Source organism: Hirundo rustica, chromosome 1 (genome assembly GCF_015227805.2).
Source record: "Hirundo rustica isolate bHirRus1 chromosome 1, bHirRus1.pri.v3, whole genome shotgun sequence".
NCBI classification, from domain to species: domain Eukaryota; kingdom Metazoa; phylum Chordata; class Aves; order Passeriformes; family Hirundinidae; genus Hirundo; species Hirundo rustica.
The window spans coordinates 59,092,248-59,232,096 of record NC_053450.1 but is presented as its reverse complement, the minus strand read 5'-3'; the positions used below and the strand labels follow the sequence as shown (position 1 = coordinate 59,232,096).

The 139,849-nt window shown below is 40.8% G+C and overlaps 4 protein-coding genes across 6 annotated transcripts in view; 1 reads left to right on the top strand and 3 right to left on the bottom strand.

Annotated features, from left to right (window-relative positions):
• Positions 1 to 42,890, bottom strand: part of ZNF407 (zinc finger protein 407) — a 337,541-nt gene extending 294,651 nt beyond the window's left edge. The window contains exons 1-3 of the mRNA XM_040073187.1: positions 42,799 to 42,890; positions 11,949 to 16,772; positions 5,910 to 6,024 (exon numbers count right to left, since the gene is read on the bottom strand). Coding sequence (XP_039929121.1) covers positions 5,910 to 6,024; positions 11,949 to 16,728 — 4,895 coding nt within the window. The 5' untranslated portion in view covers positions 16,729 to 16,772; positions 42,799 to 42,890. The remainder of the gene's footprint in view (positions 1 to 5,909; positions 6,025 to 11,948; positions 16,773 to 42,798) is intronic.
• An 11,240-nt stretch (positions 42,891 to 54,130) lies between these two features.
• On the bottom strand, positions 54,131 to 73,429 carry CNDP1 (carnosine dipeptidase 1). 2 transcript variants are annotated; one of them, XM_040067232.1, is made up of 14 exons: positions 73,307 to 73,429; positions 70,469 to 70,632; positions 69,099 to 69,199; positions 65,486 to 65,604; positions 64,542 to 64,685; positions 63,122 to 63,284; positions 61,939 to 62,027; positions 59,752 to 59,949; positions 58,257 to 58,341; positions 57,575 to 57,735; positions 56,055 to 56,219; positions 55,729 to 55,870; positions 55,174 to 55,321; positions 54,131 to 54,326 (listed from the first exon to the last, which is right to left on the bottom strand). In XM_040067232.1, exons 4-14 carry the CDS (start codon positions 65,561 to 65,563, stop codon positions 54,248 to 54,250), a joined length of 1,452 nt encoding a protein of 483 aa, XP_039923166.1. In that variant the 5' UTR covers positions 65,564 to 65,604; positions 69,099 to 69,199; positions 70,469 to 70,632; positions 73,307 to 73,429; the 3' UTR covers positions 54,131 to 54,247. The 2 variants fall into 2 exon arrangements, with proteins under 2 accessions (XP_039923166.1, XP_058277134.1); XM_058421151.1 differs by lacking the exons at positions 70,469 to 70,632; positions 73,307 to 73,429 and adding an exon at positions 70,098 to 70,166.
• Positions 73,430 to 84,510: 11,081 nt separating this feature from the next.
• Positions 84,511 to 99,849, bottom strand: CNDP2 (carnosine dipeptidase 2). Of its 2 annotated transcripts, none has more exons than XM_040067536.1 (12): positions 99,813 to 99,849; positions 97,139 to 97,235; positions 95,983 to 96,126; positions 93,363 to 93,525; positions 91,717 to 91,805; positions 90,682 to 90,882; positions 89,826 to 89,910; positions 89,116 to 89,276; positions 87,044 to 87,208; positions 86,379 to 86,520; positions 85,625 to 85,772; positions 84,511 to 85,204 (listed from the first exon to the last, which is right to left on the bottom strand). In XM_040067536.1, the coding sequence occupies exons 2-12, from the start codon at positions 97,196 to 97,198 to the stop codon at positions 85,135 to 85,137; spliced, it is 1,428 nt and encodes a 475-aa protein (XP_039923470.1). In that variant the 5' UTR covers positions 97,199 to 97,235; positions 99,813 to 99,849; the 3' UTR covers positions 84,511 to 85,134. The 2 variants fall into 2 exon arrangements, with proteins under 2 accessions (XP_039923470.1, XP_039923463.1); XM_040067529.2 differs by lacking the exon at positions 99,813 to 99,849 and adding an exon at positions 99,182 to 99,202.
• Positions 99,850 to 113,452: 13,603 nt separating this feature from the next.
• Positions 113,453 to 127,734, top strand: DIPK1C (divergent protein kinase domain 1C). The gene is made up of 4 exons (XM_040067958.2): positions 113,453 to 113,635; positions 118,448 to 119,125; positions 122,524 to 122,688; positions 124,330 to 127,734. Exons 1-4 carry the CDS (start codon positions 113,453 to 113,455, stop codon positions 124,543 to 124,545), a joined length of 1,242 nt encoding a protein of 413 aa, XP_039923892.1. The 3' UTR covers positions 124,546 to 127,734.
• Positions 127,735 to 139,849: the final 12,115 nt, after the last annotated feature.

The following is a 139,849-nucleotide window of genomic DNA, read 5'->3' as shown; positions in this document are numbered from 1 at the left end:
GTAAAAGCAATAGAGGTGCCACACCTCTGTGCATCTCAATAGCTGCCATTTGGAAGTGCATTGAATTGGACTCTATGCAGCTCTTTGTATCTCTAAATACAACATACAATGTAAGTATCTCCCGTATATACGTTGTCTCTTCAGCAAGCACAACTAAACCATTATTACAATCCCACTTAGCACACAAATTGCTAAGAAGCCATTTTATTAAGGTGGGAAAGCGGGTCTTGATTGTTCTGTATCAATTGTTACAGCAGTCTCAAATAGAAGAGTCCTTCTATTGCCTGTACAGAAGCCTCCCACCAGCCAACTCCAGCCAACTCCATGGCAGACTTCCAGGCCAGGACAGTCTTGCACAACACATCCTGGGATCTGTACCAGTTGTTTAATGGTGCTGGGAGCTTTTCTGAATAAAAGTAAATTGTTTCCACTTCAAGCAGTTTTCTTAAACAGAAAAAAAAAGAGAGACTGTGTACTGAAGGCCAGGTTTGCAAATCTAACAAAATGGTAAGACAGCTGAACAAAAAATGGCAAGATAACATAACATGTACGTTACTTAACTTTGTGTATTTTTCTAGCATTTTCTTGTTATTTTTTTTAAAGCGTATGCAAGTTTGGAAAGCTGTTATCTAGGTTCTCTTAATTTTTCTTTACTAAAGTAAACGTGGACACAAATATATGATAGGACAAAATGGCAAAATGCAGATAGAGAAACTAATAGCTGGATCTGGAACAGTCACTTCACATGCAATTATCTCTGATCTAAACAGCTGCACCAAGCATATTTTTTGTTTGGACATATCTGTAGATATGATGTGTATAATTAATTGTTGTACAAAAATGCAATTTCATGATGCATTTGATTATTTAGATATAAAAGTTTTAATTCTCAGAGCTGACTAAAAATAGTGATCTTAATTTATTCCTGCTGCCTACAATTACCCACAACCATGTATTTTTAAATATTTCCAGACTATAAAAATTACTAATTTTTGCCACTTGTGTTTATCTGCATTTAGACTTTGATTTGGATAAATTAAGCTCTCAAGTGTTCCTTGCTTTATGAAACTCTGCATGTTGTACACTTCAACACAAATAAATGACTTCTACCATTAGAGGTTTAAATAATGTAATGTATTTCATGCTCAGCCTGAAGCTGGATTCCAATGAAGTTGCTAATGCACGTAATGATTAAGTGTAACTCAAATACTAACTGTGTTGTTGAAAACATGACAGGCAATAATTTGGTCTATTATATTCTGCCATTTAATTCCCTAGTACAGACATTCTCTGACACGTTATGAAGCAATGATTTACAATTATTCAAGCTGCAAAGGTCAGAAAGTGACATTATAATCATCTACACAGAGATCCCTTCTAATGCACAAAAACTAGGTAATACCACACAAAAATAGTTTTACTAGAGTAACAACTTTCTATTTAAGATTTCCCAAACTGCAAAGTCTAACTAATTAATTTACGTTACAGTACATTAAGGCATCCTTGAAAATATGTTTTTCCTGCTCCTACCAATAAATTTATTAATAAATCTTTTTTGCTTGTTAAAGGCAACCTTAAGAGCAGCCTTTCACTAAAAGTAGCCTGTATTAATAGTAAGCAGTTTAAAAAATCTGAAAATCTAGAAGATTTTTCATAAACAACAAACAGGACTACAGCCAAATTTTTCTTTTATGCAGCTGGTCCAAGCACATCCTTATCCATCAGGAGCAAAGATCTATTAGTCACTATGCTCAATATACATGAGTAGTTTTGTTTAGATATTCTCCAAGCAACCAGTGTCATTAAAATACTGAACTTTATACAGATCTCTGAATTACTCTTAGCATTAACAACAGCAGCAGAAGTGAGGTTATTTCCATGCTTGGGACACTATAACTGTCCGCAAAGCTTATTTATTTGAGGCTTTAAGAAATAACTGAATTTAGCAAAACACTTATTTATCAGAACATCCTATGATATCTCCAGAATTAATTGAGAAAAGGAGTTCCAAAGCAAATAGAGAACTAAGCAGCAAAAAGTAAATAAAGATTAATACCTCCAACCATCAAAAGACCTAAACATAGCCAAAAAACACAAAAAAAAAAAAAAAAAAAAAAAAACCCAAACCACCACATCAAAAACTACAAGATATAACTACTCTAGCAAGATACAGAAAAAAATATAATCCTTTTGACACCCATTTAAATTCCTTTGTGTCTAGAAAGGCTTCCTTTTGTTCTCAAACACTTGACTACTATATATTAAATACTGTATCGTAATAAACATAATAATGACATTGCTACAAATGCCCTTTCAACCTGTAGGAGGGTAGCAAAAAACGTTTATGTGCACATTTTAAATACTGAAAATTTTCCTAACAATCCAAACCTACCTTATGCCCATCTTCTTCAATTGATTTTTAAGTGGTCATAAAGGAGAGAAAAAAAAATAAGAAGGAACCAGCCACTCTTACTTGAAACATGTAACTACATACCCCCAAATTCTCTTTTTTAAAAGAAAAGACAAGAAAAAGGCAATGGAATAATAGACATATTTTTAAATCAAACATTGCCTATAAATTCTGTTCAAAATCTCAATTGCAGAACTATGCATTTTTCATATCCTACCTAAGGACAAAATTTGCAAAGTGCATGATAAGCCTTTTCACACCCTTTCACCAAAAGGGTAATAAAACAAAAATTAAAAATTTTAAATGCTGGGCAACCAAGATTTGCTCACCTAACCCAGGATATCAGCCAATTTCAGAGTCAGACTTTCAAAAATGAAATTCAAATATACCCACAGAAAATAGACATTACCCCTGAAATAATGGGATATATTTTACAGCCATGGGTATGGAAAAGAAAACAATTAACACACATCTGCAATAAGGCAATGAGTAGCAGACGGTTTATTCCTAATGTTAAAACATTAGCGGTGTCCAATTTCTGTGTCATGTAGTTTCTGCTGTGCAGCTGAAGAAAAACAAAACCTGAACTTCAATTAAAAAAAAATAAAACAATACAGCAAAATTACTGCCTTTTTCAACAACTAGCTGAATTATATATTGTGTACTTTGTAGCATGTAAATATGAGGAGCATACGGAAAACTGAGACACAGAAAACCCTTCTTACAACATCAAAAATATGCTTTTTGCCTTTTTTCTTTTTTGCTTTTTAAGGCCAAAATTTTTGAAAATATTTGTCTTTAAAAAACGTGATCTTTTTAGACCATACCATGATGTTGCACTGACATTTCACCTTTAAAAAGTGCCCAGGCATATTCAAAAGCTTTTGAAACACAATTTATCCTCACAACTAGCAGAGGGCTTATTACTGAGAATCTAAAAGTCAGAGGATAGAATATTAACTACTGTAGAAAAGAAAACATAGTGCAGGACCTTCTGTTTGTGACAAAATTACAGAGTTAATGTTCCTGAAAGATCACTTCACCTTTTAAAGCATGATTTTTAAAAAGGTAAAATTTATAGCAATTAAAGCTAATGAAGAAATGCAGCATGAGCTGCTTATGTTCAGGAACTAATAGGTCCACTGAGCATTTCTAAGATTATTTAGCCATCAATGATAATGAATTGACATTGTCAGCGGTGTTAATGTACCAATGCTCTATAGTGCCACTAATCCGATAGCCAATCCTGGCAATTTTATCTTTTTTTATGTTGATACTTTATTTTTTTTAACCAACACACTGCTCAGTCCTTTCAATTAAAAGAGCACAAATACAGCACAGGCTATTAACACTTTTTTCTCCTTTCCCATATATAAGATGGCATATTCATTATATGAACTATGGTTCAAACTGCTCCTGTCGCTCCTCCTTCAAATCCTGATCAATTCTTCAGGATTACTAGCTACAGTGCAAAAATGTCATTTTCAAATAAATCAGTGTTAGTACATGATTGTTAAAATACATTTTTGGTGCACATTAAGTGAAATGTGATGATCATTTAAACAGGGATATAAATCAGGTTTTTGTAAGCATGGGGTATTGTGGTGTATGTCTCTTGACCAGTTGTTTTGCTACATCTAAATAGCACAGCTCCACGTTGTTGATAAAAATTAACAATACACAAATATGGAAAATAAGTACCTTCCTGGCTACCAGGTAGAACATGTCAGCAACATAGAGTAAGCAATCAGTTTAGGAAAGTGACTACCAATTCAATCCCAAGTTTAAATCATTCATACATGTTTTTCTCTCTCTCTTGCATAACTATTGTTAATCCCAGCCAAGAGTTGTGCAATTTCTGAGATGGGTTCTGTCAAACATGTCAATCCTGAAGTGACAGAATGAGGCTTTGAAAAAATGAGGTGCCAAATCCTAATAATTTTAATTCTCTTCTTTTTTTGTAAAAAGTACCTTATTAGCTGGTTTGAATTTTTTCTTTTTACTTTTTCTCTCATAAGGAAATAATAAAATAATACTATGATTTTTCAGTTTAAGTTAAAAGGGAATTGAACAAACAGGCAATGTCAAGTTTGTGGACATTGGTTTCTAAGGAAGAGAGTTTAGCCTTTGCTAAACACTTCTGTGGATCGCTAGTTTTTAATTATCTTCCATGTCAAATTCTTGGCAATTGACAAAGCAGAGACAGCAAATAAGATTTTAAAAATAGTTTAGAATACCCTACCACGTTGATATTAACTATGCTTCAAAATAAGGCGTAGCACAAGTTATTCTACTACTGATATACAGTGGACTTAAGAATTGGGCTCATACGTTCTTCTCATTGCAAGAAGTCAGCAATTAATTTTCTTAAGTGAGTAAACCCGTCCAAAGTATCTCATAATGCTGCATGCAAAACTATTTGAAAAACAGAGACAAATCAGTGAAAATCACTCAGCTGCATCTTCAGCTGAAGAGTCACTTGTCTTTTAAAATGTGTAACTCACTTTGTCCTGCAGTAGGTTGATACACTAAAGCTAAAAAATCTCCTCCTGCTGAATATTATCCCCAACATCACACCACACCATGCATGTGTTCACTGCACCATCTAATTGAACCTGTGCTCTTCTACACATTAGCCATAAGACTGCTATAGCAGGTTACATAGGTTTGCATAAAATGTTTTTATACGATGCATATATTAGTTAATTTCTTCAGCCTAATAACATTAATATATATTTTTAATCAGAACTAGGGTATTAAAATCCAACTTTGAATGTCCTATGATGTACCATATATGCCGTGGCATTTTAAAACCTTTTAAACATTTCTGCTAAATTAATTAGTTTTGCATTAAGGAGTCTCAATGCCTCCTATTAAATGCAACACATTTGAAGGACAATTAAACATTATGAACGATCCTTCTAAGGAAATAACGATTGTAAAAAGAAAAACAAGATTTTTGGGGTAACAAACAGGAACACAAGCACACATAGAAGACTTCAATTTACTTGAAAAGTCTTATGCCGGCAATATTTTAGATCCGTTTGTTTGAAAAAATCTGTCTTCTGTTTTGTTTTCATAAAGAATGAAAACCCTAATGGAGTCCAGAAATCTGTTAATGGTACTAAAATTATAACAGTATAGCAAAGAAAAAACCCCACACAGTAAAGTCTATATTATATATTTTTTATGTCTTTAAATGGAATTTACAGTTCTCCCTGGCAATGTGAATGAACATCCTATAATTTAGTCAATTTACAGATTACAGGTTCAAATTGACCTTGTAGCCCATAAAATTGCTCATCTTCAGTGCAGGATTAGAAGTGGGAAAAGAATGTCATAACTGTATTTAAGGAATTTACCATAACAATGGAAAGGAGGATATGCATGCATAATTTTAGCCACTCTTGCTCACATCACAGTTTTCAATTCTGAAACAATGCATATTCTGTGCTCTTCTCCTGGTTAACCATGGTGGAGACTGTTTCAATTTACTCACCCACAGACATGACACTTGTATTCCCTCATCCCAAGGTGCCTCTTGACATGGTTTCTGGCATCTCCAAGCTGAGCTGTTGCAAAGTGGCATATCTTGCACTTGAATGGCTTTGATCCTAAGTAAAATTTAGCATAAGATATGAGTTGAATTAGAATAAAATATCACCCATAGCTGAAGAAATAAAAATTCCTGTGGAAAAATAACCTTTTAAAAACCTATCCCAAATTTAATCTGTTTCAGATCTTCGCCCAATAAAAAAAAGTGTCTGGTACATAAATTTATAGCTTCCAGGACACAGACAGTGTAGTCTATATATTATATTCTATACATTACTCATTAAAGTTTCCTCAAGTTCAAGATTACAGAAAATACTCTCAACTTTTATTCTGGTCTTTTTCTTATAATTAAAAATGCAAAAAATATATTAAATGAGAAGAAAATATAATAGGCAGATAACATTCCAACATGATGGCAAAAGTTGTTCTATGTCTTTCCCAAAATGCTGAAACTCAGGTAATGGTCTTAAAGTGGCTTGGTATTGGTTTAAACTGCAAAGCATACTTTCGTTTTTATCAAATATTTTTAAAGTAAAGTAATATTACAAGTCTTCCAACTTTGAATAGATTTCACATTAGCATTGGTATTTCAGATTTGTTCTGTCACACACAGCAAATGATTCATCACCTAGCTATTGTAATGGCATGCAATGTATGAATATACAGTGGATAAAATATTATGCCTTTATGACTGTTTTATGGTCAAGAATTTATGATTATTCTGCAAACCAGAAGTATTGACATTTTGGCTATTATTTATTTCAAGAACAAACTTTAATATTAAATGTCTGCTGCAGACCAAAGAACTCTGAAATTTCTCCAAGGAAAAAGTATCAACCTATTTCTTGTATCACATCAGTTCAGCAAAAAGTCAAATTATTTGTCTATCTTAATTAACAGTGATCATTTCTCGAGATGGAAAGACTCTTTTCACTGACATAGTTAAACTGGGCACATGTTGGTCCCCAGGTTATTACACAGCACCATCATTCCAGAAGCACTTTCCAATTTTCTGACCACTAAATCCTTAAATCAATAAATCAAAATCACAGAATTGCAGTTAAAAGTAAGTACAATATGGTCAAAGAGTCTCCATATTATGTTTAGTATATGTTTTGTGAAGTATTTCTTCCAATACAGTTAAGCATAATATGAAATATGAGATCTTTAATAAATATACATAAAGAGCTCTGATAAGAAAAATGTTGCACTATATCATTCTTGATCAATGAACCTTTTTGCATTGCCCTTGAAAATAGAATATCCTCCAAGAATACACTGGTGAAATTGAGGATCTTCGTAAAAATTTTTAGAGTCTTAAATTTCAATTTAATTCCCAAAAGCTAACGAAAAATGAAGCATTTAATTTTAATCTTCTAACTGAAATAAAAAAGTCAACAGTACTAAGCACGGGCAGACAAGGTTGAATATTTCACAGTTCAATGACAATGAAGCCAGATCTCTTAATACTTCCATTTCTACTGTTGGAAATAGATGTAAAATATACTTAGCACCTCAATGGTTACATCTAGTCAGCTTCATATGTTTAAATGTCAAAAGCAGGTTCAGACTGCAGCTCACAGGAATCACATTCTATCCATCACCCCAGAAAATAAACAATTTATTTAAATGATCCTGATAAAACTGAATTAATCATTAATTTGGTGACATTTCAAATCAACACTGCATTCTACAAAGAGACCATGGCAAAAAAAAAAAAAAAAAAAAAAAAAAAAAAAATCCTATCTTTGCATAAAAAGACCACTAAAAGTTGATGTTTTAACTTATGATCTCTAGCTGGACAATTAATAACAACAAGGACACAGGTGAAGAGGATTTTTTTTTTTTTAATCTATTGGTGTTTATACTGGGGTTTTTTTCTCCTAGAATTCAAATGCCATGTGGATTCTATCCTACGTTCCCTTAGTTTCTCTCCTACTGATTAAATTGTAAATTCGTTCCTCATTCTGTTACTGCAGGTGTCCCACAGGGCTTCCATACAAGACCTTTGCTGTTTTCCATTTACATGACTCCTTTGTGAAGAACTCAAGTTCAGACCAATTCTGACTACAGTCTGCTGACAATACAGAAATGTATTATTCTGTTGACTGCTCTCATCCAAAAATCACTGAGGCCTTGAGGGGTTTTGATTTTTTTTTCTCAGACCCAGAGCTGAATATCTGTTAACATCTCCATTTAAACTCCATGAAAACTCAAATGCTGGCAGGCTCCAGTCAGTACTTATCACCTGAAACAAAAGCAGTGTATCTCCCTCTTAGGTTGCTAGTGCCAAATTTGTTCCAGTATGTTCTTGGATGGAACAACACAAAATTTTATGCTAAAAATGAAGATGTTAGACTAAGATTTAAATTAATGGTTGAAAAAAAAACCCCTGTATTTGCCATAAAGCTGTCTGAAACTATGTAAAATGTTTAACCACTTCTTAGCCATACTTATCACCAACATCTGTGGTTCTCTTATGCTGCTTTAAACAGTGATACTACTGGATTCACATTTGGGTTTATGCTCTCAGAAAAAAATAAGAGAAAAATGTTTTCACTGTATCATCTTTTCAACTAAATGACAAAAAAAAAAAAAAAAGGGCAAAAATAAGCCAAAAAAAGGGGAAAAAAATCCACCAAACTACTTTACTCACAACCTATGCCATAGAAAACAAATGTACATTTCCTGATGGTAGCGGCTCTTAACAATCAGGGGAACACCAAACAAACCAAACAACAACAATAACAACAAAAGAAAAGAAAAATAAAAAAAAACAGAACAACAACAGCAAAACAAACAGAAGAAACCCAACACCACTGCACCAAACTGAAAATAAGACTAAATTTAAGAGTTCAAGTCAAGCAGACATAAACCAGTCTACTGTTTTGTAAAAAAAGACTTGAGTTCATAATCCTTGCTTTACATTAGGACAACACAGACCCAAAGCTGTAAGAAATAATTCACTTTAGGCCAGCTTTAGGCCAGCCAAAGGCAACATCATCTGCACCTGCAGGCATTGCTGTGTTCCTAGCTCAGGCCTAGTACAAAGTGAGCAGAGCCCATGAAATGCCATCATACCATTTCCTCCTATGTTTAGGACATGGAGAGTAATACAGCATACCTGCACTGGGCACAACTGCCATTTACTGAGAAGTCTGATGAGAAAAGAAACAAAGATGATGTGGTTGCAGGTGATTTTTCCTCAGATGTTGATTGTTAATTAAGTTTATGGGACCTCCATCAACTGCAAACTAAAAAGTCTTCCACCTCTACTACTCCTTTTATTTTTCTTTACACTTCCTCATTTTCACTTGTCAACGTGTGATGGACTTACTTGTTAGGTCCTCTATAGAAAACATTCCCTTTCATTTGCAATGTGAAAATCTCCTACATTATTTAATGGTATTTTGAAGCATTATTTTTCTATTAATGGAAATTACTAGTTGTATCTTTCTGCAACTTTCTCTTCCCTCCACCACCCCAAGTCATCACTGATTACTCAATTAAAAATAAGGAAAGGAGTTGGAGATGGTTACACATACATACACACGTATATAAACCTATTTATGCACACCCAGATGCTGATGAAAGACATTTTTAAAAGCATATAATCAGAACAATAAATGGGAAAACGTGTGGCCATGCTCTAATGTACCTGTTGTTATCCTGAGACAGGTGAGAAGCTGGAAATGGTGGACTTTGCCTCACCAATGTCACGAGAAGTGTACATACAGTTGGTGTAGTAGGTCACTTCCCTCTGCCACCACTCCCAATAACCTAAACATATTTGTTTACTATTAAACTGCATTCACTGTGATACAGATGGGAAGAAAAGGTTCTACAGGAAGAAAACTGCAAACAAACAAATACAGATTGGAACAGAAAGCCTTCTTTCCGTTAAGTATTAACAAAAGTCTCCACATTACTATTTATGTGAATAAGCAAAGCATAAGAAAAACATTTAGTTTCAAGTTGCAGTGAGAAAGAGGGCAGATATAACTCTGTTCTGTACCATACTTCTGCACCAAAAAATGACTTGCAAAATTAAATGCATTCTTTTCACTGCTTTGCATATTTAGCACTGTCCAAAAGCACAGTAAAAATATACTCCATGATAAGACCTACACACAAGATGTTTAAAAGTACACTAACTTTTACTAAATGTTACAATCAATGATGTAACTTATGTAAGTAGGGTTGCTTTGTCATATATTGATAGTTACCTCACTTTCACATCCACATTAACTTGATTTTAAATGCAATTAATACATATAGTCAAGGAAGACTAATGGACTACATTCTGCACTTAACCTGGTGGACATTTTCAAATGGCACAAGTGACCAGTGCAAACCTATTTTGCATTGTAAACGACTAAATAAATCTTAATGGATTAAGAATGATCAGCTATCAACACACAAGGGAAATTAAGTGCTGAAATGCCTACATTGATTATTTTAAATTATTAGCCTTACTCTGTTCTTGAATTTGTATGCTTTTAGTGAGCTTTAACACATTTACAAGACTTATTGACTATAATTACAAGAGAATTCAAGTAATGGACACATCAATTATAAGCAACATGTCTTGACCAGACAGTTGCATAAAGAATTCTAAAGAGAGCTCCATTAGCATCCTCCCCCTTAGTTTTATTCAGTTTTATCTGCCGTAAGAGGGCATATTAAGGGCTTATACAGCTGTTCTGACCATGTGAACATGAGCATCCCTCTAAAGACTTAACACTGCATTCGAAGTTGGATATTAGCTGAAGCAATACAGATAACTACACTATTGACAGGACAGAAGTAATGCTGAAAGTACTAAGTATGTGAGTTATTGGTATACAGGAATACTGCAGTTACAGTAAAATACTTTGAAAGGTTGAAATACAATGCCCGTGATCCCCAAGATTAATTTTTAGGATTTGTTGTCCAGTCACGCCCTTGCCTTTTCATAAAAAACCTTAAAAAACTATTTTAGGATTATGTCAGGAATTACCATTCTTTTATGCTTATTTTTTCTTACCTTTTTGTTCTCTTCCTTGTAACCATGCACTAAGTTTCAAATACTGCATGAATTTAAACTATAGCTTCCATAATAAGCCATTATTTAAAAGTACAGTAAAATAAACCTTACAGTTTTAATGAAAATATGTTCATTGAAATGTGAATTTATTATTCAAATCCACTCATAAATTCAACCATGGAGACACCACTTGTCTAAGCAGAGCTCAGTGATTTAGAAAAGCTGTCTATTTAAAATAAAGAATGTATGGCAGGTTTATAGAAACATTGCAGTGAATTTTTACATAAATTTAGAACTGCAGCTTATGCATTTTTCTACAGAAATGTTTTTAAATTTTCCACTTAAAATTAAACATAAAAATGAATTTAAAGTGTGATCAGCATAGAAACTAAATCAGATGTTACATCCCCGTGCAACACATCAGCACTGCATACCACCTTCCAAAAAGGCTGACCAATTCCAATCGCTATAACTTACTTCTACAAAAACTTCTTGTTGTTTCTTATTGGTACTGCTTTAGGAATGATGTAATATCAAATGCATTATGTAATGCTGGAAGTTTCACTTAATTGAAATGAAATAAACAATTTGGATATTAAACAACTGCACAGAAGAGAAAGTTAGAAAGAACAGCTAATTGTTCTCTCAAACCACCACTGCTTCATTATATAAATGTAAGAACCAATCAATGGTTACAGTTTAGATGAAAAGGAAAAAAATCTCTCTATATGAAACAAAAAGCAGAAGGGTGACTGACTTGAAATGTTCTTACATTTTCTGCCCTTTGATCACTGTATTTTCATACCCTTTTAGATAATTTTGAATTTTATCAGGGACTCATCAGGCGATACAAACGCCAGTTCATAAGAAATATTAAAGAACTTAACAAGCAGAAAAATACCAGTGGTATAATTTAATCTGTTTGAGAGACCAATTGCAATGATAGTGTTTCCATACCTGTGTGGGTACGGATGTGAGCTAGGAAGGCCATGGAATTGCTGCTTCTACACATCTTCCCACAATACTTGCAGACATTGCCTTGGTTCTCTTCCCTCTCCCTGTTTATCTGCTCAGTGTCCTCAACAATGTATTTATTGACTTCCCGCAGCAGCTCCTCATGTTGCTCTTTGATGTGGAGAAACAAGCTCTGCTCTGAATCAAAGGGCTCCGTGCACTTCAAACACTTAAAGGTTGCACCTCCTTCAGGCAGCTCCTCCACACTCGCCTGCTCATTTCGCATGTGCCCAGCACTGGCCAAGTGCTGGTGAAGGTTGCTCTCTGTGTAAAATGATTTTCCACAGAGTAAGCAATGAAAATGCTTTTCTTTTGAAGGATGTTTCATGGCTATGTGAACATTTAGTCCGCTCAAACCATCTGCTAGAAAACCACAGTCATCGCAGCGAATACGTGTCGATTCCCCAAGGGAAATTCCTTCTGACTTCTTCTTTTTCCCACCAGTTGTTGAAGTGTCTGCTTTTACTGTAAGCTCACTAGCTTTCACTGCTCCTGACATCTGTTCTTCTGCAGAATGGTCAATGGCCTCCCCATCTTGATGACTTTTTAACCTCACTATAGAAGAATCAAAATTGCCAGCATTTTGCATTGCTTTTCCTTTATCATCAGCACTGATAAGTGTTCCTGAAGCCTCATTACTACTTTCTTGCGTACCCTCAGCTGTTGAGCCATCTGCCTCCCAAACATTGTTATTTATAGTTAGTTCAGCTTCATGTTGTGCTTCCATAAGGGCTTCTTCCTCGTCTCCAGTAGGATCCTCTCTGAAACTTCTGTTACCATCTAAACTAGGTCTATTTTGTACTGTTTCTCCAGTGTTTCCAGCAAAATTTGACTGCTCTACTGCACTACTTGTTTCTGGAAGACTTAGCATAAGTGGGTTATTTTTCTTCAGTGATTTTTTTTTGAGACTGTCTTTGTCTCTACACTCTGCTTTCAGGTTTTCACTATTTTCTTCCAAGCTCTCCACGCCTTTTTCTGAATTGAAGTTTGTATTGCTTGATCTATTTTGATTTTCTGAATTGTAATCATCATCTGAGTTGAGCAGCTCCTGACCATGCTTACTTTTCTGCACCTCACAAGTACTTGTTTCTTTAACTGGTACTTCCTTGACAAGTTCTACAACTTTATCTTTCTGAGGAGTTTGCTGGGATCCGTCACAAAAAGGGTTTGCTCCTCCATTTTTAGACTTCTTATCAAGTTCATCTCCTACTGCATTTTGGGAACTGACATCTTTAGAGATTCCTGGAGATGTATTTTCATCTAAGGCAGTACACTCAGTAAAGCTTTTATCCATATGATCACCTTCTGATGAATCATTGGAATGCTTTGTTTCATCTAAAATAGTTTTTGATTCTCCTGCACTGTGATGATGCTCCTCTTGAGGCAAGGCAGTGGCTTCTTTAGTGATATTTGCTGTATTTGCTTCCTCCACAGAAGAATAAACATAAGATTCTCTTCTAATTTTATGTTTCTCTGTTGCTGCATGCCTTATCATCTCTCTGCGAGTAACAGCATAGTAGTCACAAGCCATGCAGTAGTATTCAAATTGTTTTGTATGTTTTCGCTTCACATGCAGCTCCAAAGAAGCAGCAGAATGAGCAATGAAGCTGCAGTGTACACACTTGTTGCCGTTTGCACTCATGGCTCTCCTCTGGAAGCTTGGGTCACAATCTTGAGCAACAGTTGCTGGTTCCAGCAACACACATTGGCTTATATTCCTAGCAGGCTGCAAATCTGGCAGCCTACCAGCATTGCCAGCTTTTAATTCAGCATCTCCTTGCTCAACTTCCTGATTGTCTATGACAGAGTTTTCCAAATCTGATGACTGGCCACCATCCACAACATGTTCAGGCAAGGCAGTCATGGGGCTGTTAACCTTGCTCATGGATTCAAAATTACTTCCTTCAGGACTAACAATGATCTCTGAGTTTTGTTTTCCACGTCCTTCTATTTCAACACGGCTTTTGTGTTTTTTGGTTGCACAGTGACGTTCCATATCTCCTTTGGTGACAGTGTAGTAATTGCAAATCTTACACAAATAGCTGTATTGATGACTGTGCTTTCGCCTGATGTGAACAGTCAAATTTGTAGCACTGGAGGCCAAAAGGCCACAATGGGGACATGTCCTAGAAACAGTACCTTTAGGTTTCCCTCCTCTGGATGCATCAGCTAAAACCAATTCATTTTCACCAATCCTTTGCTTAAGTGGAACAAATTCCTTATTTCTCGATATGTTTTCCATAGAAGAGGATGAAACATGTAAAATTTCTTTATCCAACTCTGTATTTCCACTCCCAGAAATGGAAGTATCCACCACTGATTTAATGCCACCAACACCAACACAAACCTTTACAATACATTCTTCAAAACGTAGTCCAATGTTGTTTTTCCTGGCATTTTCAAGGTGCTTGCTTCTTTTGATATGTTTCTCCATTCCTTCCTTACTCAGTGAGTAGAGATTACATGCTTTGCAAAGGAAATGATACTCTTGTGCATGTCGGAGTTTTATGTGCCTTGTAAGAACTGTGGAAGATCTTGTCTTATAAAAACATTTTTTACATTGAAATTGGGTTTTATTCAGAACAGAATGCTTTAGTTCATTCCTATGATTTATGAAGGAAGAATCTGGAGTTTTTTCTTGCATTTTTAATTCCATTTCCTTCGCAAGTCTCTGGCCACTGTTCGATATTGAGTCACTGTAAGGTACCACTTGCAAGGTCTGATCACTGTTACTCAATGGAGTAGCTTGCTGAAATAATGAACCATCGTGTTTCTCATTTTTTTTATGATTTATCAGCTCTTCTTCCAATTGAAAAAAAAGAATGCAAGCTGGACAACTATGGGGCATGTTATGCACTTCACTCATATGGTTTTGAAGGCTGACCACATTCAAGCTGGTAAATAAACAGAGTTGACAATTAAAGCTAGCACCCATCTGGTGTTTACTGTCCTGACAGTGCTGCTTCATGTCTTCCCTGACTCCAGAGGAATAGCTACACATCTGACAATGAAACTGGATCCTCTTTATATGAAGCTTTGCAACATGAGTTTGCAAACTTTCTTGGTTGTGAAAAACATGACCACAATCCGTGCAAGTATGAAGAGCACCATCATCAGCAGTAAGTTTAACTTCAGAACCTTTACCATCAGCAGCGCTAGAAGAAGGGGTATTTGGCTTATAGTCAGTTAGATCTTGTATTTCTACAGCAATATTACAATTACTTTTAGCATCTGTTTCTAGTTCTGTATGTGACACAGAGCTTGATTCATCATTTTTAAACTGTGTGCTAGAGATAGGTTTCTCATGTACTCTCCGAGTTTCAGATTTGGGTCTCTTAGTATTCCCCAACAAGCTGTATCTTCTTTTAACCTGCCTTTTTAATCTAGAAGATCTACTCTGTCCAAATGAAGACCTTAACAAGCAAACATTTCTTTTGTGTTTCAATTTATCAAATCTCCTTGTCCTGTGTAAACTGTTAAGTAGCTTTTTGGTAGTTGGAAGGGATTCTGTTTTCTGCAAGATATTTTCTGATGGTCCCGGTATTTCTAGTTTTTCAGTATGAGCTTTATCATTTCCTTCTGTACCAGAAGAAAGCAACATTTCTTCCACCATAGTATCTGTTTTTTCAGTGCGAGTATTTGAAGATGGTATCATTTCAACAAGTTCACTGCCATCATTTTGTTTAGACAAGCTTACTTTTGAGCCTTTCAGGGCACTGCAAACACCTAATTCTTTTGCATCAGCAGTCCTTGCCCTTAATTTATTTGTCCCAGGTTTTGCCCTGACCTTCCTCTCTTTGGTTGCAGTAGATTGTTGGTTTTTAAAAGATTTTTTGGTCAATATCTGTACAAATCCTCCTCTTGCAGCAAGATTTTGGCGTCGAAGGTGAGTCTTACCAAGGAAATGAGAATTTAGGAGACTCTCTTCAGCACTCTGAAAACCACAAAGATCACAAGAAAATATCTTGGATTTCTCACTATCTCGCTTAACATGCATATGCGATTTTGAACTACATTCACCTATGCAACTACAGTGAGGGCTTGTTTGCTCTTTGGATGGTTTAGAGAGGCTTTCTTGTTTATGTTTTTCCTTATCAGAGCAGGAAGCTAAACACTGATCATTCATTTTGCCTTTAGGGTGTTTCTCTATGTTTCCAACTGTACAGACAACACTGATTTCTTCTGAAGAATGTAATTTATCAGGAACAGCAGCTGACACCTCTTGTGAATGTTTATTTTCCTTGTGAATTTTCAATATGGCATCATCAGCAGCACATCTGAAATCATAACGAAGGCACAGGATATCTGAATTAAACATGTCACCTTCAGGACAACTGGTGACTCCTTCCCTCTTTACAGCTCCATGCTGTAAAGCTGAAGCGCTACAGGCTTCTCCAGCTAAAACTTTTTGCAATTTCCTTCCACTATCTTTTATGTCTTCTGAAGAACTCTGCTTTCTTTTCCTTGAGACATTTTCAGGTTTCTCTGCTTCAACAGCATCCAGGTTTGGTGATTCTGACAGTGCTGTTTTGTTTGTGCCATTCTCATTTTCTTTCTTTTCAAGCACCCTGAACACTTCATCTGATGTAAGCCTTGTTTTCTGCTGAGATTGAGAGTCACATCCAGCATTTTCTCCTGATGTATTTCTTGGGGATTCTTCTGTCAACTCAACTTGTAAATTCTCATCAGCATCATCTCTCTTCTTATCTTCCTCCCCATCCATTCTTAACTACAATATTGCCAATTGTAGATCATTTGGTTTAACACCTACAAAACCAAAGAGTTATTATTAGTCTTTCATGCAAACTTAAAAGTTAAAAGAATAAAATTTTTAAAACCCCATGCAATACAGAAAATTAAAATCACAGCAGGAAGAAAGACACAACGAAAGATATGAGGCAACAGTTTTACCGTGGTATCCAAAACACCTTCTAGTTACAGAGCTCTCACTGTGATGAGCACCATGTAAGCAAACATTTAGATCCCACAGTTTTTATGTAATCAAGTAATCTTTTACATGTTTTAATCTTGGGCAGACCTTTGCTTCTGGAAGTATATTTAGGACACAAAATACTAACAAATAGAAAATCACCTTCCCAAATTTAAAAGTTCCCAGGAGAAATAATCATGACTGCAACACCAAAAGCAAAACAAAGCCAATAAAAATTTCAAATATTTTAAGTATGCAGCTTGCTTTCCTTCCTCTCCTTAGATTATCTGCTAAATAGGAGGAGAGAAAACACAAATAGAACCATGTTCTATTTGCGAATATGCTGAAAGTATAGCTTCCCATCATTCCTAAAATATCTTCTAAAAGATCACTTTCCAGTTGGGAAGGAGGGAGGAACAAAAAGTCATGAAATAACAGTGCAGGCAAGGGCAGCACCTTTGAGACCCAGCACAAACTCCAACCATTCAAATCCAGTTACCAAAAGTTTTGACTCAACTGTCCAGTGTGATCTTCCTGCTCCAAAGAAGATGCCGCCACTAGAAAACTGACACTACCAACACAGTTTATAAGAGGGATGAGGATGTGAAATCAAATCTTGACATTTATTACCTTTTCATTTTGATATGAAGCGACTGAGAATTGAAAATGCATTTCATTTTAACAGATGATTAAATACTAAATGTTTATCTACGTGCTTTACACTATGATTTAAACATCAATTTGCTGCAGATCCAAGTATTCAGTTTTTTGTTCAGTTACCCATTGAATGAGGCCATGACCACAATTGTAAGTATTTACTGACAAGATTAAGTAATTGCAATGTTGATACAGATAACGTAGGGTACAAAAAATATTCAAGTACATGGTAAAAAAAAAATTATGCTTAATTTTGAGGACAAAGTAGCAAAGTATTAAACTGAGAAAATAAATTCAAATCAGTTGGACTTCTTACCCACTGAAGTAAAAAAGTGTTTTTCTGCTTAAGAATAATTTACGGAAGGTCCCCAAGGAATTGAGTGCACATTAGTCGCACACATTGAACAGTTTTTCAACTGTATGTCTCTCGTTTTGCTGAAGCACTGACCAGATCTACACCAAGCTAGTTATACCTAAATGACAAGAGAATAACCACCTCTAGATCACAATAGCTCTCCGGAGCATCACAATATTGTCCCCTAAATGTGGCTTTCTGATTCTTAGGCACTACTGTTTTTCTTTGTTCACGAAACCATGATGGAAACTTATCACAATCAATCAGATGGAAAACAGTCATGGGTGTAGTCTCAACTGGTATAAGTCAGCAGACTGTTAGTATGCTCAAAGACACTACCGCAATTAATAGCAGGACCAGATGAAGCCTTTGAAGTGCAAGCTTACCCAGAAAAGGTTATGAGCACTGTTTGGGATACAAAAAAGAAAGATCAGATGAAAATTATGTGGTTTAACCGAAGTACAGCTTTATCTATATAATGTAAAATATCAAGTTACTTCAGTGACGAGTGTCACAAATCCATCCTTAAATAAGCAACTGTGGGTTCTTTGCCTTGCTGCACCTCCACAGTAGGTTCCCAGCCTGCCACTGAGACCTGATCATTCTTTCCTTGTACAGCCTGGGGAAGAGCGGCAGTTTTTCCTTTGCTGTACAAGACAATTTGCAATCTCAAACCAATTCTCCATCTTCTTTATGGGATACTTTCCCCTCAGACCATAAAATTTATCAGAAAACTTGTCCAGCAGTGAACTAATACTGGCATTGAACATTTCCACTATCAAAGTTGTATCGGGATAATTAGAGGTTTCTCCATCAACAAAAATGTGACCTTTTCTGCCACTCCCCTGGAAATTCAGGCCATCTCCACACTCACACACCTAAACTGTGGCCACTCGCACACCTAAAAAAGATGGTTGATTATCTGCACACAGTCTGCAGGTTTATCCTCGTTTTTCAGCATTTGTTCAGTAACTCCCCAATAGAAGTTCATCCTGCTCTGTGTTCATATTGCAACCCTAGTTCTGTGTCCAACCTTATCTCCCACTCAACTGCACCAGTTATGGATTTTTCTAGTGCTTAGGAAAAGAAAAATTCTTCTGTTTTATCTTTGTAACCTGTTCGTAGTAAGAAATACAACCTAGCTGCTAGAAAAGTAAAAAATGCAAAACATAAATTTCATAGGTGCCAATAAACTCAGTATGAAATTAAAATAATCACATGTGTAATACAAACATGCTAAGATGCCTTAAACCAGACTTCTTGCCTAATTCCTTATCTCTGCCTTCATTTTGTGACAAACTTCTAGCATGCAGACTGGGACTGCACTCTGTCCCATTTACAGGCAGCTCTCCTAATGAAGTCAACAGCCTCACATCTACCCTTACAACCAGTAAGCATTATCAAGGCAATTTCTTTCCAGCTGCACAGCAGGCTACCTCTGGCAACCTGTGTTAATGATATACCTTTACCAACTTCATCACTACCACACATCTAAGCTTCCACAAAAACAGTGTATCCCTGCATACCCTTCCCAAAGTCACATTTGCCTCCATCCCACTTCCATATAATCTGTGCCAAAATATCACTACATGAGAGTCTGTACCTGCATGAAACCAAAATTCAGGAAGTATTCTCTATGGAAGAAAGCAACTATGAGGCAGTTGCTGCTGTTTCTCTAAAACTGCCCCTATATTAATTATCTGAGGAATTAAATAGCCTCAAATTTCTTTTAGCTCTCTCTTAATGCTGCCTGTAGGACAAGAGCACATCTTCTGATAGACACTTAATCACTACTTTTTGCTGGGACCATGATCAGCAATTTGCTGAGCTCTGCTCAGTTCTCCACATCTCACACAAGATCTGGACCACTGGACCATGTCTCTGCTTCTTCCTGCTACAGCCTTTGCTCAGATCACACTGCCATGCCTCTAACACACAATTTCAATAGCACATAGCTCAGCTTCCTTGATGGCAAAGTAGTGCCTCACACCCAAATGCAGCTGTGGGCTCCTTCCTGCACAGATATATTGCAGGAATGGCTATCACTACTCAAAGATGGCATTCAGCATACAATTAGCTGTCTCTAGACAAAGAAGAGGCAGTAGTGCTTCCTCTGCTGTAAGCTTCTCTCCCAAAAGCTCCTTCCCAGATTTGCCAAAGGGTACTTGGACAATGGCAAAGCGCATGCTGGTCATAAATCTGAGTGGTCCTAGCCCTCTGTCAACCTAAACCAATTCACTTCCGCTCCCAACAAAGCCACCACACTAATTAAGGGCTATCCTGCAGTTGGTATTGTAATTTAGAAGAATCAATGCACTGGAGAAGGCACTAACAGCACTCAAAGTTTGGACAGTGACCACATAAGGTCAAATGGGTTTCTTTTTGCAAAGTAATCTTGGATCAAGCCTTAGTATGGCACAGGGATCATCATCACAAGCCAATAATTAGCATCTGGAATTTTATTAATCAAATCTAAGAGCACACTCTAGATACAACAAGTAACCCTCTGAAGCCACGGGACCTTAAGCATATGCTTAAATCTAACTCCTACGTGTTAGTGTGATCAAGTAAGCCTTTTGATAGCAATGTAATGCTGCCAAACACATATAGCAGTAGGAATGGGGAAGATCAGCTCTTGAACCACCTCATTCATGGACCAACAAGACAAAAATCAATGCAAGATGTAAACCTTGTGTTTCATGCAGCCTTCATCTTTTAAGGCACCATCTGGAAACATTTTTACAAGAAACAAGTGCTTAAAGTGAAACAATATGTAACCACTTAAAGAATTGCATAAATAAACCAAAATGTATTTATATAGGTTCCAAGATTGCGCCAATGGTAATGCCAGGTACGGCAGAGCAGAAAACTGCAGCACAGGATCAAGCTAAGCAGACAGCAGTCAAATCTTCATATTTCCATAGTTTAAAAGGCGGTTCTGTCAAACAGCGCTCTCTTAACATCATGTTCGATGTTCAAAATGAAGCTGTTCTAACTCAAAAGTGGGTTGACTTTTTGTAACATAAATCTTTTGTTAATGCTCATATAAATCAAGTATAGCTGAACAGATCCTTAAAGGATATGACCAAAAATTAATTTGCCACATTAGCTTCAGGTTAACAAATTCTTCTGCTTGGAGACAGCCATACATTACCTAATGCATTTTAAGGTTCTTTGCAGCACAGTGCTGTTCCTGAGTTTTGGAAAGAAACCTGTTGTGGCCTGAAAATTTTTGCTCAGAAACAGCTGAGCTCAGTAGTTCTACTATAAATAGGCGCTCAAACATAGTGCTTTTCTTCAAAAATTTTCTAAATATCTAAAAGAAGTGAAACATGCCTTTAAGGTCTTCAAAAGCAGAATGTTTGTTACGTATGTCACATCTGCATAGGCCAAATATCCAAATCCTTACAGAATGTATAAGATACACATTTTTAAATTGCAAGTGCATAATAAGTAGTATTTTGGTTGTATCATGTAAAGCAATATAGCTCCCCGTTCATCTATTGGGATAGCCAAATCATGAGAATTGTGAAGTTTTTGTTTCTATATTTAAACTAATTTAAAAGACATCCCACAATCACAATTCAGAACTATCTTACTATCTGTAAAGTAGAAAATTCATACAAAAAAAAAGAGAAAAATAACACTTCTTGAGCAGCCACCACCATTTTTTTACCTGATAACAACCTACTCCTGTATTCTTTGTTCATATCTTTTTTGTATATTGACATAGTGTCTGCTACAGTTCTATACAAGCATAAACAAGTTGTGGACAGAAGTTGATTCCTTTGATGAAAATAGAGAACATTGGATTTGAGTGTTCTAATTTTTTATCACTGGTCCAAAACCGGCATATAATGTCTTCTATGCCAAAAGGTGGAGACAGTGCAAGACGTGCACTGCTCTAATCCTCAAATTAAATTTAGAAAGTAGTAATTTTAAATTAAGATCAAAAGGACAATGAATTTAGCGATGACCAATATATCTGAAGTAGACTTTAAAATTCCTTAACTTGATGGTCATTACAATTTTATTTACCTCTTTTTTTGGTCATATGTCTAGAGAAAGGGTAGGGAGATGTACAGAAGAACACAAAAAAAGTTTATTTACAAGTACAAACTTTTTTTTTTTTTTTTTTTTTTTTAAATGCTAATCCTGGCATTAGACTTTCCAGAGCACTTCTCAGTCACAGTACTATTCTCTCCAAGTATTCAATGCCCAATCTGCAGCGTTTGTAAAGGATGTGACATATGGAAAACAAAGCTTCATTTTTTCCCAGTAAAAATTCCCCTTTTAAAGTAATTAATTCTTTCAATGACATCATGGATACAATGAAGCAAAATCATTTTAATGAGCACCTTAAATAGCCTGCATGAAACTGCATGTTAACAACTCATCTCAACATATGACCTTTGCATCAAATAAACATCTTCTCAGGGACACAACATCCTTCCCAAATCAAATCATACATCTGTCTTACGGCCTTACAAAGTTACCTCACTTTCTTCAGAAAGACTAATCCAAGCTAACAGTCTCCTCAATAATGGAATACAGGAGACAATACGGTTGTCGATTCAACTGGAACAAAGACCAACTTTTTTTTGAGGAGAACTTGATGATAACCATTACAAACACTTGTCTTCCCTTGCAGCTCAAAAATGCTAGAACTTCGAGCTTTGCTGTTCTTCACATAAAGCCATCACTTTCCTAGGACAGCAAAATCTGCACACAGGACTTCCAAATAAGCTGCAGACTTCCAAGATGAAAGACTTTTTGAAATTTCCACAAAGATCTATCCAGAACAGTTCAAGTGACAAAACAAAAAAACCCTTAATAATTATCCCCTGTGTATCACTGAAAATGGGGGGTTATCTTCACCCATTAATTTCATTTTCTCACAGCCACCAGAAGAAACTAACGGCATCACAGGGAAATGCACCTGCAATGCTACACACACCCTACTTGCTTCTGCTTCCAAACTGCTCAGTCCTTCCAGGTGGGCAGAAATTGGTAACATAAAGGCTCCCTAGTTCATCATCCACTCATTTCAGAAAGAGTCAAATACTGCTAAATGCAGCAGGGACCACTGATTAGATAAGCTTTGAAGAGGGAGTCAAAAAAGACACACAGATACAATTTCAAGTGCAGCCAGAATCAATTGTGCAATTGTATGTGCAAGACAGAGAATCAGAGGAAATGCACTAGTATTTCCTAAAACTTGTTATATAACCTCCAGATTTTTCAGGTTTTGAAAATTTAAGAAGGTCTCTCAATTTTGAATTTTAAAATCAAATAATTCTGACTTTTTCCAGAGCAAGGCATACATAAAACAATAGTAATAATAAAAATTCAATAGAAAATTCTGAAGGTCCAAGAAAGACTGCATTCATATAGCACTGTGATATTTATGGATGAAAAGCACTTTGTGAGTATTCACTAAACACTTCATTTTAGAGCATTTATCAGATCCAGGAAAGAAATTTCCATGAAAGAAATACCACTTTCCCCGTACACTAGTAAGTTCCGTGATTTGTGAGACTTCTCCAAATGACATGCTTTTGTGCAAGATACAATTCTCACCAAGTACACCAATTAAAACTAGAGAGAAGCAAAAAGTAAAATGCAATTTTAACCCCTTTCTACTGTTGGCTGTAGCACCCTCTTAAGTAAAGCAGACCATACTAGAATTCATCAGAGAGTACGCAAGCATTATCACTGACACCTGAAAAAAATGTTGGAAGTCTTAACTTTTTCCTGAACTTTGGCAGCAAAAGATAAAAGCAAGTGGTAATTGCTCGTACTTGTAATTTGACTTTTGTAAATTTTACCCTAGAAACCCAGTCCTAGAAGCCCTATTTTCTCCTTTAAAAACATAAAGAGTATGAATTTCTTAGAGGGCTGTTCTAGTGTTTAATATTTGTGACGAATTACTACCTTTCCATCAACCTTTCCTCAAAATTAAATCCAAAAGACAAAAAAGGGGGCTTTGTTGGCCCTTTCCTTTAAACTACCATTTCATATAGAAAGCAACAAGAGGCCTCTACCATCACAGCCTGGGAAACATTTGCCATCTTCTACTACTACCGTATTTGTCGCGAGTTAAATTATCAAGAATAGAATACATGCAGTAATCTGTGTATTTATGGACATGTTTCTCACTCTTGTGCACCCTGTTTTCCTTATCTGCTGCCTCTTCAAGAAGCTCAGTTGAAAAGAGCTGCTTGAATTTTTGGCTGAACAGGTAACATAAAGACTTTATTAACCTATCACACAAAAAATCCAAAGTTTCCAGAAAATACAAAGTGTACATATGCTTCTAAAAAAACCTGGAGACGTTAATAAAAATAAAAGCATTCTGATGACCCCTGGTGGCCACTTCTTACAAGGAAGTAATTGCATTCCATCTGAGAAAAACAGATCAAGCAGAAAAGTGTAACATGTTCTATTGGTAGGGATATCTACAGAAAGGTCAGCTGATATTATTCAATAGGAATATTTATTAGAATGCATGTACTTACATGTCTATCTATATCAAATTACTATATTATGGTAGAAACACAGACATACTCAAAAATTTAACGCTTAGAAACAAACCCTGTTTTTGTCTTCAGTTAAATAGAAGTGAGCACACTGGAAGCTCAATCCTAAACGACATACAAAATGGACTTTTTTTCAGTTTTGATTTTCCAGCTGGCTTGCTCACATAAAGCAGAGGGTGTTGGGGAGAAGCATGGTGGAAGCTGGGGGCTGCCTCACACCAGGGTGCACTCAGAAGGGCTGTATGTAATAGATGATGTCCCAAACCCCTCAAGCACAGGCAGTTCTCAAGCACAGTTTAGCAAAGCAAACAAACCAGCCCTTCTGTCTATTTATATATTTATATTGGAATTACACCAAGAATAAATTAATATCCATCATTAGGAATCAGTATAAAAAGGTGACAGCTGTACACAGACTGGAGCTATGGAGAGGGTAAACCCTTAACATGCAGAGGAAAAGCTGCACAACAAATCACACATTTTCTCCTTAGTGCTTTCATGTAATACATGCAAGCAATCACAGCAGTGCTGCCATGTCCTCTGCAACACAGAAAGGGATTTTTTTCTCCCCAATAACTTAGATGATCAAGACTGTGGCTTAAATCATGCATAGTTGTGCAAAGCCTGGCTTCCTCCAGAAGTAACTGTAACCTGCATTCAGGTGAACAAACCCAGGCTTCACCTATAGTCACTGCAGAACTTTTAATGCTGCATAGTTCTGTACTCAGAACAGTTCAGGGGTTACAACTGACCTTTACTCTAATTTCCATCTGTGACACATCTGTCTGTGTCAAGAGATAGAAACCAATACAAGACAGCAATGGGAGCCATACCAGTGTGACAGTGGCAATATGAGTCCAAGCACCTGTAACATGGGTTGATGCAAAAATTATTCATTACTTCTGTGGAGCCTGTGATAGCAGTAAAGTCTACCATGAAGCCTTTTCCCTTCCCCATCCTCAAGTCCTTCACTAGAAGAACTAAGCCATGTAGCTACAAAAGCCTCCTTCACTTCAGCTAAAGACCAAAAAAAGGCCAAGCAGGCTCCCACTTCTCCCCAGCAAAACACCTAGTCAGCAGGTGGAGAGTGAAAGTGAATGAGGGAGAAGGCACTGCTGTCCCAGAGAGAAAGGCCAGAGGATGCCAGAGTAGCTTCCACTTCCTATTGCAGCCCATATGATGAAACCACATCTTCCCAGAATGGGTCCTAGACAGATAGAACTAAAGGAGGGAAGGAACTGAAGACAAGGAACAGCCTCTTGTTGATACCACCATCACTTATAAAATAAAACCCCCCTTTACTAGTTCACACTTTACTGATAGCTTGGCAACAAATACCATGAAGGTTTCAAATGCTGCTGCTCATTAACAGTATCCATTTCCCTCCGTGTCTGTTTGTTTCAATACAACAAACTTGGTGCTTCCCTAAATCAGTCCCTGAAACTCAGCTCTCTTCCAGAACCAGCAATATGCCTAATACACACAGTGATAACACAATTTGTGTGTGACACACGTGTTCAACTGCATTCCCAAACAAGGAATTACCTGACAATTAACATTTTCATCTCTCCTGCAGGAGTGGTGCATGGGGTGTAGCAACAGGGAACAGCTGCACTGGGGACCACTTCCCTAATACCTGCAGAAATTATGAAGCTTCACTCTGCTCTAAGAGTCACATCTTGCTTACTGGGTATCTTAAGCATGCAAAACCTTTCCTCTGTTTTGAAGCACACTGTTTAACAGCTACACAAGACTGCAACACATGTCTGCCAGTTGTTGGTTGATGGAGGAGGTATGACTGACAGCAAAGAAGGCTTCAAACATCAGCACCTTGTTATCTCAAAGTCTCTCGTACCTTTTCTATGTAGCCTCCCATGGGCAGCTCCACACAGCTCTGGCTCTTTCTCTCCCTCTTCTACCTTCTGCAGTTCTGGCTCACTTCTTCCTGTCCCTAGCATGGCCACCTAACCCTGTCTGTCCCTTGTACAACATCTTACCCTTTCTGTCCCTCAAACGACCTCCTGTCCCTTCCTCCTCTCAGCACGGCCAGCAGACTCCAGCTAACAACTCCACCATCTAACCCACTCTTTTATCACACCCATACCTGTGAGGGCAAGGCTGTTCCCACTCCTCAGTAATTAATACCACTGCAACATACCAGGGGCAAGATTGCCTTCAGCACTATCTCTATCAGTCCTCCCACAACTGGTTTATCAAATTGAACGAAAATCTCCAGTCAGCACAAAAATATCAAACAGCTCCCTGTTCAGCAATGGAGCCCAAGGTGTGGGGAGTCTCTCCCTCCCACCAGAGCCCACCTGGTGTGATCAGGGGGCCACCACAGCCCTCCTCTCGCACTCACTAGGAAGATGTGCCTGGTCAACCTGGCGGCCTTGGGAAAGGCCTTCTGCTCCCCAAGGCCCTCCTGGGCAGGGAGTGCAGATGCTGCTGTGCCCTGCCCAGACACATTTCCTGGGCGTCACAGGAGGTCACAGAAGGATCATGTAGTGCTTGCCTGAGCAAGGGGACCTTGGGAGTTGGGGCAGAACTGCAACTTGATTGCAGAGACTCTGTATTTCCTCAGAGAAATCACTCTCTCAGGGATGCTTTAGGAGAGTGTTATTACAAAAAAATACTACTAATTCCCTGAAAAACACCAAGCTGAAATCAATCCCGCAAACTTTCCCAAGATCAATAGGTTTTAATGAACACAGAAAACATACACAGTAGCAACCATGGCAAATACCCGGAGACCAAGCTAGAGTAATAAATTGCACCTGCTCCAACACTTTCCTGGCAGGAAAAAATTGACATATCACTAAGCAGGCCGTTGCTCAGCTCAAACATCCACAGGATCTGAGGGACCACAAGATGGGTGACCCACCTGGTGACTTATCACAGCAAAGCACAGCCAGGACACAATGCCAGATCTGCCCCCACAGCTGGGCTGGGTTTTGGCAGCTCTCAGTTGACAGAGCAGCCCAGCCCACAGAGTCAGTCCCTCTGACTGAGCAATGTGGGCCCAGTAAGTGACTGCAGGTCAAAGGAGCTGCTTCCTACAGCAAAGGGTCTTAATACAGCCTGTTTATCTCTCAGAGGGTAAAAAGAATATTTAGTCATCTGTTTCAGTCATTGACAGTCACTTTCCTAGTATTCATACTGGGAAAAACTTTAATAAGTTAACTCTTTTCCTAGCTGTTATCATCGATGGAAAAGAGACGACAGTGTAAAATGAAACTTTGCAGTTAACAGAGCAAAAATGTTGGTTTATGTCTTTTACAGTGAAATCCAACATTAAGTGTGCTGTTCCATCATGAATTTTCCAGAAGACTTGAGCATCACGTCCTATTTTTTCCCATGAGCTATGATTCAGACTTTCTGGTAAATTCCCTGAGTATTTGATAATCAAATGCAACTTCTGTTCTGTCAGCTAAGCAGCCTTCCTCATTCTAAAGAACCAAATTCTTTTTACATGAACAGGAAAGGAATTCACTTCTAACAGTGACCCTGCAATTCCATTTTACAATTTAAAACACAATTCCATTTTATAAGTTAAAATTTTGGAGAAAATGCTCCACTTTTCCAGGATTTAACATCTGATATTATTTCCATATACTAAACAATGCAGAAGAATTTACTGGTTGAACCCCTGTAACAGCAGGAACAGCACAAATCACAGCAATATAAATATGCAAAGGATCTTATTACAACCCTTACACTTTTCTCACCAATCTCATTCTGTACTACTCTGTTAAAGACATGTAAGTACTCAGGTGCATGTACAATGTAAAAAATAAATTAATACAAAAATCTCCCTCTCTCCAAATCACAGAATTGTTTAGGTTGGGAAAGATTATATTCATCGAGTTGAACTGTTAGCCCAGCACTGCTAAGTTCACCACTACAAACCATGTCAAGTGCCACATCTATACGTCTTTTGAATACCTCCAGGGATGCTAAACTCCACCACTTCCATGGGAAGCCTGTTTCAGGGCTTGACAACCCATTCAGTAAAGGAATTTTTTGTAAATCCAATCTAAACCTCCCCCAGTGCAACTTGAGGCTATTTCCCCTTGTCCTGTCACTTGGGACAAGAGACCAACCCCTTCCTGACCACAACTTCCTTTCAGGTACTTGTAGGGAGTGATAAGGTCTCCCCTGAGCCTCCTTTTCTTAGGGTACACAATCCCAGCTCCTCATCAGACTTGTGCTCCAGGCCCTTCACCAGCTCCATTGCCCTTCTCTGGACACAGCACCTCAATGTCTTTGTTGACGTGAGTGGACCAAACCTGAACACAGGATTCAAGGTGCAGCCTCAGCAGTGCCAAGTTCAGGGGCACAATCCCTGCCCTGCTCCTGGCTGGCCACATTATTCCCCATACAGGCCCAGTCATTACTGGCCTCCTTGACCACCTGGGCCTCATGTTGGCACGCACTGGCTCATGTTCAGTCACTGCTGATCAGCACTCCCAAGTCCTTTCTCACCAGCAGCTTTCCAGGAACTCTACCCCCGGCCTGTAGCTCTGCCTGGGGTTGTTGCGACCCAAGGGCAGGACCCAGCACTTGGCCTTGTTGAACCTCAACCCACTGATCCAGCCTGTCCAGACCCCTCTGCAGAGCCTTCCTGCCCACCAGCAGAGCAACACTCCATCCAACTTGGTGTTGTCTACAAAATGACTGAGGGTGCATCTGATCCTCTTGTCCAGATCATTGATAAAGATATTAAATAGAACTGGTCCCAGTACTGGGCCACTATCTGTGTTTTAAATTACTCGAATACCTATTAACATCTAAACTCAACTGAATCCACTGGGAATAGGGCATTTGAAAATCAAAATATTTCTTTAGGTGCTTAAAAAGGATTTGTAAAGTAATGCCATATATCCAGATTTCACTATTTTATCTAGAAAACTTGTTATTCAGAATTAAATTACTTCTTTTTAATTAAAATTAAGTTTCTATTTTGAAAACTCAACAATTAACAATGTTTAGTTGCATTAAGAACTCAATCTCCAGAATGCTTCAAAAGAAAAATTAAATTAGATTATTTTTAATAACTTGTAGACTAAAAATGCCCAGTTATAAATGAAAGGACTACAGAATAAAGGTAGCAAATGCACACATTCAATGCTATTAAAAGGCAGACATATGACATCTCATGTGTCTTGTGCCATTTGTAAAAAGATTGCTTTATTATCAGTGTAACTAATCACAATGAAGACATCTCTTACAATCAAAGACATTATAATGAATTTTCTTTACAGCTACAGAGAAATGGGATTTGCTGTTCCATATCAAACTAGAACAGGCTGTATAAATTCTTCTTCATATTTATTATTAAATGTAACTTTTATCTATAAAATCAGCCATGAAATATTAAAAACTGAAACAACAGAATTTATATCCTTTACTTAATTTAGTTTAAAGGGTCTATTCACTAAAGAGAGGGGGGAAAAGGTTACATATGTATCATAACGTGCCCTCCTCTCTCCCCCATAAGCGTTTCCATTATAAACCACCTAGTTTTTGGAATTTATAACTCAGCTGTAAAAATCCATTTCATATGTAAAAGTTGGTATACTTTTCTTTTTACAAATTAAAAAAAAAATCTGCTTCAGGAGGAAGGCAAGAAAGAATGTGAGAGGAGAGAAGAGGAAAAGTGATTAGATTAGGAATTTTAACCCTTGGCCATTTCAATCAGTTGGTATGAGCCATCTGTTGTAATTCAGACCCATCTTCGCACCCCATCCCCTGAAGAACCACTGGGAGATGGTCATCTGGCTGTGCCAGAGCCCCTGGGCAGATGGGAACCAGGTCCTGGCCTCCAGCTGCGGCTGACCTGCCAGGTTCAGGCTATTTTACCCTACTACTATCTCCTGAAGTCAGCTGTACAACTAGGAATTGGACAAATGGAAAATAAGCGAGACTAGCAAAGAGTATTAAAATCACCTGTGTCAGAGAAGAAACAAGACAAAACGTATTAGCACATCTTAAAAATGACAAATAGGCAAAACAGTCTGTAAAAAAAAGGTTCTCACAATAAAAAGATACAAGACTTGAGAATTCATGAACTGGAGATTGGACAACACACAGTGCAACAAAAATTGAACAGAAAAATAAGGGCAGACAAAAACCATCAGAAGTTCACAGAAGGATTAAAAGGGTCTTATTTCAGACAGCATGGAAAACAATTCATTCATAAGATGGCAGATCCCAAAATGAAGCATTAATTAAGGTACAAGAGACAAGCAACCTATGACCTTAAGGTGCAAGCTACAACCTACACTATTTCCTGCTAGCTATATCTTACTTTCAGCTTTTTCCTGGAGAATAGCAGCGAAATTCACCTTTCTTTTCAGAGTCCCCATTTTACGGTCTGAAAGGAATAGGAAGAAGCAGCAAAGGAGTAAAACTTTGCGTTGGTTGTCATAGTGCAGCTATGGTGAGCTGGATGAGCTGGCAGGATCAACAACCAGGCTACACCAGGTAGATGCACTGTCTCATGGGCACCAGGGAACCTGGCAAAAACCTAAAGTCCAGAGATGCACCCATGTGCCTCAGGTGATGCTGCTCTCTCACTTAGAGGGAACCACCAAGGCCATATGTTCAAACGTAGCCTTTATTTAGTCTTCAGCTAAGTCTATTCATCAGAAAAGTCTCTCTCGGCAATTCTTTAACTACAGACCATGAGGACTATGTATATACATTGCAACCAATTCCCACAATAAAACTAAGCAATATTTATAAATTCATTGCTTCTCTACCGTGATTCAGGCTTGAAGGTAGTCACAGTTTTAAAATATAACCTTCACAGGAAGATCTTTTAGTGGACTAGATCTATCTGGTATACACGGACAGCAAGAGGGCATTTCCAAAATTTGCATAAAAACCCAAACACAGTAGGAAGACATTACCTACACACCCTCCTGCCACACACTCAAAAAAACATACACGAGCAAAAAGAACTACAAAGTATGAATTTTAAGCATCTAGTAGACATTGATATCATTCATTATTTTGATATAGCTTGATTTGCAATAGAGACAAACAATGAGGAACAACAGAAAGAATGAGAAGATTGGTGCTCTAAGGCAAACGTATCCTTAAAACAACCAGACTCAAAGAGCAAAGGCTGCAAATATAAAATCAGTTACCAATTTACGGAATTCAGATCAGATCATCCTGTTGGTCAGATCACCAACAGGAAAAAAGAAGAAGGGAAAGGAAATGCTGAACCAGGCAGTGAGGATCCTCTAAGGGATTGGATGGTCCCATCGCACAAAAATCTGCACTCAATTCCCAAAATGCAACAGTCCGAAATCACTCACGTCTGTATCTACCTGGTATGTTAGCCACTACTGTACTGCTCAATGTCAAGATTTAACATGTCTGGATCAGAAAGTGAGACCTGGAGTTTTAGGTACTGATATCTCACACTCGATTTAGAGAGAGAAGAAAAAAATCCAGTTTCTTCTCAACCAGCATGAGACAGCCCCGAGGCTAAAGAAAAACAACGAGCACAAGTCCCAAGCCCAGAAAACAAGAGCTGCTAAATTTGGCAACCTGGAAAAAAAGACACTGACTCTGCAGAGCTGCTACCACATCATTTATTACTCACAAACCTGAGAAGTCTTGTTCTCGTACCTAGGGCACACCTGCAGTTGCGAACGGCCCAAAGCAGGCACCCAAGCAAAGCCTCCTACTCCTCCAAACCTACTGCAGGTGCTCCAGAACTTGGTCAACCAGTCCCAAAAACAAAGCCTGTTCAGGCCTGCACGTCTCATGCAGGGACTAGGAATCTTTTGTGAAGAGTCACTAAAGTCCACATTCACTCTAGGAATAGTTTTATACTTCATGTCAAAAAATGCAGACTTTGAGATTATTTTATTTGAATTCACCTTATTTATTAGAACTTATGATCAAAATGTATTCATTACAAAAATAGATATTGAACAAACACAAAAAAACCTTTATTAATTGTTCTACCTGGCAGCACTTTTTTAGTGAAAGGTCACCAAAAACTCATTAGGAATGCTTTCAAGAACTATTCAAACAAACATTTCTAGAAGCAAAACCTCAACAATATGTTTCTTAAGAATAAACCGTATTTACAAAGTACTAGAATTTGGGGGCATACTAGTCCTCAAAATGTGCCTTTAAATTACCCTGATTTGAAATGACTGGCATGACTGTATTAGCCACACATTTTAACACCGCTTTATCCAGTCAGCTCCCTAAATCATTAAAAATATACAGGACTGAGCTTGTTTGACCTGCAGTGATTCCTATATGTACTCTCAAAATTAACACAAGCACTGAATGCTACTAATCTTCAGCTTGTAATAACTGATCAAGGAATACTGCCCTGTAATTCACAACAAGCTAAAATCATAGCGCTGATGTGTGCATTTTCAAACAAGTGGTTTATAGCTCTAGATTTAAAATGCAAAGTTTCCATTATATTTAATAATTAAAATGCATGCTGTGTTATGGTTACATTTGGTGACTGGATAAGTAGTACCCCAACTGAGTTAAACAATACCTTTTTCCTATTAGAGTTCATATTACCATATTGTCTATTTGTTTAAGAAAAGGAAGAAAAAAAGCACAGCAAGGAAGAAGGAATAAAAAAGAAATATGAATATCAAACATACTGAAAGACAGTGCAGACCAAGACAGAAAGAAGACCTGGTATCAGCAAAATATATGCTAGCTGAAAGCAGAAAAGCTGAAATATCTCTGCATTTAAAATGCGAAAACTTTTAATAAAAAGAATATTCTCCCTTTGTCAATAAGGGTTCCCATTCAAAGTAAAAGGAATAAAGCTCAGTTTGTTTTCCTAGATGCAGTTGCTACAAATTGAAGAAATACAGACATCACTGTCAAAGAGCAGACTCTTTCAGGCTGTCAACTTCTTAATCAGGGTCTGACTTCACTGGAAAGTGTGAAATTATGTAATTATTTATGCTTTGCAATTCTGACGGTTTAAACAAATCCAGCACTATGAACATCATATTTTATAATGCAAAATTCCTACTGTGATTTTGTTTTAGGGAATATACTTTTTTTTTCCCTCTGTGCTTTCTAGGTGTTTTATTCAAACAAAATTTAAATATTATGTGAAGTATTTCTTTTCTCCCAAAACAGATCCCACAGAGCTTAGAAACATAACTTACAAGGATGAAAAATAATTGAAAAAATAAAGTAAAAATTAAATCATGGCCACAGTGACATCAACTCAAGTTTTCTCAGCACTGTCAGTTATATTGTCACCCAAAACTCTCTAATGGCAAGACTAAAGATGACCTTTGGGTATTTACAACCAATGTATAAATAAAATATTATTTCACCCCATAAAAAGACATACTCCTTACATTCCTGCACTTCCATGCAGTATTTAAGTATAAACTTCAGAGATTTTGTTTTCATTTCGCGTATATTTTAATTATCTTGGTACCAGCAGCAGATACAAAGACAAGTTTGTGTTCCTGAAAGCTTGCCTACTTCTCCCTCTATCGCAGCTGGCATAATATATAGTCTCTGCCTGTAAGTCACCCCTCAGAACCCCATTCCCTTATAGAGTAAGTACCCTAAGCATACAAAATACAAAGGTAGGCATCCTCTGAAATAAAAGGTTTTTTTAACACTCTCCCTAAAATGCACTTTACTGAAATCAGCAACATCTAAATGAATGATCATGTGAATGAATAAAAAGAGAAAGCATTCCTGCAAGTCAACCTCCACCAGCAAAGGTCAGCATGTTATTACCTGGAAATGAAACCTGAATAGCCTGACCAGAGCTAGCAAAATGCACTGTCAGGTTTTCACTTGTCCTCTCCAAACAACACCTTCTGCACCCAATGACTTTGTGCTCAGGAAGGATTCTTGGGGTTTGACAGAAGGACCTCCTTGTAGCTCATCAGATGTCGGCACCAGAGCAGCTCAAGGTCAACGCCAGACCTTTGTCAACTTTCTCTCCAGTCTCTTCCTCTCCTTCCCTCCTCAGGTTGCCATCCCTGTTGCAGACTCTGGGTGACACAAAGGAAAGGAGGGAACAAAGCCTGTGTACAACCCTCTGCAGATATCTGAGGCACTCACAAAGAAGTCAAAGCAATTTCTGAGCTACCTAGATTTAGAATGGCACCCAAATTCACAAGTCTGTATTTTTGACACTTGCAGTCTAGTGAGAAACAACTAAAGAAAAAAAGAGTATTTTTTCATATAACATAGCTGACAAATTCCCAGTACCGACAAGTAACAACACTGTATTATAAAACCTCTGCTCAAGAACCAACCTGTTTTTTGAGGTAGGATTTTGACCAAAAAAAAAAAAAAAAAAAATCCAATTTTATTTCTTTGGTTTAGCATGCAAAAAAAAAAAAAAAAAAAAAAAAAAAAAAAAAAAAAAAAAAAAAAAAATGGAGAGCTTGGGTCAGGTTCTGATTTTGATCATTCTGACATAAATTGAAAAAATTCTGTTAAACTAAATGGAAATATTCCTATTTATAGTCAGGTAAATAACATCAAATTCTAGTCCCAGGTTTTCTTTCCTTCCTGATTAAATTACATTAATGTACACTCAAAACAAAGCAACTACTGCTATCCCTGCTGTTTTTTCCAGGAGAATAACTCATCTGTTAAAAAATACCACCTGGACATAAACATGAAGTCATAAGGGTTCACAAGTCTGCCATCTATCCGAAGCCTTGCAACAAAGAGGCTTTTAGCAGTATCATAGTGTATGGACACTAACATATCATCCCAAATGTAAGGCAGAAGGCAAACTGCTTCCATGAGGACCTACAGGCCATAGTTTCTCCCTAAAATATTTTTTATTAACCTGATATGTATATGAGACAGCAAAACCCACAACACTCTGTATTCTTACATGGATTGCGTCTTCACATTCTTGCTAAAAGGTTTGACATAGTATTCATTGCCATATTATTCCTAATTAGCAGTTTAAGCTTGTTAACAAGAACAGTTCATTTAAGGTAAACAGGAATTATCTTTCCATTGTATAGGTAAGACTTGTAAATAGGACAGCTGATAAATTCTAAGATGAGAACAACTAGAAAACTATTCATTAAGGCTTGGGTTATAAATTCAAAACATGAAGCATAACATGCTTAAAGAAGAAGGTTTTATTTTTAAAAACATTCATTAGGCTCTCATCTTCAAGACTCAGACTTGTAAATAATTTAAAATGAAAATGCGAACAACAGGCAGGGAAAAAAAACCCAAATGCAATTCAAATCAGTCCATTGTTGTACCAATAAAACTCAGAACAACCGAAACTAAGTTGGCAGATTTTGAAGACAACATCCAGAAAACATCTTTATGTACTGTATTTTTGAACTTACATGTTGTGCTAGCACTGGCTCCAATCCAAAAAAAAATTAACTCTGACTTGTAACAGCCAGGCTTTACCCACTAAAGGATACACATGCTGAGCTAATAATTTTTGGTATTCATTGCACTTTATTCTGGAAATGCCAATGCAAACAAAAAAAACAAGCTGCAGTTTTATCAGTGTTTTTAGATTTTATATTTATCCATTCTGATTTTTTAGAACTGTAACTCCTATTAACAATTTATATGACACAAACCAAGTACTTCCCTTTAGAGATTAAGGTAAACCTCAGTTTGCCTCACATGGGGAGCATGGAAAGAAACTGCCTTTACTTCACTGGCATTGAAAATAGAAATTGAAGAAGGTAAAAGTAACAAACAAAAAACAAAACCCAAGGATCACTGCTGTTCTCACTATGTATTCAGTGTTCCAAATCCAATGTTGACACATCCCTGCAGAAAGCGTGTTGCACACCAAGGAACCAGGAAAGCGTAACATTTTGCCTTCACTGAAAAGTATGGCGTTTGCTATTCTTTTCTCAAGGACTTGGAACAATCCAACTGAAATATTCCATGTCACTTAAACATTAAATGGAAGACAAGCATGCAACAGGAATTTCTTTCTCCATGTTAAAAGACCACACGGCATTGCAAAATGCAAAAGTGCCGTATTCCAATGCCATGGTTCTTGTGCAGAAAGATGTGCATAGATGATGGCTATCTCAGGAACATCAAGTTATGCTCCTCAGAAGCCTTCCACTTACTGGCTGCACCTCATGCACCAGGGAATCTGACATTTGTCAGTCACGCAGGATTTCCTGCATGGCTGCAGAACACTGAGCAGGAAACCCTGGCACACCCAGTGAGCTCTGGGCATCTAGCAGGGTGTGACTCAGCTACAGCAGACAGCCAGCACGAGGCTATCTAGAGGCACCAACCCTCCAGGCAGTACAAGAGCAGCGAGCTTCCACATGTGAACCAAGATGGAAAGGTCACCTCTGTCCATGCTTCTCCCTCCAACACAGAAGTGGGTGATGCCAACATGCTACACACACCACCAGCACAGGTAAAGAAAGTCTCCTCCTGATTAGGAGAGCTAAAGCATGAACTATGTCATGTTCATAGCAAATGTTTATGGCAAATGTTTAAATAAATCCAATCTAGCCCACTGAATGGAAACAGGCAAAGGTCACAGGCTCTTCCAGAGTGAGCCCAAGCTTGAAAACCTGATTAAAGAGAGAACTCACATATATAAAGCTATACCAGAGCTCTTGAGGCCATCCAAATGGCAGCACAACAACCCGCCTTTGATTAAATCAGAATTCTTGTCAGGACCACCACACTTTTCAAACTTCTTGCTGGAATGTTTCCTACAGAAAAATATATACCAGGTAACTGTATGGATTCCATTTAAAAAAAAAAAACTCACACTAAACAATGATTTCCATTCAAAATTATGACTTAGTGTTACTATTCCAGTAAGTTTTGTTACCCCTTGTAATTCCAGTGGATTTTAACATTTATATGTATTTTCTATGTCTTGCTACCTGCATTTCTGAGAATTCTTGAAATTCCAAAGATGGGGCTAAGGACAGCAAGAAACTTTATAACTACAATGAGACAAAGAAGTAACAGCTAGAAAAGCATCTATATAGGCACCTGTAGCAAAACAGTAACCTATAGAGATGTATACATTCAGATCTATGCGCTGAAATCCTGTGTACCCCTAGCTCTGCACACCTCCTCCCAGGCCACTGCATACACCACACACACTAACAACTCGTATGTCTAGACTTGGAAAGACAGAGGCAATTAAAATTTATGCCTGTACCACTAAGGACCAAAAAACCCTAAGAACACTCACAGCCTCACAGCACTTTAACAAAACCCATACAGATGGTAGTTCAGTAGTAGGCCAGACTACTGAGAAAAAAGATCAGCCTGTTGTAGAATAAGCAAACAAAACAAAGGAAAAAAAAAAAAAATAGCAATCAACAAGTCTGCTAACACAGGACTAAAAAGCAGTCATGATCACGCAAACAAGCATTTTACTTTTGGAGCATCATTAGTGCCTGTTTCTAAAAGGCAGTTAGGTAATTTCTTCGTAAAGATATGTGTGAATTGGGTAGTATGTACTATGATTTTCCTTTCCATACTGAGGAAAAAAAGATAGCTAGGTTTCTTTCTGCTATAAAGCTATAGATTGCTGACATTAGTTTGGGACACAGCTTTCTTTCATTTTTGCATGTTGAAGAACTGAGATCAAGTAAAATATGAAAACTTTGACATACATTTAGCATAAACACCTACAATGGACTACAGACTGTTCTGTCACTACTGACAGCTAGCAGAAACAGGACTAATGGTATTCACAACTGCAGAGCAGGAAAGCATGGATGATTTCCCTGTTTTAAACAGATAACTCCTTTCTGCAAAGCATAAAGTCACCTTTGGAATTTCTGCAGGTGAAAAATTGGAAATTACAGAACATCTTTACATTTTTTGCTTCTTCCCTAGTTTTATACATGCATGCCAATAAACAATCTCAGTTTATGTGTTAACACAGCCAATAATGACCAAAAATTTAAAAGTTCCAGTTTAGAAGTAGGTATAGGTGTATTTAAACTTTCATACATTTGTCTAACCATTTAAGAATGTCCATTGCAAAAGCACACAGACCAAAGATAAAATCACTGTAATGTTACTAGAGAGATTTTGCATGAACTTTGACAGCACAGGCCAGGCAAGATTTAAGCAGCTTGCAGGGTCAGGTCCCATGCAAAACCCTACTCCTAATTCATTCTCTCCAAGACATCCATGGATAACCCTATGCCTGTTAGTACTAAACATGGCACTTGCCTGAGAGATGTCGGCCAATTCTCCCAGGCAATCAGCGACAGGATAAGCGCATAAAAGCCTTAAGCTGCACAAGGGGGAGTTTAGGCTGCACATGAGGAAGAGTTTCTTCACACAAAGGGTGATTAGACATTGGAATGGACTGCCCAGGGAGGGGATGGAGTCACTGCCTCTGGAGGTGTTTAAGCAAAGACTGGACTTGGCACTCAGCGCCACAGTCTAATTGACATGGTGGTGTTGGGTCGGAGATCGGACTTGATCTCAAAGGTCTTTTGAGAAAGACCCTTTTGATCCTGTGATCACCAGTGCTCATTCCTTTCATGCCTTTGTGTCCACCAAGAACTGCTGTCACTGCTTCTGCTCCTTCCACTCCTGTTGCACAGGGGGAGCAGCACCTCCATGCCTTGGCTGCTGCTGGCCAGGCACTGTGGGATGCAGCAGCACTTCAGGCAGCAGCAGCAGCACCGGGTGGCTGGGCAACCCCAAGGTGGCAAGGCCAACACAAGGAGCTTTCTAGGGTAGAAGAATAAGCATGAATGCTCTGCTGGGCAGCTGCTGACAATCTGTCAAAGTGAAAGCACCATTTCCATTTGACTCCTCACGCAACACAGAGCCCAGGAGAGAGACCACTCCACTGCATGTCTGGTTTTGTGAACAGCTGAAGGAAACACAGCCACTACACCTGTTCAATCACATCATCTTGTCTTTGTCCCCAGGCTTTCACAAGATTAAGTTATACTCCAGATATCAATCAAAAAGGTCAACTTTTTACTACCTTTAACACGCACCATAATACCAAGGCGTTCATTTCAATGAATGACTAGACCAGGTGTATCTGAAACCAATGTTTTTATTTGACTGATGGGGTCATCCATCCAATAAAGCCTTTCTGTTTTCCTGAGAAAGAGAGTATTTAAATTCTAAACCACATTTAGGAAATTGCAACACATGAGCCACCAAACAGCTCCAGTTTCAACCACATTTCATGTCTGTCTGTAAATTCCATCTCATGCACAAAACCCAACACTGTACACATTGAAAAAATTAAAACCAGGCAAAGCAAAGCCCCCCCATCCTAATGTTGTGCACACTAACAAGGAAATGCTGCTTTTCACTAAATGCTGTTCTTCACTACAAAAGGTTGGGTTTAATGGATGACTATGACTGACATCTCCTTCACACACATTCTACCTCCAAGTAATGTTTTTCTATAGGGAGACAACACAGCTTAAGTTTTAAAAGCATTTCTAACAAAGAAAACTCTCATGCAAATAAATTAGAAATCTTTGATGCTGTTACTATAAAATAGTTCCTACAGAAGAGCGATAGTAAAGGATTTAACTCAGGTCGTTTGAATTATATTTCCCAAAATGCTAATAAAGCTGACATGTTTGAACATACTGAAAAAGTCACAGTCCATCATCGTCCTGTCACACCAGTGCATTTGACTTTTTTTAAAATGTATGGATTATACAATTACTGCCAGGCTTCATATTTTATATATAAAAGCTACAATCTGATTATATGTCCATGCTAAAATAATTTATGAAATAAGGATGGAATGACTGCAATGTTACTTCCATGATGAATGTAACTTGCTGTGAATAGTGTAGGAGATTGCAAGAGAGACCTAACTGAAGCCTGTAATTGTCTTCATCTTTCATGAAGAGGTGTGACCTGGGAAAAATATAGATCCCAGCATCCAAACCTCCAGCCTCATACAAACATCTTGATTACTCATGTTCTGATACAAGAATGGAAAATTTATAGTCCTCACATGCCACACCTTTGGGTTATTAAAGAGAGAATTACAGGGAATTACATCCAGTGTTTAAACTGTATGTTAGTCTGTTATGGTTTTTCACCACCAGAAAATCCACCACTGCCACTCTCACCCTTGCACTTTCAGATTTCCATTATTTACTACTCCCTAGGTGTTACCCTCATGCTCAGTATCACAGGGATGAGCACAAGCACATGACAAAGCCAAGGTCTTACAAGTCTGCATCAGTACAACTACACGAAGAAGCAAAGAGGGCACAGGAACACAGAAACAAAACCTTTAACTTTATAAATTTTAAGATCACTACCAGCTAAAGCATTCAAATCACAGTGTTTTTTCCTTCCTCCAACCAACACTACATTTAGTATTAACATTGTGGTTCACAGGCCACACTAGTTATTTGAAGGAGCAAATGGAAACCTTCTGTAAGAACTCAAACTAAACAAGTCAGAACACAGACTCATAGAAAGGTTTGGATGGGAGGGGACCTTAAAGCTCACCTAGTTCCGACACCTTCCACAAGAGCCCCATCCAACCTAGCCTTGGGACAATTGCAGAGATTGGGCATCCACAACCTCTCTGGACAACCTGTGTGAGTGCCTGACCACCCTCACATTTTTTTTCCATATAAAGGACATTATAGGTGATAACCTACCCCTCAAGGGCCACCTAAAGCAATAGTTTTGGTTTAATGATCTTTCCTGCAGAAGACACACACACCCTCAGAAGTGTACTAACATTGCTGTGTTGTTTATGGGAAATTGCTTTCACTGCCACAATCTGACAGGCTCCCTAAGAGTCTATGCCGACTCCCTAGATCAGACAAAACCACACTGAAAATCACAAGACTGCAAGAACACAGGAGGTGCTCATGATTCAAGAGCCTGACCTCCAGAGGAGGGCAGTAAATAAGTGAAGAGACTGAAACACAAGTCCTATGAGGAATGACTGAGGGAGCTGGGATTATTTAGCTTGGAGGAGGCTCAAGGGAGACCTTACCATTCCCTACAAACACCTGAAAGTAGGGTGAGACCAGCTGTGGGTCAGCATCTTCCCCCAGGCAATCAGACATAGGATGAGAGGACAAAAAGCCTTAAGCTGCGCCAGGAGAAGTTTAGGCTGTGCATCAGGAAGAATTTTTTCACTCAGTGTGTGATTAGACTTTGGAATGTTCTGCCTGGGGATGTGACGGAGTCACTGTTCCTTGCGGTGTTTAATGAAAGACTGGATGTGGCACACAGTGCTATCTGTCGACGAAATGTCGTTCAGCTTATCAGAAGTCCTTTCCAACCTAATTCTGTAATTCTGTGACTGCGCTGCCTGGTGACGGAAGCAGAGTAAAGGGAAAGCAGCTACAACCCTGCTTTTATCCCTTTTAAGAGCCACGTACAGAGCTCCTGCAGTCACGTGCGTCGTCCCTCACCGCCAACCGCTGCACTTCTCAAAGCTCGTTCCCGCTTATTCTACGACAACCTTGAGTAAACGAGGGGGAAAGAAAGAAGCGGGGGGGTGGGGGGCAGGGGTGCGCGTGTGATTCGGGCGGCTGAAACCACTAAGGGCAGCGCCGAACCCCACGCGCCGGCACTCCCGAGCGCCCTCCGCGGACCGACCCCGCCCCGCCGCGCAAACAGCCCCGCTCGGCGGTTCGGGGGCGCTGCCCGGGGCGGTCCCCGCGGGCCGGCGGCTCTATGGGGCCAGCGCCCACCGCCGCCGCCGCGCCCCGCACTCTCCTCAGGCCACAGTCGCGCACGGACCCCAGGGAGCTGCGCGGAGGGCGGGGGGAAGACAGGGAACGGGGGAGGAGCCCGGAGCACGCGCCAGCCGGAACCGCGCAACGCGGCTGCGGCTCCCGCGGGTCTCCGCCCCGCCCGGTTCTCTCTGTCTGTCTCTGTGTCTCTCTCTCTCTCCCTCTTCCACCGCCTGCGTCCCCTCGCCCGTACCCTCTCCTTCCCCTGCCGCCGCCCGCCTGCAGCACAGCGGAAGGGAAAACCCCCACAGCCCTGGGGGCGACTGCGGCAACCAATGAGCACAAGGGGTGCTCTTCCCGCCCTCGGCGCCCTGGCCAATCGGCGAGCAGCTAGGGACAAAGCAGGCACGAGATTGGCTCGGCCTGTACGCCACAACCCGCCCGCCCGCCCAAAAAAAAAAAAAAAAAAAACCCAAAAAAAAAAAACGACGGCAGCGCAGAGGCCCAAAAAGCCCGAGGGGAGACAGCGACGCGGCGACCCTGTGAGCCCCCCTCGCGAGGGCCGAGGCAGCGGCTCGCCTCGCGCCGCTGGGCGGCGAGACGGGGGGGCCGCGCCGCGGCGGGCAGCGCTTACCGCGCAGGGGGAGCCGAGCGCCTCCGCTTGTGCTGAGCCGTGTCACCAGTGGCGCGCCGTAGATCCGCCGCGCTGCGTCACGCCCGGTGCGTGGGGGGCGGGGGCGAGGCGCGCCACGTGACGCGGCGGCGCCGGCGGGGTGGGAGCCGGTGCGGAGGCGCCGCTCGTGCCGCCGCTCTTGCCGCCGCTGGCGCGAGGGGCCGCGCGCCCAACGGCCGCCGGCGCGCGCGCACGCTCTGGCGCCATCTTGCCCTGCTCTGACGTGGTCGCTGGCTCCCGGTTGCCGTCGGCCTCCACGTCCCGGGAAGGGATGGTCCCAAAAGCAAGGGCAGAGCCCCGAGGGTTTTCCCGGGATGCGCGCGCCGGTGAGGCCAGCTTCGTGCGCCTGCCGGCCGGAGGAAAGCGAGCGGCGCTGGGAGGAGCCGGCGGGTGCGGTTTTGGGGCTTCCCGAAGCTGCCCCGTTCCTTGGTGCGTGGCACATCCCGGCCTGCCTGTAGCCTCGGCCCCTACGGCATTCCCCGCGCTCGTTTGCGCCGGCGTAACCTGGGGCTGTGCGTAAAGCTGTGCTTCACGGTCTCACCCTTCATGATCTGCGCTGCAGCGAGATTTGGATCTGCTCCATTGGGAAACCTGTTCGGAGGGGAAAACAAGACTTTGACGCAGAGCCCGCAGCCATTCATTAGGGTTATCAGTCGAAGGGTGCCGACACTCCAAGCTATTTTAAAATAACCTTCAGGGAATATAGTTCAAAAGAGAAACACCTGGAAAAGGCAAGAGGGATGTATAGATACAATACAGTGTAAAATATTTCATATGTTATAAAGTCGTGATTATGAAACCCTAAGTGTTCTTTCCCTCATCCTTAAGCCAAGTCATATGATTAAATACAATATCAAAGTAAAGAAGCAACATGTAAAGAGTCTTCAGATGCCTGTGGTGAAATGCAGTTGCCTTTTCACTGTTGCATGTGATTTTTTAAATGCGGGTTTCCTGTTTATCTCTGATTACACAGCATTTTTCAGTAGACAGTAATCTTAGTTAAACAGCATTTAGCATTCTTCAAGGACATGGCACAGAGACACAAGGAGAGAACACCTCTTCGGGAATAGGTTTGAGGTTCATTGACTTTACTGTCACACAGTGTGCATGAGCTTACCAACCAGAAGTGACAACTTAGTGTTATTCAGCCAGTTAGTCCGTGGCTAATCTGCTGAATTTATGGCATGGCAATGCCAATTCTCTTGTGGGTTGTCAGGATTGTAAGAATGAGTTGAAAACAAAGCTGTGTCCTGAGCCCTTCACTGAAGCAAAGTGGAGCAGCCCGGACTTTACGAGTGTCTTGGAAAGATCTGAAATTAATATACATAATTTAAAACAGTAAAGAACCACCCAGGACATTGGTAAGAGAGGGTTGTCTCCTTGTCCTGTACATAAGGGTTACAGTACAGAATTTAATGGTTCTGTGTATAGGAAATCCACACAGAATATGGCTAAATTTGTAGTAAAGATATCTTTGGGATTTCAAATACTTAAATTTATTGCTTTGAGAGTCTACAGACGTGGAGAAAAGAGATAAAACAATCTTTTGATGTCCTTTAAGGTCAGTTTGTCTGCCGTTTACAAATTTCATATGCCTTAAAAGATTTGTAGGTCTGGGTCTCAGGTAACACCAAATGAGCCTGCTTGGTCCAGTTATTTCATTATTTGCTTTCTGAGAGGAAACATGCTGGAGAAGATGTGACCGTGCAGGCTGGAGTCTTCCAAGTTGAAATATTGCTAACAAAATGAGGAGAGGCAGCATATTTTGGGAATAGCCTGAAGAGGGAGCCATTGGTATGGGACAAGTAGCAGCTAAGGCAGCATCACTAATAATCTAAGTTCATACCTGTACCAAAAATGATTAATTTTATTTTGTAATTATAAGCTGTATTTATTAAATGTTTACAGACATCCCTGCATTTAATGTTCTGGCTTAGGTATATACAGAATTCTAAAGCTGTGCTGAGAAGTGGTTCTGTGTTCTGAAATAGTTACGCTAATAAAACTATATAGAATGCAGCTGAATAAGCCAATGAGTAATTAACAAGGATTTAATTAGTCAAAAGATTAGTTTATCAATGGATTGTAAACATAGACTATATTATTTCCTAACAGAATGTGACACTAGGAATGATTCTGCATTTGCTGTATTTCTACCACACCAAAATACTGATTTCACTAGAAATGTTACTCATTCCAAGAGTAGTACCAGCTCTTTACTTAGCTGTGTAACTTAAAACTCTCCCTACCTTTCCTACTTAGTATTCTGGGTTTGCTCCTGTACAGAAAACACACACAGCTTTGTGATTACTGCTGCCAGGAGTCAGACACTCGGCAGAATAAAGGCAGTCACCGTAGTACTACTTACCAGCTCTGAATCACGGGATTTCCCATCAGATTGGTTTAGAAGAAATAACCCCATGACTCAATTACGATCTCATTGGTAGAACGTCACTGGCAGGCCCTCCAAAGGACACTGTGGTGTCTGTAGGATATCATGTTATCAATACCAACCCATAATGGTTCCTTGACCACCACTGGTTTTTCATGGAGTAGCAAATTATTGAAGAAAAGTTGCATAAATCTTTATTCTGCAGTTCCAGCCCCTAAGAAAATATGAAACAGAATAATTAGGATGTAAACACCAAGAAACTTTTTAGTGTCAATTACCTATTCGTCTATATACACACGTATCTATACCTTCCCTTTTTTAATGGAAGTTATTTTGCCCATTTTTCAGGATGTGTGATTCAGGAAGCAAGGTGCAATATTCCAGTTTGACTGACCTGCTGTTGCACAGTGTCCTAAGTGGTGGAATTTGGTTGAGTTGGCACCCTTGGAGGTATTTAAAGGATGTGTAAATGTGGCACTTGGGGTTTAGTGGTGGACTTGGCTATGCTGGGGTAATTGTTGGACTTGAGAGGAAAGTTAATGTCTTTACAAACAATTTGATGGGTGAAGGTATGGATGTTAACATCTTCGAAGTGGGTTTTAATGTCTCTACTAACTTCTGGCAGCAGGTTTGTTGCAGAGCCCGGACAGCTTGGCCCCTGAAACGGACAAGGGTCTGCACAAGTCTGAGTTTCTGAGCTTTGGGATGAAAACAGTAGTACAGGGGGGAATATGTGCTCGGCGGTTCGGGAAGGCTGTACCTTCCTTGTACCTCCAGCGAAAGGGAAAGGAAGAGGGCAACATGCGGCCGGGAGTTTGGGATAAAAGGAGGCTGAGCTTTCCAAAATCTCAAGAGAGAAAACTCCGTGAGTGTGTGTCTCGGTGGACTCTCTCCCTTTATTCAAATAAAGTTGCAGGATTCCTCTGTCTCCATTTTGGACATAAACTTCTGGCGTTTGTGGTTTTTCCTGACAGACTCAATAAACGTCTTTTTTAACAATGGACGATTTGAATGAGCAATTCTATGAATCATCCGTGGTCGCTGGTGCAGCAGCACTGTGATCCACGGCTCAGCTGGTTCCGGCACTGCCTCGGCAAAACAAGGTGGTGTCTGGCCGGCTCAGCAGGGTCACAGAGGGACCAGGGCACTGCCAGCGCCACACCTGAGCACGGATGGGCTGCCTGAGGCCAGGTGGCTGGCTGCAGCTCCGATGTGGTTTTACGGGGAGCTGCCCCTGCGGAGGGAACCGTGACGGCAGTTCGGTGCCCACCGCCCCTGGTGTCCAAAGGGATGGATGGAGAGCGAGCCTGCACAGCCCCGCTCGCCGCGCTCTACAGCCAGGCAGCCACGCCAGCTCTAGGAACCGGAGGAGGTGCGGCCGCGTCAGGGCACGGCTGCACCTTTGTGCCGCTGAGGTCACGCTGCCCGTGGCACCCGCACCCACTCTTTCATTAAAGGCTGCGTCTTCTGACTCACTTCGTGTTACCCTCTGGGTTCCCTGCCCAGTTGTGCCAAGGAACTTGATTGAAGTACAAATAGTTAACCATTTTTACATAAACAAAATGCTCACCCATTGCTTATTTAATTTAAATAACCTTTTGGGTTTGGGTTTTTGGTTTTTTTGTGGGTTTGTTTGGTTTTTTTTGGGGGGGAGGGTGTTTTGTTTTTTGTTTTTGGGGGGGGGCTTGTTTGTTTGTTTGTGATATAAAGAACCTTATGCGGGCAAGGAAAAATGAAGTATAAATTATGTGGTTTCCCAACTTCTGCTACTGTAAGTGCAATATAAATGTTTGAGAAAAATAAGAAGGAAAGCATCTGAGCTTTAATGGAACGCTGACAAATTTCTTATAATTACATGAAAGCTAGGGGGAAAAATTATTTTTGAGCAGTATGAAGTGATTGAAAGGATTGTTTGCAATTGAAATACTTTTACAGGAGTTAAGTTTACAGGCAGAAGTTGCAAGAATTTGGAAAAAAAAACAATATAGTGTTTGAAGTTTCCTCACTTAACAAAAGTAAGAGTGACTGCAAATTCTTTCATTTGGCCCACAAAATATGCATCCCCTAGGCTTCATCTTGCCAGTAGTATTAAAGGCTTTCTATTCAGCCTGCAACACAGAAGCGTGGGGGCTGTGGATATCTACCTGCATGTGTACAGAGAGGTATCTTTACAGAGGTACTTGAAGAGTCACATGTGATCTTTCATCAGATCCTGAGTACTCTGAGTTATGTTTCTCTAAAGTCAAGTTACAGTCCAGCTGAGGAGTGGTAAGAGAACTGTGTAACACCTATGAGATGTTAAAGTCTAGAGCAGTAGTCATGTAGCTGTCTGCTCAGTGTCAGAGTAGCCAACATCTCAAAAACAAATAGTAATAAATGGTCATAGAAACCAATTGTATATAAGCACCAACAACTAAACTGTTTTGCATACACAACACAAAAATGCAAACAGGAGATCTCATTTAAGTCTCTGTGCATGCAGCTTTCTAGATACAAGCATCAATATCAATATGCCAATAAATCAGATGTGGAATGTTTTTTCCATGCTGACAAATAACTGACATTACTTGAAGCACACAGACAGAAATTTTACCTGTAATATATGTCCTAAAGTTAATTCATGTTAAAAGATATAAGATGTAATTCACCCCCTGTAAATTTAAGTTTTATTTCTAATCAAATGTACTACGGGTTAACTGAGACGAAAGCTGCACGGAGAGGGGTACAAAGAATTTCTTTTGCCAGAGATTACCCAGGAGGGACAGGAGAAACTATGCTAAGAATTACACGAAAAGGGACACGAAGATACCTCTGCCAGGAATCGTTAAAAAGAGAACAAAGACAACGGAAAAGGGAGCTGGAGAACCCGGAGAACCAAATGATTACATCAGATCAAATATCTCATCCGTCTCCTCCCGACATTAACATCTCTACACAGCACCTGGACACAACAATCAAATACATTGTCTTCCCGGGAGAATCCATTCAAAACACCAGAACCCGAACATGAATATCTAATGAGGCTGCCTCGGAAGAGGGAATCTCGGAGTCCCGAGTTTCTCTCAGCGATCCAGTGTATAAAAAGAGACAGCTCCAAGCCAGAAATGTGAACTTGGGGGGTGACATACTGACTGAGTGTGTTACCGTGTTCACCCAGCACCAGTCCCGGGCTCCACGCTGTCCTTTTAATTGTGGCTATCAGAGACTGTTATTTTGTCTCTCAATAAAATTCTAAAGTTTTGATTTATAGAATTTGGTCTATCGTATTTATTACATTAACCATGGACATTAAGTCTTCAGGCTGTTCCCTCCAGAAAAATCCCATGTTAAGATACAGGAGCACCTATAGAGCACTGCAGGTGAGCACTGCTTTTCCTGGGCCCATACACTTTGGTATGGACTTTATAAGGGTGACTTAAGAAGGTCACCACTGACTGCCATTGCTAGCTTGTTCACCAGGAGTGAAGCTAGCACAGCATCTGTCATGGTTTTGTTTGTTTGCTTGTTAGTTTGTTTGAAATGGTTCTTTCATTCCACTGTTTTTCAATAAAAAATGGAATATATAAATTTTGGTGTTCAGAAGCCCCCCAGAAAGGCAGCTCTAGAAAGGATGTGCTTCCAGGATCTTACTGGTCTTTCCACTGTGATGAAATTAAATTTTATCTTTCAAAGTTGTCACTGGAATGTCAAGGTTGCTGCCTTGAGGATATTAAACCTGCCTATGGAATTTGATGCCTCGCCAGGAAAGCAATAATGTACAGGAGACAAGCAGTACTAACTCTTGAATTTCTAATTGTAAAAAAAGAGTGATGTAAACTTACATGAAATTCATATGAGGGCTCTTCCACCACTTGTTTCTTCACACCAGAAGAGTATATGTCGGGAGTGTGTCATGTTGAATATTTTCAGGTTTCTATTACAGAGATTTTACAATTTCAATTCTAAGCTCCCCTTCCATTCCACAAATAAAAAGACTAGCATGATATTTGAATTATTCTTACATATATTAAAAAAAAAAAAACTCAACCAAACTTCACTGCATTGGAAGGATGGGGAACATGCAATTGGCTGAATGGGGAACATGCAATTGGCTGATATGTCATGTTACTTCACAGTGAAAGATAATAAAAATGATTTTGAGTCAGTTAGCAAAATCAGCATTATCCACACATACATCCACAAGATCTGGTTTCATTTAACTACGGATGTGTTTAAGTCTGCCCAAAGGCTGACTCTGCCAAACCTCCAAGGATTTAGTTTTCTTGTACTGTGGGCTTTTAATAAAAAATAATTTAATATTAAAAATAATTCATTGCAGTAAAATGAGAGTCATTTGTTACCCTGTATTGTCTGTTATGTGTGAAGATGTCCAGCTCGCCAGAATTTACAGCTCTGGGACTGTATAATTAATCTCTTGCAAACTCACAAAGCAAGTTTCTCAAATAGACAGATATCTCAAATACAAACATCAAGTCTAGTACATTATGCATTGATACATTAAGATTTAATGTGGTAGCAGATCAGAAAATAATATGCAAAAAAGTATGCTACATGAAATAGAGATTTAGTCCTTATTTTTCATCTTCACTAAGTCAACATATTATCCACCTGGCACATGCATCCTAGTCCTGTTAGAACTACATCTACTGAAATAAGAATGTGTTTATACTGTTAACTCTAAAGGAAGAATTTTTGCATTACACACTGAAATTCTCAAATGCTCAAGTAAGGAAGGTGACTATTTTTATTTGCTGTTGGGATGCACCTTATGCAGGGTGAACTTTGGAGCTTAAGCAAGGTTTTGTCGGGCTTTTTTCCCCTCCCAAGAGTACAGTTTCTTAGCAAAAAGAATCCAAATTTCACGCCTCTGGAAGTGTGCTTACGCTTTCACTCATCTCTTTAAGTCCACAAAAAAACACAGCTGTTGTCCCTGCCTTGAGGAGTAAGTGAATGTGGCAGGTTTCACTCAAAGAACCTGAGTGAAATTGCATAACAAAATATAACATAACATTTTCAGATAGTATTTGCAATTTTTTAAAACTCTGAGAGTGGATAAAGTAACTAGAAACTGTCTCCATTGTCTTCCATCCAAACAGCTCCTTCCCTATGACAACCAGCTGAAAACTGGGAGCTGCTGGTCCTCCCATTACAAGAGACAGTGACTTACCTCCTTAGAAAGTAGTGGAAATGTCAAAATGACTTCTAAGTGACTTGAGGAAGAAGATTCAGAGTGGTTCAAGTTCATAGCTGAAAAAAAAAATATGAAAAGAGGTTTCAAGATTGTGTTGTTAAATAATTTTGAATTTCCTGGTCTAGTTTTATGTAATCAAATGTAGCAGCATTGCAGAAAAACCTTTGCTACGTATTTGTTGAAATTATCTGCAATGTGGAGGTGTTCTTCATACACTGTTCTGAAGAATGCTGGTGAGAAGATCACTGAAATAATTGGCAGTAGAGCAAAGTAGAACAAATCTGTGCTCTGTTAGCAAGGAACTGTTCATATTTTTCTATTCATATATTTGTTTAAAATATTTAATGACACACATCCTAAAGGGCACAATGTGTCTGCAGCTCCAAATACAGATGCGTGGAGTTGGACTCAACGATCCTTATGGGTCCCTTCCAATTCTAGATATTCTGTGATACAAGGTATAAACTTGAAAATCAGTTAAGCTTCACCTTGGAACAATAAGTCTTTAACTTTACATGTTACTTGCAGCTGGAATGTTCCAGCAGAAACAAGGGAACCCATGGGTCCTCGGTGGCACCAGATAGTGTGCATGGGCCTCTGTGTCACAGGTTGTGCACAGTTGCACAATCTTCCGTATCCAAACATGGACTATGAACATCCTTAACTAGCAAGGCATTTTATAACATTTTGTGAAACAAGCCAAATGCTGTATTCTGAAAGGAATAACTAGCAGGAGTCAAAGTTAAACTTCTTGGGAGTAGTGTGACTGAAAAGGAAAACCATAACTATGTGAATTAACCTAATTTCCACTTTCACAGGCTAAGCGGACCTGTGATTAGTTCTCAGTCTTAGGAGGCTGCTCATCTCTCTATGCCTTCTGCTCCTATTGTCAGCATCTTATTCTCCATGATTTTAGCTGACACACTTTTCAGTCTTCTCTTTTGAGACATTACTTAAGGATTAAAAACTGTCTTTATCTAAAATAAAAAAACGACTTTCACACTTAAATCCCTGATTTCAAATGGAAATTAAAATGTTCTAATTTATTCTTTCACATTAATAATCAGTAGAAAAATATGATCCCATTCTTGAGTGTGCGATTCCCTACAACATGGATGTACAGCCTATAAGAAAATGGAAGACTTGGGACAAGTCTTCCTCTACCAGGGAGATAGGCAGAACTTGACCAGCTATGTATAGAACCTAGTACTGTTAGGTGTGCTCTGGCACAGGTTGCCTGGAGAGGTGGCTGGATGCACCGTCCCTGGAGGCATTCAAGGTCAGCTTGGATAGTGCTCTGAGCAGCCTGATCTACTTGATTCTGCTCATTGCAGTGGGCTTGGACTAGATGGGTCTAGTCCAAGGGTCTCTTCCAGCCCAAACAATTCTATGATTCTATGATCCTTAAGGTCCCTTCCAACCTAAATCCTTTTATTATCCTATTATCCTGTGGCAACAAATAGCTGTTAGTGCAACCACAAAGAAGCATTTCTAGAAAGGTATAACACTACAGACCTTAGAAAAATGCACACCGTTCCTTTTTTTCACAAGGCTAATGAGATGCTGCACAATATTAAAAAATAAAAATAAAAAAAAGGAAAGACAAGGTGGATACTCATTCTTGATCTAAGAAGGAAAGAGTAGATCTCTATACCCCAGGAGCTGCTTTACCAATGCTTTCTTTCTTTCATGTACAGGAGAATCTGAAATTGAAGTTTTATGCTCTTTCTCTCCTCTGGGACTGAAGGAGGCATGGAGATGGTCTGCATAATTCAGTGGCCCCACTGTTTCACTCACACAGTTTTAACTTGACAGTAAGTGGCCATTTCTGAGCAGAACCTCATTTCAGTGCACTGCTCTGAGAGTGTCTGTGCTTATAAAATGATGCTCTTTTTTGACTCTATTTTATTTGTCATTCCAAAGAGCAACAGTAAAAAATACATAAGCCCATCTTCCATTCCAACTTCATAATGTTGTAGAACACACAGACAGCATGTATTATAGTGGTATTTCAGAGTAGTCATATTCCTAAAACACAGTCTCGACCTCTCTTTCATTAAGAAATCTGCCACCTCAATCTCACCAGCTTTTCAACTCTTCTGCCAAAAGGGTCATATTTATGAGCAGAAGTCTCTTTCCATTATGTTTCAAGCTAATTTGGGGATGGTTCTGTACAGGACTAAAAGTGTCTCAATGATCCTTGTGGGTCTCTTCTAACTTGGCATATTCTGTGAGTCTGATTCTGTAACTTGTAAAACCACTGCAAACCCAGAGATTGCAATGTTTTATGTCAATTACACGTCTTGAAATATATCAGTAAAATTACCTCATGTACCTCTATGGTGTGATAGCTTTTAGGCATGGACTAACTGCCCTGAGTCCTGGGCAGACACTGGAATATTCACCCCTGCGACATTCATTACCATGCTGGCTCCTAAAAGCTTTCAACAGGTGAAGGGAGTTGGGAGATCTCAGTGAATTATTCTCCAAGGTGATGATGAGCAAACCAGAGTCTTCTGGTCTTTGAGACTTTTGGTCCTTGTCCTGGAGTACACTGCAGTTCTGCAGTCAGCAGTGCCAAATAAGAGACTGCACTGAGTCCTCCTTTTCCCCTTTAACACCGTCAGCAGCCAGAACCAGAGTCCTTACTTGCAGCTGAACTGTGAGCCTCACCGTCCCAAGTAGGGCTGATAATGGGTGTTTATTGAGACTGTATGAGTAGTCCCTTCTATTGAATCCCCATCCACATCTTGTTCTTGCAGATTTTTGCAGGGAGGTAACAGGAGAGAAAGGAAGGTTCCCAAGTACTTTCTGTAATTTACCTAATGTAACTTTTTTAACAGCAGGGATAGCTAGTTCAGTTGGTTTTGTTGTGTGTTAATTGTGTTAGAGTAAAAATCACATTTCAAAGTTTAAAAAATCTAGATTTGAATTGTGATCTTTGTGCTGGATGTTTTGCCTAAACAGCATACAGAGCTCTCAACTGATTTGTTTTTATTTCAAAATATATCGTTTGCCTTTGACTTAATTATTAATATAAACTGGTGCTTTAAAAGTAATTAACAACCAGTTGCTAACTGAGTGGAAAAACACCCTTCTGATGATAGACTTTGGCCAGAAAAAAGCTCTGTCTATTGTATGGGAAGAAAGTCACATGAAGAAAACAACAGCTCGTAGCGCAGTAAGAGGTGATGGGGATGAGAGGGAAGGCAGAATCCAGACCTGGAAATGTCTATTAATTGTTGCAGTTCTACTTACCTCAGTGATTATACCATAAATAGATATGAATAGGCAACTCTTCACATCAAACTCAACAAGAACATTTCATTGTACTTCCTATTTAAAACCTTCGGTGAAGGACAGGGAAAGAGATTAATTTGACAGTAGATCTTGCTTCAAAGAATTATGTAAGTATAATTTTGCATATAGTTAGGAGGAAACTACAGTGTGTATTGTTCATATTCAAAAACTAGAATGTGAGCTAGGCAGCATGAAGAGAGATACTACGTAACAGAAATAAAGTCATTTTGATAAAATGGATGTATAAATTCCCTTTGTCCTGAAATTTGAAACTAAAATCTAACTTGTTCCATTCAGCAAGAATGAATTATCCCTAACCCTGTTTTACAGCATTAGAGCTTGATGCACCATATCACAAATGCATGCCACTTAGTAGTATGCCAGGAAAGAGCACAGCATTTATTTTTTTTTTTCCCACCAATTCACAGCCACTGAATATGTGATTTATATAACTTAGAAAGTTTAAGAAAGTGCTTTGCTGATTTTCTTGATATGGTCTGTCAGTCGATAGTCTCTGTGTGGGAAGTTTAATGTAAGTTCTGATGTAGCTTTGATATCTCCAGGAAAAAAGCTGCAAACAACTTGGTTCCTTCAATATAGTTGTGTCTGTGAAGAAGGAAAGAAACACAATGAAGTCTTGTCAGGCTGAACTGCTCTCACAATGAGAAACATAGTCCAGTGAAGTTGTGTGAGTCTTCAGAGGAATTTGCAAGATTGGTAACCCCCAAAAACACAGAAATGCTGGACACCCTTCAGTTTGGTACTCCTCTGGATTTACATCAGAAAACCTTTTCCAGGTTTACATCCCCAAATTGGTATTACCTGTAGCCAGCAGCATTGAGGCTTTATTGAGGTGAGACAAAAAGTAATTTGAGAATTATTGTAGGAGTCTGTTCTTTCCAGAGTTCAGCATGAGTTGACTCAGAATGTGCACAAGTGTTCAGGCAACACACTGAATAGTGGTTTACCAGGGTGTCTCCAACAATGAACACTAGTGACAAGTTTAAGCTATTTTTTGTATAATTATGCTAGTTTTGGTCCCTGGACTATAAACAAATCTTTATAGCCATTTATACTGAAAACCACCAAAATCCTTAAATAACCATGAGTGCCTGTGACTGGCACACTTCAAAATAGATGTTGTGGCAGAAGACTGCCCATCCACACCATCATCTTTCAGACCAGAGGCAAATTTCATTGCTAGTGAAATGACAATTGCCAATGTGATGAATTTAAAGACCGAATAGACACCCTGTGAAAAGTGTATAATGGTATGCCTTAGACTGGGAATTTTGCTTTCTGTTTAGCACAGCAACTAGTGTGCTGGAGATAGTAGGTTTGGGCTGCCCAGTGCACAGCAAAGCTTCCCATCTGGGCATGCTAACTCATGGGTACCAAGGGACTTCAGTTCTCTCCCCTTCTCTAATAGCAAAAACAGACAATTGAAAGAAACCTGCTTATTTTCTCATTCTGGGAATGCTCCCCATCATCGGCTGCTCCAATCGGAAGCATCATCACACTTTTCTGTGTTACGGCCTGAAACATTCTGGCAACAGGAATTGTTGAGCCATCACGAATGAAATCTGGATCTTCTCCAAAAACTGAAATACATGGGAAAAATTAATTAATAAATAGGTGTAATCCAGGTGCTTTTTTATGCTATCATATATCTAAGCAATGAGCTGATACTAAGAGCTTCTGAGTAGAAATGGGCTTGAGTGTGCAGCCAATTGATTTCACAAATCAGCTCTGCTCCATAAAGCTCTGTTTTCTTATCAATACAAAAATAAGTAAATGAGGGCTTTTGGCTACTCCTATAAAACATATCAACATTTAGCAAAGTTTGGAAGATGCTGATGAGTTGTTCTACCAAAATCAATAAGATTTATAAGGGTGAGAGGCTGCAGCACTGAACTGGGAAATCTGTTTTGCCCTACTGTTGAGCACAATGCCCCTGCACACTTGCAAACACACTAAGAACAACAACAACAATTAAAAAGGAACACACCTGTTTTTATTGCCCTTCTTCCTGCTTTATATAGTAGATCATTAACGTCAGCAAGCCAGGGCTTCGCACCCAAAGGCATGGACACTTTCAGTTTGTTTGGACTGTTCCTCTTGGAAAAGACACTCTCCAAGTGTTCCACCACCTGTAGGGAAAATACTTTTCAAAAAAGCATTCATCTTGCAACTCAAGCTTATACCCACATTCCTACTTCCCTTGGAAACAAGTAAATGCTAAAAACATTCGGTTTACTACAAGTCTAGATTTGTGAGGTGCTAAGAGGGACTTCGTTTGCACAGTAGTGGCCAAAAAAATGATTTGTCTCTTACCTGCTTTTTCACAACCGAAAGGTCCATGTCGGGGACCTGACGGATTGAGAATTTGCCAATTACTTTTGCTGGAATCACTGTTTTAATGCCTGGTTCATGGAAAGCTCCTTCAATCCCATGAATAGAGAGAGAGGGGTAACGCCACAGGTGTAGAAGTATTTCTTCCTTTGAAAAATTTTGAAAATATAAGGGATTACATTGGACCAGCCACAATTGATATAAACAAGCTTTTTCCATCTTAAAATTTGTATTTGGAGACCTTTGTATTTTAAAGCTTTTTGATTTTTAATTTAAACCCGTGCACATGTATTTTCATTTTAAAAAAATACTGCAACTTTCAGTCGTAGAAAGATTTGGATGGTAACAATTTTCCATGAAAAATAAGAAAAATAGAGCATTGTTTTAAAAATCTTGGAAGTAAATTTTCCTAGTGCAAAGTAGTATCAGAACTACTTCTGATCTGACTGCCTAGTTGTTCCGGAACTTGTCACTGGAAAAACCATGCAGCCAGATCCATCCCAGATGACACCAGTGAAGAAACTTTACTAATGAACACTAAATAACACAGTAAGAAAGATTATAATTCTCAAGTTTTTCTGGAGAAGATACAGAGAGGAAACAAAATTATTGTGATTGTTATTCTGAGAAAAATTGGAGAAATATATGAATTATAAACTGGTCTTCATGAAGAATCTCAGGGTGTTGCTGCCTCCCTTCAGTTTTATGAGACTAGACCTTTATCTACACATAAAATTTACATCAATTCATCCTCATATAGGTAAAGCATCAAAACTCAGATAGTATCGTTACATTATACATTTGTATTACTGACTCTTACAGTCTAGCTTTAGGTAATTTGAAAGCTTTTTCTTGGAAACAAAAGCATCCCTGTTAGCAGAATCTACACTAGAATAATTATGTTAGTGATAAAAAATTTAAATCAACTCCTTTCTCCCAGCTGCCACTCTTGTGCAGAGAGATCTTTCCAAGTGAGCCCATACCTGCTGGTTTTTTTTATTTAGGATATAATTTTTAATTAACTGGTAAGGACAGGCTTGTAGCTTTGGATGTTTTATGGCAGGCTTGGCAGACATCAAAATCTGTATTCAGTAAAAACCACCCAAAACATATCTGCCTAAAGCTGCCTCCCATTTTTTTAGAGCTGAATACAACTTCTTTCCTACTATGTAACCTAAATTGATAGGCATTTTAATGCATGTTTTATTTGGCTGATTAGACTTAGGGGGAGAGAATGCGTAGGCAAGGAAGGGAGCATTATACTGTTAGTTGTTATTATTCCTTTTAACTGATTATTCATATTTCAGATTACTTTCCCCAGATGCAGTGCCTTACATTTTCAGCAGACTAATTTTATTTATCTTTTACTTCTCAGTGCTCCTTTATTTTATTTTGAGCTTGCCACTGACTGAAAATTTCTTTCAGTTTGGCTTTATACATAACTGCTACAAATAGGTGATTTAAATTCTTTCTGCTGAGAATTCATACAGATTCTATGTTACCTTGGTGCTGTAGAGGAATTTTTTCACACCACAGTTATTTCTATGTTCCTCTAAATCAAATTCAATCGATTCATATAATTTCCTTTCTTCCTCCGTCAGGGCAGCAACACTGTCGTAGATTCCAGGGATCTGAATACGACCTGTGGAATCCACAAGGCTGTCTACAAAATAAGATACAGATATCAGTACAAATGGAGCCTGTTTCTTCCCCTTGGCAGTCATAACCTTCTCCTTCTATGTAGCTCTTTACCAAATGAGTAAGCCCATCAACTGTTTGCATCTGTCAAGTTGTGACACCTAACTTGATGTATTTGCATATTTATTAAGAAAACCATTGAGCTGCTGTTTGTGTCAGCCCAGCTTCCGACATGAAAACATCATCCTAATGGGATACCAATCAGCATTAAAAAGTCCATGTTCTGCTATGTGTCCATGTATTAAAGTTGTCTGTAATCCTTAAATGTTCTTAATTGATGTGTGACTGACATCAGTTTAACATGTCTGAAGTCCTGGCCTTACTGAGGTCAGCTGCCAGCACCATAGCTGCGTTGAGGTTTGGAAACCTGAGGATTGTTCGTCAATGAGACTTGCCTTACCACAATTGAATGTGGCCCTGACCTGCATGAGGCTGTTCATGGGTGGTGCTCCCCAGCTGCTCCTGGGCAGTGATGTGTGTTCTTACCCAGCAGCGCGATCAGGTCCAGCAGCGGCTCGTGAACAATGCCTCCAAAAGTTCCAGAGTGAAGGTCCTTGCTGCCACATTCAACCTGTACCAAAACCACTGGTTACATATAAACGCTTGCTGCCTTATTCTTCTGTGAGTGTTTGTTTTCCACAGTGACTGGTGGTTGGGTTTTTTTTAAACAAGAACACAAATGAACAGTAAATGATTTTTTTTTTCTTAATTTTTAAACGGAAAACATCATGTCAGGAACAATCTGCTTTGGCAGAGAAGAGCTCTGTGGTCAACCACCACAGAGAGAATTCAGCTGTCTGTAGCACTCACACTTTTGAGAGCCAGGGTCCTCCTCCACTCCCTCTTTTGCCTCAGTAAGACTAAAGACATAATACATTAAACATTTGCATATTATTACTGTTTCTAATATTGGAGAATAAATTCTTCAAGTTGTCTACCCTTTTTATTTAATGCGAAATCTTCTTTTAAAAAGGCAAAAATTAATCTTGTTTGATATTAAGGATATATGTCCAACCTTAATTCAAGATTGCAACAAATAAAAATTTATAGGTCTCTTGAATAACAAGACTTTATAATAGAGGCATTTGAGTTATTAAATGGGTTCTTTTTCCAGACACATTTTCATACTTGGTTTTATCATAAAATATTTTCCTGCAAAGCACTTGTTTATTCTTCTCAAAACCTCATTACAGCTAACTGTCTACTAGCAGGGAGAGATCAGTTTTGATGTTTTATTAGCATCATTTTTCTTAACCAAGACTTAGAAGAATTGAATCAAGGCTGCCAAGGCTCTTCTAGTTAAAAAAAAAAAATAATAATTTTTCAGACATAAAAGTTAATGCAGATTTTCCTTTAGTTCTCAAGTTCTTTAATCTTCTCTCTGAATTCCTTTTATGCTTCATCAGGAAGCATTTCCGGAAGAGAAATTTCTGCTCTTTATTTCACAGTAGCTCACATTGCCTGCTAAATATTGCTTGTTGGCTACAGTGAACTTTTATTTGCTCCTGCCAATGGTTACAAAAATTGTGTGTGGCTTTTAAACCCAGAGATCCAACCAAACTGAGTCCCTTTAGGCTGACTCGTTGTAGTAAGGATTATCTGCTGCAAAAGGGCAGAGCAGCAGAAGAGATGTTTTTGGAGAGAGCTGGAGAGTCAGGTGTAGGGATGGTGCTGCACAAGAACAGATTTGATGTGCAGAGGGGAGGATGAGAAAAGGCTGGAGGAGTGGCAGGAGAGTAATGGGATAGGAAAGGGAAGATCAAGGGAAGAAATGATTGAAGAGAAGTTAATGGAAGTAAATAAGGCTAATTGAACTGTAATGAGGAGGGAAATCTGCAAGAAGCCAAAGGGGATGCAGAAGAAAGCTCTGTACTTGTAAATATTAAGCTTTCCTTCAGTGTCTTCCTGCACACAGATGTAAGTACAGCTACACCATTGCTGTGTGTCAGAGGCTCAGTTTGAGTGAGCCTGTGTCCTTTACCTCCACAAAGAAGCAGGCATTTCCCCGACTCCCATAGGTAAGGGCAGGCTTCCTGTTGCTGAGCCGCAGGTTGTCTGAAATTACAATATAATCCACATCAGAGAAGAAGCTCTGGTTTTCTTCCTCAAGTAGCTTCTCTAGCCCCAAGGATCCTGCTTCTTCCATGCCTTCAATTACAAACTTGAAGTTCACTGGCATCTACATAAAAATTAGAAAAATCTGTGTAAGAAACAAGCTTTTTTTTTTTTTTTTTTTTTTTTTTTTTTTTTTTTTTTTTAAGCTTTAAAATTGGGAGCAGGCTGGCTTGCTGTACAAATTGTGTTAGGATAAGAAAGATGTAGGATGAGTATGTAGGATATATAGCTTGCTTCATTAGAAAAGCCATTGATTGACACATATAAGTTGCAGAAAAACTTGTTCTTTTCCTCATTTTTTGACTTTTTATTTTTAAAGGAGAATAAGTGATGTCTTTTTTTCTTCTTTGTGTTTTCAAAAAACTTGCTGGAATATCTCATTACATGGGCTTTCTCTCAGTGCTGTTCAATAGTCTAATTGCTTTGGAAATTCTAACTTTGTAATAGCAATAGCATTTTCACAGAAAATTTCCTGCCTCTTGTATTTCCACTGTTACTGCCCATGTGGGAGCCATTGGCTTTGGTTTTCCCAACATTGTCTATGACCAGACTTATATGGTGATAAAAACAATGTCAGTGACTCTACTATAACTGTCTTTTTAACACAAATAAATTTGCAAGCCTACTGGTTGATAAGGATGCATTTCCAAGAGTAATTAGGAGAAGTTTTATTATGGAATAGTGGGAGTTGAAAATGCTGACACATCCCATAGGTGACATAAATTTCAACTTTGTTTCCTGTTACAATTCATTCCCTCATTAGAGGTTTTAAAATGTTTTCTCTTTTGATTCAATGCTCAGATTAAAGGCAAGAACCAATGTGTAAAATTAAATGAATTTGTGTCATGGATGGGTTCACTGATGGATCATCAGCTGGCCACAGAAATTTTAAAAACAAACTGTTAATGAATATGGTTTGATGTTCTGTGCTGTTTTCTAGAGAAAAGCTTCAAATGACAAAAATTCCTTTTCAGTTTCTTGTTAAAATGTCAAGATAGCTATTAGTGACTTGAAAAAAACAGAAAGATGTCAGACCCATAACCAAATCCACTTACAACAACTACTCTTCAGGCAAATAATGACTCTTCAGGCAAATAATGTGTGTGTTTTCTAGCACTTTAGAGAGACCAAAGTCAATTCAGGACTATCGATACAAGAAAAACATGTTTTCCAGAAGGTTGTAAGGGGACTTTAAAAAAAATCAGGACTTAATGTTCAGTTTGTGCCATAATGTCATACCAGAGACAGAAAACTGTTTCTCAGCACACTATCAGAATATGCCATGCAAATTCACCTTAGAGAATGGTAGTCAACCCAGTTACAAGCCTAAAATATATTTTGCTTTACCTTTACTTTGCGGGTAGGACTACTCCAAAATTATTAAATTATTTGAAGATGACTATGTTGGTCATTATAGTAATTTAGGCAAATGTCTGACCTCAGAAATATGTCAGACTCAGCGACGGTATTTGTACTTGGCAAATGCACCCATTCAAAGCATTTGCTTTGATAAATCTAACGTGCTGGTGACATAACAGCCCATTCTGGATGAACATTTTTAGATGCTTGTTCTCTTCACACAGACACATAAATTGAAGGTATCTCGTAGGCAGACAAAACCAGAGATTAGCAGAATGTAACAGCAGAGATGAGACTTCATGAGCATTCTGTAATGTCTGTTATTTTACCATTTTAAAGGCTCTCAAGAGAACAGGGTACCAGAGCTGTGTAATGCATGTAATACATATTGAATGCTACCCTGTGGGCTTTCCTCTGCAGGGCAATGGCTGCAAGACTATTTACATTGCAGACAGGCTGTTCAAAACAGAAATGCTCAAAGACAAATTCTTACTGGAGTGGGACCAGTGCCCTAAGTGTTGCATCAGAAATAGCTAATATTTCAAATTGTATGTAGTCTGTTGGGACAGAGAGGTATCATCTCACTCAGAAATGTAAATACATCCCCTCCAGAGATATAATAAATAATAACATCAAATAATAGTAAATGGCAAAAATTAGCAATTATAATAAAGAAATCATCATTGATACCTACTAATTTCAAGGCTCTAACTGTTTCCACTGCATTTATCCAAGCTAGGACTGGTCCCTTATTGTCTGTTGCTCCACGCCCATAGAGGTTTCCTTAAAAAGAAAAGAAGAAAGTTTTTAAGCAATCTTCGAATTTTTCCTCATCACTTCAATGTAATTTGCAAATTCCAGTTGCCGCAGAAGCTTTAGTGATGAAGGGAAGAAGTGTAAAAAAGTGCCAGGATTTCACTGACTCATTTTAAACAAGGTGCTTCCCAATGGACTGGTACACTTTTCTCCCCCTTCCCTTCCTTTTATATATATCATGTTGGGGTTTCTGCTACATGCTGATTACTGAGCTTCACTTTTCTTCTCAGGAACTGTTTGTTCATACCAGATATGCCTGAAGGGTTTGCACAATATGTAGCTTCTGGACACACCGTTCAGACCAAGTAACATGTAGCAAGAGCCCTACAGATAAATGCCATGGCAGAAATATAGCTACAAGTCTAAGTATGTAATTTATTTTCCAGCTGTTCATCATGTACAGTTATGACTGTACATGAAACTGAAATCTGTCCCTGTGTATAAACTTCTATAGCAGGCCCCACTGGATATACACTGAAATAAGGCAGAAGAATTATGCCAGTATGGCTGTTAGGAATTCATCCCAGATAATGAGAAAGGGCAACTCAGCAGTTGTAGCCTGGGAATCAGGATTTCTGAGGTCTTACTTATCTGCTGACCCTCTAGCCATTATTTTTGTTCCTTCAGTCAGCTAGCTGTGCTGGAAGAATTATTACATTAAGGGGTCCTCTCATTCTTCCACCACAAATGCTTTCCTTTGCTCCAGCACGGCAGGTGGAAGGACAAAAGGGCAGGAGCGAGAGCAGGAGGTGCAAGGAACGATAGTAGTGGATGCAAAAATCCTGTAAGAACTTTTAGCAGAAGTGGATTCTCTATTGAATACTCTATAAAGCATCTTTAACCTCGCATCGCTTTTCCACACCAAATATTAGGCAGTCACTGACAGGTCTCACTAGTCACAGAACAATCATCAGAGCTGAAAGCTGCTGGACATGTCCCAGAGATTTCCACAGGAGAAGTCCTCACACTTTGGTTAAATATGCGGGAACTCTTCTCCCATTCAGAACCTCAGACAGCCTTGTATTCAAATAATGATTCAAAACTTATGAAAATATGCACACCATCGATTTCAGTCAGAGTATAGGGGTCAGTGTTCCAGCCATCTTCCTTCTTGGCAGGCTGAACATCCACGTGACCATAGAAACATACAGTGGGGTTCTGTGGATCCTTCCCCAGCTCCCCAAGAATCACAGAAGGCAGTGGGAGGACTCGGCCATCAGGCAACTGCAAAGAAAGGTTTAAAAAAAAGGGAGTTAAGGAAAACCAAACCTTCTAAAACTTACAAATGTACAATAAAGTCTGGAATTCTCAGTACTGAAAATACTTCAACACTCAATTGATTTTGATTTGATTAAGTGCATAAATCTGACTGAATCCAGTCTTGAGCTGTTCAGAGAAAGTAACGCCTTTGTCTTCAACTGTTTATTTCCTGCTGGACTTCTTAGAGTTCTTCTAACATTTTATTGTCATAACTGCCCTCCTCACTAAGCTCTCACATCCCAGCACTGGAGAAGACAGAGGTAACCTTGTGCCATAGAATCTATTGTGATACTGAATAGTAAAAAGCCACGCAAATTAATCTGGGGTTTGATTTCACCATAGACAGAGGGCAGGAGGCCTGTTAGCTCAAACATAGAAACCAAAAAGAGTGTTGCTGGCAGGAGGCAGTAGCTATGTCAGACTCTTTTAAAAACAGGTTAAGGCTAATCCTCTAGTGTGGCTCTGTGCAGAAGAGCTCCATGGTCCAATCGCATTCTCTGCAACTATCAAATGACACAACCTGAAATATTAGTGTTGCTGTACTGCCAGGTCCTTGTGCTAAGAATCAGGATCCCCACCAAAAGCCTCAGAGAAAAGAGAATCACTATTATTGAACTTTTGAATTCCCGTTATAGTAGGAATGTAACAGCCCAGGGCAGAAAAAAGCCCATGCCTACAGTAAGGTAAGTAAATTAGAGACTAAGGTTTCCCAGAGATGAATTCTTCCCTGTTGCTTTCCAGTAATGAAAGAAAATAGCTTGGATGATTTGTCAGAATCTCTGAAAACCAAAGATAATGCTCTAGGTAGCTAACCCTTTCTGACAACATTTACCTTGTAAAAACAACCTCCCTCATAAAGAAAGTTCAGCGACAAATGATGTATTGGTTCTCATGCTTCATTACAGAAAACATTTGAAAACCAGCCCCAGTAAAAATCTCAGTCCTTTTACTTTTGCAAACTGCTTCCCTCCAGTTAAAAGTGTCAAACTCCCTCCTTTGCACAGAACATCAATTTGCATTTAGATTGCCTGTGTGGTTCTCAGTATGCTCTCAATTCTCAGACCAGATTTCAGCAGGTAACATGCAGGTACAAATCGATAAATTTGTATCTAGCTTTCAAAAAATAACACTATGTCATGAGATATGTGCACATAGCACTGAATGCAACAGGTAGACCCACACGTAGATATGATGTTTTAAGTCCAAGAGTCAGATAAGCACCTGATGTGAACCCAAGTTTACTAAATTAACAGTGGCTCCCAGCGCTGTAAGTCTGTCTGCTGCCAGTGCCATCATTCGCATTACTTCTTTCCTCAGATGTGGTTGAACAGAATCGCTTTCCACAGCCACCCATTCCTTCAGATCCTGCACAGGAAGAAATTGTGCAATTAGGTGATCCAGAATGTTGTTGTCCTTGGCCCTTGCATCAGAAATTTCACACTCAAAAATAACTTCTTTTCTGTGTCACTGCAACATTATCACGGATGCTCAAAGGTTTCAGGATAGAGAAGGATCGCTTAGATGTCTCCCCAGGGTTGAGATTCCTGATTTTCTAAACAGGGAGGGTGCTCACACTTAAACATTCTCATGGTCAGCCCTGGATTTAAAATCCCGTGGAAAAGGAGGTAGACTAGATGCTGACTAGCTTGCATTACAGAAACTGGATTATGTACAATTTACCTTGGTTATCCTCATGAAGATTCAGATATGCTCATAGATTCAAAGCATAACTAATTATGCATCTGCCTTTTCACAGTGGGCTGACAAAAATGAAAGCAAAAACCAGCATGGGACCAAAACTCCTCTCCCTGCAGAGAGCAAACCTACAAAAATCAGTTCTGGAGCAGACAGAGAGTGAACATCCTATCTGGCTTGCATGCCCCATGCAGGTGCATTTTGGCTTAGTGGAGCCTCTCTCTGAACACACCCAAAGGATGCCCACAACCATCTCTTTTGTCAAGTCTATGAAAGTCCCTCCTTCACCCCAGGGTCCCCAGCAGTCTGTCCCCTCACAGCCTTGCTGTGTGAAGTGCATATTGCACTCCTGATGCCAGACCTGGAACCGTACCCATTACCTTTGTGACAGGCACTGCTCCTGCCAGAGGAGCCCAGGCCTCTGGGGCAGCAGCTCCGTGTTCATCATTTCACTGCAATCTTGCTCCTACCTTGATGAAATCATTTTGATGTGCATCGATATACTGGAAGATCTCCATCTCCAACGATGAAGAGGATGAGGAGAACATTACTGCCTTAGAGAGCAGCACAGGGCTGAAATGGATGTTATCTGAAAGTTAAGGATAAAATTCAACATTACAGACATCCTGCAATATACATTTGTTTTCAGCACTAGAAAGCAGAGACATTTACAAAGTGCTGAGCTTATTTAAGTCTCTTTTAATCTTCTCAAGCCAGGAGAAAGTGTACTCATTTTATCACACAAAAAACTTCAATTGATTCACAGCTGAGTTTCTGACAGCAAAAATTGAAAAAATTACCAAAGAGAGAACATCTTCAGTTTCAGCTTTATTAATAACTTAGGGGTAACATTTTCTAAAGAAATATTTGTTGTTTCAGTTTTTCTGTACACAAGCATCAAATTGTTCTGGAAAGACAACCCCAGGGTAAGACTTGCAGATGCCAGGGGACTCATCTTTTTCTTCATTTCCAGAATCATAGAATATCCTGAAATGGAAGGGATCCACACAGATCATTGAGTCCAAGTCCTGGCGCTGCACAGCACAACTCCAAGAGCCCCACCATGTGCCTGAGAGCATTGTCCAAATGTTCCTTGAACTCTGTCAGGCTTCATGCTGTGAATACTTCCCTGGGGAGCCCGTTCCAGTGCCTAGCCACCCTCTGAGTGAAAAACCTTTTCCTGATATTCAACTTAAACCTCCTCAGACAGAATTTCAGGTCATTCCCTTGGGTCCTGCCACTGGTCACAACAGGGATCAGTGTCTGTCCCTCCTCTTCCCCTCACAAGGAAGCTGGGACTGCAGTGAGGTCTCCCCTCAGCCTCCTCCAGGCTGAACAGACCAAGTGACCACAGGTGCTCCTCATGTGGCTTCTCCTCAAGGCCCTTCACCATCATCATAATCCTACTTCAGACCCTCTCTAATGGTTTCATGTCTTTCTTATATTGTGGCACCCAGAACTGCCCCCAGCGCTCAAGGTGAGGCCACTCCAGTGCCAAAGAGAGTGGAACAATCCCCTCCCTTGCCCAGCTGGTGATGCTGCACCCCAGGACATGATTCTCCCTCCAGACTGCCAGAAGGCAGAAAAATTGATTCACTGACACACATTCCATATTTTACATGAATAAGGGAAAATAAGCCTGACACTGGAGAATATTAGAAAACAAATAGCTTTTGTGGTTGATTTCAGTGACAATACTGAAACACTTGATAAGTGCAGAAGTCATTTAAGTACCGGCAAACCTCTCTGCCATCTTTTTTTTTTTTTTTTTTTTTTTTTTTTTTTTTTTTTTACAAAATAAGATTTTAAAGTGTGTTTTTCTTATTCCTCCAGTTTTCCTTTCACGTTTGCTTGAAGTTGTTGCTGTAGTGTCTTGAATTGGTATTAGCAGAGTAATTCTTGGCTAAATACTTGGTTGGGCTAAATTCAGAACAGCTGCTGTATCAGGCTCTGATAGGATGTACTCCAAGGTCAAAGCCCAGTGCTTTTCTAAAGATATTCTATAATAGCAATGAAAGGTATAGTTGCAGGTCCATCCATAACTCCTTAACTTTGATGCATTGCTAAGGTGATAGGCTATGGTAATATTAATAATTTCAATTATATTTCTCTGACAGAGAAGAAAGATTGAAAGCCCAAGCATGATGAACAAGATGAGGGAAACATTGTTCACTCTGGCTGAAGATCCTGGCTGTATGAAGGATGGGCCCCATTTTCCAACCTTCCCTCAGAAGCAAGGTTACAAGGTTTACTTCACTTTCTGAAGTGAAGCTTTGAGAAGGCCTCTGGCAGTAGATATAATTCCCAGTGTCCAGATCCTGACATCTCTTGACATGAGAAACACTGGTATTGAAAGAGATCAAATGCTGATTTTGCAGGAGAGTGAAGCTGCGAAGCACTGCTTTGGAGAAGACTTGTTAATTGAGCCAAGAAAATCCAAATTTGAAGGTGTTTTTTAGGATGGAGAGATTAAATTTAGCCATAATATTTAAATATAGAAATATCTTTAAAATACAAAACTCCGGCCTTAAATGATGGTCAAAGTACCACTTCTCACATTGTTTTCTCCATAAAACAGTAAACTCTACCTGCAAGAAGTGGGTCTGATCAACAATCCCCTTCAAATATTTTTATCACTAGTCACAGCAGCAGCAATTTGTCCTCAAGCAAAAGTGATTATTACAGGAATTTTTGAAACAAGCATGGAAAAATCTGGACACTTTAGATGAGACAAAACAGCTCCTGGGATTTAACAACAAAGACACAGTAGAGAATGAGGGTTTGATAATTTAGGTTACAGTCATCTTTGGACTGAGCTTCTGCAGGTAAGGCTTAAGAACAGGAATTCTGCATCAAGCACCCCAAACTTAAAACCCCCAGCCTGGCTATTTTTTCCAGCCTTGGACTGTGTAAGTGGCTGCAAATATTTGTCAGCTGAAGCCTGTTTTACAGAGGGCAATGGGAAGTAGGAGCATGGGTCACAGGCATGGTCAGGAAGGCTCCCCAGGCTGCGCAGGGCAGAGGAGAGAAGACCACGAGTCCCACACTTGGGTGGTGGTAACGGGACATTGGTGAACTGGAGCCTGAGTTTCCTGGCACAGACAAGACACTGGCACTTGCTGGGACGGTGCCTGGGTAGATAGAGGAGGGCGTCTGAGCCAAGATATTGCAGGTCACGTTCAAAAGGGGCTCAAGGTACTCGGAGATGACCAGCATTAGGTAAAAGCTGAGCACAGAGGCCATTTATGTTGTTTGCTTTCTTTCTGTCACTGTGCGCTTTTGGGGGACCATGCAATGGCTCTGCTTGTGCGATGTTGGTCAGTCTCACTTTAGCCAGCAGTGTGTCCCAGGAGAACAAAGTTTACCTTCAGGCTGGTCCTCTTGGCTGATAAAGAGTATTCCACATGGGAGCTGGGTCCCACAAGAGCTGAGGAGAGGATGGACCATGGTGGGTGCATTTGTGAGGGGCTCTGGAAATGTGCAAGGCACTGCACCCCCAGAAGAAAGTGATAGGAATAGGAATGGCACAGGGAGCATTCATCTGAAGGTGGGATGAAATCTAGTTTTGCCATGGTCAAGAGATCCCAGGATTTCAATCAGCTGTCCATCTAGAGAGACATCAAGGCCATTATCTTAATTTACCACAAAGCTGGCTGGATGACTTAGTTTCACACTTATTTCACTAATTTTTCTACCCTGTAATTTCCAAACGACCATTTGGAAAACATTTACGACAGAGGCCACTGAATGCACCCTCATTTACCTTACTGTAGGAAACTAGACAGGCTTCTCAGGTTCACTTATGTAAAAAAATGATCTTTTTTGGTTATGCCATGCTTGAACAAGGAAGATCATGGTGGAGGTCAGAACACGGCTGCTAGAGATACCAAGCTCATGCAATGGATTTAAATATCAGTGTCTCCATCACATATGATTTCCCCTCCTTATATTCAAACCTTTAATATTGCTGAATTCTATGCATTTTCACTCTTAAAAAAATTTTGTGTGTGTGTGTGTGTATATATATATATATATATATATATATATATATGTCACCTTATGGTGACTTGAATAAATACGTACCTTTTAATGTCAGAAGCACTAAAGGGCTGCTTGGGTTTTACAGAGGATGTGTGCTGTGGCGCTGGTATCTTTCTCTTTTTGTCTCAGTTCATGCAAATGACCTGGAAAGATGCAGAAGAGATGTATGTCTTTGTCATGTTTCATTAGCATTTAACTGTTTAAGAAAATGAAGCAAGGAAGCTAAAATGCTGTGAAGGAAAAAAAAAAACAAAACAAAAACCAACCAAACAAAAACAAACCAACCAACCAAGTAAAATATCCTAGGGAAATTTGGAATTAGTCTGTGATATTTTCAAAACAGATCAAGCTTCATGGAAAGATTGTAGAATATCACAAAAATACTTTATTTCGTAAACAAAAGTAAGGAATAGTGGCAAAGTTCAGAAAATGAATGTGAGGAGATACCAAGTAGCAGAGTGCACAAAATATTAATAATTCAAACAAGAAATTAGGTAACAGCTATGTTTTGCGGTAGTGGAAGAAGGGAGGGAGGGAGGGAGGGGAGTAGCTGGTGGAACTTCATGTTAATGCACTACTAATACACGAAATGCTGCTCAAGAGCACTTGGATTTCAACTGGAACAGCTCATGTCAAAAAGGGAGTCAGTTTAATAAAGCTGTAGAGAGATTTCAGGCAAGGCTGAAATATCTCAGTGTCTTGAGGAGGGGAAAAATGATTTGAAAGAATGATGGGGGGATATTAAACAAAGACTTCAGTGTTCAATGTCAAGTGTATTTTATTTGATGTCATTTTAAGGAGCAGTTGCTGCTCTATAGAAAAATGTAGTATGCCTATTTTTAGAAGTAATGCATGACAGTCAGTTGTGCACTTTGTCTTCCTTTGTTCCTTAGCAGTAAGAACATTTTTTGTCTCTCTTCCTCCCATGTTGTTAAGCACTGTTAAAAGAAAACTTAGTGTTCTTTTATGGTGATTTAGCAAGGAATCCAAGTTGATTTTTTAACTAGGATGATTCTTTGATAAAATATCAACTAAACTTACAAACATTTGAGAAGTAGCTCCTGAACATGCTTTGAAGGCCTCCTTGTCACTCCTGAAGCAAGCGCTTCATGCGCTTCCCTCCCTGCAACACAGCGTTTCAGGTGTGAGTAGGGAGGAGAGTGCCAATGAAAACTGAACAGTGGGTTGCAAGCATCAGAGAGAAGAACAGTCAGGACACATCTGGTTCGCAAATAACAAAGTACATTTGACATGAAAGGAGATAAAGACGTTTATGGCAGTAGGAACTAATTTACCAAATCAATGGTGGACTCCATTGAAAGGAACTCTAGGCAAACACCATCAAGGCAGATAACTGAGATAAGAGTTATTTTTTAACTTCCTTTAACAATACTCACTGACAAGTAGCATACCTTTGGTGGAAGCAGGCAATCAAGCCACAGTCACCTCTCAAGTTGGGTGAGACCCTTGGAGGAGGAGGAGGGTGACAGCTCTTCACGTGGCAGTTCTCAAGCCCAGCCCTCACCATGTGCAGCCCTGTTGTTGTAATGACCAGGAGCTTCGGAGATCCAGACACCTGCAGGGGAACGAATGCCAGTTCACAGTGCCAGACTGCATTTGCAGATTCCCAAAGAAGTATCATCCAAATCAACAGACTGTGTAGAAATGAAAATGTTTGTTGGGAAGCGTAGGTAAACTCTCTACTTGCTGGCAGGTGACCCTGCAACACCCAGTGCTATTTCCAGCAGTCAGCTCTTAAAGAGTGGCAATATCAGTTGCCTGAATGGTGTTTTGGAGAACAGCAATGACCAGCCCTGCCCATGCTCCAAAAGTGAGATCCTGTTTATCAGTTCTGTTTTGCTGTAATAGAGATGATATTTTAAAAGAAAGCCCTTATCCTTAGATGCTCTTTTCAGCTGCCTTTGTGGCTGATGATGAGAGCCTGAACTGGAAAGGACTCCTCTTTCACCTGCACAACAGGGACATTTTATTTCAATTTTACTGATAAGTTCTGCAGTTAACAAAGAGGTATTTTTAAGTTAAAGATTAACCTTGGATTTAGATGCTCACTTCTGCCTCTCTATCATACAATAATCAAATCAAGATAGCCAAATCAATAACAGATCAAGTCCTGAGAAATTTTCCCATCTCCTTTTTCCTCCTGGAAGTCCAGTATCCCAACAGGAATCTCAATGCCAGAAAGCACTCTAGCATTGCTGATAAGTTGTTACTGCTTTACAGTAGTATGTTGGAGGACTGAGAAAAGAGGTAGATTTGGCTTTGTCTTAAAAAGTGGAAAAGGTTACATTTCTGTCAAGGCAAAGCCCTTTCTCCCAGGAAGTAGTATTGCCCTTTGTGCCCAGTGAAGAAGAGTAATGCACTATTTACACAAGAGAATTTTCTGCTAATTGGTTTGCTATCAAATAACCATGGGTATAAAAATATTCTTCCTGGAAAGACCTGCTGCCTCTTGCTCTTTTCATGGCAAAAAGGTACACAGGAAAGAACTGTGGGATGTGCAGCATTTGTACGTAGGTGTGGATGGCCTCATCATTTTCTTGCTGCCACCTCTCACATAACAGAAGGGAGAACTGCTGAACCTGTAGTAAATTTTAGGTGCTTGTGTCTGCATACAAATTTCTACCCCTAAAGTCCTCTGCCTATTTTGAAAGAACCTTTATTGACACGGTCAAATTCAGTAATAAGCACAATAAGATAATAAATAATAAGGGAGGTCCTGTCTCAGAGTCTTACAAAGACCTTTCTTTTTTCTAAGTACTTGTTTTTCACTTGATTAATGCGTAAAAACTCATTTGAAAATGAAATGCAAAATTTGGGAGGAATTAAATGTTTGTTTTAATTTATTTAAAATTATTCTATTTTTAAAGGAATCCTGCCTTCATTTATCTTAGCTTTAAGTGTTTCACACTGGAGTTATTCCTGAATTAGAATAGTACAAGTGAGATTAAAAATAGATCTACTATATCTAGCAGATCCAGTCAACTATTTCTCTATTTATTACATAATACTACTGAGGAACTATACTATCATGGGGAAAAAAAAAAAGTTATTATTACTTTATAGGTTAGTATTTCATTTCTAATTGCCCCTTATTTTATAACCTATAACTTAGAACAAGGTTTAAGGTCCACAGTATAAGAGATTTATTTTGTTATGGCCCTTATTCCATTTATGGGATATCATAAACATTGCCAACATTGTTTAGAAGGATTTTTAAATGTAGGCAGGTTTATCTTTTTAATAAAAACACTCTTTGACGGTAGCTTATTAACTACAAGAAATGAAAGAACCAACTCAAACAGTTTGGTTGGGTATCCTCTTTGGGATACAGTAAGTGTTTATGCAGGAGGAGATAGACTGATTAAAGGAAAATAAAAGCAGAACTGAAACAATAGGATAAAGCTGGGGTGAAGCATCACTGGCTCTGTTTCTCTTGTTATTTGAAAATGTAAATAATCTGGGGCAGAGATGGTCCCCTACTTTGTGTTTCTATTGCTACCTGAGGGCAGAATGTAGCACCTTCACTTGGTTACAAAGTGATGGTACTTTCACTTCATTGGCACTTTGGCAGAATTAACATGCTTTAATTGTTACCTTAATTAAAAGGATATCTTAAATAATTACAATTCTAAGTTTGAGTGAGCAAATATGTAAGAAATATGCTATTAGGAGCAATATTTCGTTGACAGAGAAATGATATGATGGTTTTCAATGCTTCCTGTCACTATATAAACAATTCACGTAGTTCAAGACAGCTACTTTTCATTTCCTGAAAGTGCAGAAAAGCAGGAATGTTAGCATCACGTCATACCAGTGATACCTGGTTATTATTGCAGCTTACTGTCATTTCTCAATATACTCCCTTCATATAAATTATCATTGATCCCAGAAGTATTGGTGTGAAATGGAGAGGCCCTTTCACACAATTCCCCAAATCTCCCTCCCCTACAGATATTTCTACTTCCCTGTGCAGCTCTTTGCTCCTTCTCACTTCACACTGCAGTTAGATTATTTCCCAGCCACCATGCTTCAAGGTAATCCCAAGTGACAACAAAACACAAGTTAAGCTACGTTGTCCACTCTGAGAACTTGTCAACAGTGGAGTGAGATTGTGCTGGGAGAGAGGAAAAGTTCCCCAATGCCCTGATTTAGTAGTTGTTACCTGGATGTCGATATTCACACCTGGGTTTGTCAGTGGAAGGAGATTGACTTAGAAAAGGTGCCCTTACCCAGGCAGGAGATGCTTCACAAGGATAGCTGGCTGCAGACTCTCCTCTGAACAGAGCAACGATGCTCAGAACCTTCCAGGAGCAGAGCCACAAAGATTTGAGGTGCTGTGTGGAGGAAGAGCAATAACACGGAGCCCTCTCACCACCTGGTGGATCATTCAGCAACATCTCTGTTCCCAGAGTTCCAAGCACGCAGGCTTTAAGTGATAAGGGAAACAAACAAATTCTCGTCCGGTGCCAATTCCGGTACACTGCTGTGTGCCGAGATAGGAGACTGTCCTACTTTTCCAAAAGCAACATTTTAAATTCATTTGGCTTAATAATTAAGCAAATTTTTTTTCAGATATTAATCACACTGAAATGATGGCAAGAGATTATTCCCATCTTGATATCCTTCAGACAGTTTTTCTCAGCCAAATAGCATCAGTGTTCCTTAGGGATGAGTAATGCCCTCCTTGCAGGTGAGGCTTTTATCCAGGTGATAACTCACAGTCATTTCCAAACAGACACACCAGAGACTGGCTTTTCAGGCTCACAGAGTAAAGCTGACACTAACCGTGCAGCACTTTGTTTATGCAGCCCTTCCTACTGCCTCCTCCCAGCTTTCTGTGAGATCCAGGAATTGGCAGAGTCATGGCACGAGCCACTGAGGCGGTGCTGTGCGTGGTGTCCTTCAAGGCACATGTCCGGAGCACCACAAAGTTAACTCAGTTTGACACTTCACTGACTTCTGCATCTCAGCTGGGCGTCCCAGGAGCCACAGCCTCTCAAGAAAGGCTTAGGAGTATTTTTCCATTGCAGTCCCCCTGTCGCTGAAGTGTATTTGGGAGAAGGCCAAAGCAAGCTGAGGTTCTTCTCTGACAGACACAGGCCCTTTTAAGATTAAATGAATTTAAAAAAAACCAAAAAACAACAACAAAACAACAACAAAAATAAAACTTAAATATCTGGAAAAAACCCACAAAAACACACACACAAAAACCTTAAATATCTAAAAAAGAAAAGAACGCACAGTTTATACATATATGAATATATGCACACATACTCACAACAGATGTTACCATGAACATCTTGCTAACAATGTTACCATTGCCAAGCTTTGGTGACCTCCTTAAGAAGGAGTGCAGCATTTCATGGCACATCCCTTCTCTCGAGTGTCACTGCCTATAGCAAGGGTAAAGCACCTTCCTCAGCAGACGAAATGCCCATTGAACCAGGGCTCTGCACCACTCACATACTGTGCACCTTATGCCAGCCATGGGCCTTTTTGTGAAAAATGCAACGGCATCTCAACGAAAACAGAACGACCTGTGATTACAGGACTGGAACATTTGTTTAGACAGCTGGTTCATATCTGGGTGTCTTAATTAAACACCTGCACACAGGAACTGAGCCTGCTAACAACCGAGGTAGATGCACAACTACTGGATCAGGATCTTCAATTGAGTTGCTATAAACTTAAAAACAACTTCTCTGGAAAGTAATTCTCTACTCATTCCACTCTTTCCCTACAGACAAGTATTTTTGCGTTCTTTGTTACAGTTTTTTCAAGCAGAGAATATTCCCATATATTCAAAGGCCTTTCACCAAAACTGTAGCATGTGCTTTGACATGGTTTAAAAGGCAATGATGGCTTTTCATTTTTAGTGCTATAGAATATCAAACATTTAGAACTATTTTTTTTTAAATAGCTCCTAACTTCTAAGAAAATGACAGTTCTGCAAATCACTGGTTTGGACATAAGCCATTAATCCCACACTCTGGGTGCTAAATCCTTATTTAAATTACGAAATTTATGTTGAAATATTTGAGGTAGTTCATGAAGACGCATAAAGTTTGTACCCCCTCACTCATTGCACTTCAGAGGGAATTATGCTTTTCTGTGAACTACAATAGAGAAAGAGGATAAATCCCATGACAATATTTAAAAAGTCATTATCATGTGAAATGTTAAGTGCACAAACAGCAGTTAGAAGAGCAGTTCCACCACATGCTCCTGTCCTCATGCCTGGAAGCCAGTCTTTAAGCAGAGTACAGCTTGACCAGGAAGAAAAGCATCTTCTCCCTATGTACCTTTTCCTACAAGATGGGCAAGGGGAAGGCTGGAGAGGGATTGGCATCTTGGATACCTATTGCCTGGATGTCTGCTTGAGTCAGGAGACTTTTGGTGCTCCAGAAGAGCAAGACTATCGCAGGTTTTAGTTTCAACTATTTTTAGTGAGAGTTTCCTGATCAAGCCCCTAAAATACAAGGTTATCATCCCCTACCTTTGAGAGAAGGTGCTGGGCTGTGCACACCACGCTGGGTTGAGCTTTAGGGCAGCACTCAGCTTGCTGCCTTGGCTTGCAGAGCTGGTGAGAGCGAGGAGCCATACCCAGTGCATCACTACAGGCACTGCTCCAAGATCCCCAAACATTCCCAAGACTCGTTCCAAACTGATCATTATCCAAAGCCCTCCCTAGCTCTAGGGTGCTATTGGGCAGCCTAAACAAACAACACCAGGTTTTCACACTCTGACTCTCAATCACAAACCCCACCAGCCTGACACACCCATTGCTTTTGTTTCTCATTTATTTGTGCAAGCCCATTATGTTCTTTGACTGTTTCCCCTGTGCTGGACAGATATAGTCAGTGGTAGAGCTGGATATCCTTTTATCACCAAATCATTTAGGTTGGAAAATATCTTTAAATGAAGTTCAACAGTAAATCTCAATCTGTGACATGCAATTGCATAGAAACTGACCATAAAGGAATGCTTAAAATTTAGATGTAGCTTTTTTTTTTTTTTTTTTCCATTTCTTCTCTATATGGAAAACCCACAATATCTGTATTCTTTTGCTATGCCTCCTAATTAGAATACAAATATACATACATGCATACATATATATATATATTTATAGGGTAGCATTTTTTTTTCTTTTTATTTCTTCTGCCAGAAGTCAGTATCTTTGATTATAGAAAAGCACGTCGGAACCAAAAAAACATATTCTGATGTCCCCTTACTTCCCCATGCTGCCTTTCCTCATTAAGGCCATAGAGTTTAGGATCGTTTGTTTTAATGTTAGTACCTGCAGGGAAACTGGCTGGGCAAGGACATTCCCATAACAAAAAGCTATCAAAGGAACTTACACAACCCCCCCAACAATTTAGTACAGGGGACTGAAGATAATGCCATCATGAAATGGACCCAGTTTCACATTTAGAGAACTACAAATGTGTTTATAATGTCAGCCTCAGTTTCTCCACTTGCAGCAAGTCTGCTTTTACCTATCTGATCATTCACTACTAGGGTACAGGAAAAGTTATTGCTGAAAATACTGCTAGAGGCAGCACATATGTCCATTTCCAAAGCAGAAATTACATGAAGAACTCATAGTAAAAAAAATCTAACTCTGGAATATGATCGATTTAAAGAGTCCATCCATTTAGCACCTTGTGAGCGATCTCAACTAAATACAAAGGTGTCAGAGATGTTAGATCCTTCTTCTATGTGCAGCCTTCCCAGCCACAAGTAAACATGTCTTTTATCTACCTAGACTTGCTCTATTTTACCTGGGAGGGAAGAAAATGCTCTGTGGAGATATCAGAAAGATAATGTATCTCACACAGTTGAGGCTTTAGGTGAACTCTGCAAGTAAAGGGAAAAAAAAAAGAGAAAAGAGTACTCTTTTTCCCCCCTCATAAATAGTTTTCAAAGAGTCACATTTCAAGGAAAAAAAAAAAAAAAAAAAAAAAAAAAAAAAAAAAAAAAAAAAAAAAAAAAAAAAAAAAAAAAAAAAAAAAAAAAAAAAAAAAAAGCCTGAAGTAGTGTGACTGATTGCTTTTGAATTATCTCGGCATGGTGTCATCTTATCTGAAGTTTTCATTTGTTCCTGTGACTAGTAATTGGGCCCTAAACCGACTAACAGATTTAGCAGGATCAAGCTCTCAAATTCAGAGCACTGCAAAAACACAAAGAGAATTTTTGATCTTTAAACTGAAAGATAATTGGATGTTATCCATGTGAGATGTGACACTTCAAGTACTGAAATAAGGGGGTTGGGGAGCAGGCTTTTTTGGTATCTGGTGTGTTCTTTTGCTAACAGTAAGATCTAAGTCACTCCTTGCTTCTGCCATCCTGAAAACTCTGAATATTGATACATCTGTGAAAAATGAGTGACAGACCAAACTTATAAACTTTTGCATCATTTGCCAATATACCTGTCTTTCCTGAAGTAACCAATTCTCCCTAATCACAGACTACAGAAGAGGCTTTTAAACCATTTTGCCATTTGTTAGTTTTGAGTTGCAGATTAACTTGATAGGTTTAAAGGACTCAGCATGACATTAATTTCTATCAACAGAGATAAGATTATATTTGGAACAGACTGATTGCAATCTGTATTTTTGCATTATAATCTTATGCAAAGTGTGTGAAATTAAAATTTACCATCTTGCTCTATTATAAAGCAAACAAGTTTCTGAATATTTCCCAATTTCAATTCACCACCTCCTCTACTTTTGATTTAGACCCAAACTTAAAGAACCAGCCTCTCAGTTTCACAGACCACTTTATCATTTTATCAGCCAAATTCTTTCTATTCAGCAATGGAAAATAAGACTAATAGTTTGCCAGAATGATAATTATTTTTGATGGGCATAGACTCTAGTAATTCAAATTCAAAAGCAAGCAGGTGCCTGTATCTAAGTTTACAAACAGATCATCAAGCATTTCTGGATGCATTAGCCATATTTCTGTGTTGATGTCTATGAATACAAGTGTGTGAAAAGGCAGCTGTATAACAGACTGTGCTAGTGAAAAGAATAATATTTTCCTACTTGAGCCCCCCTTTTTAATTTTTTGTGCTAAGTCTAATTATATTCAGAATCTTTCTTCTACATCCGTAAGGACTGCTGGCCTATTAGTGGCAGGGAATGTGTCATTAAAACTTCCTTGCATATAAATCAAATTATTGGAAGAAGGTAGATGAGCATTTATTACTGAGGCACTCTCAGCTCCCTCTAATGAGGTCAGAGAAGCTGAACTTATTTTACATTTGGAACAGATAATGCTAATCAGCTGCTACTGAGCACAGCTTCAAGGTGACTGCTGTGTCCCAGTAAATCTGTGTCATATTTGCACGTAGATAGATGTGGAACTACAGCACATTAAGAAAATGAAATGTATCATCTTAATTATTAATATTTTATGTTGATGACTCAATTACCTGTCATATCCTATTGGAACACTTTCACACAGTGGGCAATGTAATACAGCATCATTTTCTATTAATTTAACAGTCAGGTAATCATGGGAAAAAAATCCCACCCAGATGTGTTTGCTATATTTTAATCTATTTCTGTTTGAAACCAGTCAATGCATGAACTTATCTGCAGTTAAAAACAAAATGTTATTAAGTCATTTCTCAAATCCCTTCCTCAAAACTCATATGAACTTAAAAAAAAAAAATTTCTGAACTGGTCTCGAGGCATTTAAATTTCATCTATGAGTGTCAGACAGCTCCAAGGAAGGCTTCCAAAAATTATATGCAGTTCTACAAACTTCAAGTTCATAACCAGCCAAATTCCATTAACTATGATTTCCAGATCAGAGCAAAGGAACATCAGCAGACTTAAGACTGGAAGCTAATGATTTCTGGCTCTCTATTCTCCAGGAACATGTATTTATACATTCATTTTTACCTCTCTCATGAAGCCCTTTAGTTCATTCCAGAGACCTGCTCTCTACCTGTGTCTCTCCCAAGCCTGTCCACATTCAAAGTATTTTTATTCACAACTATATATTGAAATTCTGTTGCCAGGCAACAGAATTGGTAGCCCCGTGTGCCTCAGCTCCTGATGTCGTCTCCCAGCTTCTTGATTTGTATTCCTGAACCCATCTGGTCAGAATTAAAACTGCCTTAAAATGATAACAAGCAGCACTGCCTCTCCTTGTACAAAAGTTTAAGATATGGTTGGCAACACATTTCAGGATATTTTGGAAATATTAACAAGATTCAAAGCTGTGAAGAAATAAATCTTCTGCTTTCTTTGTATTAATTATCTGTTTGACAACCAGTTCTTAAAAATGACATGCAGACTCTACTGTATTTTGAATTTCTATTGTATTCTTGCAGCTTTGAACTACAGTCCTGCAGCTAAGTGTTCAGGACAACAGAAGAACCTAAAGAGATATGCCTGGAACCATTTCCAATTCCTTTTTTCCCCGATGCTTTCAATTTCTGGCATTTCCACAAATTAAAAAGTACTGTGTTCCAGTGGATTTGCAGATATTGCTGCTTTTCTGCCCAAATTGTCACTGACTGCTATTCACTCAAATGGTAACGAGGTTAAGGGAGAGGAATTTGGAAACAGTTACCTTCTCCCACTCTATTTAGTGTTATTATAATGGTAGGCCAACTTCCAAAAACTGAGAACTATTGCAGAGGAAACTACAGAGTAAAATTGAAGGTCATTGCCTCCTAGCAGCTCTCATGTTAGAATCAGAACTAGAGTTTTTATACAAAAAGCAGAAGAGACTCAATCCAGTCAACGTGTAACTATCCTATTACACAGCAAAAGCCTGGTAATATTCCTGGGAAACTTCACGGGTTCCCCTTGCAGGATTAATTCCCCTCACGTGAATAACTGGGAAAAATAGGAGTGAGGAAGCAGAAACAGCAGGAACAGCAGAGAATATATGAAGCAGCAAAGGGCAGGTATATTGTACTCTGCATGTACTATTAAAAATCCATCAAAAGAAACATAATTTTTATGTTTAAAAGCTTTCTAATGATGCACCGCTAAACAGTTGATAATGGAGGAGAAAGACCCATTACTAATACAGCAAGATAGTCTAAACCAACACCTTATCAAGGACATATTTACAAATAAACATATTTTATAGCGTTCTAGTTTTCAAAAATATTTTGCAGCCATTGTACTATTTTAGCCCTTAGTTTAGTTGTATTGTTGCTCTCTACAAATCTAAGGGTTTAATAGGTATTCTTGAAATTAGGCAGCAGAATCTCAAAATTGTACCTACAAGCATTTAAAACAGTCTAAGGCAATTCAGCATTTATTCTCAAATCTAGCACTGACTCCACTATTCACTACACCAACATTAAACCCACTAAGTACTTCAGAAACATCATGTTTGATTTCATTGCATATCCTAGCATCAGTCTTGGAATTCAGGAATTGGCTACAATTTTGCCTAGATTAACAGCTCATATTTGCAATTCATTAATTCACTCTGTCCAAAATAGCAAGGAAACAGTCCTCCAAAGGTTCACCTTTACATGAATATGTTTAGCATTTTTATGCATGGTTTTACTTGTGTTCACACATGGGCAGTAGTAGCAACCTTCAAAGGACCCTACCTTCAATACTATTTGCACACTTCAACTTTAATAAAGCTCTTTCAATACAGACCAGAGGACTGTGACTGACAGCTGCGGGGCATGTGGTTTCACAAGCACCAGCCAAGACAGAAGCACCTCTAGAAGATTTTCTGAGAATCTAATAATTGAACATATTTCACTTTTAAATACTTTGGCATTTTGTGCAGTGGGTTAAATTTGTGCAGTGTTGCAACAGAGTGAGGGATTGACTCTGGCTGGGCTCCAAGTGGCCACCAACACTGCTCTATTGCTCCATTCCTCACCTGGACAGGGGAGAGAAGATATAATGAAGGACTCATGGGCTAAGATAAGGGCAGGGAGATATCACTCACCAGGTGAGGGCAGAACAGACTCAACTTGGAGAAATTAATTTATGACCAATCAAATCAGAGTACGATAAAGAGAAATAAATCTATGAAACCTCTTCCTCCCATCCCTTCTGCCTTCCCAGGCTTAACTTGATTCCCAGGTTTCTACCTCTCTTACCCCAGAGGTGCAGGGAGACAGCTCATCACACGTTGGCTCTCCACAGGCAGCAGGAGCACAGCCTGTCTTGCCATGGTCTGCACCACAGCTGCTGAGGGCTCTCAGCTCTGGCACCTGGAGCACCTCTTCCCCCTCCATCACTGACCTTGGTGTCTGCAGGGCTGCTTCTCTCACATATTCTCACTCCTCTCTTCTCTGGCTGCAATTACTTCTGTGCAGTAACTTTTCCCCCTTCTTAATTGTGCTGTCCCGAAGGCGCTACCACCGTCGCTGATGGTCCCAGCCTTGGCCAGCGGTGGGTCTGTCCTGGAGCCACCTGGCACTGGCTCTGCTCAACATGGAAGCTTCTGGCAGCTCCTCACAGCAGCCACCCCTGTAGCGCTGCCCAGACCCTTCCACACAACCCCAGTAGATACAGAGAGCCTGAAGAGTGACTCCATAGTGGTTATCCCAGTGGAATTACACAGGAGAGTTGCCTTTCCAAAGGCGAGCACAGCACAGTAACAGTGCCAAAGAAAAGCTGCTCAACGGTGCTTGTTATTGCATTTTTCAGTCTTGAGGGCAGAAGCATAAGAGGCCCGTGAGCTGCCTCCATGACTGAGAAGGAAAAGCCTGCACAGAGAAAGGGCCAACACTGCATAATGCTGCTTGAGCTTCAGCAGGCCTTCTTCATTAGCATGCACATTAAGTTTTCCTCAAGAAATCTCAGAATCACTGAGGGTTTGCAAAATTAATAGAAAAATGAATCTTTAAAAGTACTAGAAAAACATGTCCCAGCATTCAGGGCTTAGTCGTAACCTAACCTCATGATGTAAAATGGTATGATCATCTAGGAAGGGACTAGAATCAAAATTAGCCACTAAAGTTTCCTAGGTAGCCTAAGAAGATTCTCTGAAGAGTGATTTAAATCCCCTGCATAACTTTATTAATTATCAGGAAAGCAATTTATTCAGATCGGCACCTCATAATGTAAATGCATATTTAACACATGAATCTATTATATTTTAACTGAATGAGTTCAGATAACACTGAAAAAATGGTAATGTTTTTGAGCTAGCAGTTTAATAGAATGAACAAACTGCAATACTTTATCTAGATTAGCTCTATGCTAGCTCCACTCTTCACACCACTTCAAGGTCAAGATCAGAGCTGAAACTCTTCAAGTTTTGATTTAGTTAGTGCACTCAAACTCATTATGCTAAACCAAACTCAGTTTTGGAGATTAAAAACAGTTTCAAATTAGGAAACATTGTGCTGAATGAGCCTAAATGGATTGCATCATAGTTGAGAATCAGGGCTGTGTTTTAATGTGTGTGCTTGTGTTTCCCAGAACACAAAAAAAATAAAGAAAAATCACATTTTAAATGGCACTTAGGGCTTATTTAGGGATAATAGCTTGTAATAACTCCAGCTGCTCTTTTAAGTGCATATTGCATAACAAGATGCATAGTCATGGATTTTGCAAAGACACAAGAAATCTAGTGAGCAATGAGGGCATAAGTCCACAGTCTCAGTTTTGCAGCAGCTGCACCCTGAGAACAAATAGCTGTAAAATCCATGTTGTATATTTTTACTCCCTTCTCAGAGTTGGAGAAGTGGAAGTACAAGCAAACTAGACTTGCTGAGAGCCACATGACACTGATCGAGAGATGTCCCAATTTCAGATTCAACAGGTAAAGCAATGCTGTGAAATTAGTGTGGGAAGTGCCACGTGGCCTTTGCACACCCAGTAGATACAGGTGTCGGGCCCTGGGCTTCAATGATGCATTTTGGTTTTCATGACCAGGTGACAATTTCTGTCATCTCAGACACTTCTGTGCTGTACAACAGTGCTCTTATTCAAAGAGCTTGGGCTAAGCAAACCCTTAATATCAAGTACAAGCATTCACAGATGCAGCAAGCCGGCTCTCTGCAACTAGAAGTCTTCAAGGAGGCAGGTCTGAAGCACACAGGCCACAGAAATAAGATGGCACCTCTAGTCCCCTGCTGCCTGCCTTGTTCACTGAGACCACATACTACTTCTTGTGTGGTCACCTTCTGCAGGGACAAGAGAGGTTACAGCTAAAGCAAGCCCCACTGCAGCAAGCTAACAGATACTGATGATTTCTGAATTTAATATTATTCATCTAAACAAATCTGAAGTCCCATTAAATCTAAGTACTGATTACTTTAGCAACCTACTCCTGTGGGCCTAAATAGGCCCCTCCATGTTCCTTGAGCCAAAGGCCCATCTTAATGCCTTTTTCATGGGGTTCTGGCACTCCCCCCATACCAAAATATTTCTGCTATATATTCAACAATATCTGCTACTCAGCCTTTTCTACAAACCCCTTGGCATCCTTTCTTCTGTTTGGGCCTCCTTTACAACTCAGCCATGCTGTACTTACTCAGCAAGTATAGGATCTGATGCAGTGTCTGCAGTGCACAGGTTGAGCCAACACACTGATTCTCAAGAAATTTGATACAAATGCTATAGGACAACTACACATAGTTCCTGAGCATAGTTCACAATGAAATTCATATATTCACTCCCCATTGTTTGTGTTCAGTGCTCACAAGAACTGACACAGGATGGTCTGACTGGACCCCAACTGCAAGGGGTTAATGACAAACCATAAAAACCAAAACAAGCTTCATCGAGACCAGAAGACTCCCTAGCCCAACAGCTCTCCACCATTAAGTCTCCAGATCAAGCAACACTGAAAACCAGGTAGAGAAGATACTCCTACCTTCTACCCTTCAAAGGAGGAATCATCCCATGCTGCTGACCTGTGACAGGACACAGGACTGTATCAGGCTTTCAGAGCAAAACACCATCACTTGAAATACTCACCTAGTTTAGGCTGCCAGTGCTGGTCAGGTAATTCAGAAGCACATTCAGAGAGCAATCATTTAAAGAGATTTGTTTTTTCTGGAGGTTTTTTTGACATAATAATGAAAGTATTGGAGTGTAATGTATCCAACAGACAGCTTGAAGTTGGATGTTAGTAGTAGTTGTAAGAAGTGATCTTTTTTCTCCCTGTTTATGCCTACAAATTCCATTCACTCCCTTGCAGAATTATCAGTTATACTACAGTGTGAAGACCACATTTACAGAGCCAAAACGAAACATTTTGAGCTCATTTTCTCTCAGCAGAGCTGGAGTTTGCAATATGAGCTTCAAGTCAACAAGTTCTTACACAGCCAGAGCCCAGGAATAAAAATCTGGATTCCCACAATATATGGTGCAGCCATGTTGCTCATCTGCCTTTATAGCCACAGAAGTGTCCCTCCCAAGTTCCCCAAGTTGTTTTCCCACCCAAGCCATTATTTAAAGCTTAGAGACCAAGAGCCAAATAACAGCATAATTATTTATTATTCTTTTTTGGTAGTACAAAGGCAGCTTTACAAAAATGGCCAGTAGTCACAACAACAGTGGAATTTGTTACAACCTGATTCCCTGTAAGCTGAAACCTGCAGGCAGGCACAAACTGTAGGAGACAAACTGCTCTTCCAAATCCCTCCATCAGCAAAGACGAATGCCTCGCTACAGCTTGAGCACATTCCAGTGTTGCCCCATGATCTTGACTACTTGTTTCCAGGACATACCCAGGAAAAAGAACTCTAAATTGGCTGGAAGTTCTGCCACTGCTGTGGCTGCTTAAACAGCTGAGAGTAAACCATTCCTCTTTATTTACAGGAAAAGTAGATGAGTATAGCAAACCAAAGTGATACAGAGGGGTCAAAGATGCAGTTCAGGATTGCTGTCCAGTTAAGGAATAGTCTGTTCATTTAAAGCAAGCATATAGACAAGTATTTTTGGTGTATAATCTTTGTCAAGTGGAACTGCCCACCTCCCTCTCCCCCACCAAAGCAGTGGAGTGTTGGTAGAAAAGGGGAGCCATGTAAGGCTTGGTAATCGATGACATTTTGCAAGAAAACTGACTTCTGATCCATAAATTAGAAGGTGAGGTGTCTCACTTAGTCCTTCAGCTGGGAAACTTCATAGAGGTAAGCACCAAGCATCTTCACCCCCTGGATGTAGTTGTACCTGCAAAGACAGTCGCCTTTACCAGTATCTTCACTGAGCTGTATTTCTAGCAGATGTCCAATTTGCAAAGCCCAGCATTAGTCCTATGCACATGACAAACTCTAGAGGAACTGCTGCTGCAGGCAACAGGCACTACTCCCCAAACCCCTACATTTTCCCTGGCAAGATAGAAACACCACTCTTGGGGGAGAGGGTAGCCAAGCTTAGAGACCAAAGTATAAAACCTGCTTCTGGTTTCAAGTCTATCAATCAAGAAATCAAGATTAAGCTACAAACTAGTTACCCAAACAGTCAGTCATTCTCTGCTGGGGAGGATGGCATTTAGCCATCCAGAGAATTAAACAAAAGCAAGAGCTCAATTCTTGGTGTTTTTCATAATACATGCCAAGACACCCCCCACAGGAACAGATATTCCCTTACCTGTTTAGTTTTTCATTTTGAGAGTGAGCTCCATCATCTGCAGCTCCAACAGGAAGCAGCATGACATTCTTGCCTGTGGCTTCTTGAAAAGTAAGGGTAACAGGAATGCTTCCTCCCTCTCTCGTCAGGTCTGGTTCAACTCCAAAAACTAGGAAAGTGATACTTCAGTCAGTTTGAAGTCTGTATTTTTTTTTCCACAAACCCTCACTTAAGTCATCATGTACCCATCTGTACCAAGTGTTGGCCAATCAGCCAGACTGCAAAGGCCACAAAACTGTGGAGCTTCTACCCACAGATGTAGCACTGGAGTATTGTCACTGTCAGAGTTCAGTTACACACCAACACTTCATCTGAAGGCCTGTATGTACTCCAACACAAGTTAGAGTTGTTCTAGCTGCCCAAAACGATCTAGAAAAACTGATTAAGAGGGGTGCTGTGATGAACAAACTTCACTGAATTTGGCTTTGCAGATTATCTGAACCAACAGTCTCATCCTTATGCAAAAGGAACACCACACCAACAAACTTGTCCCAGAAAACTGAAATTAATTTGATATCCAGTATATTTCCTTCCTGTACTTCAGAATTAAGTTTAAAGGTTACACATGACATGCTTCCTCACTTAGTGAGCCAAAGTTATTAGATATGAGTGCAGAACACTAAATATTCAGCAAACATGACCTCCTCAGTGTTTCTTGAGATGTTGGAACAAGGGATTTTTAATCCTACCAATGCCAAGTGAAAAACCCACTTACCTGTCTTCATGGCCCTCCTACCAGCCATGTAGTGGGGGTGGTTAAAGTCTGACACCCAGGGTTTTCCACCATGGCCTAAGTACACTTTGAATTTGTTGGGACTCTGCAGCTCTGCAAACTTTTTGTTCAAGTAGTCTTCAACCTGTAAGGAAGATTGAACGATCTTATCTACTGTTAGCATTTGTATGAGCACTGGCAAAGTTCATATTCTGAAAGCATCTTGGGGACTTGCAGGTCACTACAACTGTGCAGCAATGCTTTTCCTACTGCTCTTATTTTGTAGTATTCCAATGGTTCTCTACTCTGAAGTCAGAATGTCTTCTTTAGGCAAATTAACAGTATATTGTAGAACAATTAGGCAGTACGTCAAACACTGCTACTTTTGAATATGCACTTCTAGCAGTCTAAGTGCCCTACAGCTAGGTTAGCATTTACTCCTAAGCCCTTTTTGAGTTTAGAGAAACAGGGTAATCAGACCACTAAGTCCACTGGGGCACCACACTGGATTCCCTCAGTTATCTCGTGTTGAGGTGCAGTACAGGGAAGATAGTAGGAAAGCAAGTGAACAGAACTGCTTTAGAAAATAGAAGAACTCTTGCCCCAAGGCAAGGTGAACAGAAGCTTAGAGACACTTGTTTGGGTAGCAGCAATCCATCTCAACATACATTCTTTGTGACTTCTTCAGGAGTCATGTTTGGCACAAGCCTGATTGAGAACTTGCCAATCACTTTCCTAGGAATTACAGTCTTGGCACCAGAGGCTGAGAAGGCTCCTTCAATTCCATGGAGAGACAAGGAAGGGTATCTCCACCTGTGCATAAGGATGTCTCTCTGCAGAAGCAAAGAGAAAGATGCAAGGTTACATGAAGTTTGACAGAGTTCCCTAATGATTTCTTCAACCTAGTAAAGCATTTGCAAGAAATAGTGCTTTTTCCCATGCAGAAATGCCGCTCATTGAAGACCACTCAGAAGCTGTTACTCCCATTAAGCATACATTTTGATAACACAGCTGGGTTCTCAGCACCTTAAGAGACTCAGCAGTTCTAGTCTGGCTCTCTCCTAGCTCTGTGGAACTTATGGGACACAGCCAGTCTGCTTCTGATTAGGACACAAGCGCCATTTAGGAGGTGCTCAAGCACAGTTTGTAGGGAACATTGAAAGCTTTAAATCCCATTGCCTCAGGACAGGCAGTCACCTTCATCACCAAGAACACTGCTTAAGTTCACATTTTCTAAAAGCCTCATCACTGCTCAGACTGAGGCTTACAGTATATTTTTCTTTCTATCATCAGCTGCATTAAAAAGCCTGAACTCTGGGTTGGTTAAACTGACCACCACTGCCTTCCAGGTACACTTCCTGCATTTCACCTCTATTACCTTGGACACAGCTATTCAATACATTGCATCATGAATTCAGTCCAGTTGGTGAGCTGCCCTGAGGAGACACAGGTAGTGTCTCCAACATGAACTTCATGGCAGAAATGCAGGAGACTTAGAAACTGTGTTCTTTATGTTACAAGTTTGTTTCTTTCCAGGTACAACCTGCCTCCAATCATCTCTCAAGGCAAATGTAGATGTCACATCTTCAAATCTCTCAAGAACATTTGCTTCTCATCTGGAAGTTACAGCCCTCTCTCCCTACCTCTAAAGCCCTTCTTGCATGTACGCAGCTTACAAGTCCCTTAGCTGGAATATCAGTTGAGCCAAGACTGAACAGCTTCAGTTCAGTATCACAAAGAACATCTTGCCAGCTCCTCCTTATAGCCAAGCTGTAATTCATCCATTACTTTAAAGGACAAGGCTAAGCAAGGAAGCCTGTGTGCTCCCAGTTGATATAAACCTGAGCATGGAAAGACAAGGCTGAGGATATAAATTATTACTTATACCTATTTGAGTTAAGTTTGAAGTCTCCTGACAGTACTAGGACAGAAGACAGACCTGCACATGTAAACTTGCCTTTTACAACACCTGTGTCTGCTTTTTATGACAGGAGATGTATTTACATCTAGGGTTTTAAAATTAGTATGTAATACATGTACCTTGTAAGACTCAATACCATTAAAAGCATTCATTTGGAGAGCTCCCAGGATGAAGATTTTACTTTAGTGAGTTTATTGAGCTTGAGATTGTGCAAAAATTTGCACTGCCTAGCTCATGATTACAAAACAATCCTTGTTTGCCAGGTCTAGGAACATGTTCAGCATGTCAGCCTTGAATTCATTTCAACTAGGATTCTAGCTCTTTTTTCACTTAAGGAGCAATCATCTCTGAGCAGCTACTTTATTTCTGATAACCCAATAGCCTCCCTACAGATGTAGAAAATCAGATGTTTTGTGTAGATTGTGATCTGGCCTCTGGAAAGTTGCCAACATCCTTATCTAGCATTAAGAGAACAGTACTAAAGTTCTGTACAAGTTTCAAATACTACTTATACAGAGTAAGGAGCAAATTTAGAGTCATCAAGACTGCTTGGGTTATACATTCTATATACAGAATAAGTTTGCAAGCACCTAACACAAGCAGTTCCTCTGCAAAGTGTTAAGTATGCAGTCAACCATACAATAAGCAGAATCATCTTCAAGGCATCCTCACCATTTTGAAGACATCAGATGAATCCTCTGCCTAATAAATTACTTAATATCTACACACACACCCCCCCCCCCCCCCAGAAGCTTGTTTCTTTCTTGTACTAATACAGACAGCTTGATCTAGACATGGGAGAGGGGGAGTGCAGCACACCTTTGCATCATGCAGAAGTCTTGTAGCTCCTACATCTTTCGCATACTCTGTCAGGTCAAAATCAATCTTCTCATATAATGCCAGCTCCTCATCAGTAACAGGTGCCACTGCTTCGTTAACACCTGGGATGAGTATTTTCCCTTTCTTGTCTACAAGAGAACCTGTAAACAAGAAGCACCTAATATCAGTATTCAACCAGAAGATAAAAGACATCATTGCTGGTAACACTTTTCTTGGGAAACAGAAGTCTTGGCCTTCTGAAAACTCAGTAAATGCAATGCAATTCAGACCTATTTGCCACTGAGCATGGAAGACATTAAAAGAATTTGTCTGTATCCAAAATGTGCACTTGCTTGCTACTGTATTTAAACCTTGTGCTACATTTCGCTAGCTGTCTGAAAGTAGAATGCCCAAAGAGTTCAGTATCATACCCACAGCAGAATTAGAGAAGACAGCTGATTTAATTAACATGCAAATTTGCAGCAAGGTTTTAGGGAAAGTAACAGTAGATAGACAACTTCTTGGCAAGACCTTCACCATATTTCTGTATCTAATGCATTTGCTTTGCATACCTGGCAAGCACCACTTCATTGGTTGCTGCTTTGCTACTGCAAACAGTCCTCAGAGACTCCCTCACTGCAAACTCAGTCATGCTTGGATGGTTCTTGCTCCCATTTTAAAAGCATTCAGTGAAACCTGTGTTTTCTTACCCATTAGAGCAATGAGATCTGTCATGGCTTCATGTACTGAACCACCATAAACTCCAGAGTGAAGGTCTTTGTCACAACATTCCACCTGATTGAAGTAAAGGAGGATTAAAGTCAATTTTAGCATGGAGACATTGTCATGTAGGGAGAAGAGCAGAACAGTCAAAGCCCAGCTAGAACTTGATCTGGCCAAGGGTCAGGGAGTGATCCCATCATTTGTTGAAAGCAGAGGGTAGTGTAGTGTCAGGGCAAGAGAAAATGGCAGAGGTATTTAATGCCTTTGCCTCAGTCTTCAATATCAAGATCAGTTGTCCTCGGGATGCCCAGCTCCCTGAGCTGGAAGTTGGTAATGGGAAGATGAGGGAAGCCCACAATCCATGAGGAGATGGTTAGTGAGCTGCTATGTCAATTAGCCACCCACAAGTCTACAGGCACAGATGGGATCCACCCCAAAGTATTGGAAGAACTGGTAAAAGAATTTGTCAAACCATTCTCAGTTATCTATCAGCAGTTCTGGTTAACAGGAGACCTTCCAGCTGACTGGAAAAGCACAAATGTGACACCCATCTATAAGAAGGGTGTATGTGGATGAAGATATCTATGCTATGAAACAATCCTTTAGTGAAGGTGCTGGCTTATCTTGCCTCACACATCTGAAAGCTATCCCACCCACCCAAGTGTCAGACAGGATAGCAAGAGAAGGATGTTTAGAAAATTGGGAAAAACCATTCTACAAATGTAGCCAGTTTCATCTTTCCTGAAAAAAAGCTACTGGCATGAAAAAGTTTGCATCACCACTCTTCTCCAGTGGAAAAGTCAGTTTAATAACACTGGATTTGCAGTGTATTTCAGCACTTACCTCTATGAAGTAGTAGCAGACACCTCTCAAACCATAAGTGATACAAGGCTTCTTCTTGCCTAGCCAGTAGTTGTCAGAAATGCAAACATAATCCACATCTTTAAAGAAAGCATCTCGCTGAGCAAAAATCAGTTCATCAAGGCCTTCAGATCCTGATTCTTCCATACCCTCTAGGCAAAACCTAATATTTACTGGAAAATCCTTTGAAATGAAACACAAGAACAGATTAAGCATGTGAAAACACTTGACTCCTTCAGTAATCAGTAATTTTCATCTGTTACGTTCAAAGCAGAAAAATGGACATGGCTGAAATAGCTCCATGACAGTGAAATTTGTTAATTATACATAAACTGGTTTAAAGTTTGGTCTGGGCTTATGTTGAGAGCACTTAGACCACCCTTCATTTGGTGGAATCCAAACTCTTCAAAACAGTCACAGAAACTTGTCCCCAAACCCCTTTAGCATGGGAACACAGCAGAAATCTGTTGCCAAAGGTAAGCTAGCATATTCTATATACCTAGACAGCAACTGAGAACTGGTTATTCCTCTCAAAGGCGATAGGAACTTGTCTTGCAAAACAAAGCAAACACCCTGAGCTATTTCTGATTGTACATTTTCTTTAACAGAAAATGAGTAAAGCTCCCAGTTTTAGTGTTAGTAAGTCAACCTCCTCTTAGAGCTCAGTGGCAGTGAGACATTAAGCTTTGATAAAGGCCAAAGTAATTTGACATCCTTACAAGATAGTGACCACATTTGATTATTCCTCCTGCTCCACATACTTGCATATGTATTGTCCTTCCTACATATTTCATTAAAGGAAAATTGTTAGAAGTGCAACCTAAGCATCTATAAGACTAACCTGTCAGCAAGTCAACTTAACCCCTACCAGGAAATCTGAGAATTTACAGGACTATTGCATCATTCCTCCAACCAGCTGAATAAGCAGGGTTCCCTCACAAGGGTTTGTGGCTTGGATAACATTTATTGCTAGACTCAGCTATGTGTGAAAAAGCAGAATATGTTTTAGGCACATACCTGGTTAGTTTGTTGATAAGCCTCCAAGGCATTCAGCCAGGCAAGCACTGGACCTTTGTCATCTGTTGATCCTCTCCCATACAGCTTTCCTGTAGAAACAAGATACAAATTAACCAGTGAGGAAAAAAATTAGTATGAAGTTTCATCTCTAATTTTTTAACCCTGCTTATATTAAAAAACTTTCATATTTCATTCTTCATAAGTAGCAGTTTTACATCCTGCTTCACATACCCTTTCAAGTGGGATAGGTACAGGACTGCAATAGTTCTCCCACTTACAGAGCTATCTCACCTCTTCCGCCAGCTGCTCCCTCAAAAGGAGTTTATTATAAATCAGGAAAAGATATAGCTGCCTTATCCTTCACAATAATGTTATTTTCTACAAATACCTAAGTGTATAAAAACAAGTTTTCTGCTTTTATCATAAATCTACCAAGTATTATCTTCAGTTCAATAATTTTTTAAAGAATAAAAATTCAGTAGCTAGTGACAAATGACTCCTCTGGATTCTCCAGATAAAAGTGGATCTCCCTAGAAAGGAATTTAGTCAAAGACAAGGTTCACAGTCCATAGGTAATTCCCCAAAAATGCAGCACATGGGATCACAACAGAGGCAGTTATCAGTGCTCTGAGTGAGAGTCACAGTACTGATACAGAACTCAGAGTTCAGAGCTGTGGCTACAACCCCTCAGCACTCCATGTAACCAGTGACAGAACAGGCCAGACAGCTTGCAAAGGTAAAGAGCCATTAGTGAACATCTGCATGGCCAGGCTGCACAGATACAAGCCACAGCCTGAGGCAAATCTAGGTCTTGCTAGCAGATGAGGCCACAGTTTAGTAACTTGGACTCTGCTGCCTATGACTAAGTGCCTAAGCAGAAGTACCAGTTAGCACAGATACTCCTTTTTCTGGCAATCATTAATGCTTATGCAACATCAGTGGTTAATGTCCTTCTATTGATATGATCCTTAACACTGAGAAAGTGAAAGAAAGAAGAAGCTCTTGGTAGCACCAGTTTTTAATAAAAAAAATGACGTTTTAGTCTTCTTGACTGCTGGCAATGTTGTTTCAACAGGAGATACTGCATCATTTCTTCATCCCCATTTATGGGAGAGGACAAATTTCGGGGCACTACCTCTGCAAAAGAGCTTCTGTAGTACTCATAGTAGAGCAGTTAAACATAAGGCAACCCAGAGAGGCTGCTGTGCCACTCCTGTCTCCAGGCATAAAGAAGTTGTGATGTGTATTTTTTCTCAGTAATGGTTCAAAATTCCTGCAGTCTGACATGACCTTACAGGCTTCAAGCTGTGAACAAGAAATTAGTTCTAAAAAGCTCTCTGGCAACGAGCTGGCACCATGGAAGGCAGCAGTTAAGATTGTGCTGTAGCTACAAATCAGAAAACATGCCAATTACAGCCTAGACTATCAAAAAAGGAAACAATCCCAAGAGCAGCTGAGATTTTGCAGCTCAACTTTTTTACCATTTCCCCACCTGCACATTTTTACCTCAACAGTATTAAATAAATACCCATACCATTTCTTACTCTCCTTCCCCCTTTGAGTCAATGACACAGCTTTGGAACAACTGAGGAATACCACACTTGTTACAGAAGTGTTCATCAGTTTGTAAAGTCTACTGCTCTTACCATCTCTCTCGACCAGTGTGAAGGGCTCACTATCCCAGCCATCCTCTAGTGCTGCTGGCTGGACATCCAGGTGACCATATACACACACAGTCTTCTTGCGTGGATCTGTGCCCAGTGTTCCCAGAACAATTGGTGGTAGGGGAATCTCTGATCCATCAGGCAGCTAGAAACGGGAAGGCAGAAGTCTTATTAAAATGTGGAATGTCAGAGCTTTAACCAGATACATGAATTACTTTAGTACTATGGAGGTCATGAGAGTGGAAGCACAGACACCTAAACAGAACTAATCTACTTAAACTGATTGCCAGAAGCAGAGTGCCAAAGAAGGCCTGATGGCACCATGCCAGTCAGTTTCCTGACAAGCCCCAGTAACAGTCAAAATGTTCCAAGCCACTCAATGTTAGCTTTAAACTACCAATCCTATATCAGATTTTAGCAGAGCAAGCTGACTGCATGCCAAACTGCTATATCTAATGCTGACCCTAAGCATAAGTGATAAACTCCATTCAATATTGCATTGTGTTGCTTGTTACTGCACTTTCATCCTGTCCACAGTATATCTCTGGACAAAAATTTCCTGACAGCAGTAAGGCTGGGTGTAACATGCCTACACCCAAATAAGATCACCATAACAGACTTATTTTTCTGTACCAGCCTATATTGTTACACTAAGGGCAAGGCAGTGCTGATAAAATCAGTTCAGGAGTTCAAGAGTTGAACTTGGCTTAATCCCTTGGAATATCCCATAAGCAATTAACACATTCCCAGTCAGCAAGTATTTCCCTTCCAGTGAACACGTACTTCTACACACTGTTCAGCAGATCAAGATCAGCTTTGACTTTTTGCTTATATGGGTCCCAAGCTCCAATTTTTTATCAACAGTTTAGATGTTCCTTGGCCAGCTGCAGCTCTGCCTAATTAAAGCACTACGCAAGAGTTTACGGTAATCAATACACAACAAATTGCTGTGCAGCAGTAAAGCAACTTTGATCTGACAAGTTCAGTTGCTTTACATTGTCCCTCATGGATATAGCAGCAATGCATAATACACTGACTAGCTCTCTCTATACTTAATATAAAACTGAACACTGAAGGTAACCCCTGCAGATAGATTAGTCACCTAATAAAAATATAACATATAAAACTCTAAAAGCAGTTCTTGCTACCAAAAAGTTACAGTGATGAAAAGAACTTTGTCTCTGAATTAACTGAAACTCTCTTGATGGGGTTTCAGGCTGTAGGTAGTAGCAGAGCTAGAATTAACCTACAGATTCCCTCCCAAGTCAGCTGTTTTCCTGCTGAAACCTGTAGCTACAAACAACTGCAATCCAGTTGCCCAAAGCAAGAACTGCTCAGAAGGTTCCCATCAACACAGATTTCACTCAGCAGTCTTTCACACCAATTACAAGGACAATCTCCTAAAACTAGAAAACATTCCAGTACAAGGTTTTTAATGCCACAATCCAAATCCTAGTCTGACAATTTTGGTACAGGTTTTACTCTGAAGGCAGGTAGTGACTAGGCACTTCAGAGGAGCATATCAAGTGGATATTTCCCTAGGATGAGATTATCATTCTCATAAGCACATACATTTCTCAGGGAAAAAAAAAAAAAAAAACAGTCTGGATAGCTAAAAATGAAGAGTGAGGTCATTCTTTTAATGATACTTCCATATCTAGTAAGGGAGCAATGCAATCCTGTGACAAATATAACTTTTGAAAAGTTCTGAAGTCTTTTGGCAGGCTTAGTGAAGCTTCAGTCAGTACCTTTATAGTCTATGGGTCTAAGAACCAATACCAGTCTGTTGTTTAAAATGCCTAACATTTTTGTTTGCAGGTGCTCTACTCATGTTCGGTTCAAAAAGTATTTAAAACATTTAATACAGTCCAAAATTTAATTCAACATCCTTAACTGGGTGCCAAGGTTCGGTATAAACTAAGGTTTTTAACATAAGTTTCAGACTGTGTGGCAGGAAAGACATTATCCCACACCCCAACAGGCCACTGCCTTTCTAGGCCACTGCCCACCAGACCCTTGTGTGATGATCCTGACCCAGCAGTCCATCAGACACCAAGGAATTAGTGACCCACAATGACAACCTGAGCAGCTCAAAGCCTGTGCTACACTATGCTGCACGCACAGCTTCACCTTTCTGCCTGTATTGTGCTGTGCATATCCCTGGACTGCAGCAAAAACTGAGCCACTTGACTGTAACCCGAGGGCAGCTCCCACTGCGCACTAGGGATTACATCACCTGTGTGTCTTGACTTAATCTGGAGGCGCATCAAGAAATTCTCACACAGAATCCCTTTTGCCAGTGGAACTCAACAGCTCGAATAAATAAAATAGGAAAACACTTCCATGCATGGGATCTGCACAGTATGTTAGATGCTGGTTGGATGTCTGCTAGATGCTGCACACCTTGGAGGTGCCAGTATCTGCAGGCAGAATGTCCATACGATCCTCTTTCTTTATAGTGAAAAGTCCAATAAGCATCTTTTCATGGAGTCTAGGTGCCTTTCATACTGGGAACATAAGAAACCAACATATTCTCATGCAAAACACCTCGTCTTCTAAAGAGATTTCCTCCTACCAAGCTGACATGGAGATGCTCACGTACCTTTTGTTTCCCAATGTCCATAAGTTTGGTTGTGCCTCCCAGTCGCTCGATCTCCTTCGCAGCAACCTCCATCATGCGCTTGATTTCCCCCCTCTTCTCTGGCCATGCTGACACGCTCTGGATCGCCACCCACTCTGCCAGGCGCTGGAGAGATGCAAGAGCTACAGGTTTTACTGCACAACAGGCACCAGGCAAACACCACCACACCTCATAATTCTATAAACACTGGTTTAAGCCAAGCTCAAATTGAGACAAATCAGCTCTGTCCTCTGCTCAAAGAAGAACTTTTAACTTACAACTTTTTATATTACTCTCAAAAGCTCTCTAAAACCTCACTCGCCTATAGCTGTCCCTGCTGTGTAGCACAAAGTCCACAGATACATAAAGTAAGCTTAAGAGTATGACAGCTTGTGCTTATTATGCCTTTTTAGCTGCTGTTCTTTAAGTATCCAGAACCAGCTGAAGTCATTCGGGCCTCTCAAAAAGGTCTCTTTAGCTTTTACTCCCCGTGTGAGTTCAGCAAGAACTACTGGCAGAAATGAAGCTGAACACTTGGCATAGTTCATGCCTGAGTTCACAGTGCTATACCACTGATTCCTTAATGGGTAAAAGGGATTACAATACAACCTGTAACTAAATAGCAGGTCAAGCAGCAAAGTACCTCTTTGGAGAGGGCAACCTCTCCCTCTGTCCCTCAGCACAAATTGTTTAATACAAGAAAGCTTTGTTCCAGCCTCATTTATAATATATTTCACCTCCCATCCCCAAAGAAAAGAAACTATAAACCTAGTTTGGCATTCAGAAGCCAGTGGCAGCTTCCTGTACCTCTAAATAGGTCACCAGTAGCACTATACAGTAATAGATAATTTCCTCATAAATTTAGGAAATAAATCATTTATAATAAATCAAAAAATAATAAATAATTTCCCAATAAATTTACCATGTATATTAAGGCTTTTGAACAGAACTATACTTAAATTTAAGAAAGCTTCCTGGCCTGGCTAAAATCCCTCACACTTGCTTCCTGCTCTCCCCTCTCTCCCATTACTTGACATTACTACTGGGCACATCATACAGGTATAAACTTGATGCTGACCAGCTAACTTCTAATATTCCATAGCTGCCCGTGCTGCAAGACAAAACTCAAAAAACTTACCTGAACATAGAGATCCTGGTGTTCGTCAATGTATTTAAAGAGGGTTTCAAGAGCAGACATTTTTGGACTAGCTTTCAGAACAGTATTGCTGAAGAGTCTGTGACAGAAAAATAACTTAGGTTACAGGTTTAAGAATTGACTGTCAGTGATCAAGAGCTACAGGAGACTTTCACCTTTCGGCTTGTAGTGCCACACACCAAGCTGTACTAATATAAAACTTGAGGCCTCTCCCTTTCAGGGAATCACCACAGTGAAGTGGCTAAACAAAAGCATATTTAAAAGCATGTTTGAATTTCAACGCAACTCTTTCTACCTCTACCCCCAAAATAACTTTCAAAGTCAAACTGAGCAGTCCTGTCTCTGGAGGTACTTCAATGAAATCACGCACTTCATTTTACTGCAGACTTACAGGCAAAATGTTACTCAAATAAAACGCAACTTCAGAGAGTCGATCTCATTGTGAGTTCAACTAATAGTATGGCACAGGCTTTAAACACTGGCAGCCAGGTCCAAGAAAGCACCACAATTTGTGCTCTACAGAGGAGGTTAAAACCAGGCAGCTGGAGAACTGTGTTTTCTTCAGCCTTAAGTCTCAGCCTGCCACTCAGATTTCACAAATAAGGTGAAAATGAAAGCATGGGAACAGAGGCCAGAGCCCCAGCAGGTCATGAGCAAGCAGTCAGTGATTACTTCAGTGCTACCACTTCCTTATTTTGTTTTTATTTCAGCTGCAGTTCACATGAGAAAACCCAAGACCTCACCCCTTTTCAGTTTTCTGTCTTCCTTACCAGCCTGAAATAAATAATGAAAATAAATACTGTCCACTAAAGCAAAAAAGCAAACAAACTTAAGCTTAACTCTCCAGTTAGAACTAAAGATACAGCACCTCATCTCAGCCAGAAAAATAATGAGGTTTACAAACCCCAAAGTGACTAAGCTGGAGGGACCAGCTGGTCTAAGACGTGGCCCTACGGCACATTACTCAGGATAGTGTCCAGGAGCCTTCTGAATAACTCCAGAGAAGGAGACTCCCTGAAGTGTGCCTCTGGAATCCAAGTGCCTGGACTAGGAGGAAAAACTCCAGCATCCATGCAATACAAGCATGTTCAGCAGCTCCAGTATTTTGTTGAGTCAGCTTCATGCCAGATCCTTTAAGCCTTTCTTCTGCTTCTACATGGTAGTCACAAGACAGTTGTTAAAACATCTGACTGCTTGTCTTAGGATTTCTTGAACAGCTGACTACTCTACGTATCTAAAACAAACCCTTTCCAGCTGCAGGTTGTCCCACACAATATACTGCAATACAAGCACCACCCCAAATTTTCTTTCTAACAAGGTTGTACTTACACAGATACAGGTGTTTGACATTAAAAAAAATCCTTTCCCTCACCAGAGATAGCATTGATTTCATTTAAAGCATCCCTCAAGTTCAGATTTGGCTAACTAGTTTTCAACACCAATTAAGACAACCCCAAATCACCAGACAGGCACAATAGTCATGAAATGTGAAAACTGAACACCTTCAGAAGGACTATGCAGACACAACCAAGTTAAAGCAATGCTTCCCACTGAAGCTGGGGTTCCAAAATGAAGCCACCCTCCTCACATGCAGTTAGAGCTCAGGCAGGATTCATGTGGAGCTTTTCAGGAAACCAGTGCACAGGCATCACAGGACATCTGACCCTCCCCTTCACTCAACCAGCTTCTATAGCAACCAGCTTCAGAGCACAGACAAAATAGATGTTACACGGGGGCTGACATTCTGTCCAGCACAAACAAGATCTGAACTACTCGTTAAGTCAGGGACTACTTTAAATATCACCTTAATCGTAGTTAAGTAGTTTTGAAATCACAAGAGCATTGAATCACACAAGTCACACCAAAGAGCTGCAAAGAAGTCCGCTCCAGAAAGCTTCAAACTACAAAAAGTAAGTATTGGTTACTACATAGCAAAAGGCTGGATGTTACTTCCCCCTTCCTCTTCAAAATCGGAGTTTGAACTTCCTGTAAATTCTTCAGAATAGAGAGCTGAACCCTTCCTACCTGTGCAGAAGGGGCTCCACAGTTTTACCTTCCCACAGGGCTAGAGAGGTTGCACCTTGAAATAAGAAAGCCCAAGGGCCGATCATTGCACTATTAAACTTCGCCCTCCTTATCCACAAATAACATTAGTATCCCAGAGGAGAGCACTGAACCAAGAGCGCTCTAGAGCACCCATTGAGCCCCATGCTCACGCCGCAAGCTCAGCACTCTGGGCCGAGGCTGACTTAAAGGCTAAACGTGGGACTTTCTTCACAGGGTTCTGCAGCCCCGGGACGAGCCCGGCCGCAGCCGCCCAGCCTCGGGACGGGAGGGACGGAGACAGGCGCAAGGCGGGCTCCGTAAGGACGGCGCGGGGGGAAGACTCACGGGGAGAGAGAGCGACACTGAGGAAGGGGCTAGGAGCGGAGAGGCAGGAGCAGCTTCTCCCCGGGGAGAAGCCACGGTGCCGCCGCGCCCCAAGGCCGAAGAGACGCTCCTCACCGGGGGACACGGAGCAAGGCCCGGCCCGCCGGCGGCGCCGCGCACCCGGCATTCCCGGCTCCTCCCCGCCAGGCCGGGCCGGCCGCGTACGCCAGCGCGGCCGCACCACAGGGCCAAGGGACCCGGCCCCCCCACCCCTCCCGACACTCACTCACTGCCACCGCGCAGCCCCGGCTCCCACCTGGAGTAAAAGCAACAGCAGCCGCCGCCACGGCGCCTTAAGTATACCCCCGTCAGCCCCGCCCCGCGCCGCGCCAGCCAATCCGAGGGCAAGGAGCGCCTTGGGGGCGGGGCTGGGGCGGGGCCGAAATAATAATGAGGGGGAATGTAGTATATAGGCGAATATAGCATAGGGTCCGGGGTGGAGACTAGTCTGGACAACCGAATCAGTCCAGCCGATGCTGGGAGTATCCTTATGATCTTCCTACATTTGTGGTCTAGATAGGTTTAATAGATTTAGATGTGGTTTAGACAAGGCCCTAGAGTCATAGAATTAATTATAGAATATCCTGCATTGGAAGGGATCCACAAGGATCGTCAAAGTCCAATTTTTGGCCCTGCACAGGACATCCCCAAAAATCACACCATGTGCCTGACAGCACTGTCCAAATGCTTCTTGAACTCTGTCAGACTGGGGCTGTGACACCTTCCCTGGGGAGCTCCAGTGCTCAAACCTCTGGAGGAAGAATCTTTTTCTAATATCCTGCCTAAACCTTCCCTAACACAGCTCCAAGCCATTCCCTCAAGTCCTGTCACTGGTGACCACAGAGATCAGTGCCTGCATCTCCTCTTCCCTTCACCAGGAAGATGTGGACTGCAATGAGGTCTCCCTTCAGTCTTCTCCAGGCTGAACAGACCGAGTGACCTCAGCTGCTCCTCACACGGGTTCCACTCAAGGTCCTTCACCATCTTCACAGTCCTCCTTTGGACACTCTCTAATGGCTTAATGTTGTTTTTATATTGTGGCACCCAGAACTGCCCCCAGCACTCGATGTGAGGCTGCCCCAGTGCAGAGCAGAACTGGACAATCCCCTCCCTTCCCCAGGGCCTGATGCCCCCCAGGACAGGGTTGGCCCTCCTGGCTGCCAGGGCACTGCTGACTTATGTTCAACTTGCCATTGACCAGAAACCCTGTGGTCCCTTTCCATGGCCCTGCTTCCCACTGTCTCATTCCCTGGTCTGTGCGTATGACCAGGATGACATTCCATAGCTGAGAACTCAAGAGCTGGAAACAAGTGAGAAACAGTGAGGCATGCTAGCTGGTCCGTGAGCTGCCATGGGGCAGAGCTACATAATTTGGGAACTTGGCTGGTGGGGCTGTGTGGGGTAAGATAAATGCTAGGGCCTTGCATGAGGCTGGTCTGGCCGTGATGAGCTGGAGATTCACAGGCTGATGCCAGACTTGGTTTGTCCCCAGGGAGTTGCCTGGGGCTGGAGCTGCCCTGGTTCCCTCCAGACACCTGGCTCCTGGCTGGGGATGGGATGGGATTGGGATGGGCCCTGGCTGGCAGGCTTTGCCCTGGCAGGACCCCATGGGGAGCTCCTGCCATTCCTGGCAGCCCAGACCCTGAGGAGCCTCTGACACTAGGACACCTGGCACTGCTCTGTGTTGGTGGGAGAACAGATGACAAAATGTACCCCCAATGGACAAATGGAACTTAGGAACTGGAGTAAAGTTTTCCTTAGGTTGGGAAAAATCTTGCCTGGAAACAACAGGGAAAAATATTAAAAAAAATAATAATAATAAAAAAATGAAAGAGAAAATGTTTCTAAAAACAGTTTGTTGCATTTATGAAGGTTATTAAGCAACATGACACAGGATGATTTCTAGTGCTCTATTTTATTCTCATGTTCCTACATAGAAGTCTTTTTTGGTACTCTTTTCCCACATCCTTAAAAAATTCACAAACCAAAATAAGAATCAAGGACACAAGCTGACAAAAGAAAGGCATTAAAGAAGCATTTGTTGTGTAGCAAATACGGTGTACTGCATTATCACAGTTTTCTGCAAGCCTGTATTGATCTAAGCCTGTATTGTTCTTCACATAATCTAAGGATTATGTGAAGAACAAACACAAAAACCACACAGTAACTTACCTGAGGGAAAACTACAACTTTTTTTGAAAGATAACAGATCCAATTATCGGCTTTGAGAGCCTTGTAAATTGTCTTTATGGAAACACAGTTTTGTTTTACAAGGCTGTTAATTTGAAGGTGAAAATGGTGTATGCATACATAAAAATCCTTTAGGAATAGAGGAGAAAGGATAAGTGGGAGAAGACACATTTATCAGAAATGGTTTAGGGACAGGAGATGACAAAGCAAGGTACTTCATAAAGAAAATATAAGAATGCTCAGCATTCTCTGGTCCTGACGGAGATATCTAAACATCTAGGCTGCTCTGTTTCTTTTTTAAATATGTTGTCTTTGAAATAATTTTTTTCTAAAGAAATAATTTGTAGGTACTTGTGCCATTGCTTTTAATCACAGGGATGTAGCATGTATGAGTCAGCTGAAGCAGTAGCAGCAGATTAAGTGAGGAGCCTGAAACATTAGCACTGGTCTGGAAGAGGACAACTGTGTGAATCAGCTTGTTGGATGGCCGCAGACTGAGAGCCACAGGGCTGTGCGAGGCCAGCAGAAATGCCATTAATAGTGTGACTGTCCTTTCTGAAAAATTCTATGCAAAATGATGAAAGGGGACTGAAAGTTTCTATGGATACTACAGTACACATGCAAAAATCTCACTCTCGCTTCTTTTGAAATTAATTTCAAGTGGTGGTCATGTCCCTGTTTGCAGGTGTATGCCATCTAAAAATTTCACATTGCTCAATTTTTGTCTTTTCGCTTACATGAGATAAAGTCACAACATCTACTTAAGTGCACTTCTGAGCATCACAGAAAGCTGAAATTAGTTGTCTTCAGCCTCTTTATTGTATCTCGCTATTTCCTGCTCCGTCTTCCCCTTTTCTCTTTATTTTGTATGTTTCTGCTTAGGTGACTCACAAGCTCAACTTTCTCAACATTGGGGGGGTCACACTACATTAGGTAAACTGCTGGACTGAAAGGGAAGACTGTAAATATGAACAGTGCAGCTTTGTTGGATTTCTTTGCTTTCCTGCAAATAATAGGTTTTGAGCTAGTGACAGCGAATTTAAAGACGGATGTTTAAGGAAGTCCTCGCTTGTTGCTTTAATCCCTTCTGAACTGTGCCCTATTTATAATCACAGTAATGTGCACGTGCCTATGTGACTCCATTAACATTGCTTACTTAGAGTACACCCACTTCTGCTGGGTTTGATTTTGTTGACTAAAGGTGAACAGAGCTGCTTATCCCTGGAAATTGCATTGCCACTGGCATTGCAGCAACCTTAGCCTCACCTATTACGCCTGGTTTTTCAAAACCAGGTGGCCTCAAAGCCCAAACTCATTTAGAGGAATAGCACTAAACCAAAAGAAATCAAAGTATCATTTACTATCTGTCAGTGCTTTGGCTTAGGAAGTACCCTTGCCCTGGCCTCCAAAAAAGCAGGGCTGCCTGTATGATGTACTGTAATTGCAGAGTGCATGTTCATTGCTTTTCTAATCTACATATAGTAATTAATGAGCTTGATTCTCACAAGCTTCTTCCAGAAAAATAATTTTTAATAGGTGATTAATCAAAATACAGGGCAGATTACACTTAACCTAGACCTAACCATGTAGAAAATGTTGATGTTTACATGGGACAGCCCAGTGTGGGATATCTGTGTACCCAAGTCCCTGGTCGGAACCCAGTTGCTCCTTGGCACTTCACTGGACTCTGCACTCAGGTTTTGCTGTTATGAAACATGCACAGAGAGGAATGCTGCAGCTGAGACAAGAACTGAATCACAGTCTAGAATCCTGGTCCTGTGATCCTTCTTCCCATCCTTGCATAATGGAGTGCTAGAGTTAAATGAAACCTGTGTGGCTCAGTAGCCACACAGTAATAATACATGCTAAAGGACCCACCTCCCTCCCTCTGCTCCTTCCCTTCCTCTACCTTTTCCTGACTGCTCCTTTTGTCATCTTCTGCTTCCTCTCACTATGCTGAGCGTGACAAGTGGAGGATTTATACTCCCTGTGGCTCCATCCAGTCCAACTCAGAAGAGAGACATCTGCAATGGTCTTCCATGAGCCCCCACAGCATTGTGCCGCTGTGGAGCAGACAGACACACAGCGTGGCTCTGTGTTGCTGTGCTAGATTGACTCTCTGGCTTGGTTGCCACAAGTATGAGGAGCTAATTTGCCCTGCAGTGGTGGGTTGGATACTCAGGAGGCCCAGCATGCTCACAGAATTTCTCCTTCCTCACCAGTCCCTACAAACCTTTTCCTGTCTCCAGCCTCCTGGCCCAGTGGTTGACACATCAAACATTTCTGCAACCCCTGATAGCCCCTGTATCAATAAGGTTGTAACTTTCCTGATAGAAAACACACTCAAAACTTGCTGCAACTTTAGATCCTCCAGTATCCTAACAAAGTACCAAATCATCCTGGTTTACTCAGCCTTCAGCAGTCACTAATTGCTTGACTAAGCCAATTCAGGACACCATAGATCTTGAAGTCATTCATCCTAGGCACTAAATTTATCTGCAAACCATGACAGCATAAAGTCGAATACAGGGGTCTTGCTGTGCACTGCTGGATAGCTCTTTGCTCCTTTTTTCCTGGCTTTACCTAAGATGGTTTTGCCCTTCCCCAGAAGTGCTGTTCTGTTGAATCTGTACTCTATATTGCAGCCTGTGTTTTCCATGTCCTTTTCTCAGGATGCACCAGTGACAGGCTGGCAATGTCACTGTCAGAAGCATCAAAACTAACCTGTCTAGAGGTCTGGAGATATTCCCTCAAAATTAAAGAGAGTGGCAGAAAGCCAACCAAAACCAATAAAACCCTACCCTCTCTTCTAAATTCAATGAGCAAATTGCCCAGATATCGATGTGCTTTTGGCAGCATTCTCCCCATTACATTGCCCTAACATTGTCCAGGAACAGACAGTCTATTTTGGGGGTCTTATGCTCAGAGAGGACAGGTACTGTTCCTGCTTCTGATTCTGAGGCACTGATTAAAGAACGGTGTGAGAGGCTGTTAGTGAATTGCTCTTTTACAGCACCTCAGAGGTCTGGCTTGCAAACTGCAGAGCCAACAAATCTTAGAAAGTCATTGAATGGGCATGCCAGAGATTCCTTGTTTGCTGAAGTGTTAGTCCAGCTGTGCCAGTGCTGCAAAAGGAGTCAAAACCACACCTACATCCCTTTATTCATTCTCTATTCCTCTGCCTGAGGGACTAAAGCGCTCTGTGCTTCTGCCTGCTTGTCCTGGTGCTCTGCATTAATATAACAAAGTCAGTGGTTCAAATGGGAATGGTGAGATGTGTGTCACGTAACAGGCACATGTAAAGGACAGGCAAGGAAAGAGTCAATAACCCAGGTAGATATGCTCTGACTGCAAATGAGAACCACAGCCCTTGGTCACTGCTTCAGTCCAGCACTTTTCTTTGGAATTACCAAAAAGCCTGTGCTGGCTTGAAAGCAAAACCAGTGAGAGACTCCAAGTCAGAAAGACAATTTAATAGGAGGGAAAAAAAAAAAAAAAAAAAAAAAAAAAAAAAAAAAAAAAAAAAAAAAAAAAAAAAAAAAAAGCAATAGTGCAAAATATCACTGACAGGTGATGAGACACCCTGCTTGTTAGGGTGGTGGTAGCAGTCCAGATGAAGTGGTCTTGTTGCAGCAGTGTTCCCACAGGAAGGTCTGGTAGCTCCTGTCCTCTGGGAATCCAGTGGGTAAGGCTGCCTGTGCTGTCCCAAATCCCAGATTATATCCAGGTGGGAATGCTTGGCTCCTCCCCCTGGGCAGAGCATCTCACAATGGGCTGATATCATTTTATCAGTCTTGCATTGAGTCCTTGATTGCCCATTAAACAGAGATAGATCCTGGAGGGAGTTATCTATCAGTCATGCAGCAGGGCATTGATGGGCCATTAACAGCAGACAGTCTGGAGGGAGGGGGTAAGGGAAACACTGCCCAACCTAGTTTCAACAGCTCATGTAGATGGTGACAGAATACATATTTTGGGCACATCTTACACTGTAACCTAGGGCAAAGCCCAAATGCAAAAACATTCACCCTTATTCTCCTTAATCTCAACTATCCTGTATTTCATTCCAGTGTTTCATCACAATTCCATGCCCTGTTTATCCATGCTGAAAGTGCATGGAATGTGCTATATTCATGAGTAGATGTAATTTTCAATTTCTCATTGAATACATTTTGGGATGCTGGGAGGCTTTATTTTGGTCTTCTATAAGTTGTTGATTTGTCAATATGAAAAGGAAATATTAAAGAGGTTTGGCCAGCAGTGTATGCTTTCCTCAATAAAATGGAGTCTAGGTGCTTCCCCGGCTGGAATTTTACTCCAGAGATGCATCTCTTCAGGACTCCTTTTTGTGTCTCTTGTGGTTTCATTGTGGTTCCATTCCTCCTCCGTTGGTGGATCTCCTCTCTTCCCAGACTGAGGATCACCTCCAGAACATTGCAATCCCTGCTTTTCATTTTGGGAGACTTGCTATGAGTTCTTTTGCTAAGAACGTATGCGTGTGTGCACCTGTACAGCATGGACTGAAAGCACATTTTTGTTCTATGCAGGGAACAGGGAGCTACAAAACCAACGAATATGAAATGCTGTCCAATAATGGCATCTCTGCGTATTCCTCCTTTTACGTTCCTTCGTGTAAATCAAAAGTAAATTCACTGATTCTGGATCAGTATTAAGGAATTTTTTTTTTTTTTTTTTTTTTTTTTTTTTCTTTTCTAAGAAGAAGAATGCTGTTGCTACAGACGGGGGAGAGGGACTCCTTTTAAAACACACAGAGTCCTCTGAGGAGAGAGGTGACTCAGAGAGGTTGTTGGCAGTAGACGAGGGCTATGAAGAACTGAAAAGGCAAATCCTTGAAGAATAAGGAGAAAAAAGTAAGTAGGGAGGAAAATGGGATTGTTCTGGAGACAAATGACAGAAAACAGAAGATTGTGCCTGTGGAAGAAGCTACAGAAAATATGTTTCTGAGGCTTCCCAGTCACCAGTTATTCTGCTCAAAGCAGGAGGCAGCACCATGGCATTCCTTGACTGTTATATTGGCTGTTGATGCCTCTGTAGCAGTGACACCCCAGAAACAGGCTTGGCCACCAGAAGCACTCAAGTTCTTGGAGGTCGCTTGCATGTAACAGGAGGAACATTGTACAGTAGTGGCACTGCTGCTGCTCAGGCAACTGGGCAGGATCCCACACGCAGATTTCTGGCTCAGGAGTAACACAGGGGAATCACATGCACTAAGGGATGCTTAACCTTGATAGAGTTATGAGCTGTTTGTTGGTTGGAAGCGATAAAAAAATTGAATAGTCTACTCTTCCCTAAACAAATGTCATATAACGTTGAATGCATGCAAACTAACAGTAGATTGCCTAAAGAAAAGCTAATTACTTGGAAAGTCTGATAGAAAATTGGATTTCACTAATGGATCATTATGCAGTTTGCTCCATGCCCAGCTATTCATCATTCGCAAAGAAACTGCATTGAACAGCTTCAAGGAAATAACTGAAAGTAATTAAGTTTTACAGAACTGGTACTGAAGATCATCCATAATCTTTATAAACCCTCATTTTTTTATTTTTACTTCAGATTTGGATTTTTAGAAGAGAAGTCAAAAAATGGACATACTCATATGTAAATGCATCATGATCTACTATACGTGATGGCTCCATTTAATTTGATTTTTAAACATGCAGTACTAAAATACACAGCCCTTAAGCCAAAACAACAAAGCAAAATAATCAGAAAAATTCTACAAATTAAGATTTGCTTATGTGAGTGGAGAAAAGCAGCACAGATTCTCCCTAGAAGGTCTATTTCCAGTTTACAAAACCTTTTGGGTGCAGTATCATAAGTATCCACTTGGTGGTTACTTGTGCCTACAAAGGATATGCTTTCTTCCATCTTCAAGAATCAGATTTGCTGTCCATTTCTCTTCTAGGAACAGACAGCATGCAAACCTCTGTCTGCATTTTACAATTTATGGCGTAACAAGGCATGAACATGTGGACTTTGGGTATCCTAGGTCACTCTTGCCAGTGGAAACAAATTTAAAATCAGTCTGGTGCAAATTCCTAACATAAACTCATTTCAGAGTCTGCAGCCATAGAGCTGGATTGATTAAATCTGTATTAAAACATGATATATCTTCTGGTAGTATCAGCTGTTGAAATGTCTTTTAAATGCACTGAAACAATAAGTCTGGTCATTTGACTAGAAAAAATGACAGACCTTTTTCTCTTTTAAGCTACCACATATCTAAATGATCACAGCCCTGTGAATGCCATCTGTTTGTTATGTGTAATATTCTGCACATTTAAATTACTTTAAACCATTCATGTTTAAACCATTCATGTAAATACCAGCCCAATGCCAGACAGAATTAGCTTATTAAATGGCGGAGTGTTTCTTTCTACACAATCCTAGTGCAACTTCTAAGTATTTCTGGAATTGCTTCAGACACTCATGAAGAGAGGCTACAAAGAGCCAGATTCAGTATTGGCATAATGAGAGTGCTTGGCCTGAACTTGATGCAAAGACTGGAAACTGCATACAGAAAGACTGGAAAAAAAATCTCAGCATTTTCCCTTCTTTGTTCACCCTTTCACATGCTGTGGACAGACACAACATGCCACACAGCAGCAGATTCCACTGGAGAGCATCCTCTTAGGCTTGGAAACTTGCTCTCAAGCCGCTGACTCCAATCCCAGGCAAAGAAAATTCCATTTATAATTCTCCTCGCAAACTGGTTAAGCTTCATCTTACAGCTAATTTTCATTTTGGTGGCTGGTAACACAGAGAGGCAAAGAATGCAGCAGAGAAGCAATAGGCAATATTGTGTCAGGCACTAGTTGTGATATGTGGACAAAAAATTCCAGAATTTTTGGGTTTTACATCTTAATTTTTCCATCTTGTTTGAAGAATTACAAGTAAACCACAATCTTCTACAGTGATTGTCAAGGTATCTTACTGGCTTCTTCAGGTGGTACTGTTTCCAAATGAGAGGAAAAAGTTGGCATGAGGTTAACAAAGAGATTAATTGAAAGGGGATATATGAGAAGAGCAGGACAATTAAACTCTGCTATGTGAAATCTAGAAATTGGTAAAAGGGAAAGAGAAAGCTAATACTTTTGGCTTCCCTGGGCAGCTATGCCTAAGAAATATTTCAACAATTAAAAAGCAAACAGGAGAAAATATACTACAATTTTTAAATTCTATTTATACATGTGAAAGCTTTGTCTGTCTAAACACTTCCCTTGTTTAAATCAGTGAATTATACCAGGCTTTTCCCTTGCCCACAAACTGCGCTCTGTGTTTTATACTGTGCCATTTTTCAGCTTCTGCTTCACAATGTGACCCAATAAACTCACAGCTCACTGATGCCATAAAACTTCTGTGAGAAGTTTGCAACATACTCTTTTTGATTAATGGCATAAGCGAGAAAATACATTTGGATTCTTCTGGTAGGCTCAGTACTCTGCAGGGGAATTCACTGCCTAAAAGGCATGTTTGAACCTATGTCTAACCTTGTGAGGTTTCTCAACAACAACTTTGCCAAAGGAAACCAGAAAGAAATATTTGTATGTTAAAATATATTTTCGAAGTCAATTCAAACAGCCCTTTAGTTTCTTGACCCCCTAGAAGGAAAACAGATTCATATATGCCTTGTGAAACATTAGCAGACAAGTACCCTATTTCCATAGATAACCAATGACAGAAGGTGATAAAATCAATCAAAGAGAACAATAAGTCCTAATGAAGCAGTTTTACATTTCATTAACTTGAGTGCCAAGGTAGTTCTTAATGGCTGATTTACTTTCTTTCTTCATGAAGAATTCAGTAATTAGGAAAATAAAGTCTAACAGCATAATACAGCTTGATCCTGCAATGCAGTTTGTGTCTGAAGGTGATTAGAAGCTTGAGGGCTCAGCAGCTCCTTGGGCTGAGGACTCCTCTTGGCCCTGGTCTGAGGAGGCGCTGAGCCCCTGCAGAGGCACACAGCACAGGGCAATGCCATGCCAGGCTCCTACCTGGCTGTGCCAAGGATCTCCCACCCGGCTGCTGAAGCCCCTGAAGCCTCCGCATCTGAACTGTCACCAGTGATGTGCGATTTGGTGATGTGCCCAACACAGCGACAAAGGGGAGACCAGTTTGATGCTGACATTGTGCTCTAAGCACTAATTCAAAGATTAATTGGGTAGGAACTAATTCAGTTAGTCCTGGATTATTTTTACTGCCCTTGATGTCTCTTGCCTTAATTCAACTTCTACTAATTAATTTCCATCAAGTTTAATTCTCAGACAAAATGAGAATAGGAATATAGCTTCCTTTGGGAACACAGGAATGCAGCATGAGGCAGCCACAACATAATATATACAGAAAACAAAGGTTCTCTGATGCAGAGGGTTTTTTTAAAGAAAAAATGCTATGGCTCATAGGGACACTCAGCTATATATAGATAGATAGGTATGTACACATATATATGTATAATTAATTCTGTTAGTCTTAACCTTGAAGCTTAGGGAAATCTGAAATAAATATGAATTTTGAAGCTAGCAATAGGTTGTTATTAAAGGCTAAACCACTTGATCCTAAAGCACCTAGGCTTTTAGCTTTTACTAAATCCAAGCTTTCTGGGTCAATTCTTGGCTTGTTCTGAAGCTCTCTATACCCATGTGTGCAAGAAGGTATGTGTACATACACATATACATAGTTACCAGACTTGTCCAGCTTTTCCCACCCACTAAAGTCAGTGAGATGTTTAAAAATTCAGAGCCTGAACAACTAGGTACAACCCTTTCCCTCTCCTGAATGCTATATTGAAATCTTTTGGGAAGACAGGGCTTTATTCCCTGCAAATGCTTACTGTGGGATTTACCATAAAATTAAACTGGTAAACTACCTAGTATAAGTGTCATACAACTTGCAAGCTTTATTAAGCCCTGTTCATCTTGTACTTTTATTTTTTAATGAAAACTATGAAAACAGTATTAAAACGACATTAAAACCTATTATTATTTTCTTAGTTTATTTCTGCATATTCCATAATTTCAAAGCATCAGATACCTGCGTGTTAAAGTTAGAATTGCTCATGCTACATGTAGCAGCTCTTTCTTAACCAAAGAGGAGGATGTGGGCTCCTTACAGACCCCAAAATCCAGTGAATTTTAGCTGGTCTCTTGGGCTGAAATGAAAAGTGCAGCCAGACACCCTACTGATGCTGCCTTCTGGGCTAACTACCCTGATTCAGCGGCTGAGGGAGCAGTGGCAGCATATGGCTGGGGTGGAAACAGGGACAGGACTGCTTCTTTCAGCAACCATTTCCATTAAGATCACCTTCTCTGTCTTTCAGCAACCATTTCCACTAAGATCACCTTCTCTGAAGTATCTCATTGCATCTTTAAGGTGCAGACATTTGATCCAGTTCTGCCTCCAGCACCCCAGAGCACCCAGCCCTGCAATGTGCCTCCCTGCACCAGCCTGGCAGCATCCTCAGGGCTTGCTGACCTCTCTGAAAACAATCTCGACAAGAAACAGCTTTACATTTCTCTGCTACATTTCTCTGTCCGGTTAGCAAGTTGGAAAAGTTCCCTGGACAGCAAGGGGAGGGGAAAGGGACTGGACTAGGCAGGCAAGACAAAGAGGAAAAGAGCGGGGTGGCGGTGGAGGAGGAGGAGAAAGGTTTTATTTTTCAGCAGTAATTAGAGTGACACCTAACCTGCTCTGAAACCTCTATATTTTGTTCCTGGCTTAAAGTCAGGTGCAATTAGATTTGTTTTCAGAACTATTGTTGAAACACCAATGACACATATACAGAATTTCACAGACATGTAATAAAAATGCATAATGTCCTTCGGTGATTGCTGACACACAGAGAAGTCAAGATCCACATTTTAAAATACATGTGGGTTTGGTAGTGCCTAAACTATTACCCAGACAACTTGGGACCAAGCAGTAGGGACTTATGCTTGACTTTCCCCACCACCCTCATCCCTCTTCCATGTGGGACATATCTCAGGATTGTTCCAGACACCAGTATGGCCGATCTGCAATTTTATCTCCTGGCAGCAGCCACTGATGAAGGCTGGCTGTGTTTCAAGCCTAGCTGGTACTCCCACAGAGGAATGGCTGAGCAAAACTCTTCCTTGTCCACTTATTGTCCTAAGAATTTTCAAAGAACACCCCAAGCTGGTCAGAGACACCTTCTAAAAGCATTTTCTATTAGACTGAGAAACAGGATTAAAATCTTTTAGTTCCTAGCTGCCTCCTTGGTCTTTGCTCCTTGCCACATTCCCCAAAAACAGACTGTATCACCAGTGCCTCAAAAGTAAGCCTCTCACTAAAACGATGAGGAGAAAGGAAACAAAAATTTGAAAAGGCAGGCTCAGCAGGTGAAGAAATGAGCCAGTGGAGAAATCGAGCAAAACACACTGGTGGAAGATGTGGCTAATGATAATGATTCTGCTTCTGAGAGTTTGGAGATGAAAGTAATTTTGCTCTTCTTGCATCTCCCTCCCCACTGACAGTCTCTAGAAAGGAAAGCTGGAATATGTCCAGCTATATTTTTATCTTTCTTTTTCTTTTCTACCACAGTCTGCCATCTACTTAGAAGCTCCATTTCAAGCCCTGCTCTGTCAGATGCAGGAGAACTGCGCTGATCATGTAAAAGGTGTGGGTAACAGCAAGTCTGCTTCACCTGTGTTCTTCCCTTGCTGTTCTGGGAGATAAGATTCGATCATATCAATAGAGACATCTTTCTTTTTAAAGACTTGTCAAGGAAGTATTTCTCATTAAGTTAGACATGATGCTAAGAATATATATCACTGAACCGAGCTCTCTGAACAGAGACAGTGAACATCTGCACCTGGGGCGAGGAAAGGATGCCAGGATCTTCCTTGCTGCACGGGAACAAACACGGGAGTCTTTGACCCCTCAGAAAAGTTAATGAAGTCAAATAGAGGCTGTCCGGTGGAGCTGACCACACCGTAACAGGGACACAGCCACAGGGAGACACCGAGAGGGTAGGGAGACAATCTATCGACCGCAGCATCCTCGGACCCCGTACACCCTGCCTGTTTTGGCAACATATCCAACGTGCCGGGCAGGGCCAGCCCGCGCCCCACCATGGGGGCGCTGGGGGCCGAGTTACTGAAAGGGCATCTGAGTCGCCTACTCTCTCTTCCTCCTTTAGCTCCGGGAGGATGAAACTGGGGAAGTTACTCCAGAATAAATGACAACTTTTTTATTTCCCCATTTGTCGGGAGACGAGGCTTTCTCCAGAGGGACCTGTACGTCTCCAGGCAGCCTCTTTCAAAGCATCGAGCAGCCGCCTGGATGGCGAAGGGTTCCCAAGGCAGCATCCATCACCCTTCAAACTCCTTTTATTCCCTGGTGAGAAACTCGCAGAGGAGAGGCGGGGGGCGCGGGCAGCAGCCGCCAAGTGGCTGCAGGGGCCGCTTGGCACGGGGGAGCGCAGACAAAAGCCGGCGGAACTACGTGGCTTAAATTCAAAAGGGGCGCTCCGGGCTCCGCCAGGGCAGCCCCGGCCCGGGGAGGGGGCGGGCGCGGGCCGGGGCCGGGGCAGCCCGGCGGGAGCGGGCCGGGAGCGCGGGGGCGCAGCGCGGCTCCCCCGGCCCCGCCGCCGCAGCCGGAGCGGCCGCCCCGGCCCAGCCCAGCCCCGGCGAGGCGATGAGGGGCATCCCGGGCTTCAAGCGGCTGCGGCTCAAAATCTGGCGGCGATGCGCCCTGCTGCTGCTCCTCCTCTGGGCTGCCTGCTGGGTGGTGGTGAGCGCTGCGCTGTTCCTCCTCCACGGGAGCGTCTTCTCCGAGCGCTGCACGGACGAGAAAAGCCACCGGATCCTGGCCAGGCTGGTAGGTGCCCCGGCGGGACGCGGGGCGTCTCCCGGGGGCTGCCCGGCACGGGACGAGGCGCGGTCGGTCCGTCGGGGCCGCTCTCCGGGGCGCCCTGCCCGGCTCCGGCCGCCGGAGGTGCCGCATCGCCGGCGCCCCCGGTGCGCACGGGTGGGCGGCTGCCACCCTAGCTCCTTTCCTCCCTGCCTCCCTCTCTCCCTCCCTCCCTGCCTCCCTTCCCGGGGCCAGGTCAGGTGCAGGCGGCGGGCCGGCTCCCGGGCGTGCGACGCGGGTGCGCTGCCCAAGCCGAACGCTCCGAAGCGGAGGAAAGCCTTCCTCCGGGTTTTGGGGGGTTTTGTTTGTTTTTAGCCCAAAAGCTGTTTGTACAAAAGTCGTCTTTCAGAAGCGCCTGGCGGCTTGTATTGCCTCCTTTATGGTCTGGCGTGTAAGATGCGTTTGAAATTCAAGCAAGCATTCATTAAAATATTCATTAAAATTTCCCTTAAAATAATAATGAACAGATTTAGGAGTGTGTAGGAAGCACTTTGAGAACAGGAGCAGCGTGGGTTAATGCTTTTAGTTCAATTTTGTTTCTTAGGGTATCTGTAGTGCCAGTGGTTAGGCGGGAAAGGAAGTATCCTAGTGGGAATTAAATAATCTATCACTGCAAGCAAGCAAAAACTGGTGATAGATTTTCCTTAACTCTGCATAATACAGAAAAAGCAAGTGTAGGCAGTGGTACTGACAGCATGTTTTTAATGGCAGTGAGATCCAGTTTCTTTTCCTCAGGAGCCAGACTGAAGTGGGGTTGAGCTCAGGTTTGCAGCTGCAGGAATGATTCCTGCCTCATCCTTACGTGCTTGGGAAGAACACTGAGACAGGGAGGTGCACGGAGCTGCCAAGCTCAGGGAGGTCCAGGTCCTTGCCGTTGTAGTCACCGAGAAACAGATGGACAGAGACCTGTTGCTCTTCTTCAGTTTGGAAAGCGCCAGGCAAGGCTTCAAAAGCCCAGGGGTCAGATTTCAGTCGCAGGCTTGGAAAGTTGTCTGTCACTGGGACAGCTCAGGTTCAGACCCTCCTTCCAGAGGAAGAGTAGCTGAGATTGTTGTGCTTGTCTGTGAGTAGGTGAATGATCAGTAGTATCGTTAAGGTTTATAAGCAACAGTTTTCCCAGATGACGTGACAAAGGGATTGTCCTTCTAGTGGAATAATTAGAAAATGAACTCGTCTTTATCCGCCCCAAAATAAGTCTTTCTGCATCTTCTGAGCATAGCAGGAGTTTCACAGTTACAGAAAGCGCAACTGAGCCATGAAACAAATAACCTGATAGCTTGAGACTCACACCTTCTATTAAGCAAAAATCAGCTTCTAAGAAAAAACATTTTACTAGTCATGTCTCAGTAGGAGATATTTTAAGGGAGTGGGTGAAAATGCCCTTGCAAGTGGCATTTATGAAGGTTTTATTTCCTTATTCTGAGTAAGATATACATCTGTGCAGATGTGTACTGCACTGAGAAGGCTGAAATAGCACCGGGCAATTTGCAGGGAACAACTTTAACTCTCAAAAAAATCCCCCTCTTGCTCTTTTTTAATGCCAGTCTCATCTTCATTTACACTGAACACACTAAGTCATAGCAATCAATTTCTGTTCCCTCTGGAGAAATCAATTTTGATGCCTTCCAAACCTGGCTCTGTATTGCATTCACATAGAAGTAGTAGCTAACAAGGCAAAACATCAGTTTCAGGCCACTGATGGTGCAGTGAGCTATTTAAATTTATATAAATCCTTAGCAAGGTTTACATTAATTTAAGCTTTCACATTAATTTAAATCCAGCTTTCTAAACTTATCTTGATAAGTGCACTGAAGACATTAAAATTATGCAGCCAATTTTAATAAGATACATATGAGTGAGTCTGAACCATGCTTGTTCTTGCATTTTTGTGTAGTACAGCTGCTTCTTTATGAGGCTTTTGGCTTAGTAGCACTTTCATATTTTACTTTTAAGAACCTGGCGCTTAAAGAAGAATCTCTGGCTTTCAAAGGTTGATCACTAGGTCAATTTAAAACCGTCTCATCAACAGATCTCAAAATTCAGTCATTATGACAGGGATGGCAGTGTGGAGGACCATTTCTGAAATATTTCTTCGGGGAATGGATTCATCCTTTTATCAGTGGGATGATGGACAATCTTGCATAGCCAAGTGTGAAGTTAGTGGAAAGCTTCCTGTGTTGATAAATAATAAACGGTCCATCTTGTCATGGCAGACTAATCTGTATTACCTGGTTAATAGTTTTCTGTCCACCAAATTTTTGTTTTAATAATATAAAATGCAAGCTAGTACATTGGGGAGCACAACAGTACAAGCCCTGCCAATATGATGGAAGACTGTCCTGTAAAACTGTGTCTTTGGAATGGATGTAAGGGTCAAATAATTGCTTCAAGATGAACTACCAGTGCAGACTGTGCCTGAAATGCTGATAGGTAATGGTTCAATCTTGATTGCTTCCTTGAGGAAGCCTTTTTGAGAGCCTTGCTTGCCTTCGTGACCATCTGAGAATGCACTTCTGGAAGGCTGATCTATGTTTCATCACTGTGAGACCACGAGCTCTTTGGTCAAGTCTTCTTCCACACATCCCACTTTGCAAAACACTGCACAAGTTTGTTGTAAGAAAAAATATGATACAGACACTGTTTGTCAGATACTAGGTTAATAATCAAATATTTATAGCTTCAACTGAAAACACAGCAGAAAAGTCCTAAACAGCAACCAGGTTCAAAAAGGACCTGTCTCCTTTGTCTGTGAAATCTGAGTCTGCTTTTTCCACAACTACTTTTTCTCACTAATGCCATTAAGAATGATGTGATGTCAACACAGGAAAATAAACTGCACCTCGACATGTTTGGCTGCAGGTCATGGTCATGTGTTCTTTTAGATGCCAGCAGTCCAGGCATGTGAACCCTCTAAGAGTGAACCACAGTAAAATTGTCCACAGGGGCAAGTGTTCACCCGTGTGAACCCAATACATGACTAAGTCCTATCTCCCCTTACTGTACCAGAAGACAACTAGATAGTGGTCTGTCAATAGAGTTTTAAATGTGCTTGTAATTACAATCCAAAGAAACCCCCCAAAATTCCTTCTGTTTGTAATTTTCTTTCTAAAATTGCTTAGAATTCCAGATGGTAAGAACTGCTAACTTACTTTTGTTGAGAAAACTACGTTTCCTAATAGAAAAGGTAGAGAAAAATTGTATTACGTTAGTAGGAGTAGGTTTTCAAAAGCAAGAACATTGATCTGCATGCTCTGAGGTCTGCAGACAGTTGAGTGAGTCTCCTTAGCCATCCTGATATGGATGAGGATGCAAATGTGTGTATGTTACACACACGCATGGACTCAGTGTCCGGACACTCATGCAAGAATTTGCCTACCTGACTCTCCTTGATGGCATTGAATGTTCTCACTTGGGCTGTGAGAACATCAGAAAGAATATAAGTAAATTTTGTGTCTCTCTGAACCGCTCTCAGTGAGCTGTTTCTGTCAACTGATCACCTTTCTTGGATTTTGGACTTAATCCTCCACCCATTCCCCAGTGTCTTGTTTAAGGCTGGACTCTAAATGTTGCTTGGCATCAGAACATATTCCTTTGGTGTACACACCTCAGAGACTGTCCCAAGAAAATGCATTATGTGAATGCTATGGTCACGTTCCTCGTGTAACAGTCAGTCACAAGTGAGGTGGGGCTCAGGCGGCCGCTGCAAGTCCTGCACGTGCAGGGGGGACCTGCCAGTTTGTTTAAATGAAGGCTCAAATGCCAGAAAGCAATGGAGGTGGATGACACTGTCAAGCTGCCTCACAGATGTTTGGCTTTCTACACCACCTCCTCTATTCCCCTTTCACCAGAGACCTCTGATCATCCCCTCTACTGATCGACCCAAAGCAGTCCCTACAGCTGCACTTCTGAATGACCGTAGGAATACATCAACTGCCTCCACTTTTGGAAATGATTTTATGGAAAGTATTCTGGCTTGAGACAAGGACTGGTGAGGGAATCTTTGCTGTTCTTGCACTTATTTGCATTGACCACTAAACTATCAAGCAGCAGCTCCCTCGTTTCCAAGGACTGATCTCTTTCCAGTTAAAAAAAGATTACATATTGAAGCAATTAATATTAAAATGTCACTTCTGATAACTACATATAAAACCTGGAGAATCACTGTATCCTGCAGCATTTGCATACACAAAAAGTCTGAAAGTTCTTGGTCCAAAACTCATTGAGCCCAGCCTCTGGTTTTCCTGCTGATACAGGAGGAGGTTATCACAGCTTCCTTCAGGTTGAGTGCAAGGTTGAGACATACAGAGCTGTGAAATGTCCCAGAAATCCAGCTATGCATGGATTTTCCTGCAGTTTTAGTGGTGATGTCTAAGTTATGCTGCCCTGAACCTTGCAGAGAAGTCCTGCATTACCCTGTGTCTTAAAGTGTTACAACCCCTAATCATACCCAGCGCAGCCCCGAATCTTTAAAGTTTGTCTCACTGAACTGTGTGTAAAGAATTTCAGATTAACAGCTCATCCAGTCCCTTTCCTTGCCCCTGAAAAACCTGCCCTTTACCATCCCCATAATCCCTGTTTTGAAGCAAAACTCCCCTAGTGACAGATCTCTAGAGACTTCTGAAAAGCCATTGAATGACCCAATGGTTGTAGGTGTGTGTTTGCAGTTCCATGACTGCTGCAAACCTCTCGAGCTTAGGGCTTTTGCTCATTATTTGTCTTTCTTCTGCATGGTCCATGGTGGTATGGTTCTGCTACGAATATTCTGCTCTTTCACTCCAGTGCCTCGACTACAGCAGTGGAGCCCTGACCGGGGACCTGTGTGAAGACCTGTGTGTGGCACAGAAGCTGGTGTACAAGCACTGCCTTTACTACGACAGGGGTAAGAAGGTCATTCAGGCTGATTGGAGAGGCCAGCCCATCATACTGAAATCCAAAAAAGAAATATTTTCCAGCTACCAGCACCTCAGTATGCTAGAGGAGGTGGAAACACGGGATATCCCTGAAACAGAGCTTCTGCTTATGGTAGCTTTGGAGGTCAAAAATGCCCTGGGGCTGGAGCTGTCTAACAATAGCATGGGGCCCCTGTGGACAAAGAAGAAGGGACCACGTTGGAAAGCACAGGTGGCCAGCATGTGGTCCTTGCTCCAGCAGGAAGAATATATCTACTTCAGTTTGCTGCAGGACTTCAGCAAACATGTGCTACGAATTATTGGCTCTTGTGGACACTTTTACGCTGTGGAGTATCTCACAGCTGGACATGCCTGGCACAAAACTCTTTTTCCCTTGGAAAATGTGATCGGCCCCTCCCTTACTGGACACAGAGGCAGGGTGAGAGCCATCATTGACATTGCACTCAGCTTTCTGGACATGGTGCAGCATTTTGATAATGATTTCTCTCACCGACTTCACCTGTGCGACATCAAACCAGAAAACTTCGCCATCAGGCGTGATCTCACGGTAAGTTAGCCCTTTGGGGTGGTGTTCCAGGAATTTGAGGTCAAATTCTAGTCTGAAGGTGACTGTGTAAAAATGTCACTTCCCTACTTGTACAGCTTTTGGCTAAGTTTTTGCAAAGCCAGTGAATTTACAAGCATTGAGGGAGGTTCTCTACAGCTTTTCCTCTTTGTAATGTGTACAGCCACGTTTCTGGAGCACTAAATCCTGCTGCTTACTTTGAAAACTTCTTGCTCACTTCTGTTTTGTTTCACTTCTTCAAAGGTCCCTTGGATGTGGTGAGGGATGCCTCCTGGAGCAAGGGGATTTCAAAAGCTCTAAATGAAGCTGCAATTTGAGTCATATTTCTGGTAGCGATGCTGAAATGAAAAAAAACCTGTATGAATTTGAAAGCTAAGGCTGATTTCATGGTCTGACACAAGGAGAACTCCCCACATACAAATACGCATGTTTATGCTTCAGTGGTCAACTCATCTGGTCTGGAAACTATGCATGGGCAGCAACATGAAACCCCTTGCTACTGTCACTCTTTGACTTTCCATTGTGAAGCTAAAACTCTGACCTGATAGCTATGTATATTTTCTAAGTTTTAGTGCAGCTCACATTCGTTCTGTGGACAGAAATTCTGGTTTTGGTTGGAATTTTGTCTACAGATCGGGGGTACCATGCAGTGAGTAAGTGTTTGAGCAATTTGCAGTGTCTTAGTGGAGTTTCTGCACTCTGAGTGAATATAAAGCATTTTCAGGGACTTCAATACTATTTTTAGTGCTCACCGAGTGTTAATGTAACACTTGTATCTTCAGAGAACTAGACAAACACTACCTAAACACACAGCCATTAGGAGCAATTAGAGTGTTTCCCCTTCACCCTTCCCTCCCCTCCCTTTGTTTATTCAGGTGCAATACAGGAGCTGAACAGGGAACGGCTGAGGAGCTACAGCAAGAGCCTAAAGCAAGCTGTACCGCTATTTAGGCAAAGCAGGAATTCCTCAAGGCAGGCTTTGCCCATCTTCCTCGGTTACTCAAGGCTGTGGCTGCCTGTGGCTGAGCACATGCCAGAGCATCTGTTTCACAACCTACACACAGGAAATCAGATTCCATTTAGGGAAAGGGGATGGATACCGGATGTGTCTTCTCTTATGAGTCCTTTTGGTGAGGCTTGCTTTGCCAGGATCTTCTGGTGACCGACCAGTTCCAGAATGGGAACACAGCAATGCAGACTCTTTTTTGTCTCTTATGTTTGTTTTAAGCAATTTTTTCACTTGCTGGTTTCTTGTATAGGATAATAAAAACCCCCACAATTGTACCACTATTCCTTATTTGAGTAATGAGACTTCTAATGCCCAAAGAAATGTGCCTGGAATGCAATGGTTTTACTTTGAGGATTATTTTCATGTGGTGGGGATAAGTCTCCAGCCTTCACGTGCTCTCCTGCAGCACAGAGAGGAGCTGTCTGGTAGATCATCCAGGAGAATTTTAAGCTGCCATGGAGCCACATAAAGTACAGAGTTAGAAGGAAGTTTGGGTGAATGCAGAGTGCTCTGAGAGAGCTTCCTCTCTTACCAATATTTCAGAGAAAACCCTAAAGATTGCAGCACCTTAGACATGATTTTAAATCAGGTCATGAGCCAAGTTTGTCTTTCCTGTATTTCCTTAGGTACTCTTTTCATCAACTGTGATCATAGCAAAACCTACCAAAATGTAGCTGTTTATAGGCACAGTGTCACAGATGTGTCTTCACAGGATCTAGCTGGATGCTCACACATTTTTATAAAAGATAAATTTCAGTGAAGCCACTGAACCCTTTGGCAAACACGTATTTGGGAACCGGGGCTGATTTTCCTAGTGGAGTAATGGATCAGATTGTGGTGGCAAAGACCCCACCTGGAAGGTAGAACTGTGACACTGGGACTGGGGAAACCCTGCACGACTCTCACTGTCTCTTCTCCAAGGAAGTGAGCAGCAAAACCACAGAAAGCTTAAGAAAATAAAGAAAAAAAATAATTGCCTGTCCAACCGTGTAAAATTCCTTAGGCTACATCATCATTATAGAGCTCTCCAAAATACTTAAAAATACTTATATTTTTAAGATATACCTCATCTCTGTAAGATTTTTCCCTATGGAAAAAGGAGTAGAACAAAATGAAGATTAGACCGTGTTCTTTATTTTGCCTGTAGAAAGTTTCTTTGGCCTTCTACCAAACCAGACATCTTTAGTTCCTGGGGTTGATCCAGTTGCTGTTCCAGTCACACACTTCATCTTCTCCTGTTACTTGGGAGGTCGAATCTGAAAAATAAGACTATCATTTGAGCCCAAGTAACTTTGATTTGCCTGGTCCCAGACATTTTCCTCTATGAAAGTGTGTGTAAGATGCTGCAAGGATCCCTGATCCTGACTGTCAAGGGTGAAATGCAGCTGTGATCATTTGCTGGCTGCACATCCATGGTGTTGCAGACAGGCTCCCTTCCCTGTGGTCACTCACAGCTTGGCTCACATCTGGCAGCTGCCATCCTTGTACTGGGTTTCTTTCTTTCCCTCTTTATTGCTGTGATTTCTTTAAGTGAAGCATTCATGGGTGGAGTGGCACTGGCAGAAACCGAGACCACGGCCCTTCTCTCCCAGAGAGGTCTCACCCCCAGCACAGGCAGCAGTTCTGCAAACACTTTGTGCTGTGGACGCACTGCTCTGAGAGCCAGGGGGGGGAAAGTGACTGACCCCTTTCACTCAGTTTTTTTCTGCTGTGACCAGCTTCTGGCTGGACCCTGTTACAGGACATATTTCTGCACCATAAGAACAAGAACTGTGCACAATAAGCAAAGAAGACTGGACAAAGCCAGACCCAGCTTTCAGCAAAGTCAGGGATCTCCTTCTACAGCTGAACAGACTGAAACCCACAGAATGCAAGGACAGGTTTGCAGGAGCTGTACCAGGTGCAGCTATCCTTGCACATCCCACTGCTCCTCTTCACAGTGGCAAAGTCAGGGATTTAATCCAAATGCTGAGTTCTAAATGATGCTCTGGCTCATGTGTAATTGTGCACCATCAAGTAATTGAGGGGTTGAGGTGCCATCTGCATATGCTGCACCAGCAAGTAAATCAGCCTTCAGATTGGATAGTTCCACTTTAAGGCAAATCAATCCAATTGACTCCAGGGATGCATATTGCTCACAAATAATTTTTCCATTCCTGGTGTCATAAGCATTGGCTGTTTTTGTTTAAAAAGTGGTGTTCATAAGGCCAGTGTGGCTCAGTTCAGTGAAATAAAGCCCCTGTAATCCTAGTTCCCCGCCAGCAGTTGCTCTCAGCACAGCATTTCCAAAAGCAAGTGGCAAAGAATGCCTGCTCAGCCCTGTCCCACAGGCTGTGCAGTGCCAGATCTGATGGGATGTTTTGATTCACAGGTGGTGGCCATTGATGTGGATATGGCCTTTTTTGAACCCAAAATGAGGGACATCCTGGAACAGAAGTGCACAGGAGATGAAGATTGTAATTTCTTTGATTGCTTTTCAAAATGCAATCTGAAAATCAGAAAATGTGGAGCACAGAGAGCCAATAACAACTTGCAAGTGAGTAGACACAGCTGTTTTAAGCATCCAATCCTTTTAAAACCACACTGACTATAAAATGCATGGTATGTACAAGGAGACTGTGAGATGAAGTCAGTCAGGTTTTTAACATGTCCACGTGTCAGTCCCTGTTCAGAAATCTCATCTTGGGGCACACAAGCAGATCTTTATATTCACTGTACAGAGTGTTTATTTGCCATGATTTTCTGTAGGTGTAAGCCCAGTGCCACAGACAGGAGAGCAGAGTAAGCAGAGGCAGGGGATTAGCACTTCTGTCTCCACTGATGGTAAAGTCACATCCTTGAGTTGCACCTCAAATCCTGTGTTCATTTCTGGGCCCCTCACTCCAACAAAGACATTGAGGCGCTGGAGAATGTCCAGAGAAGGGCAACGGAGCTGATGAAGGGTCTGGAGCACATGTCTTCTAAGGAGTGGCTGAGGGAGCTGAAGACGTTTAGGCTGGAAAAAGGAGGCTCAGGGACATCTTACTGCTCTCTATAACTACCAGAAAAGAGGCTGCAGTGAGGTGGGTGTCGGCCTCTTCTCCCAAGTAACAAGTGGTAGCACAAGACAAAATGACACAAAGTTTCACCAGGGAGGGCATGTGAAGAAAAATTCCTGAAAGGGTAGCCAAGCATTGAAACGGGTTGCCCGGGGGAGTGGTGGAATCACCATCCCCATTCAAAAAACTCAGAGATGTGGCCTCAGGGACACGGTTTAATGACGGACTTGGCAGTGCTACATTGACACTTGGACTCAATGATCTTAAAAGTCTTTTCCAACCTTCGTGATTCTGTGGTTCTCTGAAAGATGAAGCTACGCAAGTGTAAGTGGGATTGCCCACTCTACAGATGTACTGTGTGGGTCTAGGGGAAAGTCATCTCCATGGGGTTCTTGGCTTTGGGATGAGGTGTCTTACAGCTCACCCAGTTTGTGCTGGTGGGAGGCATGGGAGCAACGGAGAGGCTGCTGGGTGTAGCTTGTCAGCCTTTTGCCTGCTTCTCCCACCCCCTCACCACTTGCTATGCAAAATCACAGAACTGTTTAGGTTGGAAAAGACCCTTAAGATCTTCAAGTCCAACTGTTAACCCATCACTGCCAAGTCCACCAACAGATCACACCTCTAGTGCCACACATACACAGCTTTTAATTATTCCAGGGATGGCGACTCATCTAATTCCCTGGGCAGCTTGTTCCAATGTTTCACAACCAGTTTGGTAAAGAAATTTTTCCTAATATCCAACCTAAACCTCTCCTGGCACAACTTGAGGCCATTTTCCCTTGTATTGCTTGTCACTTGGGAGCAGAGGCTGATCCTCACCTGCCTACAACCTCTTTTCAGGTACTTATAGAGGGCTATGAGGTCCTCCCTCAGCATCCTCTTTCCTAGACTAAACAATCCCAGCTCCTTCAGCCTCTCATAAGATGTGAGAAGTGCAGGAGCAACCTGAGAAGAAGGGCCATCTCTTAGCTTTATGAGATGAGTGTAGCCTTTATAGATGCTCCTTTTCTATACCTTCCTCTTTGAATGGCTAAAGGCATTTTGGATTCAGATGACATTTTGCTACAGTCCCAACAAAGCAGCAGGGCATTAGTCGTAGCTTCTGAAACACAGCAATCTGCTCTTTTTTCTTTCCCCAGGTAATCTGTGACAAAATATTCCGTCGCTGGTTTTCCCCAGACCTCAGAGGACCACTGGTTTCCCTGCCCCTGCAGCTTCAGCTGCAGAAAGCCGTGCAGGAGTGTGCTCAGCCGGGGCACACGGGTGCCACCGGGCACCAGAGGACTCTGAAATCTCTCTCGGAGCTGTACCACCTGCTTCGGGTCACTCAGCGAGAACTGCGAGGGGCAGAGTAGACACAAAAGGCAGAACTGCAAAGGCCACATCCCATTCTCTCTCTGCCATTCCCCCATACCCTGTACTTTTACAGCACAGAAATTGCTTTTCTGCTATGCAAATGAAGTTCCTGGCTGCAGGTGCAGCACGTTCTGGTAATATCCTGTCAAGTGCTAAATTGCTTTACATTACTTGGATTCTGTTCTTGCTTATTTTCCTGAGCCAGCATTACCCCCTCTCCATCAGCATTCAGCACATCTTTCCGAGCTGTAGTCACTGCTCAGATAGCATCTGTCTGAGTGTGGTGCTCAGAGGATGCATCTACAGAGGAAAGGTGTAAGTGCAGCAAAACTCTATCAATAATTAAAAGAGTGGGTGGGTGGGTGTGAATAAGTACACGTATGGTGTTTGTTTTAGTTTCTCTGTCAAATGAGGAGGGGGTTTACAGTAGGGACAGAGCATTCTGTGTGAAAGAAAGAAAGAAAAAAAAAAAAAGGAGGGGGACCTCAAATAGGGAAATGTGCTGTCACACAAGGAAAGAGTGGCTTTTGGATAAAGCAGTCCTTTCTGATGTCCCCAAATGCATTTTCTCTGGGGCATTGCATTACCTGTGCCATCACTAACTCTTTTGGGGAAAAATGATATAAAGGTACTTCGGACTTTTCTAGAGCAAAATAATTATACTCTTGCTGAGCTCCCAAGTGGGTACTCCTATTCTGCAGTGAAGAGGTATGAATAATGCTACTGGATTTTCCCATGTGAACAAGCCCTCAGGCACTTGTACATCAGAGCACTTGATAAGAAGCACTCTTTTTCCAGAGAGCAGAATTGCCCAGGAATGTCAACAATCTGTCCTTTGCACAGAACAATATCCAGACCCAGAGTTTTCTTCCATGGTATTTTTTTAATGAACAGAAGGAAAAAAAAAATTGTACAAATTCATTATCTTGCAATCAGCTATGTAAATAAAGATCTCTAGATTAACTTAAAAACATTAACTTTGCCTTTCAAAAACTTTGCAGAGCTGTGGCTGGAGAAACCAGCGTGGGTTCAGGAGATACTACATGTTCATAGGCCCAATACTAGGCAATGTCCCCGTGATCTGGTTTTGGCGTGAGGATATTTCAAACCTCACAAACAGGAATCCTGGCAAGCAATGGCAGCACCCAGCCTGGAGGAATCAGTGTCAAGACCAACGATACTGGTGTGGGGATGTGAGATGTAACAACATTTAACCTGCCCCATCTTTATGCCCCTCAGCCTTATGACAGCTGTGAGCACTACCTAGACATAAATTTTCAGTTTCTGGGATGATTCTTTAAAGTAAAGACTCCCTGTGACCAGAAAAATGGAAGCTGCTTAGGAGAACTTGACCCCTTAAAACCTAGGTCAAATTTTCAGACTGGTGCTAGTGGGTTTATATATATATTTCTTGCAATAAACTGTAATATTTTTAAAAACCATGCAAGCCCTCAAGAAATTCATAGCAAGAACAAGGTCAGCTGCCTTTCCTGGGGCTGGAGAAGCTGCTGCAAAGCTGGAGCTCCAGCTTAGGAGCTCCTAACTGGTAAAGTTGCTCTCAGTCCACGTTTCTCCTTTAAGAACGCAGGCAAAGAATGTTTCAATACTTAAAAATCATTCTTTGCAAAAGCAGAAAGGCAAAGCAGAATAAGAAGAAACATGAATTCCAGAACTAGTCCTGTTAAAAAGTCATTAAATAGATGGAGAAAATAATTAAGGACAGAATCAGATTGTGGCAAAGGATCAGGGATAGGTAAAGTATCAGTTAGACAGAAGACAAGGGAAAGAGAGATGAAGGAAAAAGAGAAATAAAAGAAGTAAAAATATGTCAGCCTTTGTAGAAACATGGTTTATGATGCAAGGTTCAATACATTTAGTCTGAGGAAGAAGAGAGTGAAGATAAACATGATAATACTCTTCAAAAAACAGAAAGAGGTTGATAAAAGGAGAATAAGAGAGAACTCCTCTGTCCAGATTTCTCTGATGGATACGACCAGCAATGAGCTTAAACTGTAGTAAGGAAGAAAACAGGTAAGACATTTGCTACAGGCTTTCTGATAGAAAGGAACAGTGAAGATATGGCACAAATCATCTGGGAAAGCTTCAGACTTCACAAATTGTGGTTTTTAACTACAGGCAAGAGTGAATGCCTGTCAGGAATTATGTACATGTTAAGTCAAAGATGCTGCCTTGAAGTGATCTTTTATCTCCAAGTCATGTGATTATGCTATCACCAGTTAGCATTTGTGCTCTCCCTCACAACAAATCCCCTCTTCTGAGACTCAAGAATATTTATCTCTCCCTTACTTTATCTGTACAAATCTGTGGGCTCCCCTGCAAAGGGAATGCAATGAGAACTTCAGCTGTGCAAATGATGCTGCTGGTGTGATCCTGTCTCCCCCACACAACCTCCCTGCTTGATGGCACTGATCCTTGCTAGGTCAGGAGGGATTCTTATATATTCCAAATGCTGCTGGGGAACCTGAAAATATTATATAACATTGTGCTCCTCTTTCCCTGGTCCCATTCTTTCCTCCTTCCCAGGCTCCAGGGTACCTTCAGGGAAAAGCAGGCATCACACAGACCCTCGGTGCTTTGCAGCAGTCGTGCTCCCCCTGGCAGAGCTCCCCTTCCCATTTCCAGGTTTGCACTTCAGACAGGATAAATTTCTACTGGGTGGGATATTCCAACTTTCAAACAGGTGGAAAAAACATAGTGAAATGAAAACTGGTGGCAGCCAAATGCTGGTGGAATGTGACTCTGCTCAGAAGATCCTTTTTCTTTGGCAGGATCTAAGAAGGGAAGCTGCCTTTGACAGATTTCTCCAACCCCCTCAGGGCCTGGCTGCAGCCACCTCTACCTGGCAGGGACCTCCTTCCCCCACACCACACTTTCCCAGGACATTAGGTTTCATTTCTTTTCAGGATACAGAGAATAATCCTCAGCGACCTCTCAAGATCGACACAATTGGGTTATTTGTCCTTGGCTAGGCTGTGAGATTACATATCACTGATGCAGCCAGCTCCGGGCAGGCTTTGGTGCACACCTTCAAGGAGACAAGGAGAATCTGACAGGCTCTGTGAACACAGGGCTTGATTCTTCACAGCCCTCTGTGTGCTTTGTAAAGTCACTAAATCCTGGGAAACGGGAGAGAAAGCACTACCAGTGAAGCAAATAAAATATTGTAATTTAATTAGAACAGGCGCCAATGACCAAAACAGGAATAAAACAGTAGTTGTGTCTTTAACTCCCTGGGACAGAAAGAAAAAGGTAAGGCACTGGTTTAGTTGTCATTTACCTTATGGAGACAAGTGAAAACTGCTGTAATTTGCGCCTGTATGATTTTACAACCACATTTTTGGTGAAAATATCTATTTTTTTTTGGATGGAAAAATCTATACAGGTGTTTGACAGGAAAAACCAGGACTGATTCTCCTTTCTGATGAAGCCCCTTTCGTGCTGCCTTGGCAGCACTGCCCATCCTCCCTTGGTAGTTAGTGCATTGTAGCTTTACAAAGACTGTGTAAGATTCTTCCCGCTGCTCATCCCTTCCATATGAAAGATGACTTACACAGGTTCACTAACAGCATATGGTTCCACTGGCAACAGCCACTTTAGTCCAAGCTGTCTGTTCCCATTCAATTGATCTCAGCCCCATCCCTTTGCTCTGTCAGTCTGTTCCCATATCCCATGCCCTATAAAAGTGGCATTACCTCCTGATTAATTTCTACCACTTGCTGAATTAGCGCCTTAGTCAGCAACTTCTACCCTGTATTTATGGCTCCCTGTGAAACAGGGATGGCTTTAAGTCATTGTTTATTCATTCTTTGCATCTCACTTAGCAGCATGTGCTTCAACTCTGCAATAATCCAAATACACTGTCTGTTCCCACATTTTACAAGAGATGAGTCCAGTTGAAGGTCTACTTCATATCTAGGAAATCTTTAGGAAAGATAAATTCGACCCGGTGCTTAAGATTTTCACAGAACTACTTCTGATTTTCTCCAACTGGCATTTTATGCTCTGCAAAAAAACATCTGCAAGCAATAGTCCTGCACTAGGATGATAAAAAACAGAGCAGAACTCCTTGCCTCAAGGGGTTTAGGTGGTCCCTCTTGTGTTCCTAGGTTGACTCAATGGTAAGTCGCCCAGAAAAGCAGGTCATTGCTGTAACCAGAGTTGTTCTTACAGGTACTACTGCTCCCTAACGTGACTTCCCAGATTCCCCCTTCACTGAGAGCATTCAAATACTTTGCTGGAGGGAGCACTAGAGAGAACAACAAATATTTGGGACTGGGAGAGAACACAGGGAAGGGTTTGTGCCTTTTTTTTTAAATTAGAAACATTGACTGAACAACACATTTCCTAAAGGTGAAAAATGAGATCACATGCTCCAAGAAGTTAGGGACTCCTCACTGATAATTGTTTTCCTTTGTTATAAAGCACAGACCCAAGCTGGTCTATTTAATTTTGCGCAGATTAAAAAGAAACAAACAAACAAACAAAAAAACCCCAAACCCAAACCAACAAACAAAAAAACCCCCAATACCCAACCAAAAAAATTAAAGAAGCCATGTACCAGGTTGCTTATTGTACCAGATCATATTGTCATATGTAATGGCCAGGAAGGTGATAAACTGCAGCTTTTAATGAGTTTCTGGCTGTAACATGGGAGCCTTGTAGTTGTGATGCCAGTCTATGCATCTGGACAGCCAGCTAGACAACAAACCCAGAACCTGTATCAGTGGATGCAAACAACCAGATTACCTATTTTGGCAGATATAGGAGTCTGAAGCCTAGTACAAATGAAAAATGAAATCTCTCTGTCTGGGCCACCTGTAGTGAGTCCACACAATAAACAGAAGCACTCTGCAGGAGCCTCAGTCACTGCCACATTACTGGAGAAAAGCTACTGGGCTTTCAGTTCAGTAGCAAAAAAAAGACAGCAACGCGTAGCAAGGGAAAGAATGAGGTGCTTGGAAGAAGGAAAATCCAGGACAACTGAACTCGGAATCAAAGAGATAAGAGACTTCATACTGAAAAATCAGAGACTGTCAATGAATTGATTGAGAAAAAAAAAATCCCAACATTTCCATTGTAGTTCTTTAAAATTAAAAAAGCGCACTAGCACAGGGGATATAGTGCAGCCATCACCAAAGCCATTTTTTTATATGTGTCTAAGGATCTGTCAAATACACAGTGGAGTTGTATAATGACATCTACAGCCTAAAGGCTAGATAGAATAAAATCACTTAGAAAAAGCTTTTAGAAGTACTATTTACATAAATGCATAAAACTGCCCTAATTAGCAATAAACAATGTCAGCCAAAAAGAGAGAAAGAAGTGTTTTTCTCACTAAAATTGTTATTATGTCTATAAATTAAAGTATGGGAAAATGCTGAAATCTCTCAAAGGCTACAACCCATAATCCGTGGGAAAAATTTTGATCCTGTAGACTTGGGCCCCAGAGCAGCAGAGTGACTGCTGAGCTCCTTTAAACACCATGATCCTTGGTGCCTTCTGCAGTGTGCTCTGAGCTCCTTCTCCTGTAAACTGGAGGGGATTTTTGCTACACTACAAAATGTGCCCAAGTGATGTTGGCAGCCAGAAGGATGTGCATATGATCCAGTGCATAATCACTTCCACAAGCATCTGCTCCTAGTGCTTTCAAGATACATGTAATCCAAGCTGGAGACTATTGTGAATACCTCTCATTTTCCCTTGCTGGTTCCTTAGCAGTTTGCTCCTAGCTAGTTAGAAACAGATCTCCCATCCTGCTTAAATTGGTTATAATCTCTCCAAGATTCATGCTACAGCAGGAAAAGAACAAACTGCCTTGAGTTCAGGATGGGTTCATTCTCTTAAAGGTACGACATGCAAAGCTGAAGGAAAGAGCAGAGATCAGTTTTTATTTCTAAAGAGGAAGATAAATATAAGTAGCTTAAAAAAATAGATATTTCAACCAGTATCCCATATACACAAATGAGCTAACATTCTTCCGTATTTGCATAATTCAAAGCCCTCTCTTCTTTCCAAATCAAAAGAAAATTTAAAAAGCACAATGTGCTTACTACTCCAGATTTCACAGGTATGGTAATTACTTCTTTCCCATTTCTATGTCAGACATTTCAGCTTGCATCTTAGTCCTTAGGAAATTTTTCTTTTATCCCAAGAAGGGGAATAGCTGGGAAAAGGCAGGGGGGTTTTGTTTGTTTGTTTTCCTTTTTTTGTTGTTGTTGCTTGTTTGTTTTTGTTTTGTTTTTATTTCACTTGTACAAGGGCTATTAAATCCCAATCAAATCTTACAAGGAGTTATCAGTGGCTAAATATTTATTATGTGAACCAGGGCCTATTTAATGGAATCAAATGTCTAACAATAGCTAAATAAATATCCAAGTAATTACTCCAGAGGTCAGAATTTCTTTTAATGTAATAATACCTTTTAATGTAATAGTAGTCGTCTATCTGATTCTAGATTATATATGCTCATGTAAGTGCTTTGCCAAACATATGTCCAGATGTGCATTCACATGGATTCATGTGTCTGACTCTTGGCAAAACTATGACTAGAGCATGGAGGAACAAAAAATCCTTTGGAATGTTATAGCCATGGTCTTTTTTTTAGTGCTTGTATTCTATTTTTTGTGGAGTAAAAGGCAGTGCGCACACAGATACTCAGGCACTCCTTTGTTAAACTGTAAATTCATGTCCCAAATGCTCAGTGGAGAGATCATAAATGCCCAGGGTTTTATTTTTCATATTATATTCTATATAAATTGGGGAAATGCAAGAGTAATTAGCAACATGAACGAGCATCACACAGTGCACAGAAATCATGAAAAATTAACAGAATGTTTGATCAAATTCTGTGGTTTCACCCATTGATTTCATTGAGTTTTCTTAAGTAATTAAAGAGTTACATTTTTTGGATCTGATTCTAGTCCCCATCTCTTAGAATTTATTGGATAAACAGTGTTATATTAGCCAAAGAAATATCACTGAAGAGGCATTAGATAATGCAAGTGTACTGCCTGAATTTCCATTGCTATTTCAGTAGATATCTTTCAAAAGTGAAGAAATGAAGCCAAGAGCTGGACAGGACAGTGATAAGCTCCACTGAAAAGCATGGAAATGGACTATGCTGGGACAGTTCTCCAGTCCCACCTCATTCATTTTGCATTAGTTTTCCCCCCCAGACATGAAGTCACACGTGATACTGGCATGTTGGAAGGCTCAGGCTGGATTTACACCAGCATAATTCAGTGGCATTTAAGTGTGTGCACTTGATTCATGTCAGCAGGAGAGCGGAGGCTCCTTGTGTTTTAAAACGGGCAGAGGCAGGAGTAACATGAGCCATAAACTCGTTTAATAAAGTGAGAATGCAGATGTTTAAGCATAGCCCAGTGCTTTTTTCCTTTCCATAGCGGCAATCTCTGTGGAAAGGCTGACACATGGCTGCACCCACTCAGACACAATCCAGGGATCTTCCTCACAAGGACTGTGGCACAGCCCATTGTTATCCCTCCACACACACTGGCTCACCAAAGATACCTCTGAGCCTGAGCTCTGCTCTCACCACAGGCACCTCCTCTTGGCTTTCAGGCAGGGCAAGGAACTTGGGGATGCAGCTCAGGAGAGCTCTTCTCTCCTGCACCTGGAAAATGAGCAGATAGATCAGACTGTCCTGGTTGGCCCCTCTCCCCTGGCAGCACTGACCATTAGGCAATGAGTCGCAAGTGTTCACTCTCCCAGTCCTTGAGTGAAAGCTCACTGGGAAATAGAAACTACTTTTCTAATGGATGTCCATAGGCTGCTGGAGGACGAATCTCCAGCATCATTCCCAGTACCAAAGTGTCTCACCCAGGAAAGTCTCTTTCATAGCTGGGACCCTTCCCAGTCCCAGCCAGTGGTGAGGAGCTCACCTCTGCCATCCTTCTATTCTGGCTTTTCTATGGTGAGACTGGCACTTTAGAGGAACACCACATTCACGTCAAGAATAGAAGTGAAAGAACGCAAAACAAATGGGGCACCATGGATGTTCCTCAATCCATTGATATCACCGCATCCCACAGCCTTTACACAAACTTTGCTGAGAAAGTTTTTGTAGCAGTCTACCCTCACAGAGAGGTAGACTGCTGCAAAAAAAAATTGTGGGGATGTATTTAACACTATCTACTTTTCCATGTGGGAAACTGAGAGGAATTGTCTGAATAATCAGTACAGAATACAGCAGTCTTTTTCTAAGTGTAAAGGAAAAGAAAGAATGTGTTGGGCTCCATCCTTTTATATTATGGATGAAAAAGCACAGCAAGGGTGTGTCTAGTTTTTAGTCCAGGAGTTCACAAAGCTGTCAGCCAGCTAAGATGCCATCTCTGTAAGCAACGGGAATTTAAACGCAGGCACACACACCTGTCTGGGCACTTGGATAAAAAAGTCTGGTAGCTGGAGTGTGCAACTACACAGATATAAATATTTAAACTGGCTGCTCTGAGCGCATGTTCTCAAGGTCCAAAGATGCTGGAAAGCAGAGCACAGCTGGAACAATGCCAAATAAATAGGTATGAGCTTTTAAAGGGTGCTTGTACGGATCTCTGCAGACACTTCTGGTAATATGAGGCGCTTGTTGTTAAAAACAGAAGATAACAGTGGCTTTTTATTAGAAGAAGCAAGCCCTACAAAAAACTCATATCCTCTCTCTTGCACAGGAACAGGGAAGATTGTTATGAGGAGAGGCTGAGAAGACTGGACTTGTTTAGCCTTAAGCAGCGACTGCTGTGTACAGCTAATGGAGGCATGTAGAGGAAACAGAGCCAAACTCTCCTCAGAAGTGCACAATGGCAGGACAAGAGGCAACAGGCACAAGCAGGAATTCAGGAAATTCCAACTCAGTATTAAGAAAAGGTTTTATACAGTGAAAAGGGTCAAGCACTGGAAGTGTTCCAAAGAGGCTGTAGAGTCTATGACCTTGGAGATATCCAGGCTTGACAGGACAAAACCGTAAGAAATCCAGTCTAACTGGTCCACCTTTGAGCAAGAGCTTGGATTAGGTGGTTTTTATGCCTCAGTGCCAGCATGGAGCCTTTCAAAAATGTCAACCGCAGTTTGAAAATCAGAGAAACATAATGGCCTTTGCAAAATATTATTACTCAAAATACCTAATTTTTTCTTTTAATTGTGGCTTTTAGTTATGTGAAGAAGCCAAAAGCATATATTTGGTCTCCATCTAACAGGTGGCCCATCCAGTCTGCAGGCATCTTCTACTCTGAGCTGAAGAACAGATTTCACACCCTGGCCTAGCCAAAGCCAACTCAAGCTAGCTGAGGAAGCTGAGGAATGGGAAGAACAAGGGTTTTGTGAATGCCAAGGAACAGCAAAATTGCATTGCTAATAGGATGAATCCTCTGAAAAATTCCTGGATCCCAAAACAATCTCCATCTGAACTTCTAGGAAAATATGATCATGGTTTAAATATTTCGGTATCTGTTCCAGGAGAAGTGGATAAGGGCCTCACTGTGCCAGGGCCCGGGCAGGACCAGGGTAATAAACAGTGCCTGAGTTTGTATTCATGTTTGGGCTTGTTTGGCCCTTCAGAGCTGCAAGTTGATATCAGTATAATCTATGTCCACTGCAAGAACTCAACATGAGGAAAAATCAGAATCACGCCAAATAGTTTGGTGTATTCTGTGGCTTAGATTCTCTCTCCCGAACAGAACCTCAGTCCTGAGAAAAACCCAGTACTCCTCCTTTATCCCAAGCACAATTGCAAGATTAAGAACAAAAAAAAGATCAGCCAAGCCCTAGAGGTAGAAAATTTTTTAAAAAGTAGCTGTCACATTACTAGCAGAGAATGAGAAAACAAATTCTGTAGGACTATGAAAATAAATATCCTTTAGTTGCTCAGATGAATAAGACATAGCACAAATCTAAATAATGTATCACTGTTGTTATAAACTTGAGTATTACTGCCTTTTCCCCCCAAAGAAGCAGTAAATGTTGCAGATACAAAAGGGTTGTTGTTTTGGGTTTTGTTAGGTTTTTTTTAAATATTATGCCAAGCTGCTGTTTTCAAACACATGTCTATGCTGGGAAGAAACGGGCATGTATCCATCTTGCCTTCAGGCCAAACCATTTAACCAGAACTGGGAATACTGACAAGCTTTCCCAACCCTTCTCTCTCTCTCCAGTGCTATTGTGTAAAGTAGCCCTTTTCAGAGCTCTCTATGAAAATGACCAGTATAAATATCACACACTGTGTTTCCATTTATCAAGTGGAAAATTATTTTTAACACACTTCTAGAGAAAGGTAACAGGTAAGTAATCAGTGTTCTTTTAGTCATTTTAAAGGGGGATGTGTCAGTCTATAAATCAATAGCTGGCTCGATGCCATTTGCTTCTGAATGGAAACCAACTATTTTTGCAGAGCTCTGCTCACAGCAGCTGAGCATCAATGCACAGTAATGTGTAGCTATTAGGGAAAAACTGAGCACGACAACACAAATCACGGAGCCCCTGATGAAGATCTCTGCACATGGCTGCTTCTTCTAATCACCAGCAGAATTTAATGAGACACCTGCAGTTTATAGACACTCTTGTTCCAACATAAACTGCCCTGAGAGCACAAAGACTTCTTTTAAAAAATATTCTTCAGTAAACCATAAACCACAAAGAGTTCATTGTCACTAATAAGATACTCCTCATTAATTTATAATGGCATGAAACAGTAGTCCCTCATACATAACCTACAACAGATCTGAATATTAAGTCAAAGGGTGTTAAGATCTCCTAATGAGCAGTTTTCTACCATTTAGATTTTCATTAATAAAACAGTGCTGGAGACCTTGAAATTGACCCCTTGCAAGGCTGCAAAAACACTAATACTTCATAAATCTGACCCATATGAGATGAGGGAGAGGACTGCATGGATCCCATGGGTCTCTAAGCAGGAACAAGGCAGGTTGGGATCTGCTTGACGCTGCCAGGGTATTCAGCTGTAGGCACAGATGCTCCTGCCTTGCTTTCATCCTTCCACTGTAGTGAGAGGGCAGCTTGGACTGCCAAAAAACCATCAAGGCAGTTCATCAGAATGCCATAAAGGATAACAGCTAAGTATACCTTGTCATAACTTATCAGATCTGTAGAGAGGGGGCAATAACCCCCCTCATTTTCTAATCAGCAATGTGTTCTTCGCCGTTTGGTGGAGGAAACTGAGAATGGTGTCTGCTAAAAGCAAAAACAATCCCAGCTCCTCTGATTCTGGGGGCTCAGAGAGAGAGCAAAGGCTTGTTGCTGAGAATTAGGGATACTGTCATCCACCAAGTCAGCAGCTGGAATTTGCTGGCAGGAATTGCTGAATCTCTAGGGCACCCTGGGGCTTTATTGTCTTGAACCAGAACCTGGAGTGGCCACAGCACAGAAGCCTATCAAACTCTCTTCAGCCGTTGCACAGGCTTCCCTGTGCAAGCTGTTTTGTGAATACTGACAACAACGTTGTGACTTTTTAACATCCAGAATGAACACTTGAGGATCTTTAGTGGAATTTTGTTGCAAATATCTGAGAGTTACTTTAGGACCTGCCTTGGAAGGCCCCCTCAGAAATTGTGAGCACATTATAAATCGTGATGCAAGCCTGCTGCTTGTAGGAGGAAAAAGATTTGTGGCATTAGTTAGTGGATCAGCATTTAATAGCAGTATTGAAAAAAATGATAGGAATTTCATTTTCTCCTCTTCTGTTGTCAGTAAGAATCTACTTGTCAGTTGTTGCCTGTCCGGCATTTCCTATCCCCTTCCCTCCTTGGACAATAGCTGCATTTCCCACTGTGCCAGCCAATAAATAGACACATCTCCAGTGAAGTTAATGAAGCTGAGGATTTTCACATGGTGTGAAGATTCGGTGCTGAACATTTTAAACTGGCTGTGCAGTTGCATCAGTTATCAAATAAGATATGTCAGCAACTCTTGAGTCAGACAAAATAGTTGTCTAACAGCCCTGCTATCAGGAAAGCCACAAATGCTGTCACAAAAACAGTTCTGGTGAAACTGGTAAGTATGTTTTACAATATGTTACTTATGGAAGCAAAAAAGGGCAGTGCATTTTTATTCTTCTCATGTTGTTCAGAGATTTTCCCACCACCAGAACAAGAAAGTGTCAGAATAAGTGTATTTGAAAAACCATTTTTTTAATAAGGTAAATGGAGCCTTCCTTGGTAACGGGAGTGAAAGAGAATAATGTTAATGGAATTTTCATTAAAGAAAACTTCTTTTCAAAATAGTACATACCATTGGGAGAGAAAAATTAGCAGTCAGATCCTCACTGGTTGCAATCTGGCATGGTTCTAGTGACAGACTAACATCTCGTCTAGCGTTGCAAATGAAATTACACAGTCAAGTTGTGCTCTGAGATATGCATTTGTTATGAATTACCTCATATTTGTTATTGGTTACCTCAGGGCAGAAGAGTAAATTCATTTTTATTAATGAGAAATGTGCAGCTGACATCTAAGAGTGAACTCCTCAAGGGTTTGGCCTTTCCTAAAAAAAAAAACCAAAAAAACAGCCTACAAAAAATACAGGACGAAAGGTATCTGTGACCTTTGGGACAGCATCTTCACCCCAAAGTTGCCAGCATTACCATGCCTTGCATTGCCACCCTGGGCTGGCAGCCTGCCTGCCCAGCAAAGCACACAAAAGCCCAAGGTAGTGCTGGCATTGACAGCTCTAAAGTACCAATCATCTCCACGGTCTGCAGCACTAGAAAGAAATTCAGGTGGTGGGGATCTCCGTGGAGATGTCTGTGCCTCTCTCCTTCACTCTTTTCAGAAGGGGAAGAGGAGTCACAGCAAAGCCTCCACTAGAGCTACAGACACTTGAGGGGAGATAGGGGAGAGAGGGTGGCTCAGGCACCCAGGAGAGCCTCCCTGGGGTCAGGAGCAGGCTCACAGCAAGCTCATTCCCTTTCCTTTGCAGGCTGGAAAGGTGAGGTGGCATCTGGCAGTGTTCCTGAGGGAAGCAGGTGGTGAAATGTGGTGAAACACATATGCAACAAATGGAGAAACAGGTGAATAAACATCAAATACCAAATACAAAGAACAGAAACCCTTTTTCCTGTCAGCTAAACCACAGTTTGGGGACACAGACTAGTTCCATTAGGAAACCCAGAATATCTGAGAGAAACAGGAAAAAAAATTGTAACAGCAGAAAATCTGTTCAGGGTGAAGCCACTGAAAGGGCTGGTAACAGAAGTTACTCCAAGGTGTGGAGCAGAGCCAGGGAAAACAGAAAACAGTTGATCAGACCCTACAGAAGACTTTGGGGATAAATTGCTCTAGAGAGCAGTCCTAGTGGAGAGAGTCCACTGCATGTGCAGTGCTCATGAAGACTGGATTCAAGGGTGCTTCAGCATAATTTCTAGTGTAAAGCCTCCACGGCCATCCGCTTGGAAATGTTTCAGCAACATTTTAAAGAATGAGAAATACAAATTAATCAAAGCAGATATTTTGAAAAAAGAAAAAAGGTATCTGCTTTGAAAAATATCCACAAGAATACAAAAATGGCATGGAACTAGTGCATTTTTTTTTTTTTCCAAGTTACCTACTATGCTTGATGCCTAGAATCTGTTGATCTGCGGCTTCTCAGCAAAAGGAGCAGTCCTGCAAATGCCTAAATTTTGATACTTAGGAATTGCCCCAGTTTGTGAGCTGCCTCAAAGCATTTTCCCCCACAGTTTCTAAAACTGTTTTGCAAAACTGGCACTGTAAAAGTCCCAACTTAAATAATGATTTTCAGAGAATAGGTCCACCACTTGGGAACTGGAAATTTTGAGCAAAGGGGGATTTTGAGATAAAGAACTCTCCATAACATTTGGGATTCCTCTGTTGCTGTGAATGACATCACCATGCTGCACAAAACAAACTCCTAATTTTAGTGTCACTCTTTTAGGCATTTACAAATACTTGCATGCCATACATTAAAAGAGTTTAATAGCTTTACAGTATTTTTAATAAACAAAATCTTCACCTTTTCAGTACTGAGACCAAAGCATAAGCAATTCCTATAAACGTTTTATTTGAACCAGCATTAGAAATCAATTTGGCATTTGTTGTACCATTTGCCTCATTTTTATGTAGAAGCCTCCTATTCCGTTTTGCATATAATTTTGTTTATTACTGTAATTTTGGTTGCAACTAATCACACACATTAAAAATCATCTATTCCTGAGCTTTTATAAAAATTTTGATGCTCTGTGCTGCTCATTCTTGATAACTGATGTATTAATGAGCACCTGATTTAAAATGCACAGTGCAAATACAAAGTGCTAATTACAGCGATCCAAACTGCAGTCAAGGTTTTCAGGGCTCTGCAGTGAGTGGCGTGGCATTTATCAACTGTAGCCTAGGCTACATATAAGCCCTTATTCCCTAATGTATTCCCAGCGTACAGCTTCCTTTGGAGCAGGGCAGGAGGCTTACTATGTTCCCTGGAAATAAAGGGCACTGCAAGACCATATGAACTCAAATCTTGATGTCTACTTTCTCAGCAACCTGAGTTTGAAACAACCCCTCAAGACAAGTACACCCTCCCCTCCAAAAACACATCAGGCCATCCTATTGCTAATGATGAAATTATACTAAACTTTTCTACAATTGAGATATGGATAGATAGATAGATAGATAGATAGATAGATAGATAGATAGATAGATAGATAGATAGATAGATAGAGAGATAGAGATAGATAGATATAGATAGATATAGATATATATTCAGATACCCAATTAGATATGGCCCATAACTGCAGATTGAGAGCCTTTTTATTCCTCTGAGATGCCTGATCCCCCATGCACTTGGGAATTGCTCTGCAGGCTTTGAATAGAGCCTGGGATTTCCCCAGAGCAGCCAGCACTGCTCTGTAAGGCTACTCTTGAAAGCAATTGCTAGATCAGATCCTTAATTTGTACTTGACAATGCTCAACTCATATGCACAGTAGGTGCGTGGGGGAGTTTGAGGGCTTTCAAATTGTGTGGGAGAAAGGAAAAAATAGACTTTGTTCTGTATTTAGCACTTGAAAATGATAAATCTTTTTTATATTCTCTACATTACAACACAGATGTGGAGCGAGAGAGATTTAGATTTTAATCTTTTTACTGAAGTAAAATAATTAAAAGGGTTTCACAAACTCATTTATTTCCACATGAAATATTCTATTTCAGGAGTGCTTGAGAAAGTGTTTCAGAAGTTAGCGATTTAAAGCTAACAGCTGCATGCTGATAGCAGGCACTGCAGCTTTAGATCACAGGAATCCACTCAGC

What these genes read in the sequence shown, in the direction of transcription:
- CNDP1 (XM_040067232.1), bottom strand. Translation starts at nt 65,563, where the DNA reads ATGTTCTCCTCATCCTCTTCATCGTTGGAGATGGAGATCTTCCAGTAT. An exon ending in ATGCCTGCTTCTTTGTGGAG is followed by an intron (nt 58,342 to 59,751) that starts GTAAAGGACACA and finishes GTTTTGGTACAG; the next exon opens with GTTGAATGTGGCAGCAAGGA. An exon ending in GGACCTGATCGCGCTGCTGG is followed by an intron (nt 57,736 to 58,256) that starts GTAAGAACACAC and finishes CTTATTTTGTAG; the next exon opens with ACAGCCTTGTGGATTCCACA.
- CNDP2 (XM_040067536.1), bottom strand. Translation starts at nt 97,198, where the DNA reads ATGTCTGCTCTTGAAACCCTCTTTAAATACATTGACGAACACCAGGAT. An exon ending in ACCAGGATCTCTATGTTCAG is followed by an intron (nt 96,127 to 97,138) that starts GTAAGTTTTTTG and finishes GCATCTCTCCAG; the next exon opens with CGCCTGGCAGAGTGGGTGGC. An exon ending in CTGAAGAAGTCACAAAGAAT is followed by an intron (nt 86,521 to 87,043) that starts GTATGTTGAGAT and finishes TCTTCCTTACAG; the next exon opens with GTTGAAGACTACTTGAACAA.
- DIPK1C (XM_040067958.2), top strand. Translation starts at nt 113,453, where the DNA reads ATGAGGGGCATCCCGGGCTTCAAGCGGCTGCGGCTCAAAATCTGGCGG. An exon ending in CCATCAGGCGTGATCTCACG is followed by an intron (nt 119,126 to 122,523) that starts GTAAGTTAGCCC and finishes TTTGATTCACAG; the next exon opens with GTGGTGGCCATTGATGTGGA. An exon ending in GAGCCAATAACAACTTGCAA is followed by an intron (nt 122,689 to 124,329) that starts GTGAGTAGACAC and finishes TTCTTTCCCCAG; the next exon opens with GTAATCTGTGACAAAATATT.